A 119,469-nucleotide genomic window follows, 5' to 3' on the forward strand; every position below is an offset into this window, starting at 1 on the left:
AACATTCTTTGTCTACCAACACAATATGTCAAAATTTATAAAGCTGCTTATACATTTTTTATTTATACTATTATCATAAAGAGGAAAGATTTGATTGTTTGGTTGTTTTACATAAGCTCCGAAACTGCTGAATCGATTCAAAATTTAATATTTATTTCACTGCTGAAACTGTTAGTTTTATATAAAACTAGCTGTCGCCCGCGACTCCCTCCGCGAGGAGTTAGAAAACTTAATCGGTGTACGATAAAAAAAACTAACAATTGTTAATCTCCTTCTTTTTGAAGTCGGCTAAAAATAGATTGTATCCGATTCTCATACCTATTGAATATGCATATAAAATTTCATAAAAATCGGTCAAGCCGTTTCAGTGGAATACGGTAACTAACATTGTGACACGAGAATTTTTAAGATAATCGTTTTAACTTCGAGTATCTAATGTGTTTTGTCCATAAAAGATTAATGTCTTGCATATCCCGTCTCTCTGCTGTAAAGGTAAAGATGCTAGTAAATTAAGTGTTTAATAATGTTTTCACTTTACATCTAAACATGTTTCAATTAATTTCTCATTTCTGATTACGAATCGATAGATGCAATGTAACGAATTTGAATATCAACAAATACAATGACTTGCATTGTCATAAGATGTTTGAAACATCAGAAACAGGCTTGTATACCGGTTTCATGCTTTACAACACATTCCTACGGAACCTGTATATTACTGAACAAAAGGACTTAAAAAAATTGCACTATTATGTAGCTAGCAAAATTCAAAAAGCGATAAGTCTCGCTAAAAGCTTAGGCTTATTTTTGTTATTAATAATGTTGACGATTTGTCCCACGATATCTACTTATGGTCATTGTCCCGTAAACGTGTATAAATCACTGATAAAGTAAAAGGATGTTCTTAATGACTTCAATATTGCTAGCCTATGTTTTAACAGTCTATTGTTCTCGGATGTGATTAATGTGTTTTAATTTTATACGAACATTTAAGAAACAAGAGGATAGTTTTAGAGAATGGCAAGGATTCCAATATGCTTTCATACATTTAATTTAGTCATGGTGGTTGTGCCTCGATCAGAAAACATCTATTTTTTTAATTCACTATTTTTCCTGATAATAAGAATATAACTTTTAACGCTTTTGGTATTGAACTTTTTCATGTAACTCGAAGCTAACAATTTTGTAAATCGTATTTTCAAATTAAGTAATCGGAGTTCTTGGTAACGTAAATAAAATAATTATGACATTTCATTAAATTATTCTTTATTTAGAAGCTGTAATTAAAACACAATTTATAAACACAACAGCCGTAAATGAATGCAACCTATTTAGAATACCGTTGTTACATTCCTCCCCTGCCGCGTCCCCTCCCCCCGCCCTGGAAGCCGCGCCCTCCTCCCTGGAAGCCACGCCCCCCGCCTTGGAACCCACGGCCTCGTCCTCTGAAGTTTGTATTCGGGTTTTTCTGATAGTTGTTGTAATGCTGTTGATTCATATCTTGTGCATTGTAGTTGTTTCTAAAATTACCACGGCTTCTTTGATTATACAAACGATTCTGGTTAAAATTGTCATATCCCGTTTGCATCTGGTCATTCGGCACAAAAGACTGACTATTATCTGGCTGCGCGGGCCATCTGTTATCTGACATTGACTGTCTGTTATCCGCTAGAGTCTGATTGTTGTCTCCAAAAGAAGACTGCATGTTGGCTCCTAGTAATGGTTGTATTTGCGACCTATTCCCTGGTGGCAAGGGCGGTCTATTGTTTTCAATTGAAAACTGCCTGGCGTCTCCTTGTCTGATATCGTTCATTAATGACTGTCTATTATCTCCAAATGATGGTTGACTATTGTCTCCCATTAACGGTGGTCTAATATTGCCTATTGTGGGCTGCCTATTGTCTTCCATTGGAGTTTGTCCGTATTCTCCCATTAAAGACTGCCCTCCTTGAAATGTCTGTCTATTGTCACTCATTAGTGGCGGCCTATTCCCCAGAATAGGCTGCCTATTGTCACTCATGAAAGTCTCCCGACCGTCTGCAGGTTGTCTATAATCGCCCATCAAAGACAGTTTATTATTTCCCATTAGAGGCCGTATACTGTCGTTAGTTGGGAACTGTCTATTGTCAGTGTTCGGTGCCTGATTATCTCCCATGTAAGGAGGTCTATTCTGTACCATATTCTGCGTGCTGGTAACTATTGATTGCATATTGTCTGTCATCAAAGACTGATTGTTCTGACCTTGGTTATCATTGTAAGCTTCATTGGAGTCATTAGTTCCAAAGCTCATTTGGCTGTGAGGGGAATTCGTTCTACCTTGATAACTGTTAGGAGATTGATGCTTTGGAAAATCTGATGCCATATGCGTTGGAAGAGATAAGAGAGGTTTAGTTGCATCAATATTAACAGTTGGTGGTTCGGGCATGTCGCCGAAAGACCTCGGTTGGTTGTTGCTGGTGACTTCAGCGGTCTGGTTTACTTCGGAGGGTTTGGACAGCGAGGTGGATTGTATCGATGCGTGCACTAAAGCAAACAGGTCGGCTGCGGAGGAAATATTTAATGCAGTGTTCCCAGTTGCCGTCGCCGCCGCCGTGGTGGTTGTAGGCTCTGTAGTACCAGCTGGTTCTACTAGTGTTTTTGTTTCTTCCAAAGATTTTTTAACAATCTCCATTTCCTGTTGAATTTGGTTCTCTTTTACTTTTTGCGTTGCGGATTTAAACACCTGAGGAAAGAGGAAACATGTTTTTGAACTTGTAAATATCGTGAGCTTCAAAAAAAAAGTCTAATTTTTATGATTTCCCTTATGTCTTCTGGTACAGAAAAGTACATACATTTTCATAGAACTTACCTAATACGAGAAAAAGTGATGCATAAAATTATAAGTCCAGTACTTTAATTTCGCAAATATATTTTTCACAATAGTAATCGGCCAGATAACAAAAACATGTGGTTCTATGTGTCTGTGGCTTTCACCGGATATACACGTGAGTGTTAGCCGTTCCATATTTAGTTTACAATAATGTCTCACGAAATTTCAAATAATTTAATGCAATTCTTTTCGATAATTCAAAAAATATTCCGCTAGTTATATCCGAGTATAAAAAGCTAGGCTAGCAACCTAGGCTATAAAATCTTACTAATATTATAAATGCGAATGTTTAGAATTTAGAAAGATAGATGGATGGATGGCTTAACGACTCTTCCTGAAATTTGACACTGATGTCGAACATAGTGTGGAAGAACACATAGTCTACTTATTACGTGTTTTTTTTAATTACACGTGGACGGAGTCGTGGGCGACAGCTAATGTATAAAAATAATGCCTCACTTCTTCGACAGTGTAGTCGTCGTCATCGCTCTGTATGGTGACGAGGTCGTTGCCGGGGGCAGTGTCGGGGGCGGTGTCGGGGGCGGTGTCGGGGGCGTCGTGCACTCCGGCAGCGGCCGCGCCCACAAACCGGCGCAGCTTCTCAACGCGTTGCGGCGCGCGCATCTCCAGCTTCTTGAGGTACGCGATAAGACTGTGTTGCTCCTCCGCCGACAGCTCGTTGAAGTTCTTCAGCAGCGTCTCCAGGTCCGAGTCCGACAGGCCGTCCATTGCATCCGAGGCATCATCTCTAGGTGGTGGGGCACTATAGTAAACAATTTCAATATCTTGTATTTTAGTTATTTTAATAGCTTAGTAATTAAACAAAATGAAGATTAAACATTCCAATAACTGAATTTAATACACTTTATGCTCCAAGATAGTGCTTTGATTTTTTTTTATTTAGTTTCTAGGTTTAAATTAATTAAGACGTCTTTTATTATTATTGATGTAAGATAGTAAAAGAGGTAATAATATCATAGTTATGTTACTTCGGGTCATCGTATGCGGACTGCAGCATCTGCAGGGCGCTGGTGGTGCCGGTGCGGGTCGAACTCTGTGCAGTCCCCGATGCTAATTGATTCCTTTTCTTCGCTTCGCTTTCTCGTTTCTTTGCTTCAGCCATTCCGACCTAATAGACACATACCCGTAGTTTAGCTATTAATTTCGATTTCATCATTATAATTGTGATGTAGACACCACTCACCACAGCGTCGATGAGCTGCTCGAGCTCCTGCGGCGAGACGTCGGTGCGGCCCTCGGCCACCAGCGCGGCCGCCATCTGCGCCGCGATCTCCGCGCGATCCACCGCCCCCACACCCGCCACTGACACCACACCACCACCAGCTTCCTTCGACCCCACACCGCTTTCATTCTGCTACATATTACACCATATTGAATCGACATTTTACCTAAGAGTTTCCACTTCTATTTGAGGTTAAAGATGTATGCATTTCGAATATTACTTTGTTCGGACTATATATATATATATATATATACAGTCAAAATCTGTTATAACGACATCGAAGGGACTACTCATATTGAGTCGTAAAAACCGATAGTTGTAACAACCGGTGACAGGTATTAATAGGAAAGATATGTAATAACATTCAGCCAGGACCTTTGATTTTGGTCAATTTAACCGGTATGTTGTTCTAAACGATGTCGCTATAAACGGTTTTGACTGTATATATATATATATATATATATATATATATATATATATATTAGTGATGCAACGGAAGTGTCTTAGCGGAACCAGAAACGGAAACAGATGTCAAAAATAAATTTTAGCAGAAACGGAAACGGAAGCGGATGCGGAAACAGAAGTGTAAATAATATGAAAATAAAACATATTTACAATTTTTTTTTGGTAAAAACAGTTTGTATTCGTTTTTAATTTATTAAGGCATTGGATATCTCCATTGGTTAACTCCAGCAAGAGAAACTTATTGTTTCAAACAGCAGCAGAAAATATTACGTACGATTAAAAAGTACGTAAACAAACAAATGCGACAAGTGCCGAAAGGCAGCGGACGGACTGCGCGTCTCGCGCCGCGCATTTGGATCTCTCAGCCGTGGTAAAGTTCCGTTTTATCTCCGTTATAAAAGTTGCGGAAACAGAAGCAGAAACGGATGTTGAAAAGCGCGCGGAACTTCCGCACTTGCGGAAACGGAAACAGACATCCGTTGCATCACTAATATATATATATATATATATATATACTGACTTGACTGTTTTGACTGTATATATATATATATATATATATATATATATATATCCGCCGCCATCTTTTGCAGCTCTGAAATGTCATGAAAACAAATCTACTATGAAAAGCTACGATTTTGCAAACATAAGAAACGTTTGGTTGACGACTAGCTTGTTGTTTGTGTCGTGGCTGTAATAGTGGTAAGTTGATACCTTCTTGCGACCTGTGGCGGCGTTAGTGTCGCGGTCGCGGTTGCGTTTGTCGGCCTCGTGCAGTGCGGCTGCGAGGCGCACGACGGTTGCGCGCACGGCGGCGGCCGCACTGCCAGTCACCAGCCCCGCCTGCGCCGCACCCTTCAGCTTCTCCTTCGCCGTCTCGAGCAATGCAACCGCACCTTCGCGCTCCAGCAGCTCCTCCGACGAATTCGCCTTCTCCTTTAAACACGGTCCACATTATATAGTAATTGTTTTCAGTTTAGAATAGTAAGCAATAAAAACCAACCAACCTTTTCCATCTTGAGAGCTTCGGTAAGGAGGTCGACAACCTTAGGTCCCAGGCTGCCGAGGTAGTCCTCGAGTGCGACAAGTAGGCGCAGCGTCGCGATTACATTGTCAGTGGGACCGAAGTCCTGAGGCGCGGGCGGCTTTGCGCCGGGGGCGGAGCGCGTGGCGTGCCCCACGTGAGGTCCGTGTCCCCCGTGCGAGCCGTGCGGGCCGTGTGCGGTGCGTGACGAGCGCGACGCAACGCTCGCGGTGTGCGAACGTCTATCTATTATAGAGTCCACGGAATCGATGTCGTTGTCGGAGTTCCAGGGTGAAAGTCCATCGTCACTGTTGTAACAATAATATGTTTTAAACGACTAAACAGAAATGTAGAGAAAATACAAAACACCACTTTATCACATAATATCACAAAAAGAAATAATTCTTTTAAATTTATGACTAAATTAATTTTTTTACTGGATTAAAAAGTCAGATAATTTAAAAAATTTAAGTCCTGTATATGTTAAGCTAGAGGAGATTTAAGATAGAAGTATCCATACGGCCTGAGCTCTTCGTCAGAGATGAGCACGGTCTGCAGGGAGGGCGCGGTGTGAGCGCTGGGGCTGAGGTTGCGGTGCTCCACGCGCTGCGACAGCGGGCTCATGTCGCGCCGCCTGCCTTCTCTGCTGTACACTCCGGGCGATTCTAACCGCCTAAATTTTAACAATACTTTTAAAAAAAAAATCCGAAATGAGAACAGAAGGAAATTATTAATTACCGATATCTTTTACCTTTTATAAGGGCTCCGAGAGCGGCTGTGATGGTGCTCCGGTGTGCGACGTCGCATCATTGGAGACCTGCTTTATAAATGACACAAATTACAAAAGACTGTATGAACAACAATACGATTACTCAATAATTCACCGAAAATTTTCATGAAAGAAAAAATATATTCATTTAAAAACGACATAACCAATAGACATCAGTAGTAAAACTAAACAATTTCGGGTGCGATGTTTTATAGCAGATGCAACACAATGAGTAAGATTAGAATGGTGAATGAATGGTGCTTTTTTTAAACTATGCAAACCATTTTTCGAAAAATTAATCTAAAACTTAAGTTATGAACGTATTTATAACAGTGTAATTACCTTCTATCTCTGCGATAGCTCGTAGGACTTCTGTGCCTAGTGTACGGCGACTTGCGTTTAGGTGAGGGCGGACCATCGTATCCATCGGGCGAGTGCCTCCTCGGGAAGGGTGACCTTCTCTTCATATCTGGAGAGCGTCTTCTCATATCCGGAGATCTTCTTCTGAAGTCGGGAGTTCGTCTTCTAGGGATAGGGGACCTCCTCCTCGGGTCGGGAGATCGCCTCCTGGGGATAGGAGACCTCCTTCTCGGGCCGAGCGGTCTGTTCTTGTGAGGCGAGCGACTGTTAGATCTGGGGCGTCCTCTGGAGCTGGGCGAGCGTCTCCCGCCGGAGGACCTGTCGTCGGGCGAGTGCCTGCTGAGGATGCTGAGCTCGGACTCGGGCAGCGGCACGCCCATCTTCCGATACAGCTCTGAGATATTAATCCGCAGTTCCTCGTCGTGTAACTCTTTCATACGCGACGTCCAGAATGGTATCCATTCCGATTTGAAATCGTGTTTCGATGGATCTTTGCCCTCTGGAATATATTAATTTTACATAGTATTTTTAACAATATATTGCAAAAAAAGATTTTTTCACAACATTTAACAAAAAATCTTATTAAGCATATTTCATATGTTTTTTCTTAACACCCTTTTCTATATTCTAGAAAGACATTTAGATATTTTTATATATAATAAATGATATCAACATACCGGCTTGTATTTCCTTGTAGCGCTTGTTCCAGAACTTCTTCCACTCCTCGGGGTACAGCGGATGCTTCTCTGGGTTCTTCTCGTGGTAGGCGAGCGTCTCTTTGGCGGCATCTATTGCTAATCGCTTCTTCTCTTGCAGTAGGACCATTTTGTAATTTTTATTACTTGGCTTCGCCTGACAAGTAATGTTGTAAGTTTGAATAACTTTGAATGTTTTTTTGAAGAACTTTGTTTGAATTTAAGTTAAAAGATATAAGTATATGTCTGTGAACTGTGATCTTATGAAAACTTCGTCGAGCTTGGACTTTTAGAAAAGCTTTCTATTAGTAATTTTTTTTTTTATTTAAATAATAATTTTAATAGCTTATGAAATATTTTTTAGCTTACTTATTTAGTGTTCAATTGACTTACTTTATTATCTGTAGCATTTTTATTAGCATAACGTGATCGAATCTGACCACGATTGTTTGAATACGGGTCTTGTTGTTTCTTCTCTCTGAAATAATACATAGTAATTTGAATCTAAAGTTGAAAAGTTGTGTTTTGATCAAAAACTACGAAGATAAATAGAAGAAATTTAAAATGTCTTAATTCAGAGTAAATCGAAGTATTACTGTATTTGGGTTCAAAGGCATATGAAGCATCACTCAGAGGATCTATCACGAATATTTGCGATATGCGTTTTCGTAACGTTATCGAAAATGTATGTCAAAATTTTTGTGAGATTTTTCGTTGTACATCTATGCCCGATAAACTGCCTGTACAAATCTAATGAAAACGTAATGTCATGTATAAAATTTGTTATGAATACTTTCTCGCAGATTTTCGTGCTAGCCTCTTTGAAAGTAAACAGTTCAACGTATGTGTTGATATGGTACAAACTTATTGAAAGTAGGTCCGTCGCGTTGCAGCTCGTCCTCGCTGACATCGGACAGCGACTCCACGGACCCGGCGCGAACATCTTGATGACCAGTCTGACATATAATAATCATTTTTACTACATACATTTATAAAATGTTAGTAATTCACCTACACTTTAGCAGTGGTAGACGAAAGCAACAATAACATATGTTGCACTAATGTGCCTCACTCGATGAAATACAACAACCTAACAGAAAACAGTGGTCAAATGGAAGCAGTTCCGCGTTTGGTCCGATGAGTGTGTATTCCAGGAGCCTAATATTAGTCTTATACTTCCAAGAAATGAGGAAGTGGATTTGATGAATGAGGGGACGCAAAGGAGTGGAAAATGTTTTCCCTGGGCATTCCCTTCACTGTCCATTAAAGGTAGACAACGCATCTGCAATTACGGATATCTATGGGTAGCAGTATTCGCTATTTCGGCGAATTCCATTGGCTACTTGCTCGTTTGCCACCTTATAAAAAACAACACAAATTGAATGTTTGTTATTCTTGTAAAGTCATATTTATTTAAATTAAACTCACATTAACTGAGGATGTCCGAGGTCGTGTAGGCGCGGACACAACGGGCGGGGATGGATTTCTAAAAATAAATTTTAATTAAAAATAAAAAATCTTCAAAATTTGAAATAAAATCATTTAAAAGAAACAATATTTACCTTTCATCTCTTTTTTCCTTAGCTGTAAAAAAAAATAAAAATGATTAAAGTATTGTAAAACACATGCATAATGGGATTACTGATTTGATGAAGCAATCTTTTCTCGAAACATTATTCTAATGGCAATTACTAGATTCAGCTCATAATTAGAGTATATTTTGTTAAGTTTATTAGTTATCGTAATAATATTTATACTTGAAGTAAAAATATCATAAATGCATCAACTCACTGGATTCTGTAAGTGATTTAATCAACTCCTCGTCTACAACCTCTTCAAAAGTGTGTCCCAGGTCTTCAGAAAAATGGTATCCTTTGAAAATCCATTGAATTATTGCTTCCCTGTTCAAATAAACATAAACTATTAGTTATCTTTCATACTATAATCAAGTAAATACATTGAATTTTGACAATTATATTTACAACATGTTTTTTATTTTATTTTATAAGGTGGCAAACGAGCAAATGGCCACTTGGATTCGCCGCAATAGCGAGACGACCGTTGCCCATAGACATGCCTACATTTAATCAAACGAGAAAGGGACGCACAGAAAGAGGATATTTCTCCTTCCTATGCATCCCCTCCTCCGCCAAATCCACTTGCCCCTCTCATCCTTTTCTAATTAGAAAAGGGTGGGAAGGGAAAGAGTACTAAAATTAGGCCTCCGGCACCACACTCATCAGACTATACGCGGAATTGCTTCCACTTCACGCCTGTCTTCTGTGTGGTCGTGGTATTTCACCGGTAGACCCGGTCAATTCGTGCACTCAACAAATATTGTTGTTGCGGGATCTACCACTGTTGAATGCTGTACAAAAGTGAAGTTAATTTGACATCTTCATCATCAGCTCACTATATGACCCTACTAAGGTGCTCGGAGCCTAACCTAAGTTAAGGGTGACTACTAGGCAATAGTCAATCTGACGAACCCAGTACGAGTTAACTTCACACATATAATTGAATTTCTTCTCAGATACGCATCACGATGTTTTCCTTCACAGTAAGAACTTCAGATAAATGTTATACTAACTTGTCTCTATCAAATTCATCCTTGTCTATGTTGACAGGTTTGAGACGGCCGTACTTGTCCTCTATGCGCTGCGCCAGTCTGTTCACAACGGTCATGACACCAACACGCGCGTTCAACCGACGTCGATGCGGCGCAAGCAGTTTCCATGCTTTGTAGAAATGACGCGCCTGATGATAAAATTTATTAATATAGTAGATATATTCATACTAGCTGTACCCGCGACTTCGTCCGCGTGAAATCCCCTATTGTTATTTAGTACCCTTAAGGATAACATTTCTGCAAAAATTGAATTTCATATTTATTTATATCAAATGAGCAGCCTTAGAAAGAAGTTTCAAGCTTCTAACTGTTAAAATGACGATACTTTCATACAAATTACCACCCGTGGGGATAGTTTCAACCCCTTACAACCCTTTTTTCGCGTTAAAATGTAGCCTATGTCCTTCCTCGGGCTCTAGACTATCTGTGTACCAAATTTCATTTAAATCGGTTCAATAGTTTTGGCGTGAAAGCGAGACAGACAGACAGAGTTACTTTCGCATTTATAATATTAGTAAGGATTAGTAAGGAAGTAAGGATTATGTCTATACAATTAATAAAATTGAAGTGTCTGTATGTATTTGCGTTGTTTCTAACGAAAAGAGTTTGTTCCGGATAATTTCGGGACTTCTACTGGAAGGTAGCTTATGTGTGCGGGAGTTACTTAGGCTATTCTTCAATACATAGTATAAAACAAAGTCGCTTTCGCTGTATGTCCGTATGTATGCTTAGATCTTTAAAACTACGCAACGGATTTTGACGCGGTTTTTTAATAGATAGAGTGATTCTTAAGGAAGGTTTGTATGTATAATAAATGCATAATATAGTAGAGAAACACTGATAAATTTAAAGTTTTCTAATGTGATGTCGTAAATAAGCACGTTTTTTTGCGCTTATATTGCAAACGCTGGCTGAACCCTACGAGATAGACCAAAATAATGTACTACAGTATTGTTCACCTTAAAAAGTTCAACAAAAAAGTCCGCGATGGTATATGTCTATCTCTTAGGGATAACCCAGCATAACCATTTTTATTCTTTTACGAAGTGATTTTAAACAATACAGCATTAATCCTTATCCATTTAAGTACCTTAAATAAATTGTGCATTTATTCTGTAGTAGGTATATTTTGCATTGCACCCGTGCGAAGCCGGGGCGGGTCGCTAGTTTATAATAAAATAGTTGTTTTGAAAGTTTTGTTGAACTTTTAAACATCACTATACTTGTAAATATATATATTTGTACATCTTTGTTTTTGTTTACTTCTATTTATCCCACAAATGCTTGATGATGATGATTATCAAAATATTAAAAGTACGTACAAAGTAATTGCAGCGATGATGGTAGCATGTCATGTGGTTAACGATGGTGCGCTGGTGACCCTGCTTGGTGCACAACGTGCACAGATACGAAGGCTCCTGATTGCCTCCTTCCGGCGGGTGCTCCACCAGGTACTCCGTGCCTAGTAACGGAGTCCTGCAAACATGTATCGAAATAAATTAATATATCCCTTGATCCAAATGTATTAGTTATTTAAATTTAATAAATGGTCCCGCAAGTTTTACGTTAAAAACTAGTTCCATAATATTGATGTTAAAACATTTCTTACAGTTCTTTAATATAAACGTTATCCATACATATTAACTTTATGGATTTTATCTCGCGCACTTGTAGTTATCTTAATATAATGTATGAAGTAGCAGACTATAAATGTATTAGACAAAAACTCACTTGACTTGATCCATTGTCTCTTGAATGTGACAAGTGACTCTGTATTTTTGATATTTCATATCCGTTTCTAAATTTTGATGAAGAAAAACTTCCTCGGCCATCTTTTGATTCAGCTTCGGTGTTGCAGCTAAACGAAACATATTTTATCATTAACTCCTTAAATGTACATTTTCCACTATTTTTTTAATATAAAAGTCATAAAATCATTTTGAATAGTAGAACAGTTACCAGTTCCAGTTTTGATTATCCCCTTCTCTTTGAGTATGTATGGATGATTTTCAAAAATGCTCGGTGGCCAAACGCTCTTAATCGTCAGCTTGGTTTTGTGCTTCTTTCCCGATATATGCATCTGAAAATTTTACTTATCCTTAGAAAAGTGTACACAAAGAGACACCCTTATCAAAGTTTTACCAATAATTTTAAGGGACAAAAATTTACTTGTAGTATGTTCTCCCCGCAGCAGACGGCGGCGCAGGGATAACACAAGTAGATCCAGTTGTGAGACACGTCGCGCCCACGCCGCTCAACCATGCACCGGGTTGTCCCATCCTCAACTTTCACCTTCAAACTGTTCAGGTGCGCCTGAAACTCTTGCTCCGCCTGCAAAACAATATCAATTTCGTAACAAATCAAAGTAAACGAAATCCAATAAGGCGATTGTATCACGAAAAGCCATTTCATTTCACGCGTAAAAATCCTTTAACATCTTTATAGAGACCGTGGGATAAATTAAAACAAACATAACAGTATTTATATATTTATTTATATATTTTTTAATTTGCACCGGAAAATGTGTGTTGCTCGTAAATGTTACTTACCGATTGACCTCGCATTAGACGACATCAAGCTGCATATTGTGGTCAGCCGAGAAACTTAAACTATTTTGTGATTCAATGTGAATCCAAAGTGAGAGAAACACCAACACCTAAACTATATCCCGTATATTCGCGCACGTAACGTAAACAAGGTATAAAGAAACGATATAGATAAAAGATTCTAATCGTAGAAATCATCATAAACCAGAATTTGGTGAATTTAAATCCTAGTTTTAAAACAAATCTGTAACAACTTTGTCTTTTGTCTATTTGTTGGTCGGAAAAAAACTTACAAAGCCACCCAACAGATTAAGAATCATCACTTATTTTAAGGTTAATTTGTTTGCATAATATTGTTCTAAACTGAACATTTAATTCATATCAGAGGAGATCATAGAAAACACCGAACGTAAATTTTAGGATTTTTTATTTAAATTGAAAAAATAAAACAATAAAGGTAATTGTGGGTCTTTTGTATATTTCATGTTTGTATATTAACTTCCTGACAGTATGTACCATTTTATATATATATGTTGGAAAATATTACAAATTCTACACATAACTTATTGTGCAGTTATTACTTAACCATGTTAGAGGTATGTAGATTTAGTTAGTCATAATTTAGGCCCACCATCCATGTTTCAAATTATTCCAAACTTGGTAAACAAGCAATACCTCTTTCACCCTTTAACCTAATACTCAATTCCATAAACACAAAAAAAATATGTTAAAGCTCACTTTTTATATAATTACCTTAAACATTATAATATGAATTCACTTTACTAATACTCTAAAATTGTGATATTCAAAGAACGAATTATCAAAAATTATTGATAGCAGTAAAAAGGTTATGTTAACTAGTTCTGTAAAAAACCTTTATTACCTTGAATTTAATAATAATAATTAATTATTATTATTGATCCCTTTAATTGATCCCTGATAAAATAACTTCAAAGCGGAGAAAAGTTGAATCCAAACTAATTGTGGTTTCCACTACAGAAACAATCAAGCAGACAAGACAATATATGTCTTGTCTCCACATTCTCTTTGAAAAACTAAAATCTTATATATAAAATTCTCGTGTTGTGGTGTTTGTGGTTAAACTCCTCCGAAACGGCTTGACCGACTCTCATGAAATTTTGTGTGCATATTGGGTAGGTCTGAGAATCGGACATCTATTTTTCATACCCCTATTAAGTTTTTTTTAACTGCACGCGGAAGGAGTCGCGGGCGACAGCTAGTAATCATATATCAGGATGATTGGGCCTGATAGTGAGGTAGGTAAGCGTGCTAAGTTAAAAATTATTTATAAGTTATTTAAAGGGAAGTTCATTGCAATCATCTATCTATATATATAAAAGAAAGTCGTGCTAGTTACACTATTTATAACTCAAGAACGGCTGAATCGATTTGACTGAAAATTGGTGGGCAGGTAGCTTAGAACCAGGAAACGGATATAGGATATATGTTACCCCGTTTTCTATTTTTTATTCCGCGCGGACGGAGTCGCGGGTAAAAGCTAGTGAAGGATGAGAAAGAATTCAATCACTTATGTAACAATGTAGGTAAATTTCTAAATGATTTGGCCAAGGTTTATGTAGTGCATGAACATAGCAATACATATTCTATTAGGAACATAATAAACTATGAATTGTAATAATTATTTATTATCTATAAAATAACTTTAATTTTAATGTGTAAACATTGAAAAAAAATAGATATTTTATATTTACCTTTGTACACTCAGTCTCGTCCTTATCGGGTTTTTTGGGCACTTCAACAACAGTATCTTGATAGCCCTCTGCCCCCGGGGGACAGTCGGGCAGCTCCATCTTGTTGCACTACACTTCACAGTTTATGACCACAATATGGTCATAAACTTTTTTGTCACAAAAAATTATTTTTGTTTTTCTTTCTTCAATGTTAACACCACACCCAGCTCTGTGGAAGAATTCACAGTCATTATCATGTGGGCTACAATTTTTTTTTTTATATGAAAATGTACTTAAATTAAAATTATTAAAACAGATACTTACAATCTTGTCTCAAGCAAAATTCTTTACATAGATGACTTTTTCACAGCTGTAGTGTGGTTAAAAACAAAGTATTGAACCAATTTGTGTCTTATAATAATGTATAAACCACCTGCTTATATTTAATTTATAAAACAGGTAGTGAATAACATTTATAGATATTTTCCAGCATAAATCAACATCCCAAATCTATTTATGCTGGCTATGTCATCCTATAATATTATAATCCTTTAAATTTTTCACTTATGGCAAATAAAAGCCAAATTTATTCTCCTATTTAACATTTCAGATAAAGGGTCAATGTGTTAAATTAATTGAAACAAAACATGGGGATAAGTTTCATTAGTTCTTACTTACAATTCAAAAATCAAGCTCACAATTTTTGAAGCATAAAAAACTATAGTATTGGACTAATATTGATATGTTGGGAAGTATAACTCCGTTTACATCTTTTCATATAATAATGTCAATTGAGTTTATTGCACATTATTTTTGGAGAATAAAACATCTTCTTACACAACAAGGTTAACTGTATGTTTACATTAAAAAACTAACAATTTTTTGATACTGAACTCCACATGTCCTATAGGACATTGAAAACGCAAACAATTGTTTTTTTTATAAAATAAGTTTTATTTTTATGATATATGAATTTTCAAAAAAACCGACAACCGTCTTATTTGTGACAACGTAAGGTTTTACTTACAGATTTATCCAAAATATCTACCAATCACCAAATTTCATAACTTAGTGTTTGATTGCATATCTATTATATCTTCTCTTCTGTGTTTGAAGGCTCATTACTACACCAAAAGTACTATTGTGACTTTGAACTGTTTAAGTGAGTTTCAATAAATTAAAAATCATCAAATTAAATAAGAGCAGTGTTCACTTTGTTTTTACTTTTAGCAAAAACCCAGATGAAAATTAATTGTTTGTATATCAACAATTATATCTTACCATATAATTTCTATATTACTTTTTAGAAAAAAAATGTATATTTATTTTTATTCTTTTTGTCAGAATTAAACTCAATTTTACTAAATACGTAAAATATACTTACCACACAACCCGAATTTAAGAGAATGTCTTATAAATGGTCACTTTGAAATAAGGTATTTATTATTTTTATTTTAGATAAAATCATTGCAGTTAATCAATAGTCACGAATAAAATTTATGTTTATATAAAATTTTAATGATACTAGTTACTGACCTGTCAGTGGACGCCGATTTGATGTATTCTTACAAGATTTTGCCTGTGTTTGGAACGTTTAATAAGTTATTACCGTGTTATCTTTTATGCACATTGTCGATTATAGGAAAAATAAGATTCACTAAACCTCAAAAATTGCAATCCAGCCAACAAGCAAGCTTTGGAAATGGTTACAAATCCAAAAACAATAATTGATTTTTTTAATAAAGTGACAGAAAGGACCATAATGCATACCTGACACCTCCGTGAAGTTGACCCCCTTACTTATTTTTTTTTACTTTTTTAACGCAAATCGTTTGAGAGTTCCTACTTTCTCCGTAAAAACAATTTCAAATTTTAGTGTATTATAATTTTAGTAATTTCTCTTTTCTCTCAATCACTCGATAACCATTCTCTATCAACACAATAAATTTGAAACGTCTTAGTGTATAACTACCATATTTTATTCGCAAAAAAAAAAAGGAAAATCGATTCATAACTTTCGATTCCGTAAGTGAAATATTTATTTCAGAAAAAGTATTAACTCTCAAACGATTTCTCTTTTCTCCCAATCACTCTCTTACCATTCTCTACCTACACAATAAATTTGAAACGTCCAAGTGCATGATTGCCATATTTAATTGGGAAAAAAAGGAAAATCGATTTGTAACTTTCGATTCCCAAAATTAAAATATTTATTGCAGAAAAAGTAAAAACTCTCAAATGATATTTCTTTTCTCTCAATGTCTCTCAAACGACACTAACGATTCGCATTGAAAAAAAAAAAAAAGTAAAGTGAGGGCCAACTTCACATTAAAATTTGAATTACTAATGCTTTGCTGTGCTTGCTGGCGAAATAAAAGATATTTCATTAAAAATCTATTTATTTAAAAGAATTTCTATATTTACAGTGATAAGTTACAACTTACATGATTTGTTAAAGAAATAGTCTTGTAATACATCAACAATACTTTAATATTCACCCATCTCCATTAAGGCATCTATGTGCTCATTTTCAGGCAATATGTCTAATTCTAAAGGATCGCATGTCATTTTATTACCACCTTTTCTATCAATGGCGAAAAATCGGAATAATTTCGACAAACTTATAATAGAATACGCTGAATGGGCTAAATAATCTTCTACGGCTTCTTTCAGTACTTGTAGCGCTGACATTATCTGAGTCGATGTTTTCGTTTCTAAAAAAAAAAAAGAGTTTATTAGAATTAGTACTACATATTGTAGTTTAAATTAAAAATGCAGGTTTAGAAGTTGTTTTTCGCTTTACTTAATACTTAATAACTATTTGTAATTTTACTTAAAACTCAATTTCTACTTACTTGCAGACATATGTTTACTCAGGTCGAATAGGTATGAAAAGAAACTTATTTGAAGATGAAGGTCTTTTTCAGTATACTCTCTGAACATGACTCCTTTCTCGCACTGTCTACATAAAGGGTATCCACCTATGAATGTTTGGGGCAGTCTCGCAGTGCGGTAACCACAAGCAGGGTCTTCGCAAGATAGCCAACCAGCGTAATACTGAGCATGGTACTGCCGGATTTGCATCGCCAGTTGATTTTGAATGCACGCCAAATAATCAACTGGTTTCAAATTGCACTTGAGATTTTGACATTTTTCTAAGAATATAAGGCTGTCTTTATCTAACTTCACACAGGTTTCACGTATTTTGTTCTCAGTTTTACAATTTTCATTTACGCAAACAAATGTAAAATCTTTGCATTGCCTATATTTCTCGTGTTCATTCTCGACTTCATATGTCTCTGAGTTGGTATTTTCTTTTCTGTTAAATTGTCTATAGCCTGATGGGTCTAAGCCGAGGCAGTCGGCAACGCGAGCCGGGTCCATGCCTTCGATTGGCTCACAAATTCTAGATATGACGGGATGAAGTTGATGCGCCAAATAGTATCTATAGTCGATCTTAAGATGTTCAGAATTTTTTAATTCTTCAATATGATAAGCTCTCTGCGTAGCCGAGTTGGCCGTACCATCTTCACAAATCACGTATGGCACAATGTCACCTTTTTTGAATCGTCTGCTATTTTTTGCATTAAGCCTTAGAGCTACTTGCACATGCGGTTGGGTGTTTTTATCTGGATATTCATTGGGATTCTTTGTAAGTTGTTTAGTTATAGTCAGCAAAGACAGCGGCATCTGGTTACTCAATAAATCTTCTTTCAGTTTATTCAGGTGCATTTGTATATTTTCTAATCTATCGTCCGGGGCCTGTTCCGATAATATTTGGCTTAAAATAAATTTACCCGCCTCTGCCGCCAGTTGAGACCAGTCCCGACGTACTATATCTAAACCTTTGTGTTCCTGAGTTAAAACAAATTCACCATTTTTATTCTTGCTTATAACAACGGCAGCGTATTTCTTCTTCTTGAGCAAAAGCAAATATTTAAAAACTCCATCAATATCTAGTTCGATTTGCCTGTATTTTTTATTAATTTCTTTCTTTAGGTCATTACCGATTTTGAAAACGTAATCATAGTCCAAGCAGTTGGTATTAATCATCAGACTGTCAGTGTCACCATATACCACTTCATAATTTTGTTTTTGGACAATTTCTTTGGTATCCATAAGAATTTCTCTTCCTTTCATAGTAACTAACGCCGCAAGAGGCTTAGCATAAAACCGTGAGTGGGTAAAACCCAGACATCCATACATAGAGTTAGCAGTGAGCTTTAAAGCAGTTTGTCTAATATTATACTGCATGTATTGTTCGGGTAGTAAATCAGGTGATTTCATTAATTTTTTAACTTCTCTCCTGCTCTCTACGAGTTTCCTAATTTGCGTCGGCAGCACACCGAACTCGGTCTTTGGACCGGGCAAAACTAAGTTGTTCAAGTCGTCATCTGAACCAGTGGAAAGTTTTCTTTTAATGGTAGTGAAGCAAATGTTATATTCTTGTATAATACTAGGATATAAAGAATTGAAATCCATCAGTAGGACAAGTTTATCGTAAAATCCCTTTTTAGGGTCTAACACCAAGCCTCCAGAGTATGCGGCTTTCTTCTTGCCTTGTTTCTTTGACACAGTGCCATCTTCATTTTCATCATTATCTCCATCATTGGCAGTCGCTTTTTTGCCGTATACTTTATCGGGTACAATAAAATCTTTCTCTGTAAAAGCATGGAGTAGTAAAAATTCGTTCCGCTCCGATCTACCGCCCATTAAGGTTCGAGACATAATGTTGCCCGCGATTTGTGTGATTTGTAAAGCGAGCGGTATAACATTGAGTTCACACATCATCTTTAGTATGTAAGAGGCGTCTTGCATATTCAGTTTGACCAGCTCGAGCAAGTCGTGGCTACTTTCGTAATATCGAGGTACATCTTCGAGCGCCACCTCGACTCGCTCTCCCTCTTTCATCTTGAGCACACTGACACACAGTGTATCCAGATCGAAACTTCTCGAACGGATGAGTTCCATTGATGAAAGTTTAATGTCGCAGACTAATCTGCCGAGGAAAGCATCTTTCGTTGCAAATTTCTTTTGAGGAGCGACGGATCGCTTGAGTCGGCCCAGACGGGACCAATTAGGAATACGTAAATCCAGAATGTTTCCTATCAATAAGTCTTGTTGGAAACCTTGCATGTCATGTCCCACTACCAGATCTGGATCTAATTTCCAAAATTGCACCATAAAATAATTAAGCAGTTCTCTCTCAGTATCGCACTTAGTAAGTTTTGTAGCATTGTATTGGGATAGAGCCTGTTTGATATCTAATGGCCATAGTTCATTGCACTTTGTCATAACTGAAAAGAAACAAGAATATCTTTACATTTATATGTTTGCAAAATATTGTTTAAAAATTCTTATATTAAGACTTACCACAAAAATGTTGATGAAATGGTGGATTTGGTGGTGGTTTATGGATTGGAAAGCTATTATGGACAAGACAACTTAGCATCAATATTTTTGTCTTGTTGGTTTTTTGATCAACTGCACTCCTTGTATGTATCTAGAATTATTTATATCATTAGATTTAATTAAAGAATGATAGTCAAATATTTAGCTATTAACAGTTTACAGACATCTCTCTTTGCTAAGTTCGGGGAAACTAATCCAGAAAAACACTTCATATAATCGATATTTTTCTTTAAATGATTATATTATATATTATGAAAAAAATAACCTAAGCTATTGTAGCTAAAATATTGTGTTGTATGAGCATATTGTCATATTTAGTCTTGGAAATCTTATGTTTCTGTAAGGGTTAATAAGTTCGAAAGCTTCTAGTATGCTATGCTTTATATAAAGCTTTTAATATGCACATTAAGCATACTTACAGTTGCAACAACAATTGGTGGAGGCTCCAAATCCATTCCATTTCTTATAACACTGATGTTTTCCATTTTATCACAAGCTGCCTCCATTTTACACCAGGAAACTTTGGCTAATACATTTTCCACTTCCTTTATTTCAAGCCAACAAGGTCCTTTAATTTTCCTCTCCAATAAAAATGTTTCTAAAGAAGATGTGTTAGCACCAAATATATGGCTGTACGTTAATCCCTTTTTGGTGGTATTTGGTGGCGGGAATGATGCCTAAAAATTAGAGAACATAAAATAAGCGAAAATATCACAAATGCATTGAACTAAATAGATTATTTACTGTTAAAATATGTAAACTAATAGAAGTTATGTGCCATCTCTTTTCTTTAATAAGTCAGTTCTAAAAAATTAATAAATTTTACTTACTGAATATTTAACTTCCAAGTAATCACATTGTGCTGGTATGTCAGGAAGATTGAAGCAGTAATTCTTTGTAACTTTCCGCGACTTGAACTCTGTGAGTCCGAGTTCACTTGCAATGGATTCATTAAACTCCTTGTACATATCCATCATGGATACCTCCTGATCTGTTTGCTCAAATGTAACTGGATCTAATTTCTAAAAGCAATATTATTTAAATCAAAATCTCTAAAATAGAAATGTTCAAGTTAGACTAAAGCTGGGATTTCCAAAGTGGTTGATATTGACCCCAAGGGGTCTAAAAGCTTAAAGCGAACTTAAAGCATAGCTAATTCTCACTCTGACTTCTTCTATTGACCTAAGTCAGAATGAAAAATTGTAATAATTGATCTTAAAAGTAGGTAATTTGGCCATGGGGCCTGAGGTAACAGTTCATTTTGAAAAAGGGGTTACTTGTCCAAAATAGTTTGGGGATCCCTGGACCCTGGAAGCAATATAAAGTGAAGAGGAACAGAGCACCAATAATAATTTTCTTTACATTATTAAATGAAAGATAAATATGATGGAGATATATATGGAACTATAAAGGTGCATAATATCTTATGTAAGCTATTTGAAATGTAAAAATATACTTTATCCATACTCACATATTCTCTGGGCAACAAAAATATTTGTCGGTTAACATTTTTCACCACAACACAGCACGATACACAACCTGCTTGCTTATTTGATGGATTTACATATGTCTTACCAAACAGATAAACAACTCCGGGCTTCACAAATCTATCTTCCCAGGCATCTAGCCAATAGAATTTAAATACTTTGTCTCCATTACTATTATTCTGAAGTGGTAACTGTCCGTCTGTTTGTACAGAAGGACCATTATGATTCTCACTGAATTGCTCCGACCAATTTGATGTTTTCACCCCTTTAGGGGATTCTTTCTTTAATGGGAATATTTCAAATTCTTCATTCAAAAATTCATCGGATACATCAGTAATAGAGGGAACGGTATTGGTTTCTTTTTTAATTTCCGTATTAGTTGGTGTGTTGTTGCTAAAATCGTCATCGAAATTTAAATCTTGAGTTACAAATTCTTCTATATTCTCAGTAGCGGAATCCTCAAGTTCTTTTTTAATATCTTTATCAATATTCCATTCGGATTTCTTTGGTTTTGGTTTAATATGAACATTGGTATGTGTGTTTTCATTTGTTTTCTTTTCAACCTGAAATATTACAATAATTTTACATCTCACAACGTAATACGGATTTTACTTTGTTATTTTTTTTACTTACATCTTCTTTTTCTTTAACATCCTCTATTTTAACTGGTACTGGCTTCTTTACACTTGTAGAAAGACTTTTGAAATAATTTTGAGCTTCCTTCTTACTAGAATCTTTTACATTGGATTTATTAACAGGTAAAGGTTTTGGTTTGATAACAGTGGATGATGTACTACCATCCAAATCAGACATGATGTCAGATAGAATATTGTCATCTGAGATTTTTACATCCTAAAAACACAAATACAACAAATATAGTATAGTTCTATTGTTAAATTAATATGTTGAATTGTCCCAGATTCAATATAAATTAATATTCAGCATGAGAAATAGCAATAAGTAGCTTGATAGAATATTTGAACAAAAATCTAAAAATCAAAATGTATCAAATAATGTCAATGCTAACAAAACATGTTACTAAATATGTAATACATTTTTATTTTGTGGCACAAATCTCTAATGTTCTCTAAATGTCTTACCAAAGTTTTATCATAATCCAGTGGTTTAGGAATGCAAAGAGGAGAACAATACACACATTAATTTTATTTATGACTAGCTTTTACCCGCGACTCCGTCCGCGCGGAATAAAAAAAAAATAGAAAACAGGGTAAAAATTATCCTATGTCCGTTTCCTGGTTCTAAGCTACCTGCTCACCAATTTTCAGTCAAATCGATTCAGCCGTTCTTGAGTTATAAAAGGGTAACTAACACGACTTTCTTTTATATATATAGATGTTTATGTATTATAATTACTTTTTTTATTATAGTTACCTCTTTTTTCTTAACGGGCATAGCTCCTAGTAAATTTCTTATATTTCCTTTGATATTTGTTTGTGGAGCCAGACGGGCTTTTCTTTTTGTGCCCCGACCAGATTCTTTGCCATTTGAAGCAACATAAGTGTCTTCAATTACATCATCATCAAATATTTCTCTACCATCTTCCACATAGCCAGTGCCTAAAAACATTGTTATTACAAAATTAATGTGTAAATCTGGACATGTTTATTATATTGGTTTCCAAAATCTATTTAAATGATATTGACCACTTTATAAGTAAATACTAACCATCATCTTCTATCCAATCATCTTCTTGTCTTTGTAATACACGATCATGGTATTCCTTTTCGTCCACTGTATCATAAACATTTTCCATTTCGTCAACGTCATATTTGTGTTTAGACCCTTTACCTTTAAGCTGTTTTAGCTTTTCTAATGCAGAGAATCTACCGTTTTTATCAACTTTTTGCCTTTTGGCTCTTGAAGAGGCTGTAAACAATGGCAAAATTAGCTGGTTAGTAAACAACTTCGATAAGTATGTTAACATTTGTATTATGAATTCTTTATCACTTTACCAAGAGAGTCTCCCATCTCTATTTCTATTTAAATTATTCCATAAAAATATTATCAAAACTCGACGAAACAAAACCACACAAATCAAGATTGAAATTGACAGTTTTAATTTGACTGTTTGACGGTATTATTGGCGCGAAATAAAATTTTGACCAGAAACTAGAAAAAGAGCTTTTTTTTATATAATAATTTTAAACGCTGCAATTTTTTTAGGATGAGTAATGGTTGCTCACCTATCCATGGATAAAGTTTACATACATTTTTAATCTAAGATAACATTGGTTTTATACAATGAATTCCAAATACGATACATCGTTCTGAATCTGAGGTTCTGAATCACAAAATGCAAAATGGTATCCGTTTGTATTTTGACATTGTCAAATTGAGGGTTTTGTTCGTTTCGCGCGTAAACTGCTGTCAACAAAGTATCGAAAACATAAGCGTGTATTTATGTTGTGAGTTTTTTTAATTCAAGTTTTAACGCTAAATATACGTAATCTTTTAAAATATACTGTATTTAAAAATCGCAACAAAAGTTTCTCGATAGTATCGAGTATTAATTGACTTCAACAATGGCAATGAGAGATTATGCAGCTGACAAAGGTAATTTTTAAAAAATCTTTTGTAAAATGTAAAATAACGCTGTTATTATAATAATATAGTTTTTTACTCTACCTGTTACAGAAGCTATAAAGAATTTCTTTGTGGATTTTTGCGAAACAAATGACGATGGCCAAAAGTTTTTTAAATATGCTGAGCAACTTACACAAGTTGCGCACAGAGAACAGGTATATTCAAACTATCTCTATGCTGGTGACGAATGGTTATTGTAGATTTGTTACAAAATGATTAATTCATGCGGTTTCTGTATGATTCACATTTTTTTGCTTTAACAGACAGCATTTGTTGTTGAATTGGATGACTTATATGAGACCAATGCAGAGCTTGCAGAAGCAGTCAAACACAATACAAGACGGTACACAAATATAGTATCAGACTTGGTGTATGAAATGCTACCTGATTATAAACATAAAGAGGTTTGTTATAAATCAAATTTTAACAACATTATATCCATTTAAAACTGATTGTAATAATACAAACATAAGAGACTGACAATATTTAGTTATTACAAATAGTCTTTATAACCAATATTTTGTCTACAGTTTTGGTTGCCTTATAACTTATGTCATTGTAGTCAATATCAAATTAAATAGTTTCTATTAAATTGTTTAAACTTTCGTGAGACATCATAATTAATTAATTAAGAAACGGCTTAACTCACGTTTGATCGTCTAGTGACGGCACCGACTAGTTTCAAACCCATCGGGGGTTCATCAAACTAGTCGGTGCCGTCACCGGACGATCAAACGTGAGTTAAGCCGTTTCTTAATTAATTAAATAGTTTCTACTGCAATTTCAAATGTTTCAATGTATAATATGTGTGTAATTTTTAGGTAGCAGCAAAAGATGCCTTAGATGTTTACATAGAGCATAGAATAATGTTGGAAGCAAGGAACCACAGGATGCCCGGTGAAATGAGAGATCCAAGAAATAGATATCCTCCAGAACTAATCAGAAGATTGTTAGTTACATTTTATTAATTTTTTTTTGCAATATATAAAGTGATAATTATTATGTTTATATGTTGTATTGTTCATATTTGGATTTTAATTAAAAGTAAATAATTATAATTACAGTGAAGTCTACTTTAAAGATATATCAAATGCAAAGTCTCTGGCAGTTCGTGATGTCAAAGCTGAACATATTGGAAAGCTGGTAACTGTAAGAGGTAATTTTGAAAACATATAATAAATAGCTTTATAACCTTCTTCTTTTGGAATTTCACTAAAAATAACCTTCATACACATTTTTAAATGTTAATGAAAAATAGGTTGCTTAGGTTTATTCCATCTTGTGTAATCTTTACCAAATAGATATTTTGAAATTAGTTTAGTTTTTATCTTCTATGTAAAGGCTGTTTTGATTTTTTTTTCTTTCTTGATTGATTGTTGGTCTTATAGACTCCAGCAACAACCAAACAAGTTACCACTGTTAGAGTGAAAGGATAATACTTTCTCTCTTTAACGTTGGAAGATAATCTAACCTAGAAGATCATATTATTTTCCCATAATAAAATTTAAATAAAATTTAGTTTGTAGAATAAAAAAGTAACATTAAATTTGGATCAATTAAGTACATAGAATATAAAAAACTTCATTAGTCTGTTTAATTGTCTGTATTTAATGGTCAATCTGAAACACTCACATTTTAAAAAGTTAATGTCAGGTTAGTAATTCAATGATTATTTATTACTAGGTATAGTGACGCGGTGTACGGATGTGAAGCCCCTATTAGTGGTAGCGACATACTCGTGCAGTGCGTGCGGCGCAGAGACGTACCAGCCGGTGCGCGGGCTGCAGTTCACGCCACCGCCCGCCTGCTCCGCCGACGAGTGCAGGGTGAACAAGACCGCTGGACAGCTGTACCTGCAGACCAGGGGCTCTCGCTTCCAGAAGTTCCAGGAGTTGAAGATACAGGAGCATGTATGTACTTGTTTGTCTATGGACTCTATAATGGGTTAAATTTTTTTTTTTATTATTTAACTGGAAAACTATGTTTTTATAGTCTTCGCAAATAGAATTTTATGCATAGCTTTTTTTTAGATCCCTTTCCGTCATCTTTTAGACTCTTAAGTTTGGAGAAACTGAGGTGAATAATTTTTTAAAGAAAGTTGATAGGAATAAAAACATGTTTTTATGCAACATGGTAGTGGAAACCCATGTTTAGTGTGACGTTTTTCATTAACCATTGTAATGTTTGTTACAGTCAGACCAGGTGCCGGTGGGACACATCCCGCGGCAGTTGTCAGTATACTGTCGCGGGGAGACGACGCGACGCGCGCAGCCAGGCGACCACGTCGCAGTCGCCGGGGTCTTCCTGCCGCTACTCAGCGCCGGCTTCCGACAGATCGTGCAGGGATTGCTCTCCGATACCTATCTAGAGGCGCATGTGAGTACATTTAATACGAAAAAAAAAACAGCAAAATAATTAAATTCCTCTCCCACTTAAGTCGTACCAAAATGGGTAAGTAAGGGAGTAAGTTTGTATTGTAGGGGAGAGATTTTCGGAAAGATACTCTGCCTTCTGAAGAGAAGACTGGGTTATGTGGGGTTTGACCCACTAAATCTTCCTCGGCCACCATTGAGTGCAATTGAAATTATAAATATGGCCTAATTAACGTATTTCATGTATTTCGTTGTATGAGAATCATCTTTTTCATATTTTTTCCAGAGTGTGACATGTCTGAATCAAAGCGAGGAGAACGAGGCTTGTGAGGCGCTGTCTGAGGAGGAGTTGTCGGAGCTGGCTGATGAGGAGCTGTACTCCCGCATGGCGCAGAGCCTCGCACCTGAGATATACGGACACGAGGATGTTAAGAAGGCTCTACTGTTGCTGCTCGTCGGAGGAGTTGATAAGTATGTATACAAAATCGCTTGCTAATGTTTTACTAATATATTTAACTTAATACGCGACTTCATTTGATACTTCTAATGAAGGTAAAAAAAATGTTCTTGTTCATTGGTGATGTGGATGTTCTTTCAAACTTAAGTGAATTTTTTTTTATATTACAAGTTGGCAAACGAGCAAGCGACCACATGAATTCGCCGAAATGGCGAAGCGACCGCTGCCCAAAGACATTCGCAATTGCAGATGTGTTGCCTACCCTCAATCGACGAAAGAGGAGACGCACAAAAAGACAACATTTAACCTTTCTATGCATCTCCTCCATCAAATCCACTTCCCCTTCCCATTCTTTCCTTATAAGAAAAGGGTGAGAAGGGAAAGAGGACTAAAATTAGGCTTCCGGCACCACACTCATCAGACGAAACGTGGAATTGCTTCCACTTGACGCCTGTCTTCTGTGTGGTCGTGGTATTTCACTGAGCGAGGTCAATTTGTGCAACTGATGTTGTTATTGCTGACGTCTACCACTGTTGCCAAACAATAATTGTCAAAATAAATTAAAGTAAGCGTTTAAATAGCTGGTTTGATTCTAAACTTGTATATTGTGTACAGACGTCCCAATGGTATGAAGATCCGTGGCAACATCAACATCTGCCTGATGGGTGACCCCGGCGTGGCCAAGTCACAGTTACTCAACTACATAACGCGTCTCGCGCCGCGCTCCCAGTATACCACCGGCCGCGGCTCCTCCGGTGTCGGTCTCACCGCAGCAGTACTCAAGGTAACAAGGTTTATCTTAAAATTATTTTTATTAAGTACTAGCTAGAGCGTCGGTGGTTCAGGGGTTAAGGTCCTGGGTTCGAATCCCGCCATGTATCAATGAGTTTTTCGATTTACATATGTACATTTATCCTGCAACCTGCACATATCTGAGAAGAAGTTCAATTATATGTGTGAAGTCAATCCGCACTTGGTCAGTGTGGTTGACTATGTCCTAGTCACCTCTAACTTGGGATAGGCTCCAATCCCCTCATAGTTAACGTATAATGAGCTGATGAAGTACTAGCTGTTGCCAGCGACGTCGTCCCTGCGGAATAAAAAATAAACCTAATAAATAGTCTTTTTGTTCTTTCAACATGTGTTCTACATTTATACCAAATTTCATGAAGATCCATTTAGCCGTTCTAGTAATACCTTGATACAAACATCCATCCATCTAAACATTCGCATATAAAATGATTAAGAAAGAAATGTAATGTCATAGGACCCGTTCACCGGTGAGATGATGCTGGAGGGTGGGGCGTTGGTGTTGGCGGACCAGGGCGTGTGTTGTATTGACGAGTTCGACAAGATGGCGGAGAACGACCGCACCGCCATACACGAAGTAATGGAACAGCAGACTATCAGCATTGCCAAGGTATTATATATTATAACTTAAGTATTAATATAATTATATCATGCCTTTTTAAATTCCATAACTGGAAAAGTATTATGACCTCAGGATTTTATTTGTGATCTAGGTATACCTAGATTTAGAAAAATTTGGGTTGTCTAGGTGAGGTGTCTTCATACTTTTTCCTTAGAGTGTCATAGGGATATAGTTAGAAGAATGTCATGGGTTATGAATTTGCATAAAGTTTTTTTTTATCATAAGATGGCAAAAGAGCGAGCAGTTACATACGACCACTGTCTATAGACATACGCAATCTCAGATTTGTTGCTTACCTCTAATGAACAGAGGAGACGCACAGAGAAATATCTTTATATTTCCCCTTCCGATGCATTCCTTTACTTCTAAGAAAAGGATGAGAAGGGAAAGAGGACTAAAATTAGGTGTTGTGTATGTAGGCAGGAATAATGACGTGTCTGAACGCGCGCGTTTCTATCCTGGCTGCGGCGAACCCTGCGTACGGCCGCTACAATCCCAAACGTACTGTAGAGCAGAACATACAGCTGCCCGCTGCGCTACTCTCCCGTTTTGATCTGCTCTGGCTCATACAGGACAAACCAAATAGGTATAACCACTAAATATATCATTTTTTTGTGTAGCATGGTCGTTGAAATAAAGGATAAATATAGATAAATTGTAAGACATTACTGTTCTAGACTATGTTTCAATCTTTCGTTGAAACAAAGGACATATAAAATCTTTTGGTGTGTGATAAGTGAAACGGATGGACCAATTTCAATTTTTTTTTGTGGTTATTGTCAGGAGAAGGTTCTTATGACAGAAAAAATTTAAAAAATTTATATGGATGGATGGATAAAAATGGATGGATAATGATGTTTGTTTGAAGGCATCTTCAGAAAGGCTTAATGAATCTTAATGAAATTTGGTATAGATATAAAACATAATCTGAAGGAACATATTATAGACTACATATTAAGTTTTTTTTAATTCCGCGCAGACGAAGTCGCATGCGATAGCTGGTCTGTAATAAATGTTATCTGTTTTGTCAAAGATAACAAGAGGGATGATTATATGTTTTATACAGAGATATTGGACTAAATAATGAAAGATAACTGTCACTTTGATAAATGTAATGTCGATAAATGCTGCATAAAAAACGTCAAAGAGCAAAAAAAACATTAAAAACTAAATTACTTTTTGTTTTAATTTTATACATATACTAGCTGTCGCTCGCGACTCCTTCTGCGCGGAATTTAAAAAAAAACTTAAGAAGTAGCCTATGTGTTCTTCCAGACTATGTTCTACATCTGTACCAAATTTCATCAAGATCCGTTCAGCTGTTCCAGAGATATCTACAAACAAACATCCATCTAAACATTCGCATTTATAATACATATTAGTAAAGTAGATTTTTTATTAGAGCAGCTTTTCAGCTAATACTGTGGTATAATCTACAATGGAGGTGTATGTACACAGAGACAAGGATTTGGAGTTGGCGAAGCACATAGCGTACGTACACCAGCACTCGTCTCAGCCACCGAGCAGACTGCGAGCACTACCAATGCGTCTCATGCGGCGCTACCTCGCACTCACCAAGCGCAAGCAGCCCGTAGTACCTCGCGCTCTCGCCGACTACCTCGTCTGTCAGTACACACACTACTGATGATAAAATATCTATAACACGCCATAAGCGACAGAGACAAGAACAATTACAATAACTTTTTTTTTATATTACAAGGTGGCAAACGAGCAAGCGGCCATATGAATTCGCCGAAACATGCAGATGCGTTGCCTACCATCAATCGACGAAAGAGGAGACGCACAAAAAGACAATATTTAACCTTCCTATGCATCTCCTCCTTCATCAAATCCACCTCCCTAAAGAGGACTAAAAGTAGGCCTCCGGCACCACACTCATCAGATGAAACGCGGAATTACTTCCACTTGATGCCTGCCTAAATAATTCGCACTGTAAATAAAATTAGATTTGTACTACATTCAAAACTTAATTATTAATTTGTGGAGTTTTGAAAGTTCGAAATGTATGTTGTTTTATTAAATAGGGAAAGTTAATTTTAGATTTTTATTACAGCTTCATATGTGGAATTAAGGCGGGAGGCGAGAAATGCACGTGACGTCACATTCACATCTGCCAGGAATTTGCTCGCCATCTTACGTCTGTCTACTGCCCTCGCTAGGCTTAGGTATGTTTTACAACATTTTCAGTTTCATATACTGGATAAAAGATTTCTAAAGATAGATAAAAATTATTGATCGGACTCAAAGGACCAATCCCTTTCTAATGATTTATTATTGCTTTTAGCTTTTTTTAATCCATCAATCTAGTATTCAAAACATGATGTTAAATCATTTCAGGTTATCAGATGTGGTAGAAAAGGAAGATGTTTCAGAAGCGATTCGTCTTGTAGAAATGTCCAAACAGTCACTTCAACATGTTGAAGAAAATGTTCAAAGGTACACAAACTACCATACAAAAGTACAACTAATATATAAAATTCTCTTGTCGCGGTGTTTGTAGTTAAACTCCTCCGAAACGGCTTGACCGATTCTCATAAAATTTTGTTAGCATATTAAGTAGGTCTGAGAATCGGACATCTATTTTTCATACCCCCCCATTTAGTTTTTTTTAACTCCGCGCGGACGGAGTTGCGGGCGACAGCTAGTAACATTTATATTATTGTTATTTGGTCACAATGTAACAATAACCATGTAAAATTTGAATAAAGTATATTAATTGTATATTTTTTTTATAACTACATTTAGTACTAGGTAACTCAGCTAAAATTGATGATCTGCGTTTCAGCTTACAGTTCGAATATATGAAACAGATCAGTGAACCGATTCACAACTCAACTCAATTTGTATCTGCATAGAGTTATGCTGCGTTTTTGCGACAGCTTAACAGTTTAACAGTTAATTAACAGTCTAACAGTTATACTACATCGCGATGAGCTGTGAGCTGCTCTTTTGTTTGTTGATCCGCAGCTCAACGGTGCAAATCAATGTGATCTGAACTTTTGAACCGGTTCACAGTTGATTTACACTCGTCTAACTTCATGTATACGTAATGTTAATTTTCAGAGGTATAAGCGCTACGGATCGTATCTTCGCTGTGGTCCGCGACCTGGCGGGCTCCAGTAAAACTGTCAAGATCGCTGATGTCATCGAGCGTTGTGTCGACAAAGGATTCAAACCTGATCAGGTCATTTATCCAATACTCTATCACTTCAAACTAATTCCTAATAATGGTAATTACTAAAGATAGTATATTTAAATTAAAAAAAATGTGAGCCGTCATGGGACGCCTGGCAGATGTGAAACATCGTGTGTGTACAAGTAATAGGCATAAAATATTAAATATTATAATTAAATAAATTAATAAATAATAATAATAAATAATATTAAATATTATTAAAATAAAATATGTATACCTCAGTATAGCGTGGCGACCCGTCACCACGGCAAGCGTCGCCACGCCAACAATTCGGTTTACAAGTGAGCGAAATGTTTAACATCAAATATTACTATTAAAATAGCAAATAAATATTTAAAATATTACCAATTACTAACTACACTAAAATATCTAGACTACATTTTTTATATGTATATATTATTTTTAGCTTTTTTTTTCTCCAGGTTGATGCTTGCATTGAGGAGTATGAAAATTTGAATGTATGGCAAGTGAACCAAGTACGAACCAAGATTACATTCATGTGAATCTTACTTTAATCATACATATCGCCTTCAGTACAATTATTTTGATATTTTTGTAATTTCTGATTATAAGTTTGTGTTTTGATGAGATGAATAAATTGATAATATCATACAATGTGTTTTAATTCCCTAATTATTTAAATTAACAAACTAATGTATTTTACAATATTAATGACTAGCTTTTACCCGCGACTCCGTCCGCGCGGAATAAAATAAAAATTCACACAAGATAAAAAAAGTTCCTATGTCCGTTTCCTGGTTCTAAGCTACCTGCCCACCAATTTTCAGTCAAACCGATTCAGCCGTTCTTGTGTTATAAATAGTGTAACTAACATGACTTTCTTTTATATATATAGATGTAAGTACATTAAATAAAAGGTCCAGAATCTGTATCTAATAAATAAAACCACGATATCTAACAAAGTAAAACTTGGCCCTCTGGAGGCAGGACAAATTGTCCTTAAGAAAGTACATTCACACACGTATATGAGACTAATCCATTTTGAACTCTAGAGTCGAACTTGTGACCTGATTTTTAGGACGATCTAAATAAAAATAGTCTTATTCTTATATTCTTATTCTAGATTTTAACTTCACTTTTTAATATGAGCAATTTACATATTTACTTATATACATTTACTAAATCTGCTATTTGTGATGTAAGTCTACATTTTATTGTATACTGCAGAAATTAAAAAAATATTCGACTCAGTATTTTAATCCAAAATGATTTGATGATATATTTTATTTTCGTTGCCATAAAAATTATGAAAATTGTGCTACTATGAAAAAGCAATTTCCTTTTGTATAAATTCTGGTAACACAAAGCTGTTACTCCGTCGTAAAGAAAAAGTTTTTCAACCCTCATTAATCATTAGACGAGGTGGGAAAAGAAATTATATTCATTCTGCATCTGGCAACATAAACGTTGAGTTACAGATTGTAAAATATACGGCAAAATTGATGATTAATGAATTCCTCAATGTATAACAATATTAAGTCTATGACTTGGCTCTAAAAGTATCTTAAAATATTTTTTTAACTGTTTCTAATTTAATCGAAATACTACGCGGCTTTCTGAGGTTAGAAGTTATTGAAATTGTATCCGCAAACATCGAAACCAGAAAATACTAGAATTTTCGAGAATTCCATAAATATGCACTGGAGCACTACTTTTGGAATTTAATAAAAAAAGAGAACGTAGAATTACTTTTGGATTACTCAAAATACTTCGGGGGAGTTTTTCTTTTGACATTACATCTACGTTTAGTAACAAATTAAAAAATGAAATAAGTTCAGTGAAATGTGAAGGTGATATTAATTTAAATGAATTTAAAATATAAATCTTGAAAGAACAGATGTATTTCTAAGTATGCCAAACAAAGGTCGATATGAACATACCTAAAAACCTTTTCACTGTGTAGGTTAAGTGCAGGAAATTTACTCGGCTTTTGTAAGAGGTTATAAAAGTAATAACGATAAACGCCGGAGTTTAAGATAGTATTATTCGCAAAGCTTTTTCACTTGCTACTTTATTCGCCGTCTATTATACCAATAGAGTTTATTTATTTAGCTTTTAATACATAAGCGTAATAGTTTCACGTTGTAATTTACATAGTTTTTTTGTTTCATAAAATTTTTGTCTGCACTAACACTATAAAGAGAAAATAAAATCCATCTTTAAAATTGATTCGGTATGATACCGATCCCAAAAATATAAGTAGATTTATTTTACAACATTATATATCTAACTTCTAAAAATTTTTCATATATCTTCCCATTTCAGTTTTACGTAACTAAAAGTGTCTGGCGGTTTCATTTTTACTTTTTAGTTTCCCAAAGTGATCCCTCACCTCGAAACTTAGACGTCTTTTTTAAGAAAACTCTTTTATACCACTACGGCACACGTGTACATTCACACATTGAAATATTCAATGCTCTAGTTATTTTATTTTAGCTTAGCTAAATGGTATGGAGTATAATTTCATAAGATTGTTGTATCTACGAGTAGATAGAACAATGAACAATATGTATGTAGTTGTATACATGCTAACCATCCAATGGTGGATTTATTTAGTGACTAGCTGTTGCCCGCAACTCCGTCCGCGTGGAATTAAAAAAACTTAATTAGTATCCTATGTGTTTTTCCAGACTGTGTTCTACGTCTATATCAAATTTCATCGAGATCCATGCAGCCGTTCTGGGGACACCTTATAACAAACATCCATCCATCCATCTTTTTAAACATTCGCATTTATAATATTAGTTAGATTGCCAACTTGAATTTCTTGATTATGTTATGTCCGCAAACCAATAACGTAGGTTATATCCACGGGGTCTCAATATTTTATGAACATAACCTTATCAATAAACGTCCGCGCATTCCACATGACTGGGCATTTGCTTTGATTAACGTAATGTACAGCTATTGTTTGCTTTATTGCTATACGCTATTAGTGTGTCAATTCAATTAAAATGTAAACGCGAATATTCGATACGTCAACTCAAATATGTAGATACAATTTTAACGATGATTTATGTTAGAACTAAATTGATTAAAGATACGAATTGTTATTATTAATAGCTTTTAATTACGTGTTTCTGTGTGTGTTGTGATAAAGTTTTTTGTTCAAAATTAGTATTAGATGGTACTAGGTCTTAGAAACAAAAAGATTTGTTCAAAAATTATGACAACGTTTGTAGGTAACAAAATGCTATATAAAGATAGCTTAAACGAATCGAAAAGCCGTAATTTATGCGCTTTTATCATTGTGGAGGCGGTGCATTTAGAGCAAAGATGTCCGAACTTGGTTTTATGTTCTCCTGACTAACATATTGCAGATTGACGTAAAAATGAAGAGATTTAAGGTGCTCTTCCATCATCAATAAGTAGAAGAAATTTTTATGCAAACGCACAATATATATTTTTCCAGTGATTACTAGTCTAACGAAGAAATATTTCAGTCTCCATGATACTCTATGATTCTAAGACGACCTCTTTATGCTCAAGCTTTTTGATCTTTTTAAGAAAAGCTCAGCGCTATCGTTATAGTACCCACTTATTTAATGTCAAGATTTTTAGCGAAGTTCTAGTGTTTTGCAATATTTGTTGTTGAAATATGAATAGTTGTTCGACCTTGATTGTTTTTTCCGACTCAGGAAGTTAAATTAATTGTTTCACTTAAGTCTATCGGGTCTGATAAATTTGACTCTATATATATATAGATAGGCTAGAAATAGTTCATGATTTATAATACAGTATGTAATGTAATTTAAAAAAGATAGACGTTTTACAATGGTGGAATGTTACAGCGCTATTCCATTTGCATGGTACGGTTTTTAAGGGTAGCCGTACACGGACCAGCAGATTTTAAAAAAGTTCTGCTGGCAGCGCGCTGACACAACAGCTTGAATCTGTCGCTACCGACTGCTTAAGCTGTTCGTGTACGGCGTCCTTATGTTTGCGGCCGTGCGTTTATAATGGGCTTTTGTTACGTCTGCAGTTTGTCGGTCGACGGATGTTCTTTGTAGTAAAATGTGGAACGCCTTCGGTCGCTCAGCTGCCTCCGGAAACGCTTATGGCGTGAACTGCGCGCTGACGAACGGCGAAAATGGCCGTCGTTCAGCAATAAATGTGGCTATTCTATTCGAAATAGTAACGTGTTGTTATTTCCAAGAATAATGTCTGATGTTTGTGACCTTTAATATTTAAAAAATGGCGCTAGTATATTAAGTTAAAATCTATACCTACTACGTACTTAGATCCCACATCGAATTTTAAAAATAAAAAATGTAAGAATGTTCACAGCATCACAACCTTCGTGAAAACTGCGCCGTGTACTGAACTGGCCTGTCACCGGCGCTAATGTGGTGTTTTAAAAGAGATGTACGTAACATTTTTGGCAAAATTGAACCTTAAAATTTACCAAATAAAGTCTATTCTGTAGTAGTATGTTGAAACGGGTCGTTTATAGTTGGTGTTAGCGGGCACGGGCAGGGGCAGGTTTATGTCAGATGAGCGGAGTCCGCGCCGGCGCTTGCGCATTCCTCGCGCGTTAGTCACACCGGCGCTGGATTAGAACGGAGATAGCACTATCAGATCGGGGTGGGCCGCCATCATTAAAGGATAATGCAGCGCACACATTTTTCTATGTTGTTTATATTTTATAGCTTAATTTTAAAAGCTTATCTCGTTGCTACTTTTTATTAACAGACCTGAATTGATGAAATAAGATTGGGAGCGTTTTATGACAATACATCCAATAATATAAAAGAGTACCACATACATTTTTTAAAAATGTGTTAATAGTAAACACTATTTATCATTTTAATTATCAAGAATTATCAAGGGGACAAGAATGGGGTTGTCATGAATCGTTTATAAGAGAATGGGCGTTTCACCTGTCATCGTGAGACACTACAATACATTTATGGCGCTTGTTCACTCGCAACATACACTTTGACTAAACAAATTGGGAAGCTTTGCATGTCGCAGCTTAAAAAGCCGCGTTGTGTTTCTAAACTGCTAACCGATATCTGAGACCAAAAACTCCGTTTAAAATATATTGTTATCTCTGTATTGTCAAAGATAATGACAGGGATGACGCTATATTTTATATATTTGGGTTTCAGAAACTGATGGTTAATCATATAAATAGTTGTATAAACGTACTCTACAAACTGGATCTATCGGTTAACGATCTAATGTAAGTCGGTGCAAATTCCGACTGGTCTGTCCTGTTACGCTGTAATTCCTTTCAGTTTTATATAAGTAAATGTTCATAAGTACTACTACTACTAACTGTTAAAGACTGTAAAAAATTAATCGAGCGTTTCATAGCTTTCTATAATCTTGTCTATGATTTTAAATTATTTTTTTTTAAATTTCATATCCAGACTGACTTCATGCTGCCAAGTTACTCGTTAAAATATAGCGGCTTCTTACATAACCTATAAACGAGAAAATCGAAAATATGAAAGTCGAATGAGTTTTCCAGAGATATAACTCTACGCTTTATTCTATTCGACTTCTAGGAATCAAGTGTGCTTAGCCTGAATTTAAACAGTAGTTAGTTGAAGATTTCAATTTACCTTAGGCATTTAACCTGTATGATAACACGTATTCAAATTGTGTTAATATTAAAATCATTTACATGAATGAGGAAGACTTAATTTTCATAATTAAAAAATTAAAACTGAATATTAAACAGTTTTACGTGGTTATTGCCATTAAACTTCCTGTCAATAAACATAATGTATAAAATCTACGAAAATTTAGTCTATGTAAGAAAAAAGTGTGATAATAAAAGGCCATTGGAAAGATATAAATTAGGCACGTTTGTCACAGTCTCACACCGATCCCAACGTATTTATTTATTCGGAATTGTAACGCGCCTAATGATCGAGTGATCTAGTTTTTATCGGCTGCATCAGCGGCGGCGACGTTATAAATTACTTGTATACGTTGGTATCAGGAGATCGATGACGGCTGTGACAGGGTGGGAGCGTCGTCGCCTCCGGCATCGTGTGTACATTGCCTTGTTTGCTCTATTAAATTCCATACGAACAGGAAAGCGAGATAATAGATAAAAATGTGGTTCCGGGATCATGATTTAAGATCTGGGAAAGATAGTGTTATAATTGTTTATATAAGTAAAAGAGTATTTTTATTTGATGCTAACATTAGCTATCGCTATCGAAAGTTTTGAAACCAGTAAAGAAATTTTTATCACTGAAAATATTCTTCTCGCCAATAACAAGGCGTAAATAACGGCGGGTGGATTTTCTTTTCATTATTTTCTTTTGTTAGAAAATTTCTTTCTTTGCATTATTAATGACTGGGATCTCGGTCGTATAATAAAATGTTTATTCTTATAAACGGTCGGTGCGTTTCTAGGCGGTTTTGTATTCGGAAAATCTCTATTCACGAATGCATTATAGGGTCCAGATGCATTGCAACGGGACGCTGCGGAGTGAGTTGCTGAATTTCCAACAATTAATTAAAATGAGACGCATAGTTGTCGATATGAACGTGGACCGCGAGTGGGTCCGGCGCGGCCTGGTGAGTTGGTGCCCGCAGGTAGAATCTGAAGGGTCCCATTAACATTATACAGGCAATTGTACGAGCTTACCCGGTCCCACCGCGTAGGTAAATGATGACGTCGCGTTTTGAATGGATAATATGTACATTTTTATGCGATAAAAGCGAATAAACATCAAAACGCGGCGGGTGATTCAAAGGTTGTTTTATTTGTGAGGATTTTTCACGGTATCTCATGGCATTGTGCACGCTTGTTTTTGTTGGTGTTTTTTGTGCGTGTGCCGCTGGTCGCGTCGCGCTAATCGTTCCGACTTGTGTCGACAAGTCGCGACACGGGTCGGATATCTGTCGGCCGCGGGTCGGCTCCGGTCCCTGTATTTTACTATGAGGTAATAAAGGTTAGTTTAGAAGGCTTTAATTGCCGGATGGCGTGTCATTGCTAAGTGTTATCTCGTTTTTCACACAGGGACTGCTACTTAAGTAAGATAATTAATTTCAGGTGATAGGTTATGTGGATAAAAGATATGAATAATAATAAAAATAATAAAAAAAAGATAATAATCTAGGACTAAAAATATGTTAAATGATATTTTGTTTACATATAATGTAAATATATTCTGAATAGCAGTGTGTAATAAAGTCGTCTATATTCAGTTTTGTAAATAATTTAGCGATGTGATGCGCAAGCGCAAGCGCACTTACATACAATAGACATAAACGCGCGCACGTCTTTGTCGCGGAGGTTTCTGTCACTAGAGGGATGTAAATGATTTCCTGTGCTTCTTTTGATAGCTTAAATAAATTGTTTAACTTAACATTTTTATCGTATTTTATTTAAAAATCCCTTTAATATTCACTGCATTTGCATAGCGATGGTTGATTTTATTGTAAAAATCAATGAAATCTGAAACCAATTGCCTTTTTTCTTTTTTTAAACTTTGTTAACTTCAGAAAATTATGAGAACCTAATCTTATAAAAATAGCTTAAACTTATAATTATTTTTTTTTACATTTCCCAGAGTATTTATTTATCTTACACAAATCATAGTAGAGATAAAAGTTGGCTAATAATTTAAATCTTTGTGTCAGGAATTTTGAAAAAGCTTTACCGACAAAGTGACTCTTTCATTGTACATAATAAATGTAATAAAATGGAACCTGGCGCCTTCCGTTAGGATCCTTTAGAACTTCTTGGACGCGAAATATTTGTCAATAATAAATGAGACGTCCCTTTTATTGCCCGTATTCATAGGCTGTAGTAAATTTTGGGCCCATATAAATAAAGTGAGGCTTAAGGGATAAGACAAGAGCGGAAATATTTGATTCTTGTCGAAAACTTTTGTTGTCCAAACAAGTGTAAAATTACGTAAAACAAAATTGAGAAAAGAATCTATGTCTTACTTAGTAAAAGTAATTCTTCTTTTTAAATGAATCCCTATGTTTCAATGCAAATTATGTAATGCTTTTGTTTTAACGAATTTCCCCTTCTCTTAGAACAAACGAAATAGTAAAAACGGCGAGAGTATTAGATAGGTTGAAGTGCTTTCTTAAATTTTTATAATTGTTAAAACGAAAATCTATCTATATATATAAAAGAAAGTTGTGTTAGTTACACCATTTATAACTCAAGAACGGCTGAATTGATTTGACTGAAAATTGGTGGGCAGTTAGCTTAGAACCAGGAAACGGACATAGGATAATTTTTACCCCGTCTTCTATTTTTTATTCCGCGCAGACGGAGTCGCGGGTCAAAGCTAGTAAAAGCTATTTTATTTCAAATATAGGACAATATTGTCTTTGAATATGTGATGTGATGATATCCGTTACCGAACGGTCGAACGGAAATAGCACGTCTTTCATATTTTTCTCACCTTTTACAGTTGTATTGAGGATATTTAGAAGTAGAAAATAGGATTAGAAAACCCTAAGAATTAAAATTTCAGATTAAATTATTAGCTCTTAATTGAACGCCTAATTTAGTATTGTATCATAAAAGAGACAATTTTCTAATTACTAAAAACGGAATAATTGTTCGGAGAGGTTAACAACAAGAACAAAACAAAGGTTTTTACCTGATTTTTTTCGAGTAACCCTCTATTTGATGTACTTACCAATAAGCGTCGTTTACGTGCGAAGTGGGTAAGCTTATTGCTTGGGGCGAGGTGTGAGCGATCCGAGTGGTTACAATGCACGGCGGGCGGCGGGCGGCGGGCTGCGGCGGGTTACGGCGGCGGGCCTTAACAGCCTCAATGAAGCACCTACCTGAATAATCTGACCGGTGATAAATTAAAAATATGCCATACGCACAGCATTCATCATAGAAATGGGCCACTTCGACCTTCAAGGCTATTGTCTAATATTCTCCTATAAGTCGTTTCTATGCAACTTGTGTCCCGGTTTGTTTTACTTAGAAGTGCGATTCTTGTGGGTTCGTCTAAAAGTTATCACTTGGTATGTAACAAGAATTTGAAATTGAAAATATTTCCTCGATAATTCGAATAAATATGGTTGTAAAATTTTCACACGCGTTTTACGCTTATTAGGAGCAAATTTTGCATCTATGTAAGCAAAAAGATCAGATCGGAAAATCATTTTATTATCAATTTATTAACAAATAAAATGTTAAGCACCTTTGATCGAATTTGTTTACTGTTTCCTGTTTTAAAAAAACTTAGAACTTGAAATTATTTTGTTAAATTAATTACAATTAAATCTATGATTGCTATAGTTTATTTTAGGCATAATAAAATATTAGAAGACAATAAATAAAGTGTGAAAAACGTTTAGTCAATCTTCAAGCCCTGAAGGACTGGTGCCGGAGAATAGCGGAGAGTCAGTGCGCCCGCTAGAGTGGGCTGGAGGCGCGCGCTCGATAGACTGCGCGCGCACGCTTGTCGCATACACGCTCACCGCCTTCCAGGGCTGCCACTAATGACTACATTATATTCCAAATCACACTCATATTGCTTAGTTTCTAAATCTTAAAGAGCAACTTGTTAACTCTTTTTAACTAACGATAACATTATGTAAAATAAGGATGTTATTTAAATTTTAATATAAAAAAGAGGCTGAGAGGCCCTCTTAACTAAATGAGTTCACGTTTATTTATGATTTGTGCTACATTACTTTTTAATACTTCATGTAATGTATTATTGAAGTCTGCGCATAATTTGCAAAGCAATATGTGCATTGAAACGTTTCAAACATTGCGAATTGAATAATTGCGAAAAGTTGTCGCGAAATCAATCAATTCGCCAAATCAACATGACCACTTCAGAGTTCGGCGGCTTCTATTAATTTTATTTCAGGCACTAATTTAAAACGTCGAACTGTAGCCGTCGTTTCCCGCTGTTGAACTGTCGCCTGCTGTGCTCTGCGGCCGTCAGTTCTGGCAGGCGCACCGATGAGGGTGCACGCGTGTCTCTCACTGGCCGGTAACACGAACGTGCGCTCGCGAGTGTTCAAAAAAACAAAAAAGTTCGAAATTTAAAAAATAAACAAAACACATTTTTTATTTATCTATCTGTGTGCCGTAGTGAAGATGAAGTGTGCTGTAGTGTTGGTAGGGCTGCTGGTGTGCGCGGGCTCCGGGGACGCCGCCGCCGCGTCCTGCCTGCGCCCACAGGAGTACTTTGCGAGGCACAACCTGTCAGCTGATGATAATGATGGACCAGGTGCTTACAACATGTCTTTTAGAGTTTGTTTTCTATAGAAAATCGTGAGATTTTCACTGAGAGTAAAATGAACAAAAAAAAAACTTTCGAAGAAAACTTTTTGCTAAGTTAACATCTTATCTCACTCAGTAAAGATAAACAAAGTAACTTGATTTAAGTTTGTTGGCAGAAAGATACGTGGAATTAAAACGTTATCAGTATGATTGTTTTTTCTACCAACTTTATTTCTTTTAAATTAATTACTATTTTTTAATTATTTAAATAACTGATAATTTTATTGTATTTGGGTAACAATAGACTAAAAATATTAGGTAAAGTTAATGTTTAAAGTTAATTGAAAAACAAGGATATATGTGCTTTACCAAATAGATTTCGAAGATTATCATAAAATAAGATTTTCGCCGACTGGACTGGAGCCAACAGTTTATCAGGAATATAATATAACTAAATATATAATATACCTTGTTCATAAAACTTGGGCACAAACACTCTGGTATTTATATAGGAGCAATGTTTACGAGCGTCTAGTGCTTATCAAAGACCTTTATTTATATGATACACAATGTAGTTACTCTTGCCGGGACTTATCACATTCCACCGACTTAAATGTGTGATATATCACGTACACAAAGTAAATATTTGTTAATTTCTCCGTCCTTTTTAAACTTTAAAAAGACATGGAAAGCTCTTAAGATTGTAAAATTATAACATACCGGTCTCGTGTAAACAATTTAAAGTTTTCTAAATCGTCTTACAATCATACTCAGGGAGCGCGACGGTATTTTGGTTTAGGAATCTGATCCCTATGGAGTTTCTACACCTAATCCAATAGATATTGTACCGCTAAGTACTACAGCTTGTAGTACTAAAGTTGTATGTATAAACTTTTCAAAATAAGAGATTTCATTGTCAACTTTTCCTATTGGAATTAACGTTGTTTACTTTCTATTATTGACTACATGTAGGTTAATGATTTAACAATAATTTTAGTGTGTTTGAACCTTTATGTGGTGAAGCCTTTACCGGTGTCGTATGTCTAGTGGTGCGCCGGGCGGTGTCGGATATCGACGCACGCGCCGTGCCGCAGCGCCGGCCGCGCTGTCAGCTGGTCTGGTCTTTGCACGTGCTGTATGCACTTACACTTTATTATCTAATTATACTGTACACACAATTATTACCCCAATTGTTAGTACACTATGGGCTAAATAGAGGCAGTTAATTCGATTCTTGTTGATGCACATCTTGTTTGAATATTGTACATGTTGAATAAGTAAATTAAAAGATTTAATTTGCATAGAATCGTCGTAACTTTAATTCACTGGAGCAATTTTTTACCTTTTCAATTATTATCGACAATATGTTACTGAATATACTTTTTCCTATGAATCATAAAACTCGTAAAATTTTGATATTTGTTTTATAGTCAACTATTATTAAAAGACAATGAATAATTCATAAATACGAGTACTAGTTATGTAAAATAAGTTTCCTAGATTGGTAATTACCGCATGACGTCTTTAGGATCGTATTACTGATTACGTTTCTATTGTTATGTTTTTGCTATGCGCTCATTTAGATGGATCATTGAACTTTATATGCAAGTCGTTTTATCATTTTCTAACCCCTTGTTAATTTAATGCCCTAGACCTAGATGTCCTTAATAGTCAATGTAGTCAATGTGTGTACTTTTTAATAAATCATACTAATGTTATAAATGCGAAAGTTTAGATGGATGGATGAATGGATGTTTGTTTGAAGGTATCTCCAGAACGGCTGAATGGATCTTAATGAAATTTGGCACAGATATAGAACATAGTCTGGAAGAACACATAGGCTACTTATTTATTATTATTTTATTATTTTTTATTTAATTACGCGCGGACGGAGTCGCGGGCGACAGCTAGTCTGTTATATGTCGAAGTAGTCCAAATGTCTGGTATTTCGTTGGATTTAAAAGGCGATTGACATTTCAAAGGTACGGCTGAAGTGTACTTATAAGATTTACTATTAGTGTTATCACAGATGATATATTTTTATATTTATATGGTATATTTTCTGAACCCTCAGTCAACTATCAAGTATGTATTGAGTTCTTAAATTTGTCTTTTTTATTTATTAACAATCGGAACAAATTTTAATATTTTTTTTAAGTTAGAAAAGGCTTGTTCAAAAGATGTAAACTTCGTTATTATTATATGATTAGACGCAATAAAAGGAGACCTTCTATCAAGTAACTATCGTCTAATTAGGAGATAAGTGCCAGTTGCCCTTAAATTTTAATTAGGGAGCTATCTCAAACTTTCTTCGCTTCGTTGAGCAGTTTGTAATAAGTTATAAGCTACTTTGGAATTTATATTATATCATATATGTATACGTTTTAATGACCCAATTCATAGATAATGTAGTCCACTTTTACTCTCTTATTTTTTTATCCTTAAAATTTAAAATACATTAAAATGAAAAGGAAAAGAAAGTTGTAGTAGGTAAGTATGTTACGACAATTTACTAAAGGTCTCCTACTATGACTATAGTACTAGTAGTAGTTACTGTATTAATTTAACTTATCGTTTACATACAATGAAACAAAATCAATTTCCGTCGCTTCCAATGTACTTACAACATACATAATGTGCGACAAAATGCGGTGCGCTGAATCTGTACTGTTACTGGGCGACATTCGACCCTGGACCTTGAGTCGTGCTTGTGCTGAATGAATGGAAGGAAACACATCGTAATATTACATATTGCATATCGCAACCGCGCTCGGGTTCTAACTCGTATCAAACTCACTCTCATACAGATTTTCAATCTAGACATAACAGCGAGAAGTTTTATAAGCTACAATAAAGCCTAATAAATCATGCAAATGACCAATGATCGAATGTTGAAATCGAATCGTTCAATTCACGAAATTGTAATCGTTACTTTCGTGAAAGTCACGAAAAATTTCTGAGTAAAGAACCGCTAGAGCGGCGGGCGGAGCGGCGGGGACTCGCGGGGTGATGCGGGGTGAATGGCGGCGGGCGGGCTTTGTTGCTCGCGCTGGCATTCCTCGCCTGGGAACCGGGAACCGTCCCTGCCGCCCCCCGCGCTCCGCCTGCCCCTTTACCCCTACACGCATTCCTGCCCTCTCTCACTTTCATTGTTCCTGTCGGCGCGGGAGGTCGCCGCTCTGCGGACAAATAATGGAACCAGTCGTTAAGTGGGGAGGACTAGTTGGCGCACTCCAATAAACACGCTCGGACTATCCATAAACGGCATTTAGTGCGAGCGAGGCGACTCCGAGCACCGATGAAAAAGTGGTTTTATCTGTAATCGACGGAGAGAAACATTTGAACAATTTATTATGCTCATTTCGATAATGTGTATCAAACGGCTTCGTAAAATCGAAGCGCGGGGCAGCAGCGCTTCGCTCAGATGCGTTCACCTGCGCAGCGCTCAGCGCCACACACTAATGAAAACATCTCTAATAATAACAATAGAGATGGGTATTATTATTGTAATTTATAAGGTGGGTTCGGGCCCGAGGAGCACGCCGCGGGCCACGGCGCGCGTTAGTCATCGGTGGTCGTCGGTCGAATTTTGATTCATTTTGGATGCCGGAATGCCATTGTGGCCGGCTCTACCTGCGCGGAGGCAGGTACCGCGACATACCCGACACTTTGTTTTTACTTTTTTACAAGCTTTAGAGAAATTTTGTAGTACATTAAACATCCTTATTTGGTAGGATTTAAATATAATACGAGTATATAAAGAAGGGACTATATTCATTTACAAATGCATCGTACTCGAATTTATACTTTACTCTTAAGTTATTATTGTGAAATATCCTGGCATATTCCTAGATAAACTGTTAGTATCATTGTAATGGCTAGCAAAATTTTGCGATTCAATAGGCACTGATCTGTTAACTCGCAGCTTGCATGTGGGAATTTGATTAAATATCGCAATTAGATCAACGCCTGAGTTACAGATAGAATTTGATCGATGCGTTTGCTGGACAGAATTAATTAAAAGCAGATAAGAGGTGGTGATAATTCTTCCAGTTTCGCGAGCGCGCGTTAAACGCCGCGTCCCTATCATTGGGTTATCTTTAAGGTTCACGATCTCTTGAACGGTCTTAGTACATTATACAAACGATTCTTTTTTTAAGTAGCTTTTAATTATTTACACTTTTTCCTTGGCATACAATAAATTGATAAATAATTGTTAAAAGCAATTTACATTGTGTGTGGTCCTATTATCAAAATTTATACATATTTATGTTTTGTAAACATTTTCTATTACAATATTCAACTAACATTTAATGCAAATATAGAAAGTGAAAACTTGGCACGTTCATGATGTCGAAATCCGGAATACATGTAGACATATTCTCGTAATAACGAGGGATTTTCCGAGCTCTCCCCCGGCCCCGGCCTCGGGTACTGAATGGAGAACGCGCTGTTACCTGTCCTATCCCCGACACTGTCGCTGTCGCGGCCAGCTTTAAATATTTAACAAAAAAAGTTATTTTGTTTTCAGTAAAGCTCCGACTACGGCGAGGATTTTTATCCCTTATTATTACGTCGTATGTTTGATGAGGAGCTTTACATTTAATATTAGAAAATAACTTCACTTCAACAACTAAAACAAGAAGTTATACCTTCATTATATTTAGATACTATTGTGTTACAAACAGGCTGTCTAGACCCCCATGGACAAATATCAAATTTTGTGGCAACTTTTTCTAAAAGTACAGACTAATCTTGAGTACCTCCGTTTTAGGCTTAAGAAGCTTTGTTTGAATTCATTATCCTTATACGCTCAGTTCTAAATTGACGTCTCGGAGCCTTATTGGAGAAAAAGTAAGCATCCAATAAATATTTATCAATGGTTCGTGTGATTTTATGGCTGTCTTACAAACGAATACATTTATAAAGGATTTATAAACATCGTGAATAATTTGTAACTTAGGTAATTTGTTTGCAGAATTTCAATATTTTTTTATGTATGTTGTTTTTGTAAAATGCACGTTTCTCTTACTAAATTTTATTTTGTGCTTTTATAGATTTCCACATTTGGATATCTAAAAACTGACTGAATGGTAAAGAAAGATAAGTAAATCGCTACAAATCAATGAATGATTGAAATCCTCCATTGATGAGTCATAGGGTCACGTATTAATGTAGGGATGTCGATTGTGGCTATGGTGAGGACGCTCCCGGGCACGTGAGTCACGCGCCGCGGCCGCAGTAACCTGAGCGGGAAGCCGTCCGGACCCGACCTGTAACTGATAGCTGGCCTGCACAATTGACATCTGCTGTATGATGAATTAAATTTAAATAATTATTTATATAAGGGAAAAAACAGCAGTCTATATAAATTCTGATCATTTACGATTCAGCGGAAGTTCAGCAAAACGATAACGTCATCGGCAATATTGTACAGAATATTGTAAAATCTATTCATGATTCCGGAGTCGCCTCAAAGATTGTATGATTTCCTACGCTCAAAAAACAACTAATTAGGATACACAGACTTTTAGGTATATGTAATATCAGAAGACTAGAGGACCAACGCTCGATTACTTGATATTAATTCGTTCTTGGTTTGATTTCTGTTCCTTGCTTTCGTAGGGATATGTTTCATTTCAACTAATGCGGCAAATTCAATAAAAGGGGCATTTGAACTTCTAGCTTGGAATGCGGCGGTGCCGGCGCTATCCGCTGTCCAAGGAGCTGAGTCGTAACGCGGAATGCGAGTTATCGCGGAGTTATATCGAGTGACACAAAGCTAAGCTGAACGGGCGCCAGCCGCCGAGCGCCGCACCCCGAGCGCCGACTTCGCCACGCTCCAGTTACCGCGACGTTTGCCCTCACTACAATGCTCTTTACCTTTTATTATTTCCGACATTAAAGTATATGCATATTTTTATGTTCGCCGAGTTTTCTTGTCCGTTTTGTGCAGACTGGGATACGATACCAAGCTCAAATATGTATTTAAGTTTCGTATCATCATCAGTCTACGACAATATTAATAGCAGTTATTAAATCATAATAATGAAGTGCTGAAGGAATAGGCTTTCCTATTTGAAGGTCGTACATTATTTCAGCGTCATAGTCGTATCTGACCTTATAAAATATGACGTACACTACGTATGCGGATACTATCTTAATATTTTGCACAAAAAAAAAACAATTACGAACATTAAATATAAATATTCCTGTTAATCTTTCAAAGAATGATTAGTAGAATTAAGTGGTACGAAATAATAAAGTGGAGATAATAAAATAGAGGGCAATGACTGTTTAGCGCTGGCAGCTGGGAGGTGGGAGCTGGGAGTCGTGCCGTCTGTCACGACTCGTATGTCCGCTGCTCTGTGACTGTGGCAGCCACACGTCATTTATAATACTTGTGCCACTCTATATTTGCACATGAACAATATTATGCAGTAAGATCGCAGCGATTAAGGACATTTTAAGTTATGAGTATGCAGTTCTGTGTATGCATAATGTTAACATTCACAGATTCACATTTTATTTTTTAATGTTTAGGTAGAAAAGATAGGGTTCAAAATAGATCGAACTATGCTTTTACGAGATATTTATAAAATGTATTGTTATTTACATTGAGACGACGTTCACATAAAAATATACACAGAGCACCTCAAAACAGCGACTTTTCATTAATAACTTCAAATTATTTGTGACTTAGACATTTAATAATTTTTATTTAAATCACCAGTGAGAACGGCAATTAATACTCGTATACAATTAAACTTACCTACACTTTATAATTGGTATTATTTGTAATTCAAATTAAGAGATTTAGAAGCCGGAGCTGTAGTTTGGCGGACATGTGGTTTTTCAGTACTCGCTGACGTCACCGGATGTGCTAAATATATTTTATGTCGCGACCGTCGCAACACGAAACTAAAGCCCCTACATACTGTGGACACGGAGCCGAGAGCCGACTTGGTATTAAATAAAACTCTGCCAAATGTATACTTGAAATGGAACGTAAAAACTTCAAAGTAATTTGATGATGATATGAAATAAGGATGAAGGATACAACGATCTATTGCAATAAGGAATTGATACTAGGTCTATTGTAACAACACTAGCAATTAAAATTACCGAACTAATTTTAATCATTATCTAACTTATTATTAGAATACTGCTATTGTTTAATAAAAATTATATTAGCTAACAGTCAATTCAATCAATTCGTTAGTGTAGATAGCTTATATAGAGATATACGTAGATAGATATTTTCAAACAATATTGAATGTAGACAGGAAGTCTATTCAGTATAATAAAACAGTGTCCACATGAATGTGTGTTTCTACATTTAATTATATTCCTCGCTAGGTAATAGTTCTTTTATCACTTTTCCTGTCTGTATAATATATTGAATATTTTTCTTCTATGATCTTGACAAAAAAAAATGTATTGTAAAATGGATGAAGATTCGTTGAAATATAACTTATAATTTTCAATTTAAAGTTCCTTAACTAACAATAATTTAACTAACAATTACTTGATAACATATTTTCGTTCTCGACGATAAAAAAGAATTGCAAAATATTAAATGTCTTCAGTTCCCAAGATTTTACGACGCAGTTACAATTTTAAATCTTCTTATGTTAATGCCATGAACACGTATAATTAAATCATGATTTTAATGATCAATTTGATCAGCCTGTGATGGGTATCAGGAAGTGATCTTCGCAATGTAGTCAAGTGAGACATGTGACGTCAACGTATCCGATCGTCAATTTATTGCATGATTAGATTAATTCAATTTATCCGTGACAGTGAAATAGGACTTTTCCTGCCACTTCGGAACCTGACATTATAGCTCGTTAACAATAAGAATTCAACCGAAAACGCCGGATCCACATTCAGTCGCGTTCAATGGCTGCTGGATTTGTGATGTATAGAGTCTATTGAAGAATTTTTCTAAGAAATGCACGCTCTCACCGAAACACATATCGGAGTGATGTAAAACTGGAACTACATACTTTGATTAATGGATCTCGATATGAGTGCTATCGATTTGAAGTTGAAGTTTTGAGATACGATTGCGTATCGTGCACCAAAAAAACTTTAGAAGATTCTACTAACGACAAAATCTGTTAATTTACTTTTTAAGGTACATATATCATTAACAAGTCTAATTATAAACCATATAAAACAGTTACAACTAAGAATTAAAAATTCTCGATCGGAATTTTATCATAACTATGTAACAACATAGTTATGATTAGCAAATTATTTTGTAGTTTTTGTGAAAAAATTCTGCAGCGTGTTATTCAGATCAGGAATTTACCACCGTGAAGCGAAGAAAAAGATAAGTTTTTTGTACCTCTGAGATGTTTAGTCATCTATAGCAGGTAAGCTTTATTCATTGACAGACAATTACCTACAATGTACCTCATTGTTGTAAATATTTGCAGACTCCTCTTAATATTCTCTTTAAGGACTATTGTTGACGTCAAAGCTTTAATACTGAATAGAAAAAAATATAAAGTAGCCTTTAGACATACCTTTAAATTCGTTTACTTCCGTAGTTGCCTTTTGTTAATTTTGCATTACTTGGCTATAATCCATAGACACTTTACTCGCCTAAAAATTCACAATTTTATTGCAAGTGGCTTATGTTTTTGTTTTAAATATTTTACTTCAAAAGTTAGTGTTAATATTTAAGAATCAGAAAATCAATTAGTTTCATCGATATGTAGTAAAAATATTTTGAGCATTAATAGCAGAATATAATAGTTGTGTCCTTTTATAGCTCAGCTATTTCAAGTTGAAGCTCGACAGATTGTGCTATACTTATATGTTTGCTTCTTTTATGCATTTTTATTGTTCTTTCAACCTTGAATATTCAATGATTCATTCGGTGTGCAGTTGCTATAATCCAACTCGTAAATTGTACGATATTCGAGCGTTAAATCTTCATCAGTCGATTTGTTTTGTTGTTAAGAATAGCGCTCTACGAATCGAACTGAGCGCCCGATTAATTAAGATTTGTCTGTTCGCTGCAACGTTCCGAATCACCGGTATCGAATAATTTATCGGATCGCTCGATTTTATTTTCATTGAATGCTATGTATTAAGATAGTAAATTTTGTCGCCTGAAATAATCGTCTTTGTCGTAGTCTTATTTGACATTAAAATTTTGGCAATACTTTTACGTACCGAGTGTTATTAAGTTTTTTGCTACGTTAATTTATTTATAACAGAGATTAGGTGAAAATTTAACGATAAAAAATACATAAAAATATAAATATATCTACCAGATATACCTATATCTGGTAATGCTGGTAGAGTTTTTGAGATTCTGAAGTTCGATTTCGATTAGACGATCTATATATAACTTTTAATTATAGTTAGTGAGAACTTTAAAACGGTTTTAAAAGTATGGCGCTAGTTCCGGAGCGGACATGTCATTTTTCGGTGCGGTTCGAGTGGCACGAGAAGTCGAAGATTCCGCTTTAAACTTTTTACTACTATTGAGTTTGCTATAAAAGTTTTGCTTTACCGCAGCACACGAAGTTAATATGTGTAGTAATAACTTATTACAGACTATCTTACTTATTATACAACACGTATTAGGTTAGGGCCTAAACTGTATGATATAAAGTATGGAAAAATCGAGCGAAAATAAATTATTACGTGCACAGAGCCTTAATTATAGAGCATGAGAAGAGATAGAGGTGTTTCAGAACGTTTGAAAATATCGGCGATTTCTTAAGTAGCTATTAATTATTCTAAGAAAACTGTATCGTATTGTTCTGCCCAAATCCTACCTATTTCTGCGATGAATTCCGTGAGAACGGAGTCCGAGCTGCAGCAGTGCGCCTGTAACGATGCTAATGAACCGAGCGTTGACACAATGCTCTCGTCGCCGTCGCGTCGGTCGCCTCGCGCGAACGACTTGATAATAGACAAGCAAACAAACGCAGAACTGACCTGATTTTCTTGTCTTTGAATCGTAGTTAACAAAGTCTATATTAAATGTTTGTTAATTATTTACTTAAGTATATTGTATTTTTTATAATTAACGAATTTTCTTTAAGTTTGTACACTAACTGATTGCCATAAAACCGTGTGCAATATGGCATACCGAAATGGTTAGGTTACGTAAAGTAAATTACTGATATTCTGTATGAATTTTAACTAACAGTTTGTACACGAATTGATAAAAAAACACTAAAGATAATCTTTAAGAAGTGACATTTGGTTTTATAGAGCGCCTTGAATGCTTGACATATTTAATACGATCAGTATTCACGTTTCCACGAGGCCTATTGAAGGCCGCAGTGAAGATCTCTATCTCCAAGTTGCGCTACGGGCGGAATGTTCATTACGTGCTGCGGAAACTTTTTTTTTCAACACCATAGTTATTGATATCGGTGAATAACGTACCGTCGGCAAGATAGACTTGATCCATTTGACAGCTGAATAGTGGAATGTAGTTTTGATGAATTTAAAGATATTGTTTAATAAGACTTAATCGATTCGAATTCACTAAAACCAATATAAAAACAAACTTAACTGACTGTGTTGCAATAATGCAACAACAACCACCCGGGCTATAGGCAATAGGTTGTTCCTGAAATAATTGCATTTAAAGGACCTTTTTCTTGGTGGATTATTTGTAATGTTCTTATCTTTGTTATTAAATCTAACTATTATATACGTAATGGAATTCTAAAAATGTTTATTATAGTTTTCTATTGAAAAGTACTCCTTATTACGATACTTTAATGCGATCTAATAGTTTAATAGTCTTTCGAGATAGTTTATTGTCTCAATAAGTAGTCAAGGGCAGATTTATCCTGCTATAACTTTATCCCACAGACCGGAATGCGATTATTGTCTTAGTTTGTAGAGTCAGTCAATCAAGCTAATATGTCTTTCATTGAACAATTGATATATGTATTTTTGAAATCAAAAACTATAGCAAAAGCTGTATGTGACATTAAATTGCTTCAAATATATGGTATTCAATACCCAATATATATTATATATGAGTATGTACAGATAGAGGCCTTTATTTAGTCTTCTTTCCCTTCCCACCGTTTTCTTGTAAGGAAAGGATGGTAAGGGGAAGTGAATTTGACGGAGCAGGCATAGGAAAGGCAAATATTCTCTTTAGTTTATGCATGTTCGTAGTATACCGTGTAGAATAAAGTAGGGCGTTTAGTAAGTTAAGTAAGTAGGGTATTTATGACGTAAAATGTTAGAATTATATATTTTTATAACACCTTTTCTTTAGGATAAATAACGATCATTGCTTTAAAGAAAAATGTTAAATATAAACGATTTTAACTACGAATAAACCTGCAGTGTATGAAAATCATTCGTCACTATACTTTAGATTTTGGATGACTCAACTTATTTCGGTAATATTTTTAAGTGATTTGTTTTCTTGGGTTTGAAAACAAATTAGTGATACCTTTGATACTGTTATCTGTCCTCCGGAGTAAGGTGTGATAAAATGCGGCGTAGGTATTAAAAACAATATAATTTTCTAATAAATAGGTTAATAGAATTGCTCCTATAAAATTTTCTATGAATGCTAATAATCTATGATCTTGATAGCATTGTTCTATTTACTAAGTTTATTGTAACGTAAACTTAAAATGGTCTATAAAGTGCTCTATAATAGTGTCGTTTGAAATAAATAACTTGCGTTTACGATTGAACACTTTACATTAACTAGGTTGTTTCCACTGTGAGTATGAATATTAACAAGTTTTATTTTTTAAAATGGCAATATGAACTGTTAATTTTATATTTTATAAGATTTATAAACATATTTTTACTTTGATATTAAAATACCCCTTAATATTTCTAGAAGCAATAATATTCAAGTGTTTTATTACAGTTTTATTCAGCCTGAGACTCTTAATAATTTTATACAAGTGTTTGTCACCTTTTCTATGAAAGTTAATATTAAATACATTAACAAACCATTAATAAAATATTAAATCAATCAGCAAAAAGGAAATTTGAAGGATATGTGTGAATTCCCGGGAGAAAAAGACGGCAACTCAGCTCGCCATCCCTTACGTTCCGTCTCCCGAAATGGCGAAAAGTGGATTGCGGAGGTTCGTTTGGCTACGTCAAATGGAAGTCCGTGATCTCTGCCTACCCTCTGGGTTACAGGCGTGAGTTGTGTAAATCAATCAGGTCATGAAAGTATATTAGAATATGACTAATTATAGGCAATTTTCAAAGTTAGGTAGTCATATTCATCTCCCAGTAATTTTCCTGTACTATGTAGTATCAGCTAGCTTTTAGGAATGATGGTTTATCCTAACTCTATCCGGGTATGTACCGGAATTTCTCGTCGTTGTCCAGTGCTGTCCAGTATCCTTCTATCAATTTCAATCAGTGTCGGCGTGGTTTGGGCGAGCGCTTGTCCCACGGCCGACACTCGGTGACGTCACAGCGAGGGACCGAAGTCATTTATAAAAGTGACACGTGTTAATGTTAGAGGTATCTGGTGCGTAGTCAGCCTGAATTGATGATCGGTCACGTGGATAGGTATTATGGAAGTATCGACCTTACCTTGCTTAATCGGCATTAAAAAATTAAACTAACCTTAATTTTTGTTAGAGAAATGATTCCAATATAATTTGTTATGGTGGTTTATGTTTTGCTTATAAATAAGGTAAAAAGAAAATTAAATGAAATGTAACATTTGCATACAATCTGAAAAGTTAGCTCTCTAGAAAGAAAAAATTATATGTTATTTCTGGTTTCACTTTTCTTATTTGTACAAGTATCTATCTATATATATATAAAAGAAAGTTGTGGTAGTTACACCATTTATAACTCAAGAACGGCTGAATCGATTTGACTGAAAATTGGTGGGCAGGTAGCTTAGAACCAGGAATAGGACATAGGATAATTTTTATCCTGTTTCCTTTTTTTTTTTTTTTAATTACGCGGGAACGAAGTCGCGGGCAAAAGCTAGTCTATATATTAAAACTTGATTACAAAATCAAAATCTACTAGGTTATGTGTATTTCAGAGTATTACACATGAAGGTACATTCTATTATTACAGTCCGTAAAGGACTTTGAACGCTAAGTAATTATTGCCAATTCTCTACGTTTCAACACACCAAATTATCGAATCAAAATATAAAATAGACTTTGTGTTACATATATTTAGATTCTAAATTTGTTTGTATGCCAAAACAATTCGGACAAGGCTATTGTAGGGACTGGGAGGGAATAATATGGAGTAATTTGTTCCCGTCCGTTGTAGTGGGCGGACAAGTAGCCGCGTGTTCATCGCGACATTCCTTCATTACATTCACGACACGATTCGGGTCTTTAGGAATATTTACGGGCCCCGTTTGGCCGAGTTTCACACTCAGGTGTTTGGGTACGGAAAACAATTATTTCACGTTAAAATTCATAAGAGAACTTCGATTGAGAATGCCATTTTCATACTTCATTCCGGTACGATAAACTTAACACGTGAAATGTTTTGTAATTTTTGCAGTCATTTAAAAAATTAACCAAAAAGCATATTTATATTTAGGTGGCCATGAACAATTTCGGCCTCGCAATTCAGTGATCGCAATTTGAAGCAAAGGGATGCATGGTTTCTTTTGCACCATTTAGGTACTGTTTCCTAAAACACAAATAAACTTGGTGTAATTCTGTATTTCAATTTGGGTATAAGTTTTATTTTGTCTCATTCCTAAAAAACCTAAATTTTTATTAAAAATATGCTCTAACAGTACTTCCTGAATTTAATATAATCTGTTTAATGCAAGTTTTGCATAACTTTAAAATGCTCAAACCCATTTACAAAATTAAAGAATAATATTTTTTATTATAAAATACGTAACATTTACGTTGTATTCAGGTTAAAAAGTAACTCGAAAAATAAAGTACATTTAGAGAATTCAACCTCTTTACTTTATTTTTTTAAATAAAAAAATGATAATTGTCCGTTATTCTCGTAGGTCGCGAAGTTGTCCAAAGAGTATAAAATAAAAGTTTCAATTAAAAGTTAATCATTGTTAATAACATTTATTAAATGCTATAACAATTTTTTTTCGTCTTAACGCGAACAATATTCCCATTGTAATTACTTGTTTATTGTAATTTTACCGAGAATCCTCATTAGTTGACAAGAACTCTCTTTAAAGGTGCTTGTTTGAGTTAAAAGAGTTGTTTTATTATTTGTGTCAAAGAATAAAATTTTAGTAACATTATGCATTAAAAAAATAGAAAAAAAAAAGTTCTCTTTAGGATTCAAAAATGGAAAGTAGACAATACTGCAATGCGGGCTGCCGGTCGTATCAATGTCAGTTAACAGATTTTGTTGAAATCATATTAAAAACAATTTGTTTTATTTATATTTCATACAGTCATTTTTACTAGTTTTATAATTTTTTAACTCGTCAAGATTACACAGTGCTTTAAATACAAGATTAAATAATAATAACATTTATATCTTAAGTATTAATTGATAGAGATTATTATTTTGTTGTAAATAAATATTTATTTTTTTAATAATTTAAAAAATAACTGCTTAATTTTAATTTATTCTACCCAAGTAGTGTTGACGACAGGCAGGCGGGCGGCCGTAAAAAATAAGCTGAAACATTGAGATTTATAAAGCCTTATGCGCCGATCCCATGTGACTGGGATAAGGCCAGGGAGATGATGATGATATATTAAGTATTAACTTATTTATAACTTTTACATTTTAGATATACACATGGACATATGTATTCACTCATTAAAATTCATACAGTTCCAACAATGCAGTTTCATTTAGAAATTATTATGGTTCATGAATTATTCAAGAGTTATTCCTCGATGTAATTCAAAGGAATATGTGAATGCCATTTTCCAGACCTGATACGAAATCTAGATGTTTGAATCTTGAATGCTACGTAGTCTGTATATCTTACTATCTATCCATTAATATCGCGTTAAAATGAAATTTCAAAGTTCTTTTGAGTTTATGAAAGTAAAGTTAAGTCGAGTTTTATGTTTTTAGATGTTTAGAACACTTATCATAGTGTAGATTAGAGAAACATTCAGACAAGTCAATGTTTTTCGTACATTGACTTCGTATATTGATAGAGACGTTTTGAAACTCAACTAAGATTTTATTATATTTAAGTTATACTGATACTACAAAAGTCGTACGACTTTAGTATTCTGATAATGTAGTTAGTTTATGAATGTATTCAGAGACGCGAATGCAACTTTACGGTACGTCTCCGGGGGCTAATTAAAACGACTTTTTGTGAACTCAACTTAAATAAAATGCAAAACTTCGAGTCGTCAATCAATATTTCTTATATCTTAACTGAATACTTCGTTTGTAATTCCAGAAAAACGCTTATTTACTTTTCAAATTCGACGTTCTAAATTCAAAGGTATTGTAGAATTTTAAATTGACTAACGAAAGAAGAATGCAGTTGGTTTATCATCTTTTGTTTTTGGATTTATACGGAATGAGTTGTTTCAACTTTGCTGTTGGAATTTCGATCAATTTAAAAATTAATATTCAACGTTGTAACACCACCATGTATTTTTATTGTACAATATTTAGCACAAAAAATAAACTCATAAAGTGTTTATACATTTTGAAATGTTTATAAATGGTTTAGCATTTATCCATATTTATTAATTTATCGTCGCGAAAGTGATTATAAATAGCTAATAATTATTATTTTACAATTTTAAAACTTTTACTGCTCTTTATTTTGTAAATATTCTGTAGAATAGAATATTTTAGCAATAGCTATAAAGTGTGACACATTTACGTTTATTCTATTGATATGCCGACCTTACTCGAATAGTCTGCGGTTCAATACACACTAAAAGCTCACCTATCTCAAATGTAACTTGGATTAGATTCCCGTGCGCGTATGTAGGTTCTTGTTACCTTATTCATTGTATTGTAAGTCTGGGTAGTGAGTTCGCTTTGTATTGAGTAGTGTGATCTGGCATGAGTGGAGCCTTTGATCTGTTTATTAATAATTCAGATGCTAGTAAATTTGAATAATATTGCGGTTAGATTTTGAAGCAAGGAATATGTAAAATGCAAGATTTGATACGAATGAAATTTGCATTGATTTGTAGGATATTGTCAACTTTGCCTTTTCGTTTTCAGCAGGTATATTTGCTGGTGTCTAACCTAATTCAAATTATATTTGTATAATTTCGCTTTTTGCCTGATTAGTGTGCGTGCCGAAGGCCTAATTTTGTCCTCTTTCTCTGCCTATTCTTTTCTTATAAGAAGATAGGACGCATAGTTAAAAGGAAATTTTCTTTTTCCCCGCCTCCGTCGATTAAAAGTACACAATACATCTGCAATTGCGGATGTCTACAGGCAGCGGTCGCTTCGCTGTTTCAGCGAATTCAGGTGGCTGCTTGCTCGCTTGCCTTATAATATAAAAATAAAAACACATGAGACTACGTCATTTAACAGATTGGATGTGATTTTAATTAAAAACGATTGTCGGCACTAAAATGAATATACGAATGCCGCGTCGACGTACACGTCGATGACCGACGTACACACGATCCGCTAATTAGCAACGCGGGACGCAATTACTGAGTGTTGGTCCTCCTGTTACATGGTTAATGTACATGCCTCTTTGTTCAAAGATAATAAGCGACACACTTGGTGTAAAAAATATATATTTTTTAGAAGCCGATGGCTGATAATATAACCAAGCTTAAGTCCTCTCTCGCAGACACCGTCGTCGAGTCAGTCAACATCGAAGTTTGGTTATCAAACTGAGATTTTAATTTACACTAAATATTATTCAATATGAATAAAGATTATATCCAATTTTATCATACGTTGTACTTTGTGCATCGTTTTAATGAACACAACAGTTCGCTGTTCTGTATAAACGGGTCGCAATATGAGTTAGCTCACGTCTCGATATATGTATGAATAATATAACCTCACCACATGTATCTTATAGCTATGTCAAGGAAACTTCCAACTATCAAAGATTTATAGCTAGTATCTATGTAGATAAAACTAAAGGTTATAAAATACTAGCTTTTACCCGCGACTCCGTCCGCGCGGAATAAAAAAATAAATAGAAAACGGGGTAAAAATTATCCTATGTCCGTTTCCTGGTTCTAAGCTACCTACCCACCAATTTTCAGTCAAATCGATTCAGCCGTTCTCGAGTTATAAATAGTGTAACTAACACGGCTTTCTTATATATATATATAGATTAATTATTGTTATTAAATGATATATCTTGTGCTTTTAATGTTATCGGGAATAGTCGAAATACAGATTTAAATCCACGATTAAAATCAAAGGTCAAATTTTGCTGCAGTATAATTTTGACTTCATTCAACCTCAACTTGCATCTGCGTTAAACGCAAAATTATAATATATGTTTGTCACAATAACATATTAATGTTCATAGTGTATTGTCATATTCGCGAATAGTCCCGCCTATTCTAAGACAATGGTAGTGCTCTAGAAAGCACTGCGTTGTTATAGTCCGATAAATTTCTTTGTCCCGATGGGTATAGGTAACTAAAATATAATAGGTCATTTACACCCAACTGTCAATTTCAAGATTATTGTTTGCTTGTCGGAGAGTATTTTCTTTGTCTTGTGTATCGTTTTACGCTTAAGTAGATGTTTAATATTATTTTAACAGAACTAACCACGATATCAGCGCCGTTCTCACCGCGCCAAATAAGTTTGTTGCAATTCACACTAATATGCACACGTCATACATGAATGGATAATAAAATAGAATGTTTATGTAATGAAGTATATGCTGTATGAATTACATAAATAATTCTACATATTTTCAAGTCATATATACATACAATAGTTAACTTCTAAGTCATGAAGTTAATATTTCTACAATCCATCTGGTTTCATATAACTTTATTAATAAAATTGACAATTAATGTTGAACCTATAAATCAGTATACTAAAATTTCCTTTTATTATCTCAAAGGAAAGCATGTTAGTTAATTTAAATTTTGTTATTATATTTGATAAGGAAAATATTAGCATAAGAAGAAAATACTCGTCACATTATCAAGTTTGTGAGTACATTTAGCTATGTAGCTTTGAGACTGCCTCATCGTGGCAAAAATGAGAGGATTTACATGCAAATTGTTAGCCGTGAGGTGATAATAGGCAGCGCTTGATCCTTTCATTAATATCGCTGTTATAAACATGTATTTTTAGAAGCTGATATAGATGGTCTACAGTTCAATGACTCTGTCTTTGTTAAAACTCCATGACGAAGCATACAAATTGTATATTGTTAATCTACAAATCGATCTGTCTACTAAATTTTAATAGAGAAAACGTGTTGTTGAATTAATAGTATAAGGCATGTAATTGATACTTCACGATTTATAAGTGCTGTAACCTTTGTATTTTCTGTGCGAAAAAATCGCATACTGTCTGTTATTTTTTTGTTGTTTTACAGTTCAACAATCTAAAAATTCATATTGAAATATCAATACCAATTCAATAAAGAATAGTATCTAGTTTATCGTTATAATATTTCACAAAATAACTAATATAATATTTCTTATTATCAATTTTAGGTATATAGAAAGTAACAAAAACTTTTTAAGTGATTACACAAACAAGAGCGTCGTTATTTCACATTGAATGAAACATTTTATCCCTACAAGGGAATTCTTTTAACTAATTTATTATGCACAATACGAAAAAGGTATGTTTGTTGGCGGCCGTAGGCGTCGGAGGCTCACATTATTGCATTAGCCGCTACGAAATAAATTCAGAATAATGTACGAGAATTTGTTTTATGTTTATTTATGTTCTCTTTATACTTAATAGCGAAATCCTTTTAGTTTTATGTTAAGTTTTACTTCTGTGATTTTATGTTAACGAATTGAATTTAGAGTCTAATCTATAAAGGTTAACTACATTCGTTTATATTAATTGCAAAGGATGAATTAAATTACGTTAGTTATTTGTAATATATTCTTAATATCAATTATAATTTTTAATATTCTTAATAAAATGAATATATTAATTTTCGTTCTTTTGAAAAAGCTTTTTGATTTAATCGAAAAAGCATTGATCGATCTATATTTGAGAATCCAACTCAATGTGTAATCATTTAGTAATATACAAAGGTTTAATTTTATTTATGTCTCGTATAGAAAAGCTCTATACGAGATACCCTCTCTAAGCTCGTTGTCGCTTGGGAAAGCGCGTTAAAATATAGCAAGGAAAAGGACAGGCGCCGCTGAGAAAATACATTAAGCTACGTGACATTATTGACGCCGTTGCTCGCTTCAAATTAATTTTGTTTGTGGAGACCGGCAACGGGTAGCGTCGGGGTTACTACATAATAGGTTTACAACTAATGGTGGTGGCGGTGTGCGATAAAAATGTCGTTAGAAAATGCCGTGATAAAGTCAGGCGCTGTCGCCACATCCTGGTCTTTTCAAGGATACCACGAGGTACGGTATCATGTGGATACACAGTCGCAAAAACTTATCATCTCTTTATGTTTATAAATTGTATATTGATTTTTATAGACTGAGCGAAGCATTTGATGTGTAGTATATTGTACGATAACAAACTCTGGCATGTCTCTCAGTCCATAGAACGAACGCACTGCGTTTATGCTAATGTTCAAGATTATAGCACTTGAATGGAAAAACACCCATCTTGTGACACGTAGAGGTGCAATTAGGGTAGCACTTGTCATTTGTTTATGCGGTACTTTACTGCAATTTGTTTTAAGTGGTCGCAGTTATCTAGTCACATATATTCATATAGAAATGCACATTAAAATACCAATACGTACACTGAGAGGATGAATGAAGGGTGAGAAAATTGACATTATCGATTTTTTATATTTACGTTTACAACAACAACTTAAGCAGGCTTTTACTGTCAGTCTCGAAATCCATTACTCTGTTACTGTGCACCAAATAAATAATGTTTTTTGGCGGCATTTCCGCGAATCGTACCGGGCGGCTAATGGGGTGCGTCGACGTGCGTGCTAAAAGTTAATATTGCTCCGGCTTCCTGGCCGACCTGCTCGATATAAAAACCTTTAAATTGGCAAAAACATTGAAGCAATTCATTAGATCGCCGAGATAAATTCTCAAGGAGATCCCAATCGCTGTAACGTCAATTTGTATTTGTTTAGGTCGGCCGGTAGCTGTACAAAAGCCGGTAGCTGTACAAAATATTCGACGTATATATTGTACAGCTATATAATATACAGTTTTAAGACTTTCTTAGGATACTATGAAAGTGTAAACTGTAAATATAATTTCACGATTATATATAGAAAGTTGTGATGGTTATAATACCACGGGTAAGTAAAATATGAATTCATTCGTTTATAACCTTAAATATAAATTTGGTAAAGAATTTATCTTAACAATATCATTATCATCAGACCTCTGTACCTGTTGTGAGCGCTAAACTGATGAACAACTTAATGTGTCCACGCCTTAAACGCAGAACAACGTAATAAACAAATCTGATCTTAGCCATATCATAATGTTATCGGAGCTATGCAATCTGCGCTGTCATTATGTGGCCTGTAAATGGCCGGTCTTGTCCGCAGACAGCGTCAGTGTCGAGGCGTGAATTATCACTCCTCATTATCAGCAAACGATTCATTTTCCCGGCGGCATATCCTTTGAATTAAATTAAAACAAGGCAACTCCCGCCGAGCGACATATTTCATACTATTCGTCGGCTTAATCAGGTATCTTATCTCCGGGGATTCGCGTAGCCGCAAGCGATGTGCCCTTTAACGCCGTTTCAAATTTTATGCAAATTAACCGGCTCTTTGCTTTGCTTTATTTGTTTAGTCCGTGCGAACTTTTATAATTAAGTCCAATGAAAAGGTGATATACTGATGGTTGTTATTTTAGCAAAATTTCTAAGCAAATTAAACCAACATTACATTTAATGGATTGTTCAATGTTGTATTTTGTAGTATTGTGAATCTCGTCAAAAATACAATTGCAATATGTTAATGACACCTTGAGTTTAGATCCTAAATTGAATAATTCGATCGATAATTAAGGTTGGCTGTAATGTAATTAAGAACGTAACTTAATTATCCAGCCAGCAAGTCATCAGTTCTCTGACTTTTTGGATTAAAAAGATAACAAAAATTTTGGTGCACATTTTAAGCTTGATTACCTCTACTTCGTAACCTGAGTTTGAACGAAAATGTAGTTTCTGTACAGATTTTAGATGATTGTAAATAAATAATTTGACTACTTAACTTTTACTTCTCTGTACCATTAAACAAATTCAGTGAGTGATAAAAGTGTTACCAACTAGGGCAAAATAAAATAGCGTTTGTCGCATCAGACATTCAAGCTACGTGGCAGAGAGTGACGAGAAGTTAATTGGCGTTGATTAGCGAATGCGTGACAGGAAAAGCTGGCCAATTACGTACAGATCGTACTCGCCACCCGTCGTCCGCAGACATACCTTTTCTTAGAACACACAATTACTTGGTTACATCATGGAATCAGAACACTAAATAACTTGTTATATTTATAAGCTTATTCCTAATAGCATATTTTGTAACCAATTGTAGCTATTGACTATTTCAGTTGTTGACTTATTTAAAATCAACATGTTAAAAATATGTACAAATGGATGACAAAATTTAAAGCGCAATCAATGTACCTTTGTGACATTATTTTTACTGTTTTGTAAGTTAACCAACAGATACATTAATTATCGGGAAACAAATGGATGGACTTATTTTTAATAACGGACCTTTTGTTGCGGCTTACGAAGTTTGTTTAGGCGTTGTGTTTGTACGAAATTTAATTAGTTCGTGACGGTCGGCTTATAAATATAAAACATTTTACAAGTACATTTATTGCGATTTCGAGTTGGAGGAATTTATAAGTCTGCATAATATTTATTTTAATTTATTACAATCGTCTTGAAGAAAGCATGGAAACAAAAAACAAGGAAAAAAATTAATAATTTAGCATATAAATATCTAAAGGGCTGACGGTACATAGTAACCGCTTGTCTTGGAACCGATTTAAATAAACTGAAAGTGGACTCATAACGTATTCGCGACTCTAAAAGTATGCATTCGTAGAAATGTATGTTCTGTATTATTCAAAGCTAGAACTAATGACAAGTGCATGACGAACGGACAGACGAACGAGATATTAATGCGGGGCATCAGCGATGCGCGAGGCGAACTCTACATGCATCCGTGAATGCAGTTCTCTGTACTATTACCACTCATACGAATATGACAATATTGTTGCTAATATTACAGGAAAATTCTTAATAAGTCTGTCGTGAAAATGAATGGTTTCGAAATAAATCATTATTCATTTTTCCTAGTAGCTTTTACGTAAAAAAAACTCGTTAACACTTAATTTACACAAAATTGTGTTATTATTATTTCGTAACTCTCACTATAATGGTACATTTAATTTATTTTCAGGTAAGCTCATCGCTTCATTTCTTCGCGTCAAGTAGAATTTGAAGGTACAACATTTATTATATTCAAAATAATTTATCACAAAAATATTATAATCATGAAATAGAACACAGTATCACGAAATGTATTGTCGATATTACTATAAATTTCTCAAAGGCTTTACAGGATCTACGTAAATATGAATCGGCTCTGATATTCAACGCTTGCTTTGACCCGGAATGTAGATAAATGTAATTCCCTTTAGAGGAAAACGTCAGATATCTTTGTATAACGCCGAGTGCTCGTTTATGGTTCGCTTTTGTTCAAAACCGTGTTTATTCAGTCAACTTTGAATGTAGAATTGTTGGAACATAAATTATTATAATATTACTGTATAAAGTTACCTTTATTGTATGAAATTACAGATTTTTATCAAATCTATTTTATTTAAATTGAGGCAAGAGATCATCTCAGCTATATTTATGCGAAAATATCCTTAGTCATAATAATACGTATGAATCTCGAAGATCAAATATTTAAGTTATATTCAACTTCTTTAAAATAAAAATAAATAAAGCTAGAATAAGCTAAGTTAGTGAAGGGCAAAATTTAATAAAACATTCCAGTTATCTGTTCCAGACAGCGTCGTCCGAAGTGAAGAACGATATTAATTATTCGTAGCGAATGCAAGGCGACTTCGCGAACATTTCACGAACGCTTAGAGAATTTTCCCCCTCAATAGTATGCCCCAACGTTCTCGTAAGGATAACGAGATCGAATATAACGCGATGAGTCCAATAATATTCATATTTGTTCGAACTAATATAGTAATATGAGTCAGGAAAAGTTTTCTCATTTTCCTAAATTATATTGTGTTTATATAATGCGAGTAGTATATTGCTTACGTTATAATATTAAGTTAGTAATATATTTCGAGCTCTATATTTATTCTATTTTCATGATTATTTATTGTAAATTGGAGCGATATGTTTTTTAGAATAAAAAAAAAAGCTAAAAATCGTTTGTTGTTTGTTATTATGTTCCAAAAATTATTCCTAACAAACTGAGATATAGGTTCAAATTATTAGTACGGCTCGTTGATATCAAACTTTGCTTAAGCGTGGGTGTGACGATTAATATTCAATTAAACTTTTCTTGTATGGATTCAAAGTCGGTTCACTACATTTAGATATTTTTATGAAGCTTAATGTTGTCTTTTAATAGCGATGGTCGTAAATGGAACTGTCTCGGCCTGATAAATTTAATAGACACGTCTACTTTTTGTACTAGCTACTTAGCTTAGGCAACTTTGTTAAGTAATCGTTAAGTCGATGACGAGTAACACGGACCGAAATGTCGTATTTTAAATAGGTTGTATTTATCAAGTAGATAGTTGTGTTGTTTTCGTAACATCAGGAATTGAGTGTATGTTACATTATGGACAGGAAGTTGAAGTTAAATAATGTTGCAAGTTAATTAACTATGTTGTATTCAATTGATTAATTTTGTAGCACCTATTACTCACCTAAGATATTTTATTTGGTCTAATGAGTCTAACATCCGGTATATCGAATTAAAGATCACTTGATCAGTTGCAAGTTTACGAATGTAAGACAAAAATGTCAAATTTTGTGTCCACATTTTGTGGTTCACGCTTGTTGTTTATGTCTACTTCTTAAAAATATGTCTTAATAATGGTCATTAACCATTATGCAGTTTACTTGAAATCCTAAACTTTAAAGAGGACGTGAGAATATGTATGTAATAAGAAATCATAACTATTTAAGACGTTCATATTGTATTTTTTTGTCGTTCATGTTTTATCTCATGTGAACATTTCGTACTGTCCCAAGAATGAAATGTTAATTATGTATTGTGTGCTCTAAACTCCCTTGGCACAGATCGCAATGACGAATGCAGCGCTGGCCTGTGACATCGTCCGCGGCATACAAATTGCCACTTACATAAGAACACCATTGTTACGACCGAACGCCACTACTCTTGGAATACCTACATATATACGGTCAAGGGATGAAATTTCAAACTATATATTGAATATAATAACGACTTATATATCAATAGACTCAGTTTTTTAATAAACATTGCTATGAAGTTAGACTAATAATATTTTTTATTGTCATCATCTTTTAAATGAATATTTTTTTCCTTCGTTAGCCCGTATATATATATTTCCCTATAACTACTATCTACTTATTGAATCGTTGTGGAGTAAACTTACATTTAATTCTTTTGAATATGACACATAAACTATACGATTTATTTTATTCAATTGTTATCATCTGTTTGATTTAAAAAAAAAAACCTTTTACGAATTCCAAACATGTTCAATGAATAAGGAAGCTAAATATGTACGAATTAACGTGATTCACTCGGTCTTAGGAAGGTCAAACTATTACAAAATGGTTAATAGCTTAAACCCTCTTAATTAATTCAATACTAGTAGTCATTTACGTGTTCGAGACTAGAATGTTTTGGAACTAAACGTAATAAAATTATTCTAGTTGAATATGAACAAACGCATTTTAATAAACTTACAAATTGAATGAAAACCTATGTAGATATTTAATAATAATAAAAAATATTGTCATCAGCCTTTCATTTTTGGACTTAGTATTTTAAAGGAGATGACGTCGTAAAGCAAATTTAATTTTTGCGTTATGGTTGGTTTTTATCCGTGATTGTTTGCTCATTAAAATGGCCATAATTTATCTATACTTAAGCTTTTCCATTACATTCTATAAACCAGTAATGGGATAGCGGTTTTCAGCATTAGCTGTAGTTTGTCATTTGATAACTGTTGCTAAAACAAGCCGGCAGAGGGGGAAGTAGGCGTGAGGCCGAGATGTGAGACTATTTACACACTAGTTTAGTGCCACTTGCACTCCGTCGTATTTATATCTGAAACTGACAATCCCTACTAATGACCACTTTCTCGAACTAAACTCACACGAAATTGCTACTAGTCAAATATTTATTACTCGTTTGAATTTTTTTATCGCAATTTGATAGTTTATTTGAAAAACTAAAAATAATTCATTGAAAAATATTGAACGTAAACATTGGTACTTTATTATCCATATAAGCTTAGCAAAGTTGTTACACGATAAAAAAAATTAAGTTTAGAAAATCCTTACTAATATTATAAATGCGAAAGTAACTCTGTCTGTCTGTCTGTCTCGCTTTCACGCAAAAACTACTGAACCGATTTAAATGAAATTTTGTACACAGATAGTCTAGAGCCTGAGGAAGGACAAAGCCTACTTTTTAACGCGAAAAAAGGGTTATAAGAGGCTGAAAGTGAGGGTGGAAATTTGTATGGAAGTATCGTCATTTTTACAGTTAGAAGCTTTAAACTTATTTTTGAGGCTGCTGATTTGATATAATTAAATATGACATTTTAAATTTGTAAAACTTTTACCCTCAAGGTTGCAATGTAACAAAACGGAATAGGGGATGAATGTTTGTATGGGAAGATGTTTATGTGAATATTTTGTAAGTTTCATATTTTTTGGCATTTTTTATAAGTTTAAGTAAAAACCACAACAACAACATAATTCACGACCCGTAACCCAGAGGGGTAGGCAGAGACCCAGGACCATTTACTACGTTACGACCATTTACTACATTTGGCGCGGTCCGGGCACACCTCTTTCTATGTTCTTCTACATACATCAAAGCATAGCACGTTGGTTAAATAAAATAATTAGCCTAAAAAAAATGCTACCCAAAATAGTATTTCACGCGGACGAAGTCGCGGGCACAGCTAGTAATTGAATAATTTTGTAGTTTAAAGTTAGAGAAGCTAATATATGTTTTTTTATTTTAGTGATACCGTAACTTTTAACGTGTGTTTAAATTAAAGCAATGATGATTCGTTAGATTAAAAATGTATATTGCATCTTTATTAAGACCTCTGTGGTATACTGCCGACGCGACGCCTACGCAACGTTCAGTCATGTGTCACAAATTTTCATATCTTAATGAGAGAGATCGTATTATGATGTAGATATAGAGTTTAGGTTATGAAATCATCAAAATTTTGTAATATAGCAGCGTATAACAACAATAAAAACAGTATATTAAAAATATGTTTAATCAATATTTAAAAAAAATAGTATCTATACTATTGTAAGAATTAATACTATGATATTAACTTAAAAGATAATATTATTGTTTCTATATTTCATAATATTTTAAAAACATTTTCAATTTTGAATCTATTTGAAACTAAAAGAAGAAAAGGGAAAATATTTATAAAAACAATTTATAGGCCGTAGAACGGCCAGTTACATTCTTGTAACAGTGTATCGATTGCCAAAACACTATTAATCCGTTGAATATTATCTTGGCATTATAAACGATCGGACCTTTCACCTTCAAGATGGCGCCATGTTAATCAGTCTGCGCCCAACCCACTAATAGATTTACAAAGCGAAATATTTAGATTTTATAATGATTTATGTGAAATTTCTTTTAGTTTCGTTCTTATAATAAAATGTATATTTTTTAATTTGATATAATTTGCATTTACCCAAGAAACTGATAACAAATAATTGACAGTCGAACTAAATACAAGATACTGGCTGAATGACAAAAACAATTGACATAATTTAAACATTTTAATGTAAAAAACTAACGTTTCATTGAAGATTGTTAGTTACATAGAGAATCCGCAGAGAAATCATAGTAATTTATAGATGATATTTTTCGATATATTGTTCGATGATATTTATTCATTGTAGTGCGATCGTTTGCATGCACAAAGGCTCGATTGATATCTCGTAATTAAGCATTCGGTGCGTGGTGTACCGTCGTACCTTCGAAGAACCCTTTCCAAACATCTGAATAATATCTTCACTTACTAGAAAATTTATTATTATTCTTAGCCTATTCACTAGAAAATACTTCTAGTAATTTCGTTTTATTAATTTATTTTCAGATTATTAATATCTGTTAGTTTCAATAAGATATTTTTATTACATCTAAATTAACACTTAAAAAACGTTGGTTCGTAAATTTAAAAAAAATTGCGGAAACTAACTTTTTCTCATAATGTGACATTAACTATATTGCATAATTTCATTTCATCTCCTCACTTCACAAGACACAAAATTGAAAATAGGTACAAAATAGTTTTATCGGTGCCTTCCAGTGATGATATTTTGTTTACAAAGTTTAAATTTTCAGTTGAAATAAACTACTAAAAACGTTATAGGTAATCTACTTACTATGAAACGGGTAAAATGTTTTGTGTTTCGTCACGTACCGTTGTTCTATTGCCATTAATTACCCATTTGCTGAGTTGACCTACTTCTCGAATGCAGCGACGAAACGACGCGTGTACGGAAATTGAAATATTTCCTGTATATTTGTTAAATGTCTGTCGATTTTTCACGTTTTCTCTGGTAATTAACATAAATATTAAATGTGAAAAGTATTTTAATTTAAGTTTATGTCACTTACTAAAAAGTTCAATACATCATGGCTTGAAACGTGATCTACATGATGACAGAGTAAGCTTTCAAGCACATAAAATCTTAAAGAAAAACTGCGTAAGAAATATACCATATCTAACTTTAATATAATTTAATCTAATATAGCGGATAAAATGACTGTAAGTTTGAACTACGACATCGGATAACGATTTGATTCTAATATACCGTTGTGACATTAAGAGTGGACCGTTGGAGATATAGTCGAGATTAAATGCGAACGACGCAACAGGCGCGCGAAACAGCTAGCCGCTCTTAATCGATCGAATGATAGATACGTTTGAATCGACTGGTTACTTTGATCGGAACAACACGAAATCATTCATCACCTTTTATAATAGTCTGAGATAATTGTGCAAAGTCATTGAACATTTCCCTAGTTAATTCTGATTCACTTAAAATCATCGGTTCAGTAAATGCTTAAATGAATTATCTTAAAGTATCCATAAAGATTTGATACTCGAAGAACTTCTACAACTAGTCGATATTAGGTAAAAATATAAATTCATAGTTACACGTCCACAATTCCTATCTACTTATAAATGAAAATGAAGAGCGTTGACATAAATTTTACAATTGTCAAGTGTAAAATAATGTGTTATTTAATTAAATTGACCTGAATTGTGAAGGTTGAAATTCCAATTATGAAGAAAATGTATGAAATAAAGCACTAATAGCACGTACTGAATCTTCAATGCTGAGTTTGGAATAAATTGCTATCCAATTAAAAGATTCGTAACAAGTTTAAATTGTCAACATAATTTTTTCTTTACTTATTGGAAAGTTAAGACTATTGAATAAGGAACTATTGGTTTCTGAGACTATAATTATGTATACATATTGTCATCCCTGTCATTACCTTTGAACAAACAGAGATAACACTATAGTATCCTCTAGGCCTATTTTAGTAAAAAAAATATTAATGAACTATTCTGATTAGATTTAATTTATTTCATAGAACCATTATAAGGTCGTAGAAATGAATATAATAATTTGAAATATTATATTTTATTACTTAAATACAGCTAAGATACTAAAAATATCAATTTCAATTAATTTATAAGATTTACTCGGCTGCGGACCACCGAAGTGGCTTTTAACTATTAAATTATTAATTTTAAATTGAAACTATAAATTGATTCCGTTTTATTACTAATTACAATTCCATTAGCTTCGTTAGTAACACGACGAACTATCGTTTATATGTAGCCACTGCAATTCATAAATTTCCTCATAAATATACAGTTATGGACAGTATGTTACCACGTTAACATTTTAACTTGATAGTTATCGTGTAGTTTGTGATTAATATATTAAAGTTTTAAATCAATAATTGATACTTAGAGTTAAAATAAAAATAAAAGTTAATCTGTAGCATTATTTATATCAAACCTTTCTAAAAATGAGATTTTATAAAAAATTCGGTACTAACCGTAACTAGTTTTTCTCTAAGTTACACTTAGGAATAGAATTAAATAAATTTCATTTCAGTGCAGTTCAATTTCAGTCTGTTAAATGTAGCAACACTGTTTGTGGAATTGAAATAACGAATGAAAATGTAATCTTCAGTATTCAGAGGCAATATGCACTAATTACATTGAGCTTAAAAATAAAAGGGACTACAGTCAAACGAAATAGCAGTCGGTCGCACGACACGGCGCGGTAGCGTATTTTAATGAATAGAAAGAAAAGCAATAGACGGTTGAATGTACGACTGGCCTTAATTGCAAATCGATTCTGACCATCTGTTGTCTTCTGAGGCGTAAAACATCTCATTTTATTGGTTCCCATTTACGCTGACTTTGCTTAGATTGTTTCTTAGAGAGTTAATTTAATTGAACTAGACGAGTGGTGCCTTTGATGTTTTAACAACTAAGGACCATTTATAATTAATTATAGTTAATGTTTTCAACGAAAATCTGTAAATTATACATACTTTTATTGTATTTTTAGATCTTTAATAATATCTATAATATAGAAGAATAGATTGTAATTTATCTAGATTTGAACAACTTAGATACAGGCGTACCATGTTCAGAGTTTATTGCCTGATTAGTTCTGGTTCTATTTGAAAATCCTTGGGCGTCTCGAATATTAAGTACAACGTATTTTAAGCTTTAAGCTATTGTATCACGATGTATATTTCCTTGCACTTAATTTTATTGGAATCTGAGACTTGTAGACATTTGTAAGGTTGGTCTATAAAAGAAGGTTCAATAAAGCTTTCAGATATAAATTTGCATGACTAAATTCGGATTACAATTATACAGCAGAGTTAGAATTGACAAATTCAAATTGAATACCATTGTAGATTTTATTCCATTACATCAAAATACTAAGTATTTAAGTTAGGTAGAAAATAAAAGAACTGAAGCGACCCATGCCCATATACAACTGCAATTGCAAAAGTGTTGTCTCCCTTTAATCGACAGAGGAAAATATGCACAAAAAGAGAATATTTCATCTTCCTATGCGTCCACTTTTCTATCCTAGCCTTAAAAGAAAATGGTGGAAAGGAACAGAGGACCAAAATAAAGCCTCTGACACGCACACTCAACAGATGAAACGATGAATGACTTCCACTTGACGCTTGTCTTTTGTGTGGTTGTGGTATTTCACCGGGCGAGCCGGCTCATTCGTACAACCAACAAATATTGTTATTGCTCTACCATTGTTGCCAATGATGCATGGTCTCTTATCAAATAACTGCATGCTGTATTTTGCGTTACCAAGAGTTCTTAACAATTGTTAATTTTTTAAAAATAAAAATCACTACTTATAAATTAATAAATAATTTCTCAACCTAGATTAATAAGGTTCTCAAGATTCCTTTAATTTGTATGAAGGTGTATACTAATATTTTGCCATTGGCCATAATCTATGTAACTCATAAAGTCGTGTTCAAGTAACTAATATACGGATTAAAAGTTTTTCAATATAACTTGGCGCACGGAGCGTGTTTGTATATTGCCGGGAGTGCGTTCCTGTGTCGTAATCCATGACTTTCTGATGTGGGTCTTTTCTGTCGACTATATATGTGTGAAGGTGAATACTCAATGCGTGTAATTTATATTAATCATATATCGGGAATTTTTGATGTGTAAAAAGTAATAAAATGATTTGTTATTACCTACATTCAATATAAACTTCCCAATTAGTCATATAATTTACCTATTATAATATTTTAAGAAATTTTAAACAATTTTCCAAAAGTCTGGACCTAGTAGAGGTCCAGACATTTTATTCTCCTAATGATAATGACGAAGATATTTTATCATTAACCTTTTTTTCAGTTTTTCCTCTCCTCCTTTATATAACTATTCTCTCCTCCTTTATTAACCATCAAATCAATTAGAGTTACGGCAATAATTAATAATAGTACTAAAATTTATTTGTTAATAGAATCATTCTTATCAATACGCAATAATCGATCTTTATTAGCATACGTAATTGGAGTGTTCAAACAAATCGCGAGCCCATTATTGTGATCGTCGACTGTTTGTTTTTAATTACCCTCCGCACCGTGTAAATGATTGCCATGCGCTCGTTTTACTGCTCACGCGTTTTTAATATTCCTTATCAAGCCTATTGCTTTTAGAAAAGAGAGAATTAAAAATGACATCATGTATCTGAAATAGTTTTCCATATAAATCAACGTAAACCATTATTTACCTCGCATTTCTTTCATCAAAATCTTTATATAAATGATTGTTAAACTAATATTGCATCAATAAATGTGTGTTGTATTTTATCATACACGCTTTGTTACGACCATTTAATCGATGAACCGGAATTCAATATCAGGAAACTACTATCTATGACAGGAACAACAGTATAAAAGTTAACTCCTACATACATACATGCATGTACAAAACTATTCCGCTAGTGAGGATAAAGAGGATTTGATTGATATCGGTAACAACATCAACTTCCTAGGCATAACATCCTATGTGTCACAAAGTTGTTTGTAAATAGAATTTGGACGTGAATTACGCTAAAGAAATGAGATGTTTAATAATTTAATTTATTCAATTATGTTTTCACACTTGAAAATATACTAAAGACATTTTATTTAAAGATAATAAGTAACTTTCATTCACAATTTATAAAAGATATATGATACGCAGCCGTACCCGCCGCCATTTTGTCTGGGGGATAAAAAGTGTTGACGTTGAGAACAGCGGCGGCTGCCCTGTGCCCTGAGAAACCTGATCCCGTTCCGCAATCACAACTAATTTAACTCAATCAATGGAAGACAGCCCTCGCCTGTAACGCGATTACAATTCATTAGGCTGCTTTATTTTTTTCTCTTAATGGCAATAATCAAAATCAATTGCCAGTAATGCAAAAGAAAATGTTTTTTAAATGCTGCTACTGCTTATAGATTTATATTTTATACAATAAATATTCGCGTTACTATGCAATCACAATGGGACAATTCGTCCGCGTGAGACGATTGAAAAATAACATTCGAATATTTAGGGAAAATGGATCCTGAAAATCGTCAGATATCGGCCAACCGGATATGCAATCTATTTGAGATTACAATAGATTGTATTTTGCTCAATTTTATTTTGCATTAATGTCGTTGCGATTTTGAGTCAGGCGCGTACGCTCTTCTGAGATTTTTCTTTTTTTGTTTCGACAGCTCGGAGTTTTATTTTAATGTTCGGCTTTAACGAACCGAGATCTTGTAGCGATTGATGGAGCACGTGCAACTGTGCAGCTGTACTTAAAGCTCATTGCCACTTATTATGAACCAATGAATATTTGTTTAAATATATAATTTTATTTTTAATAATTTTATGTTTAATATATAAATTTTTTAGTCCGTAATAATGTACAAGTGCACTGGTGTACTCGTATATACGTTCCCATTCTGTTAGGTAGTAAAACGCAAATAATAGAAACCAAACGCAATAATGTGGTGTCTTCAGCAGGGTAAAGGATCGTTGTTGGTCGCTCTCAGACTATTATTGCGGAAATCGTTATTTTTATTGACGATAAGCTATTCGCGCCAGCATGAATTTCAGCTTAACTTATTTTACTTATAGAAAATGTTAGCTTTCAAACGCCTCAAATTGAGTGGGGTAATTTTATTGGGCAAGATCATAAATTGTTTGTAAAGTTGCAGAGTTCTGGTTTTAAGAGCGACTATAAGAAACAGCTTAAGTACTATACAATGGTTTTACTTGAACTACTCTATATTCTGATTTTTTAACGAGGTGGTTAGAATGTTGTCGGAAAGGCCAACGGTCCTCACAAAAACAATTATGTATGTGCCTCAATGTAAGAACACATGATCGGTACATGAAACATACATGCTTCATTCGTCGATTCGGCATACGACGAGATTGGCATCGACTAAAAACCTAAGTGACATGTGTAAAGAGGCATAATTTAGCGGAGGCGTCGGCGCCGAGCCGGGCGCGGCATCGACAGTAACATTGTTTTGTGTCGAATACATTAAGGTGCAATCTCACGAAACCCGTTCCTCGGCCGGTCACCCGCGCTCCACCACTCTTGTTGCTCCTTTACTAATCCGCGTGCCTTTTGTATCGCTGCGCGCTCTTCTTTTTGCGCGAAGTTCGATCATCAAAAAAAGGCCGCCGTCTTGTGTCGAATGAGTCGGCGCGCGCGGACCGGTGCACGCGAAATATGAACAAAATAACGCCCGACGCTGTCCTCTTATTGTTTAAAACACAATATGAGACTAAATATTCAATCTTCGCCTCCACATACTTAGCAAGTGACGTAAGCTCAAATCGATTTCGAGATAAAACTCAACAAACATCAAGTATAACTCCATTGCCCTTGCATAGAAGCTACATTTAAAGCGTTTACAATAACAATGTGAAAGGTCAAATAGAGTAAAAACTAAAACACTTACTACAGAAGTACTTTTGTATCTATCTGTACGAAACTACTTCATTCAGACGAACAATTATGCAAAAATCACTTACAAAATCATCAATTCCGTTTCACGTATGAAACTATTCGTAATTAAACAAACGAGAATCCTTGTACAGGAGCGGAATGAAACAAAGTTGGCATCACATCATGCCGGCAATACGTAGACGCCTACGAAAGTTGGCAGCCATGAAATTTATCGCTGCATTGTCAATACTTGCACAGCGGGCGGGAATAAGGGAGCGATTCCACTGATGGTTAAGAGAAAGTAGCTTTTTAAAGATTAAAAGAGGGCAAGATTATTTTTCTTATCTAACAAATATACTAGTAGAGCTCAATCAGTGCTTTAATACTAATTAGTTGTGTTGTGATTAAGCCGAAACTAGTGTTATTCTAAAATTGAAAAAAAAATAGGTTATTATTATTTTTATTACATCCAAACATAGATTGTTACTAAAATATTAGCAATTCATCGTTACGTTCATGTAGGTATTTGTGGAAAATCAGTCGCTGCGTTAGTGGAAGCGCACCTTACGACACATTGGCGGGAAAGTTGAAGCGCTATATTCGCTAATTGCACACCGATGGGGAATGTAAACGTTAAGTTATCGGAGTTTTATGCGCGTGTGCGAATGTTCTCGAAATAATTCAATGTGAGGTGACGCGGGGGAGTGAGGGCGCTGTGGTCGCGTGCTGCGGCGCCTCCAGCTCGTACCCAGACCGATATAGAATGCAGGTGCCACCGCCATACTGTCTGTTGTGTTTGCGATACAGCCTATTGTAAGATAAAAAAACACGTAATGCAAGCTTTACTTATACAATGTTATTTTTGTAATACTTGTCCTTTAATGGTATTCGATATTTAAATGTTAATTGCACTAGTTATACGTGTGCCATAACAAGTATTGATTAAATCAAGTTTATAAATTCTTTTAGTGTGTAATGTGTACTAGTTTAGTAGGTTTGTAATCCAATTACTGATTTGATTTCTACAATCTAATGATACCCTAATGTCAGTTCATCTTGATTTTTATAGAGATATCTTTACAAAAGCTCGTTATAATTCTTATTCTTTGTTTTATTTCAGGTAATAACCAGTATTACAGGCAACTTAGACAGGTTTGATTGCGACTTAATATATGAAAAAAAATATGAATAAATTACGTGTAAACGAATACGACTGTTAACGCTTCGAGGTGTAATTAAGTTGCTTTACAGTGGCAACAAAAAACACGCGTGAGAATAAGGAAGGCGGCGCAGTGGGAGCCTGTCGCGGGGGCCCCGTATAAGGCATACTCATCTGCTCGCCGATTTAACCACAATTACCCATCAATTCCGCCAATTTGAAGCTTACATCCATCAATCACTTTCAGTTTAAATACCTGTGTGTTAATTGCGATAAAATTAGGTTTACGTGTGACTCTTAGTTATTGTTTTGATACGTGTCTTTAACGAATTGCGGTTTTATAATTTTGTCGTACATTTTTACAATAAGTATTCATGATTTGCAAGAGATATCAATCATGGAAACAAATTGTCAAAAACAAACAAAAATTGTGGCATTTTTTTTTTGCTAAAGTATTTGGTGATAAGATGGTTAACGCGTTATTGGAACATTATGTTAGTAATATTGAAGACTGGGCAAACAGATATAAGATGATAGTGGCAGGTGGGAATAAAGCTGGTTGTTTCGGCGGTAAGCGTGCATAAATAATGGGGAGGCGCATCCGGCGACGGCGACGGCGGCCGAGGCCGACGATCGATTGCAGCCCCATTTCTAACTGAAATGCTTATGCAAAATATCAAGCTACGTGTCAAGTTCTTTGTCTGTTGTTAAATATTCGTACAGATTTGCTGGTTGTCAATATTTAATAAGATGTCACCGATTGACTGTAAATGATAATTTCTGTTTCTGACTATTCCAATATTATACAAAATTGTAAGATTTGCGCATAATTTACAGTTGAATTATAAACTAACGAAAAATTCGTATTCGTAACGTAAAATTCAACCACACTTGTGTTAGAAATGATCGTAAATATTCGCAGCTTTCAAAGTTTGATACAAATTAATATTTAAATGTATTAAATATTTCAAAACCCCCTACATTTATCTATTTAGCCGACTAGCTTTATATGAAGAATAAATAGTTACCCAATTAGGCTAAAGCAGAGTCTAGAATTTCCAAACGAAGTCAACAATATGTGAAGTTAAATAGACCATTGAGTTTGCTGCAATGCTCTATTATTTTCATTTTTATGGTCGAGTGCATAAAGGTTGAAAATCCAAAAAAAACCTATATTTTGTAAGAGACTCCGTAAAGCTCGTTAGTGAAAAACAATAGTCGCGGCTGAAGCGTCGCCTGAAATACTTGATAGTATTTACTGGGCGTTACTTGAGTTTATTCCTAGTTATAATTTAAACCAGAACATTTTCTGTCGTAAATAACTACGCTACTTATGGTTTTGCGCATTGTTACATATTTTTTTATCAGTGGGCCGAGTACGAATATTTGACATTCGCTATCGTACCGTCATCGTCAATTATGTCAAAATTAGTAAGAGACTGTTAGTTTCATTAACGCCCGATAGGGGCGCTGCACAAATTTTAAAACAAATTTTGTCGATGACATACGAAGGCGATTGTCACAAATATTCGTGCTAGGTCCAATGATGTGAACATTATACAGTGGATACGAAAATAATTATACGACATAAATTACACGCCTATTTATGAATACCCCCTAGGGCCTCGTGGGCTACACTATTGTCTCTCTAATTAAATACATTTTACGATGTTTTTATTAGTAATAGACGAGTATAGTTCTAATGTAAAACAATTTAATAGATACTTTAAATGGCCTTGTGTTGTAATTTCATTACTTAGAAATGAATAAAATATATAATTATAATATACTAGCTGTCGCCCGCGACTCCGTCCACGGGGAATTAAAGTAAAGCTTTATCAGCAGCCTATGTGTTCTTCCAGATTCTATATCATCAAGATCTGTTGAGCCGTTCCGGAGATACCTTCAAACAAACATCCATCCATCAATCCATACATTCATCCATCCGAACATTCGTATTTATAATATTAGTAAAGTATAATTCCTTAGTTAAGCTGTGGCTGCATTGTCAAGTTGTATTATGACGAAACTTTTTGTTTTTGGAACGAAGTTCCTTATCGCGCGTTGTGAAAGGGGGCTAGACGGAAAAAATTCTTACGAAAAGTTGTCACGACATTTTTTGCTATAGACGTATGAGCGCTACTTCACCATGGCAACGACGTGACAATATATAACGAAAATTCATAGAAATAAAATGTACTTCTTGTGAAGACTTAAGTTTTTTATTCATAGAATAAACATTGGTTCCTTCACTAATTAATTGAAAGGAACTTCGTTCCATCCGGGTGTCCCTTGACACCTCTCAAGTATTTTTTTATTCCATTTAGTGGTTTCCTGCAACTTAAAATGAACTTTAACCATATTGTTAGAAAGTCATCAGGTATTAGTTGTCATTTTTACTTTGTTATTTATTTTGCTTATTTAATAACTTTATACATATGCTAAAGAAACAGCACCTTTGTTTGTTTCAATTACCATAAGATGTTTTGTGTTTTTATAGGCGTTTCTATCCTGTATAGTGTATACTTTCCAGACATCGACTATCGTTCGATATTGGCTGTTTTCCAAGATATGGCTATCCCTGAATGGAGATTTAAAAGCAAAGATGATGGCATTAAAAGTAAAAAAGGACTCTCTGTATCGCCTCTTCAAATTAATATTTAATCCTTTTATTACATTGTATATATTTGTGTCAGTAAACAAGTAAATATTATATGAATAGAACGTAACCAAATAACTAAATATATAAAATTATGGATAAAGCATTAGTATTGAAAAGCTTGGTCGTTAAATTCCATTACATTTCGCAATGCTGAGTTGGGTTTAGCGACTAGTGTTGTCTATTAAATATAGCTAGCTGCTAATTTAAATTGGTACCAATTTTTTAATAAAACCTTTTTTCGGTACTTTAAAATTTCGCTTGTAAACGCTATATAACTTTAATAGAAAGATATTTTAATCAAAACATTTTAATTAATCTTTTTACTTAAATACACATCAAATAAGAAAAAAGGTATTTTAATTTGATTATAAAAACTTTTATTAGAAAAGTTTAATGTAATATAACTCGTCAAGAAAGGAGACAAATTGAGCAGAAAATAACAAATGAATAAACGAAACTATGATTGACGTTTAACGACACGATAAAATACTAAATACATATTTTCAAATTCGGTACTACGCAGGGACGTCACTATATAAACCAGTTTTGTTTTTGCTTCAAAAATCTGCCTCATGCGAATATTTTATTTGCGTGCATCGACACGCGATGCCTCGAGGAATGGTGTCGGGTTGCAAAGTAAACGAGTAATATGTTGTCAAAGGGTTATTCGATATGATACTTATAAATTACGCGTCGTGAATTCATTCGACGAGGGCAACGCTTTTATGTTGAAAATGAATACCGCAATGCGCCGAACTACGGCCCTGTAGGCCCGCATCGAGCACATCACTAATTTACTCCGTGAATCGGAAATTTAATCTGTTGCTTGTATAATAAATATCGTGTACACGGGCATTTTTATTAAATATTTTGGTTGTTAAATTCTCTGTGCCCTCATTGTTCAAAAAATTCTGAAAAAAAAAAATGATGGATATTTGTAAAGCTCTCTTTTATAATGTCATACGATATAAAGGAATGATTTAGCGTTGTTTTGTTTTTATGGAAACAAATTGAATTGTTATCTATTTTATGAGGAAAAATGAAAATTTAAAAATAAAATCTCATAGCAGTCTTAATTGCCAGTATTCGGCTGATAAACAAATATGATTTAATTATATCTTAAATAAAAATATGGTAGATACACCTGTAGTAAATAACTAATTGCGAGGAATAATTTGTTTACATGTATTGACATTTGTACAAAGCAGCACGTTTTAATTACGAGATGATTAATTTAGTAAGCAATTAAATGTTTTAAACGTTTGAGTTTTTTGTACGATGTATGTTAGAGGTGATTAGGTTGGAAAGGCCTCAGCGCGATGCTAATGCCGGCGGTATGGCGCTGCCTGAGTGAGTCGCGCGGCACCTGCATACTGCATACCTATAGGGTTGACATCTGTCAAGTTTTAATAATAAACATGGAAAACTAACGTCTTTCTTTTTTATAATAGTCTTAAATTAATGAATACTACATCTCTGTGATACTCAATTCAAACAGACAATGACTGCATACAACTTGTGAATTTGTGGTGATCTTTTGTTCAAATTAATCCTTTAAATTAGGTTAGGAATGCTAATGATTTTGAAGGTAAATTATTGGATTGTTTAGCTATTATTTTTAAAATCATTGTCTAATTTATTCAACAAATTTGAATTTATTTAAATAGGAATAAAAAATCAACTAGTATTTTAATATTCATTAAAACTCTTGTGACATCCCTATCGCTTGCGTTAGGCTCGTATATGGCGTTGAGTTCTACGGTCGTTACATTGCAATTTGTGTCTATTTTAGGATTACAGACTCTAAACACAATGAGTGCGTGCGTTCATATGTACGCACAATTAAATGAATATTGTGGGTTCAATGATATTTTTAGACATCAGCATGTGGTTGTTTAAATAACTCTAACTACTTACCAAACAACAGAAGTAGTATTAAGTACATTATGTCAAACGAACTGGTATACTGCGAAGATTGGTTTTTCCACGGACATGGTTGTCCATAATAAGTGTAGCTGAATACTAGGCAATTTCTGATCGAATTTTGTGACGAATCGCCATTCAAATCTGAAAAAAATCAGTAATAAAGTTTTTAGGTGTTCAAAAACGTAGTTAGCAGTCAATTGATTCGTAGCGATAATTTCAAAATTCATAACCGATTTCATACATTTCAAAGATATGATTATTCGGTACTTTGGAAATCGTTAACAACCGCAGTGGATGGATTCAATTCTTTTAATTGTTGACGATAATAACAGTGGCTTACGTAAGCGATTGTAAAACTATAGTAAATGTGGGTGTCAATACTAAATGGTGAATATTTTAGGTAGCTGTTAATGAGTTGGGGCACCATTAATATGTAAAATCCCTAAACGTTGATAAATCGAAGACTAGCTGCTGTGTAGGTGCCGCTATATTAGAGGAATCAATTATACATCGCCCACGTGATCATAAATATTACTCAATCGAATTAACACAAGTTAGGTAAAAGTTCAAGTGATTCTCAAGGTAGTTCTATAAGTTATAAAAGTACGTTGAGTGCTCTTATATATTATAGAGTTTAACTTAAAATGTACCTTGTACTTATAAGTTATACAAAGTTTATTTTCGTGTGTCAAAATACTTCCAGATTTTCATACCGAAACATCATAAATATTGTTGTCACTCGTTTCTTCAAAGAGAGTGAGAGTTCTTGCAGGGTTGTTAACACTAAATTAGTACTAAAACAGCACAAAATGTAAACGTGGTAAACGTCTCTTTGTTTTAGCGGTGTTCGTGTGGGCATTCATCGTGATGCACGGCCAGTGGAATCAATGCCGCATTGCAATTTCGAAATTGAAGGCGCGGCCTCGCGTAGATAGCGCGCCGCCGTCGTAAAATATTTATTACACTTTTGACGTAAGCTCGCGTGTGAATAAACATTTATTACCTACCACTATTGTTATGATGATACACGTACATGACACGATAATGACACACAATGACACCATTGGACTTATGATGGGTATCTAACTTTAATGGTCCTAAGTAAGATACACAAAAAAAAAACCGTACATATTTAACTCTCTCAAGTTTTTACTTAAGTCTACAAGTCTCAGCTATAGCTGTAATCGTGGGCGTCGCTGCCGTTGATCTAAGAGGGCAGGCCAATGGTCAAGGAGTGGTGAACCGATGATCAGGGGGGGTTAGTAGTCATTTGTTTTTTATATTCCAAAGCATTCTGCTTATTAATTGTAGTTCAATGTTTAACGAAAAACTGACAAGTTGTTTTTGAGTCATCTTCGTGGGTCAATATTAATTGTAGGCATCTTTGTATTTCTAGGTATTTAATACTATATCTATTTTAAATTTTTCGATTCACTATGTAAGGCGACAGAATAAAGTAAACAATATATTTTAGAATTAAAAAAAACTTGCCTTTATTACTCTCGCTTCAACGCTCTATCTTGTTGTATTGCCGTTTTATGGTCCGTGTGAATGGGTAAAGGGTTTTTAAAGACAATATGGCAACCGCTGAAGTGATATATCAACACTAGACGCATCTGGAAGTCATTAATCTCAAGTAAAACGGCAATAAAGCTCGCACGGTTGTTAATTAAGAACTATCTATTAACCAAACGGCCTTAATATGTCCCTTCATAAGATGAACTGTACGTAGCATTTCGATTCACATTTTACAAAACGTACTTGTTATTTTTTTATGACTGTATTTGTAAAACATGTGAAGTAGTCTTAAATGAGTATATTCTTACTTACTGAATAATAAGATAAAATTGACACAGGTGCGTAGTAAGGATTTAGAAGTTACATATTCGAATCAAATCTACGGTTATTATCTCTTAAAGGTAATTCAATGTAAGCGCGATTTGCTAGTAGAACTGAGCACCAAAATACCATTTTAATTCTACGCTAAGACCTAAACGTAACTGCAGTACTGGACCATAAATAAAACGTCTCTGCAGTGGCGTGCGTACGCGTGACTAAACCGGTGCGCTTTCTTGCAATCCCCATAGTAATAAACATTTGCCTCCCACATTCACGCATACATAAAGATAAGCAGACCTACCCAGATTTAGGGTTGACTCCTTTTTGCCTGACTGTCAGGAGATAATGCTTTTTGCCATACATTTGTCTGTCTAAATTATTTCCTTATTATTGTGACAACCTATAACCTAAATGACTGACGAAAGAGGTGTCATTCGCTTCGTCGTCTTCTTCAAAATGTCATAAAATTCACACCACAACAATAACACGTCGATGAGGCTATAGAAATCGATGGGCATAAGTCAAACTAAATTGTGACAGCCCACTAGCGCCCCCATTTTCAGCCTCAAAAAATTCACAAGATCCTCCTTGTACTGTAGCTGTCATGTATTTTTTTTATTTTATGTCATTTTCTATGTCTAAGTAGGTTTTATATATATTCTGTCAGAACCAACCGCGATAGCAGCGCCTGTCTCACCAGTTCATATATCCTTTTTTGACTATTGAGCTTGCACGTCTATATTAGTCAAATAAATATTTCTTTTAACACATTTAGATTGCGTAAGAATAATTATAGTGCGGCGTCGTGGTGCGTCATGTTTATTCAAAACACATGCAATATTTTTGCACCGCCTCGTGCTCGTAATTATGGGTTACTGTTTAGGCGTCGAGTGCGAGTTGTTTGACGCTTTATTCATTTTGCACTCACTACGCAGGGGAGAGAATTGAAGTGTTTTGTGCAAGTATAATAAAGATATTTATTTAATTTCACTTTGCTTAAACTTAGAGAGCTTTAAGTTTCAAAGTGAAAATTACGTTTTCCTGCTCGAGTAATCTAAATGCTTAATACTTTGTAGGTAATTTTACTAATAACTATTTAATTTACTGTAAATGTACTTAGAATTTAAAGGTTGTTTTTTTTTATATTTCATAACATTTTGTAACTGTTATTCTTTTTACGTTGTATTTTGACAGTTTTATTTAATATACCACGAAATACGAATTGTTTCACTTATAGTATTAGTATAACCCTAACAAATTTCATAGGCATACTATTAAGAATGCGTGCAGAGTAAATCTGGTAAGAGTGGGCATTTAACACAAATAACAAGTCTAAGGCAGGGAGAGTGTGTTTAGTCTCTCTGCGGGAAATGTAAATATTGTGGAAAGTTTTGTAAACTAAGTGCTGCTCGAACTGTGTTTGTGTGACTCTAAGTAATGCTTATTTATTGCTCTGTGCAAGTTAAAAAAATACGCCAGTTCTATTTCATGTAATCCGATTTATTAGAAGATTAATGTGTGACCAAATAAGCTCTGATTAAACAAAATGTGTTGCATTTTCAATAAACAAGTTGTTTATTATGATATTTATATCCCGCTTGGTTTTATAGTTCTATCCTGGGCATTAGTAAAATATGTTAACCAAGCTGTGTTAAACTTTAGGTGTTATGTTAATACATTTAAAGTTATTTATTTGCAAAAAAATTGAAAAAATAAAACCATTTCAAATTAATTATACTTTAGATTACATGTGAAATAAAAATATTTTAAAACATTATCTGTTTATTTTTGCAAGCAATAAAGATAATGTAACGTATAAATGAAGCGCTGCAATTACCTTTACATTCTAGCCATATCTACATGAGGTCGTTAGCCTTTGCACTGTGTTAATGTAATAAATAAATTGCAAATTAAATGTTAATGTATAAATGTTGTATAAACCTTTGTCTAACAAATGAGTCAGCAAACAACAGATCTCTCTACTTATCCAACTTTTATAAAATTAACAAAATTCGAAATATTAGTTACCAAGTAATTTGTACTCTGAGTACTATGAGTGGGTAAAATGTTATTGTGTTAGTTCCATAATCAAAACTTACAAGTATCAGATCGAAGATCGAAATGATATTGATCGTGTTTTATTTTAAAAAAAAAAACTGTTTATTTCTACCTATTGATTCATTCATTAAAGTAACGGCAAATGAACTTTGTATGCATAATGAACTTCTTTTCTTTCTTTTGGACAATGTTCGGAATATTCATGAGATGTGTAATGGCCATGTTGTTCTACTCTCATACTCGTTTTACGATTTTTGTTGCTTTTATTCCTAAATCATTTTTTTCCTGTCCATTTGACGACAGCTAATATATCATAGTATTTCATCCAATATTATTAAAAGAACATGAAATTAAAATAAACCGTAGCAACGAAAAGTTAACTCAATAAAAAAAATCATTGATTCACAATCACAGATCACAAACATTTTAAATGAACTAGTGATACTTAGATGTTATAACAATATAATCATCATCATCTTCCTGGCCTTATCCCACTCTAGTAGGGTCGGCACACAAGTTTTTATAAACATTAAAGTTTTGCCTTAATTTTTTACGGCCGGCCGCCTGCCTGTAGGAATGTGAACATATTCTAAAATTACGCAATAATTCATCATCATCAGCTCACTATACATACCCACTGAGGCGCTCGGAATCTACCCTAAGTTAGGTCTTAGGTCATACTATATAATCAACCACGCCGGCCCAGTTCGGGTTGGTTGACTTCACTTATATCTTATAATTTACATAATTTCTTCGTCGATATCTGCAGATTGCATCACGTTGTTTTCCTTCACCGTCGGATAAATTTACAAAAGTAAATCGAAAATCGAAAAACATATTGGTACATGGCGAGATTCGAACCTAGAACTTGTAGATTAGAGGTCAAGTGCATAACCTCTGGGCCGACGCTCTATATGTATGTCGTTTATTATACTGCAAAATATATTAAAACTATTACATTTAATTCTGTGACGCGCACATAAGTCACACCTGTTTCATTCACGTGGTTAGATAAACATGGTGTTAATGTTAACTTTATTACTAATCTAGTTGTCGTTAAAATGAATTAAGATTTACGAGCTTACGCGATAATGGATAGGTTGGCCGCCCCGGCTCCGCATAGTCTGGCACAGTGGCCTTGAAGTGCTTTGAATTTACCTTACATCGTTGCCTATATGTATACTAATAAAGAAGAAAGAATAAACTCAGGAACTACTGGACCGTTTTTTACTATCACTGGGTTATTACATTTTTTAATTTGGACGGATGAAGTCACGGGTAAAACTTCCAGTGTAATCTTTTCAAATTTTAAATGTTCAAAGAGCATTTATAATGTTTATTTAATGCATATTATCATACTGGTTTTATAAAATTGTATAATTTACTTGTACAAAAAGTTATTTTATAAAGCTGTATGTTTTATAAAAATATACAAGTTCGTTTCAATAACATAATTGTTCTATTCTCATCTAATTCCAGCGATGGCATCACACATCAGAGCGGACTGACATGCCTGACAATTGTATCGTTTTTTTTATCTTCCTTTTTTATTATCTGTGGTCGATTGCGGCCAGACTCCGTCATGTCTAGTCTGTGACAGAGATCGAAACCTTGAACTTGATCGGTCAACGCACCCAACGCGAGGGCGACATTGTGCCAAAATGCATAAATATTAAGCGTGTAAATGTTGTTTTTTGAAGGAAATTAGATTGCTTTTATGGTCACGGATGTTTTTTTAGGAAAATCATCATTTTTTGCTGATTGTCAGTTTTATTTCACTGGTTGACTCTTCTCATGATTTCTTGTGTAAAAAGGACGTGCAAATATATAATAAACGATTTTGAGAAAACAAAAACATCTTGAGTTTGATGTTACGTTAATCGCTACTTGGATAAAGTTGTTTTCACTTAAGTCATAGACTTTTAGCAACCGGATATCTGGATATAAATTTTAATTGTCAAATATTTGATAGCATTTTAATACATGTATTAGCTATTGCCTACATAAATGTCGCAACTGTGAATATAATAATTACGTGTGGCATGTGTTTGTTACATACTTCTCTAGAGCTTTTAATAAAAATTTTAAGGATCTTCTACATTTAATAACATTCATTGAGATCACGAAATGGTTATATACTTAGCACATAATATGTTATTGAATCTATGTATATGAAAAACGTTAATATTAAGTACAATTGTCACTGTACAGGTATGTCAATAACAAAACGGTATATTGATTAGAAATCCGTTACTTTAGAACAAAACAGCTCGTTCAGTGCGGTGTTATGTTCAGAATACAAGGTTTAAATGTTATTTAAGTTGTATGCAATATCAGATACGATACAAGCGAGCGAAGTATTAGGCACGGTTTGAGATCGATCGACGTTCAACTTGTGTTCCGAGTACTTGAATATTCGATTTGGGAATACGACATATTGGAAAGGCACTGGTAAGGCATCATATGAAATTGCTATTCGAGATTTAAGATGCAATTCTGACATGACGTATGTATTTTATTGTGAACGAATTATAAGGTAGTTGTGAGAAAAAAAAACATTAAAAGTTATAAAGCTAATGCCAGCGACATCTATTACTGAAATCTTACTATCTTTATCTTACTTAATCTCGAATTGTCTTCGAAAATTATGAATTTTAAACGCTTCAGTTTATACACTCCCAACTACAATTATTTTATCCAAATGATCCATAGTCATAAGCGTAGAGGATTATATTGATTATTATAGGAATAAAAGTATCTACAACAAGTAACAATAATAAAATCCATTTCTGAATCATTTAAACCTGAACAAATAACTCTACTTTGAAGGAGAAAGGGTTCGCAAGTTTCTCCACCTCCTTTTTCCTTTCAAAAAAATAAAAATGGAATTTGTATAGATCATAATTTTGTAATGTTATTCGAATTATATTGTTGAAGCTTGTCTGTTACTAGAAAATTCTAGTGTCGCTGTGAAAATCACAAAATGACGGCTACCGTAGTGACGTGCTCTATCTGATTTGGACAACAGTCCAACAATATAACAATGCATAGTACATCAGAGACAAGGCCAGGTGGACTTGGAATTCGTCCAAAATGTTTATTCTAAGCGAAATTTTAATGCTTTCTGACCACAAAATATACATTTTAAATTTGACTATTTTAAAATATCGTAAAATTACGCCTTCGTAAATCAGATAAGCTAGATACAGTATGTCTGTAAGTACTGCCTACATATATTTATCGTTGTATTGATCTTGTTTTAAATTTAATGGCATAAGAACTCAATAATGATGAAACTAGATGGATGTATTGAGTGAAAGTTAAAATTACCAAGAATGGAATGAAGACAGAAATGACACGATACATTGATTAGCCGAAATTCTGTTATGTGAATCCAACACAAAATGCAAATATAAATGGGTATGATTATGATAAAGTAAATCCATAGTTTAAAAGCAATACAGACGATTGAAAATGTATGAATGTTGTGTTTATAATTTTGAGATATTAATTCAATTTCATAGCAAAAGCAGAACACACTCGAAATCAAAGGTGGAGTGTTACCAGGAGCAGTGGACCCTCGTCACTGTCAACTGTCACAGTTGCCTCGCGTCTGCCGCCTAATTTACTAACGGCATTGTCATTATCACTCCCATTGTACGAGCGAGTCCACCTCTACCACTGTCATTGTAGTGCCAAAGGTCTATTATGATAGTAATTTGCTGGGTTTTGTTCGTTTCATGACTGACCTTTGCTTCCATTTAATGAACATCCTTATTGTTTCTGGAACATGTTATTTTATCATTTATAAAATATGTTAATCGAAGAAGGTTTTGTAGTGATAAAAACCCGGTTCTGTTTGGTCTGATGAAAGTATTTTAGGCTGAACCTTTTTTTCTTTTTTATTGTTTATCGGTAAGGTCACGTAAAATTCGTATTTAAATTAAAAGCTTATCTATAATCGTACATAATATAAACATTACGTTATAACCTCGTTAGAGTTAAGCTTCAAAGGGTTTATTGCTTTACTAGCTTTATATGAAATTTAATAAACCTTCACCTTTACATATTTTTAGCATTTTCATTATACGTTCCCCCGAAACGTTTATGTATGCTAGTTATAAAGACTTCTTTTTATATTATGCTGGTGAAATTTGTTTGAAATTACGTAAGCAGTTTTTATATGAGAATACCATATTAAACTAACAAGATTTAAAATCTTGTTCTATACGCATCCTTTCAAAATGATAGCTGAATTTCAGTGTTGAACTTCAAATACAATTATATCTGAGACCGCACTCACTGGCTTAAGTTGAAAGGAAAGCTTTTGACCTTCGTTTAGTAGGCCCCTGCTCCTGGGAATGCGGTTGCCTCTGAAAGCATTATTCGGTACCAAGTTAAATCCAACGTCCGGTTGTCGGCTACACAATATACTGTTCCAAATTGGATCGTATACGATTGCATTGAAATACCAGCTGGAAAATGCTATGTTACATCTGTGTAGGTAAAGTAATTTTTTTATATCTTAAGGTTTCATTGAACTCCTTAGTAGTAGTGTGTCATACTTAATGTTACAATTGAATATAGTTTTTATTTTTAACTAAATGTAACAAAATTAGTCATATGTTTTTAAATCTGCAATTATAAATAACGATCTGTAACGTTAACTGTTTTGAATGAATACAGTAGAAGAGTAAATAAAGAAAGAATTAATACATTAATATCACAGTAGACATAGCGTAAAATTTGATTTGCATTACATTATACCTACGTGCCGGTGTCCGGGGGTCCCAGACCGCAAAGGGTCCGGCGGCTACGCTTTTATCTTACATTACGAGGAGAGATACGTTAACCGCAATACTGCGTTATTACTTATTCAAGTACAATATTATAACGATGTTTTTGCTTTTATAAATGACTAGCTATCGCCTGCGACTCCGTCCGCGCGGAATTAAAAAAACTTAATACTTAGCCTATATGTTCTTCCAGACTACGTTCTGCAATTGTGTCAAATTTCATCAAGATCCGTTCCGCCGTATCGGAGATACCTTCAAACAAACATCCATCCATCCATCTAAACATTCGCATTTATAATATTAGTATGATAAAATATCGTAATATTAATTAAAAATGAAGTACTCGTATGATATTTTGTGAACATCATTTTGTTCATGGGAAAGCATAAAACTTTATAAAAGTTTTTTTTCAATATTGTCATGTGATAAAATTAATTACATCTTGACTTACAACAAAACGGTCAAATTGGTTAAAAGTGTTACCATGGATACTGTAGAAAAAAATTACAATAACCAAACCCAATTGATTTAACCAATCCATATAAAATTATCATAAAATTGTATTTTAATTTGATTACATTGTTGCAGGGCCCGTATGCGGAGGACAGTGTTGTGGCAGAAGACGAGAGACAGAACTCAAGGTGTCTCTCAAGAGAATGATGGAAGACCGAGCTATATCCGCCACCAGACCCATTGCTGAGCTATTGCTGGCAACGAGGCGAACCTTACAAGGTAACATTAGATAAATAAATTTTACTCGTTGCTTGACAATCGAACTATAATAATTTTTGGTTCTTTAAAGTAAAAATTTTAATCGTTTCTTGAAATTTATTTGCTCTAAGGAAAGCAATAATTATTAGAAACTTGATCTATCGTTTACAGGCAAACTATAAAGTACTTATAATGATATAGGTTGGAAATGTAACTCCGATTAAGACTTTAGATTATAGACTTCTGTCATAAGTCTAGTATAGATTTAAACTGTATTCACTTTGTACTTTAATATAAAAATCATTTATTCAAGTGTTGAAATTTAAATTCGCATTTTATTCTGCACGTAGTCTCTTAAAGCAAAGTCGAGGAGCGCCTTGTTAAAACTATTACAAGTGGTCGTGTCTCTGTCGAAGCGACGGGGTAGAGAGTACTGCAATGAAATTACAAAATATTTAACTCGATAATGTATTCAACGAGTTAATGCATGTATTTACCATTTGTTTTTTGTTGATAAATAAGACCGGCTACACACGTACAGTTTAAAATGTAGACAAAATTGTAAGTTTCAGTTAAACTATACAGTTTTATCTACATATGTCGGTTAGTTTTAACTGGACAGTCAGACTTTTCAGTTTAAACTTTGCACATGTAGCTGAAGGTGTGTAGCGGGCTTTACAATAATGCTGAAATTGAGGTTATATTTTTAAATGTACTTAGATCGTTTTTACTTTAATGGAACTATAGAATATATTTGAAATAGACATTTTTCATATACTGTAAACCTTTTCAACGTCTCTTATAAATATTACAACTACATATTTGATTTACATTGTTGTTAAAAAGGTTACAATGTGAATTAAAAAGTAGGTAAAAAATGTTCAAATAAATTTTCCACCAGTATTGAAACTTAATACTATTTATTTATGATTGGAAGTCAACTTTACGGATTCCAAGGAGTTCGTAAGAGCCTATAAAATCAGTTACTTGTCAGAAGTAAAGCATGGCAATGCATGTTCTGTTTTTATGATGCAACTATAAAGTTTTGCAAATAAAGTAAAAGTGAGCTTTCGTGTAGTCTAAATTTATACATCAGAATATGTACAAATAATTTTAAAGTCAATGGAGTGCGGATTCGGCCTATCCATTTGGTCCGGACCGAGTACGGAATACGATTTTCTAGTTATGAAGGGTTGATGCGGTAATTACTAAGCCAAACACTTGACTGTTTATGTGCGGACAATGTAAATAGTTGTAATGCTATTTGCGGATCGTGGCCACAATTGTGTCCGGCGCGGCGCTTGTATGACGGTTGTCTGTTTAACAAAGTTTTATAACATGAGTATTGTACATGTTGAATTTAGTACATACTTCCACAGATAATATAATACTGTACTAAAACTACGTAATGTATTGCTCATTTTATTCTTAACTAGCTTTTACCCGCGACTCCGTCCGCGCGGAATAAAAACGGGGTAAAAATCCTATGTCCGTCTCCTGGTTCTAAGCTATCTGCCCACCAATTTTCAGTCAAATCGATTCAGCCGTTCTTGAGTTATAAATAGTGTAACTAACACGACTTTCTTTTATATGTATAGATTTAGGTGAATACTGTGTACAAAATTTAACTATTTAATTCTATCCGGAATAAAATGTTTTTTTAATAAAACTGTACTATCAACTTTATCTAAGATGCTATTACTTTAATTAATAAAAGAAAATACCTTTAACAAAAATAATCTACCCTCCTTCCGTGTAATGCTACGGCAATAAAAATCCTATTCCATCGGCTTAAAGACGATAGTTACATGACATTACAGGTTTCGTAAAATCACATGGGTCATAATCTGATATTCATTATATTGCGACGAGTCAGTTCCATTACGAGATTAAATGGCGAAAACGAAATTATGAAAAGTGAGTGCCGCTTGACGACCTGGAATTCTAACAAATTTCTGCCTCTTATAATTCTAAAGGCAGGTGAGAAAATGAAAAGAATCTTTACAACTTCCAATATTTTATTTATTATTTTCTATTGATTCAAATGAATAACACTGTTTTAGTAATTTGTACTTTTAATAGGGAGAGATTGTATTAATAGCACAAGTATTATTCAGTTATCCATCCAAGATCTTTATAATGACTTATAACCTTGTTTGATTTATCAATGCGTATCACTCAGTGAGGTATCACTCAAAGAATTTAGTTTTGGCACCACCCTAACGTATAAACTATCATTAATAGTGTTATGCCTGTTTAAATAGCCTGATAAATAAAGCATAGATTTCGTTATTTATTGATAAATATATCTGTTAGTCGATGCACTAAAAGCAAACAATGTTTTGACACCAAACATAAATCACTGGCAGCTAACAAAAAAAAAACACTTTAAAGAAAACAAATCGTAGCAGTCATCGCGCAACATAAATGATTTAATCATGGCGTTTTTAAAAGAAGTTTGTTTATTGATCATAGATAAAGATTTATTTTTACCAAATGTAACGGATCAAAGCGTTCCCTGGGGGCAGCCCTGCCGCGACACGTAGTGGCCGCCGCGTACAACAATAAATATTTTCGGCCCCGGGCTACACTCATCAGTGAACAGTTGTTTAACAAACACTCCTGGAGCGCCGACAAATTGGACACTCTGCAAATATGGCTGCAGCGAGCTTGTGCCCGTGCCCGATAAACAATAGACACGCGATGATCGAGCACGATTATCGTTTACGACGCCCCTAACTTTAGACACAGGGTGTTCCGTATAAAATTGCTTGTTAACACTACGTATCACTGAATCAATATATTCAGGAATTGATTTAATATGATGGAAATCGAACAAGATTAAATGAATGCTAGACATTTTTGTGGAAAGTATTTGTGTCTCAAGATATTAAAGCAACGTCTATATGAAATAAATCCCATTTATTAACGTAGTCAAACACAAATTACATTTATTTATTGAGGTTTTATGCCTATGACATAAATATTAATGACAGACACAAACTACATCTCAGGCGCTATATCGTCATCATATCAAGTCGACTGTCGTATTATTCGACCGTTAAATATGTCTGTCTAGACACAGGCAAAAACCCCTCGCAACTGTGCACACAAACAAATTCATTATTTATAATACTATTGCATATGACGGTATGGCTTTAAAGTCAAGATCATAGATGACTATAATTAAAATAACGTCTTTATTTGTAGCACTGACGGTTGATAATACAGAAAATTTAAAGATCTTTTCTTTAACGACATCAGGGATTTGTGTAGAGTAATCAGGTTTAGAGGTGGACCACCCAAAGTCACGTGCTCACGGCTATAGTGACTGTATTTCCTTTATCGTACACTTAATTAAAAATCTAAAATAATGCTACATAAATCACCGGAAGACTTACCTTCTTTCAAACACTGAAGTGTGAACATATAAAAAGGGTGATGAGTATATTTGCTTACACAAGTGGAGCCTAAAATATAACATTATAGAGTGCAACGACCTCTTTTATAAAAAAGGGTAGACAGAACAAAGCGGACCCACTTTTCGCCCTCAGTTACACGCGGAAAGGAAATAATCTGAGAGTGCTAGACTCGGTCCCCTTTTACTACATTGTACTCTAACAAGGTTCGGGACCTCCCCCGTGGACCCTTATTAGGGCACTAAAATAATTTTACCTTTGTACCCTGTGAATACCGTGTCGTACCAACGTGACCTGCATCATAATCTTAATTATGCAATTCGATATTATTGTACTTGAAAGCAATGTTTCTCTCAAATATTTTGTTGGCTCTTTTTTCTTTACAGCTTTGAAGTTTTCGAAAAATTTTATAAGTCCTTTATAATGTTTGCGAATCACATTCACTGAGAGGAAAACTTGAGATATTTACATTCATTGGGAGGAAAAGTTGTCAAATACTTTTTAGCATTTATTGTTCCTTACTAAATATTAAAAGCATTAAACAAAGTACAGAGAAAAAAAATAAAAAGGTAAAATCACTTATTCCAAATGGAGAACAAAATGGAAAAGGCAAATGACAAAAATAAAAATTTTAACAAAACTTTTGAACAGCGCTTTTTGCATTTTATCTGCGAAAATGGACCGACACGGCGCCACTAAAATATTTATAATACTCGGATTTTTTAGCGTTACGTACAAAATTCTCCATTTTCATTTCATATATGGGTATAGTTTTAGTAAAATGGTTTGATTTTCAAAGAATAATTTCAACACCTGTGTCATGTAGTAACAAAATTATTTGGAAAAGCAAACTTTCATCTTAATATCTGTGGTCAAAAATTATGTCACATCTGTAACAACTTATAATCTTTGATGATTAAATTTTACTTCTTATTTCATACCAATATGATAAATGTTCAGATGTATGGATGAATGTTTGTTAGAAGGTAACTCCAGAACGATGAATCCGGATGTAATTTGGTATAGACATAGAACATTGTCTACACACAAGCTACATAGAATCCCGGAAACATGTATGGTTCCCATGGGGATACATTCACAAAACATCTCACAATATCTTATTGAAATTTGGCATTTATATCTAGGTATATATATAAAAGAAAGTCGTGTTAGTTACTCTATTTATAACTCAAGATCAGTCAAACTGATTTAGCTGAAAATTGATGAGGAGTTAGCTTAGAACTAGGAGACGGACATAGGAACTTTTTTATCTTTTGTGCATTCTTTTATTCCGCGCGGACGGATTCGCGGGTAAACAGTATAACATAGTATTGAACAACACATAGTATACTCATTTTTTTTAATTCCGCACGGGCAAAGGCGCGTGGAAAGCTAGTAATGAATAAAGAATTCGTAAGGACCAAAATAACTATAAGTCTTTATAAACCAGAGATTCATTATTCATCCGATTGTATTCAAAAGCTTCCTGTTCCATTTATTTGTGGTTGGCAAAAGAGACATTTAAAATGAAATATCGATCACATTCGTAACTTTGTTTGTTAATGGATACCGCGACCAAAGTCATGAAACAGTCATTTACAAGAACATTTTCTTGCGAAACATTTCCTTTCAGCACCATTTATAAAGTTACTTGATGAACGACAGTTGTGTTTGGACTTAGAACTTCGTATTTCTTTTCTTTTTAATTAATATTACAATGGTTAGTGAAAAAAGTTTTCTAACTTTTGTTATTGAAGCTTGTATAATCAACGTTTAACCGCGTCAAATAATATACTTTTAATACTTCACGTTAAGTATGCATAACTTTGTCAACATGTAATAAATTTTACCACCATTAAAACTTGATTTAAATAAGTAAGTAATAAGTTTTAATTGAATTAAAAAAAAACTTAATTAGCTTATGTGTTCTTCCAGATTATGTTCTAAATCTATGCCAAATTGCACCATGATCCATGAAGCCGTTCTGGAGATGTCTTCTATCGAAAATCCAACCATCCATCCATCCATCTGTCAAAATTTTCGCATTTATAACATTAGTGAGGTAGAAATATAAAAAAAAATTACATTCACAAAAATTGGTAAACATTTGGTCCATGCCTACAACAGCTAGCTTCATATAAAGCACCTTATAAATGTGTAATTTTCTCTTTGGAAGCGTCGATTATCTTAATATTTGTATTCGTGGCAAAGTTCTCAACGGTGGGTCGACATTACGTGACCGGCTTTTTAGATTTCGTTCCAATGTACACACTTTTTCACAATATTTTCATTCGCACCATTTTCTTTGCTTTTATTTAACAGGGTGCGCAAAAGTCTGTTCTGATTTTAAAATACATTTCAAAGCTCGGGTCCAAATACGAAAGGAATAGGGATTATGTCACCAGAATTTTTAGGGGTATAGTAGATTATATATAGTATAGTATAGTATAGGTATAGTAATTATTACATTTTAGACAAGTAACAAATTCTGTACTAATAATTTCACTAACTTACGTCGTTGACTGAGAAGCAATCATAAAATAAAATATCAGAGTCGCGAACTAAGTAAAGGAGTCTGTAATAACTTGTAGCAAAGTGCGCCACTTGTTTTGACTTGTATCTGACAGCGATTCTACAGAGACAGCGTCCAGAGTTGACACTCTCTGTTTGAGACAGTCACAACCAAACGATCACATTATATTTTGCCATTTGTTCTGATTAAAAAAATCAACTGTAACGAAGTAGAAATAACAATTATGGTGTTAAAAATAACGTATAAATACTTTACCTTTTGATAAAAAACTTTTACATCGACTGTAATTCAAAAGATTGTAATTTATCCAAACCAATCTATCAGTTTTTTGCTATTATATATATGTTTGTAGATATTATTTTATGAAATTCGTACGACTAGCTAAATATGTATAACTGTATCCAACTTCGCCGGGGTCTAGTGAAACCTAATTTCCTCTTTTGTGTAAGACGTGCTACATCTATTAAGTTTTGCTCCCCTCGGAATGTACGAAGGTCGTCTGGAGGTCTCGGCCGGCGCTGAAGACTCGAATGACATTTATTTATCGAACCAGCCTGAAGCGCCGAATGTCGGGGATTTATTTTTGAAATATAGCAAAAAGTTTCGTCCAAAGAGCGCGCCCTACGACATTAATCTTGTCATATAAAATACGAAGGAGTTCGTATTATGTTATTTAATATGAAATATTAACATGCGAAGTGTGTTTAATATATATTGAATTTTCTATTTAGATACATGCTGAAAATATAACCTTATATTTTTAAACAGTAATTTATGATTTACTTGTGCAATATACTTTGAAGTTGTAGCATCATATTATTTAAGTAATACATTTTTTAATTTTATGTTTACGATATTCTGTCTTTTCAAAAGTAATGCAAACTAATGGATAATTAAAAACTTAGAAACACCATATTTTCATTCTTTGATTCATTGAATCATTAATATAATGGAGGATAGTATGTTTAATTCAATGTCCCTACCTTCACCGTTTAACCTAATAGTTAGTGCTTTATTGAAGGTCAAGTGTTAATCGATACGAGGTCGGTACTGGCGAAAGTCGGTAATCTGGTAAGCGAAGAAGCGAGTGAGTTTGCACTACTAGCCACCCGCGGGATAACGACTAAATTATTACACTTAGAAATCAAGTAACTACTGGTGTAAGTAACTAATAGTAGTATACTAACTCAAACCTAAATAATAACTAGTGAATATCTAAGATCGATTGACCGACCTCGATGTAATTTACTGTTTGAAATCGTTTAAGTAAAAATCTTTATTATTTTATCAATTATATTACGTTATTTTTTTCCAACTCAAAATAGCAGCATGTCATAATTCTTACAAGAGAAAGATGAATACGTATTTTAAGGCAAATGTTTAAGTGTATTCGTTTGTAAGGACAGCTGGAGACGTGAGTCGTCGCGTTTTATAATATTTAAGGCTCAATAGAATGAACATTCGTACTTAAATGCGAGCTTTTCGTTAATCCTCTGAATTCCCGACAACATTCAACTGACTGAAAAGCATCTCAAGAGTCGTTACATCAAACGGCCGCTCACCACGCTTATAAATATTTAGAAACCTCTAGTGTTTTATAAAACTCATATAAAAATGTTCACAAAGATCATACAGATAATGTAACGTGGTAAATTTTTAATTAAATACACGATTAAATGTTACGCGGCGTTGTAAAGGTAGCGATGGACTTAATAACACGTTTTATGACACCCTCGGTATTTGAAGACCGCGTAATGTGTCTTGTTTACTATAATTCTATGTTCTCGGCAATGAACATTTTTATTCCACCTTTGTTTTTAATATGGTAGCTTCATTTGAAACGTTTTTCTTTAACTTCAATAGTTATTTCAAGTTAAAAAAATGTCACTCCGCAAAGACAGTATAAGACTTTTTATATCTTCGCTTAAGTAACTTAAGAAATATCAATTATAGTAAAAAAAAAAACTTTCGTATTTACTTTTCTGATACAATTGAATATTCTTAACATGGCTGCGTGGGTGACATAAATGTGTGCTTAAAGATAACAGCCGCTCAGTAATCGGATCACTTTTACATTTTTAAAATAAATTTATTTTTTCTGAGCATTGGAATGCCGCGCGGCGTTAATCCCTCCTCTCCCCGCCGAGCCCTCTCGCGCCACGATAACAAAAAAAACGCGGGATGGCTTGATGTAGACTTAAATCAGATGAAATCTACATACTATACAAACAAATATTTGCCCGTAGCTCTGTTAATATTAATATTGAAATTGTTCCACAAACATATTGCTTCGTTATGATTTAGAAGCAAATTTGTGAGAAATTTATATAGAAGCATATATCTCGAATGGATTAAACGATGGACGTAGCTTTTAAACATCAATTACGATGTGTCGACATTTTAATTACGTTATAACATCCTAACGTTGTTCTATTTTAAATTTTATTGCTTCAATGAATGATTCTTATACATTTCAATGTGTTGTGTGAATTCCTACATTGTGATAAAAAAATATCATTCAAACTGTAGAGTTGTAACACACTTATTTTTTTTTACAAACTGCTTACAATTCTTCTACTTCCTAATAATGAAGGGACGACAAGAAAAAGGCTCATCTTCACTTCTTTTGTCTGCAGAACATCTAACAGCGCTGTCACATCAATCACAAAACAAGACGTCCGTGCTCTTCCTACAACTGTATAGAGTGCACGCATCTCGAGCAAGAGGTCCTCTATCCGCACTGTACGACGACATTCGGATCCTCCTGCGGTCCGACGAACGTGAGACCAATGTTGACATGATCTCTTCACCGCCAAAAGACCTGGCGGCGAGCACAAGGAAGTTTTTCCGTGACATCTTTCCCGTCGCCTATCAGAATATCTTGAAGTTAGACGCGAAGCAGTTTACGCCGGAGTACGAGGCGTGCTTGCAAGACGCGTATGATGCGGTAAAACCATTTGGCGAAGTGCCACAACAGGTAATATTTTTTTTATATTTCTTTTATAAAATTAATAAACTCAGAAATATAAACTGAAACATCTGAATGTGGCTCTATTCGTACATACAGAACGTTTAATAGTTTCATGTTTTAAAAATATTTTTAAATCTGTCGATATTATTATCTAAGTCGTATCGTACAAGACATATTTTGCCATTTATTTGTTTGTCCTAAATTCCTAAGTAACACTTGCAAGTGGTAACTCTAAGTCTAAAGTATAATTTACTTTCAGCTGGGGTCATCACTTTCACGTTCAATGGAAGCGGCGCGCGTGCTTCTGCAAGTCCTGGCGGTGGGAGCGAGCGCGCTAACGGCCAGCGAGCAGCTGCTGGTGACCAGTAACGAGGAGTGCCAGAACAAGATACTGATCGCTGCAGGCTGCGCCCACTGCAAGGGCTATGACGTCAGCCCCTGCCAACACTACTGCTTGAATATCGCACGGGGGTAAGTGGAAAAATAGTTCTAATTAACATGGATTTTTTTACTCATAAAATAGATTAATCATAGTCTGTCAATAATCTGTCTTTGAAGAGTTATTATATTAAATGACAAGATAATTTTGTATGGAGTAAAGAGAAAGATAAACAAATTATATTAAGATCAGAGCAAATGGTAGAAGCCGACCTTAAACCTTTTCTGTAGAAAACAACAATATTTCAATTGCTCTGAAACGCATAAGTGAATTACAAAAACCCCTTGAGGTCTATCTTGTCAAGGTTAATTGGTACGACGATAAGAGTTAGCATGTGGACATCTCAAGGACGTTTTCAGTCTAGCAATTTCGGAAAATTTAAGCACTCTCAAGAATTATTTTTATATATTTTTATGAACAATATGACTTTGTAATATCATAAACTAATGATAGTATGGAGTGTATATTAACGCCGGAAAAAGGCACAAAATTGCATACCATTCTATCTGTTAAGAGCCCAAAAATAATTTTCGAATTAGATTAAAGAATAAAAAAGAATATTAATTCTGTTACGGTTATTAAATCGTTTTAACAAAAATTATGATCTTTCAAAACTATTTGGCATTTTATGTTAGTATAGATCTAAAATCTAAATAACATTAGCACACAAAAATATAAATCTCCTGGGGGTCGCAACAAAAACAAAAAAACCAGTACAAAAAACCTTCTAATATGCATCAACTTCATCAGAAGCCAGAAGCATTCGAAGAAAAGCGGTACATTGTAGTTAATTATTTTGAATATACAATTTTGTACCTGCCACTTTTGTGTTCTGATAGAAAAGCCGCTAGAGGTAATATAATGTGTACACAAGTTTACGAGGACATTACTGCGGCGCCCCGTCGTGTCGTAGGCTCTCACTGCCGAACGATCACGACGATTATCTTTAACGGGGCTCCGTTTTGGGATCTTTCAAAGAAACCTTACGTATGATTTATTCCGTCGTCAGTATAGATTATTACTAAGAGTAGCATCAGTATTTATTTGAAGCCGTTTTTACCATTTTCGCTACTTATATGCGGTTCCCTTATTTCACAGTACAGCCATTCTCTGGTCTTAGTAAGCCTATGGTCCAAGGCGGTGCACTCCATGCACCGTTTTTCATATGTAGCTTCTAAGAGATTTCTTCTTTTAATTTAACTAGCCCACCAGATGTCACAATTTCATTCTCTTTAACCTAACTCCCAGTATCGACTTCTTATTCTCTGTTGATGTTCTTCATCCTATTCCATCGTTTCAGAAAAGATAATGAAGATATCAAACGTTTGATTATGTGTTGTGCAGGTGCATCGGGTCGCTGGTGTCGGAGCTGGAGGCCCCATGGGCGGGCTATGTGGAGGGAGTGGAGCGCGTGGCTCGCGCCGATGCCGATGCTGCGCTAAGAGCGCTCGACGCCCGTGTCTCCGAGGCTATCATGCACGCGTTAGAGAACCACGCCGTACTCGAGAAAAAGGTTCGTTTCAAACAAACTTTACTGTCCTTTAGAGTGTGACGCGCTTTACTTATCGTTTTTTTACAAAATATGATAAGGATATTTCAGGAGAAGCTTGGAATCAGAAAATTCGGTTATGTTATACGATGTGTAATGGTATTGTAAACAAAGCCATAAAATCTACCTTCAAATAGTTCAAGCCCACATCCATCATTTAAATCCGAGCTCGGCTTCTAGAAAGGTTTACGTCACACAAGATATATTGACAGGTGCTCCGCTTCTGCTAAACAAGATAATTTTCTAGTCAGCCAAGTTATAACCTCGACTCCACAATGACTCGCTATAATTTTGTTTGATATACTGGCGTACTGGCAGTTAATAGAAGTTGCGCATTTCGCACGCTATTTTAGCATTAAATCGCCTTTAAGTTCATCGAACCGCGCGCCCCGTACCACGGTATCTCATCGAAGTAGCACTACTATAGATTCGCGGGACACGTCAACGCGGAATATAAAGTTATATAGTACCGAGCACTGTCCCACAGTTTGGCTTCGTGCCATGGACGTCTCGAATTCCATTTAGTGGTGCGATTCAATTATTTTCCGGTTATCACCTTTACGTAGTATTACAGCATTTGCATTCCTGTTTCCCGGTAATAAAAGTTCCGCACACGTTTACTTTGCGGTTCATCCAAATGTCGTAAAGTCGAACCTATTCGTAGATTAGTTTCACTCGGTGTTAGGGGGTCGTAAAAGTGAATTGAATGAGTCAAACAGCGATATTGTGACAACATAGGTCACACGTGGGCGTCGACGTTCGCAGGTGTTTTTGCCTTTAATAGCTTTACATTTGGAACGATTTCATTAACGTAATAACGTTGCACCTTATTTGACAGTAGATTTCACATTTTATTCACATTGTTGGGCGTATCTGTAAATTTTGTCGGAAAAAATTTGACACTCCAACATCTCCACGATTCTATCTGATTTTAACTGGAATTATAAACAAGTTGCTTATAATAGATACTCTACTAATAAATAATCAAGTAACATTTCACTAACGTCAACAGGAATCTTGAATAAATTTAAATGTGGCAGGTTGCTGTGGGTGAAATAACTTATGCGAGTACAGTTAATAAACTTGTAAAATTGTATCTTGGGTCCGTGCAAATAGAAAGGCTCGTAACTTATTCTGGCAGCTAGAGCAAATGGATATCGTAAACACCCAGCTTAGCTTATTTTACGACTATTGGACGAGATATTTGCAAGCCACTGTTTTAATAAATTATTTCTTGCGTCTAATTTATACGTACTTTCGTTCGCAATGTGAGTATGAAGAGTTTAGTAAATATAGCAAGTTACTTAACTTCGGTGGTTTGATTTTAAGTATATTAATTAGTGACAAAACAAATCTAATGCCAAAGGGAGCAGTCTAAACGAATTAAACGAGTATTAGTATAGTACTTTTCAGATATCTTAGCGGCTCTTAACTTAGCACGAGTGGTGGGTGGGATGTGGAGGGAGGGCACTGCGCAGCGCGCCGATGACCTTGGACGACCAACATATTTGAAAAGAACGATACCAACTTGCTGAAATATTAAAGTATGACAAAGATTGCGTTTAACTGTATATACGAATTAAGATATAACAAGAAGTGTGTTAGAATTATGACAAATATAAATTCGTAATCGCCGTTCACTCAGATCTTGGGGATTAATCCTTGTTTATTAATGAAATATTAATCGAATTATTTGTCATTAACTCGACTACACATTCTATATATATATTTATTTAAGTTTTATTATAACACTTCAGTCTAGGCGTTCTCTACTAATTAACCTAGTTAACTAGGAATCAAGTCTCAATGTTTAAACAAAGTTTTTTTAAAATACTTATACTCAGACCAAAGAGTTATTTCAAATCATGATTTCAAAAACAATTTACAGTAGAGAAATTATCAACTTTTTCCATTGAATAAAATAATTATTGGCCCCACAATTTAAGATGTAAATACACGAAAAACAGTTCTAATTTTACTGTAAATAAATTAACGTATTTTATTGGTTTGCACATCGTAAAACCAAATAAAAGTGCTCATAAGTTGCAGACATATTCATATAATTAAAGCAATAACGAAGGAAATTATCAAATTATATAAATAGTTAGTGGGCAGACAAGACACAGACATCCCGTTGACTCATAATTTAATGTCACTAAATGGTTATGTCATTCAGTCTTCAAGGACAATGTTTCCGTTTTTAGGCACCATCCGATTCGTTGTTACAGCATAAGCATTTACGCTTCGAATAAATGAACTGTAGGTTCGTATTTGACGCAGTGTGTCTTTGAACCTAATTTAGGCATACACGCGAATGAATATCGATTAATAAAAGGCGAAGTAAATATAGGACTAAAAAAACACGTATTATAAATAACAATATGGATCTTTGTAATCTGAATAAAATAAATATTATTATATCTTCACAATTAAAAAAGACATGCTTTGTCATACTTCATTTCTATAAGTTAAGAAAGTATTTTAAATTCTAGTTGAAAGTTGGATATCCAGAGAAATGTTGACTTTCAATTTTCATAGTAAAAGCATTGGTACGAGTTTTGCGGCAGCGTTCAATCGGCCCGAATTCAATTTACTTTCATCACAAAAACTTTGAGAATAAATTTCAGTTTCTCGGCCTTTAAAATAATGGAAAATGGATCCGTTACGCTCACTTATTTTTCTTCGTTTCCCATTTAATAACGCCTAAGACGTAATCAAATTTTGAAGTATTAATGAATTTCGAAAACCAATTTATTTTTGAGGGAAAACACCGATTTATTAATGTTTATTCGAGTTGAATAAATGACTGTTTATGTTTAAACACAGAAATATTTAATTGAACAAGCAAACTGGCTGTTTGGTTGGTTTTTTTGCCTCTTACTGATATGAAACAAAATACTTATCATTGATTTGACTATTCTACAAACGGTTATTCTAACTTCGGTTTTATTAAATCTCTATAAGTTTACTAGGTTTGGGTCGCGACTTCATCCACGGAATTAAAAGAATAATAATAAGTAGTCTAGTAGTGTTCTTCCAGACTATATTCTACATGTACCCAAAAATCCGTCAAGCCGTTTCGAATATACGTAGTAACAAATATTCAAATTTTTGCATTTATAATAGTAACAAGTATTATAAGTAAAATATAGGATACGAATGGACGACAGCAAAATATAACAATTACAAAAATTACAATTAATGCAATAGAAGTTTTAATTTGTCGTACAAATGTTAACGTCATTCAACCTAAACGTCAGGTCTTTTCATAAAGTCTCTCGTTTTGTAGCATTGTGCGATGTCTTATTGAAAAGTTTCTTTTTGCGTACCTTCGTAAAGACTTCCTGCCAATGGAACCGTGTCAAGTTGTCGTAACGACTCAACGCTGATGCACCTGCCTTGCGTTATCTCTTCTTTGAGCAATTTTACTTTTGGCAGACAATTCTTCGTTAGTCCGTTTTGAATACTGAATACTGTGAAACATTTGAGAACTATCTGCCTCAAGATTAAAGTGAAGAACTCATGCAAGTTGTGTCACACAAAAAATATTAAAACTCTGGCATTTGTCTGCGGCTTTAAGATTTTTGTCTTCACGCGGCATTAAATGAGCATAAAACGAAATTACGAATTAAAAATTAAATTAGAGTAATAAACACTGTTAAGTAGTAGCCGATTTATATTAACGTGTTATTTTCCCCTACTAATTAGATTCATTAGTTACTTTTTTATTTTAATTCTACTTTAGTTAATATTAAGTGATCTCATATCCACTAGTAGGTTCTCTACGAGGATAGTCTCTCACTCCGTCAAGTTGTAAGTGCTTGCGCCGGCGCCTACCCACGCTATGAGCTTTCACCTCGCGCATGATGACAGAGATAGAAGTCATAAGCTAAAGCGGACGTATAGAAAGCCATTAATATTTACATTGTCAATTTAGTAATACGTTAAATTTTTATATTGTTATTTGTTTAGTGTCGTTTCTAAATAAATTAGTATATTTGTTTTCAATTTGATTCTACGCCGATAGATAATAAAGGAGACATTTTACATCTGATCATCACACTCAATGGTAATCAGTATGGAATGTAAATACGATGTTGATATTAATAAAATGGCCCGCTGTGTTATGTGTATGTATTCTTCTTGTAAAAGAATTATAAATTTCCTGAAAACATGCGTGGAAATGCTGAAACGTGTGCGTATCATACACGTAATTCCAAGCGTCAAGTTGGATTGAACTATTGATACACATATAAAAACTTTATATTCGAGTATTTATAAGAATAAGTTTCTTTGAATTGCAAATAGGAAAACTTAAAATCCCAAGTAATCTTGCACCACATTGACTGAATGTACCGGTGCGCGTGGGCAGTATGACCGCTCGTGCCTTGGGTCATGACCCACGCCCACGTGCACGCACCGCCCGGGACTTTCGTGTGCACCAATCGGAAACGCAATTCATTGATATATTGCCGCATCACACTTATTTATTGAACTTAGATACTTTCTTTACAACCGCGATAAGTTCAGGCATCGACTACCGTTTCTGTTATTGAGATATTTGAATTTTAATAGGTGTATGTATGCTTGAATTTTAAAAGCGATACGCAACGACTAGTGGATTTTTACTCGGATATTTATTTAATAATACTACAACTTAATATATTTCTCTACGTATTTATAAAATCGACAAACTCTCAACAGTAAAATTGCGAGCGGTAATCGATCAAGAAATTAATCTTTTTTATCTTAATGTTGTAAAGTAAAGGTGAATTAAATATGCCTTGAGTTACGATTTTATCAATTGAATATAATTTAAGTGGTGCGAATTTTAGATGAAAATCGATCTTGCTTTAGAGCCACGCTACCGCCGTTGTATTACGAACGTACTAATTGGACAAATGGGTTCGTGCAGTCGAAAAAACTCGTAAATGTATCACAGCGGGTTGTTTTGTATTTTATTGAAATGAATTTTTATAGTTATTTTACTCACCTACGTACTTTTCACTCTGTGTTAGACGTCCCATATATTTTCCAAGACTATTATACATTTAAATGAGACAGCATTCTTTTCAATTTGATTAATTGTTAAAATGTAATAGAATTAATTTATTGTTACCAACTAGTGAATTATGTGGGTTACAAATTGAAATTTATATTGGTCTAAAATGGTAATTCTTTTTTATTTTGTGATATTTATTTATTAATATGAATTCTAGCGGAATGTATTTCAGATATCATTAAGTTTATAGGTTAGAATATTGTGTAAATATTTTATGTTATTTGCCGAAAAATCTGTCATTTAAATGTGAAAACTTACTGTAAAATTGATTATATATGCATAACAACTACTAGTATCCACAATAAACTTATAAATAGAATCATTATGCAATTAAAGCATGCACCACATTGGAATTAGTAGGGATAGACATGCAGCGCGGTGTTACGTGCCTAGTCCAGACAGAAACAGTTTAGCGCCTTAATACCGGCAATAAACCGGCATCCGGTTGTCTTTTAAACAATAAAATTATCATAGCGACATCATTGTATAAATTCCACGTATTCAGAGTTCAAATGATTGCGTGTAGACGCAGTTCGTTACCGGCGCACAATTTATTATTGCCCATAAAGGTCAAGCATTCCTCGACGCGACGCGTTTTCTCGTAGACAGGCTGAGCCTACGCGATTTACAACCAACGAAACTTGAGAAGTTTTCGAAATAAACTGTTGACTAAATTATTAAGTAACATGGTTCCAATTTAGAGGAAAAATTAATGAAGTCATTGTAAGAGAAATAAATTTATACCTATCTAGTTTTTAAGTAGGATTAACTTTCTCGATTATAAAAAGAGTCCATGTTTTTTAACACAATAGGACTTCTATTTAAAATACAAGTATACAGCTAAGGAAAAAACTTGTTCATAATAGCGCTAATCTTTAACAAAGTAAGACAGTTTGTTTTAAACAGCATCGCGTGTACATAACGCTAGAATGCTCCCTCTGTTATTATTTTAATATCATTTAATGAATTTGAGCTTCAACGGTTTTGAACTTTCACCCCTTTTAAAGTAAACGCGTGTTGTTTCTTGCGATAGAAAATATTATTCCAAAAAATGAGTTGAGTTGAGATTTAAATATAAACAAAGTTTTGTTTTGATTTTTAAAGTTTTTGATTTCGGCCCATTTTGAATGTTTTTATTACAAAAATATGATCCAATTTCGCCTGTAACTTTGGATTCGATTAAAATATTTCTATCGATCCATTGCGTATTCTAAAGGGTCTATATTTCGTTTTATGGGTTTCTTTAACGTCTGTCAATATAAAATGATTGCATTTAATCGACATTACGTAAGTCCGGACGTCAGCTTATCGATTAAGGTACACATTGATTATAGTCACTTAACAATCGCCCACGCGTCTTATTTGAGTTTAATTTGATAGTACATACATCGATTGATGGTTGCATGAAATTTGACAGGTCTTCACCAACATGATTATTGGAGTTCGATATGTAGCGTATTTAATTCGTAACCTTCAATTATGATAGGAAGCTATAATTTTTATTTTGAGATTAGTTTCAGAACCACGTAAACAACAGACGTCATACGAAGTCAAATTTAAATTGCTTTATTAGCAACATTCGTACTCAAATTAAATAAAACCAACAACATGTTCCGTATTAAAGCGTGCCTCAACCTTTGTCACCTTTGGTAAGTGGTCGCATTCATCATTGTCTCCGTAACTTAACGCTCTCAATTTTTGAATGTCAAAGCATCCGGATACCTAAAGTGATGTATGACATGACTCACCAAGGACACGAACAAAGCCCGGCTGATGTTACAATTAATATAATTAAACAGCGAACAATGGCGTTACTCATTCTATACGTAAAGGATGTTTAATTGTTCGCACAGAGCATGCGTAGTAGAGGCCCTAGATAAAATTAATTAACTATAGCGTATTTCAATCACAACCTGCAAGATTTATTTATGTCAAATACAGAATTAGAATAATCAAACAGTGATGCCCATTACAATCTGACATCTCGATTATTATATGTATACTTGTTTCTGAAATATAAAATTTAATCCAAACTCAAATTCTTATTTCGTTACCTAATGTATCAATTGTTTTTCTAAATATTTTTTAATAGACTACAATTGAATTGTTATAAATTTTAAACGAAATTGGCTAAATCGATGAATTTGTAACAATTTACTAAAGCTAAAGTAAGGTCATTCGCACCAAGAATTGCCTGCGGTGTCGTATTCCTAATGCACTATATAATATTATCTATATCTTCCTCTATAATTACAGGCTGGTGTTACGACTGGCCGAGTCGCTCTAACTATAAGTAAAAACTTTTTATAGAAACATTAACTTTTTATCGAATATGATACAATCCTGTCACAGTCGTGCAAAATACTGGCCACTAATGAATATTTACTGTATTTAGCCGGCGGCTTCTTTATAAAATATAAACGCTAAGTCCAGATTATAAGGAAAAAGAAACGGAATTAAACAGTGTTAATGTTTTATAATAACGTACGCCTTTATTTGTCTTTTTTAATTTGAGATAATGTCTCGGTTAAATCGCTGCTAATTTTTATTAAAAAAAAAAACATATTTAAATGCTTCTTTAGAAAATAAACTTTGCATTATAACTAACTCATAAAAATATAAGAGTAGGGTAAAAAAATTGTTTGTAGCAAAGCATTTGACATTTGTTCAACTCATTAAGATGAGTTAATAGTATTAAGAATCCTATTAAGCAGCCTAACATTAACTCAACGTAATGGTAATTCGCACTTATTAAGAATGCAAAAAAGGAACTGAATGGACGCACGACTCGACCGTGGATTTCCTTTCGTCCGAGTAATTAGCGTCGGAATTTTTCTACAAAGGACCTAATTATGTACCAAAATGCCAAGAACTCATCAAAGAAGTAGCGAGCACTGCCACTTTTTTTATAATAATTACATTAGTAGGTATATTGCAGTAGAAAACATGCGACTATTTGCGTCGGGCGCAGGGCCTGCTCTTTGTAGTTTATTTGCGTGTGTCGCGAGTCGCTGCGGGCGTTCACACGGTTACAGTGTTGCCAGCTAATTCCATTCCCCATTACCTCAAACTGGCTGGAAAATTGCTAGAAATTGTTCGACGTTTTAAAATTAAATTTTTATGTAAAATTTCAAAGTTAAAATTCCCTTGCTCTTGTTAAATTAATTAGAATTTACATGTTGTTGCGAGTTATATCGTTTTTCCTTGTTACACCCCAGATTTTTTATATAGTTTATTTAGTTTTTATAGCAACTACCAAACTGAAATTGTTATTTGAGAAAAACCATTGATATTACAAAACCACTGAGGGAAATCCGGTTATATTGAAGGTTATTAAATAAGACAAGAATTCCGTTGTTACAATTAAGGCAGGTCAAAGCATTGTTAAGAAAAGAAATATCTTTTCTTTTCCGTTTTATCTTATTAAAAACGAAGTTAATTTTGAGACGACGTTGACGACTTAACGAGCTTAAACAGCTGCTTCGTTTGTTACAGATTGTATTGTTCAATTTTATTTACGTAAAACGGCTTTATGCTATCTAAGAAGATTCCTTTGTATAATATAATATGAAGCAAACATCATTTTTATCTTTTTCAGTGATTTTATTGAAAATGTCGTTATATATAAACAAATAGAAAGAATCTAAGTAGTAAGAAAAATATATGTATGTATGTAGATTAAATTTTATTTTTGATAAATTTACTTTTTAGTATATCAATTTATTGTAGAATTACTACGATAAAAAGGCAAATTTAAAAACAAAACTGGTAACATTAATAGTGTGGTATAGTCGCCGGCGCGGGCACGGGCGTGCGCTATTTCCGCACGAATACCGATCTCGCGCTGATAATATTCGCATTCCCTGCTGCCCGCGACCCGCAAACGACACACCAACAAATCACACCACTTACCGCTCGTTAGTTAATCATCGACACGTCTGCAATATACCACGATTCCTATCTATGTACACATTCCTCGGTGCAACACAATAACTCAATTGATTCTTAAGACGATAGCATTGTTCCAACGTGCCAAACGATGATAAATGATCTCGAGATCATCACAACTATTTTTAGAAATAATGATAAGCAATGATAGTCTGATGTGAATTAAAATTACCCCACCAGCAGCAATTGACAAAAATCATCTCTGACTAAATCACTCGAAAAGTATGTACTAAGTATTTGTGTAAATGTAATTGGCCATTTACAAAATCAGAATTATTTGAAAGGCAAAACATCTTTTTTTTCTGTAGGTCCGTCAAGAATGTGGATCTCCAACAACGTTAGACGTGACTGGCCTCACAGCGCCGACTCCTACACCAGGAGCGGCGAGACGTGACGCCTTGCGCGCACCGCCACCAGACACAGAGCTCCTGCAGTTCGCAGCCACACTCGCCGCCAGCAAGAAACTCTTCTCCGGCTTAGCTGATAAGCTGTGCGATGAATCTGAATTCGCAAACGAAGGGAACACAGAATGCTGGAACGGCGAAACTGTTGGAGAGTAAGTATTCTTACATGACAATGAAGAAAAAAAAAAGTCCATAATATAAAAAATATCATCCACTAAATTCTACATAGTGTTCAAAGTCTGCGAAACGAAAACCGATAGAGGCAGATATCCATATTGGAGTGCTTTTGGATGCAACCCTCATGTTAAACACAATTCTTAAATATGAAAAACCAGAAATAATTATAACTAAAAATTGTTGAAGTTCATAATGATTTTATTTCGTACAGATACACGAAACCGTTGGTGGCTTCAGCGTCGAATAGCGATCAAAAATACAATCCCGAGATAACGTCCGGCGTAAAGCAGGATTTAAGAGTAGCCGCTTTGGGAGACAAACTGCGACAAGCGAGACAGGTATTTATGATAAATATCAAAATGATTATATTTCCTGACTCATTTGCTATACTTTATTGAATAAACTGCTTTTGCAAAGCTTTATTTTGCTAACAAGTGTTACACTTTAGAATGTACCTATAAATTATATTCGATTACAGAGTAACACTATAATTTTTTACTTAACGCAAACATGTCAGTAATTGGATTTTACCCTGTTACTGTAGCCAATATTCCAATCATTTAATCTCGTCAAGTTTACAGCTGCAGGAGAATAAATTAGTTTTTTGTGAACAGTGATATCATGATATAATAAAGCGTAAACCAGTTCTTAAATAACATCGAACTAACGACTTTAGATGACGCATCTTTGTTGCATGTCTTACAGCTTTTTGCCATCTCGTCTATCTAAAGGTTTTATGTGACGGTAATGAAGATCATGAGTACTTTTACTGTCGATTTTTTATATCAAAAGGTGGCAAACGAGCAAACGGCCACCTGAATTCGCCGAAATAGCAAGGCAACCGTTGCCCATAGACATCCACAAATGCAAATGCATTGCCTACCTCTAATCAACGGAGAAGGGAAAACGCACAGATAGAGAATTTTTTCCTACCGCCAAATCCACTTCCACTTAAGAGACATCAAAGGTGTCATTTTTCCAACAGTTGCTAGTGTCCCACTCATGGGGAACCCCCCCGGCGGCCGAGGCTTTCATGCAGGGTGACGAGGCCGGAGACGAGGGTTCAGGTTCCGGTCGGAGTTATACGGACGATGACGCAGCATATGATGCTGAAGGCTCCGGAGAGGAGGGTTCGGGGGCGCAGGATGTCGGTGAGTACTTAGAAGATTGTTAGTATTGACAAAATCTAATTTACCACAATAATAGACAACTAGAGAGAAAATATTTAGTAGTATTTTTTGGAATATCTTTCCATACCTCTTTCCATGGACATTAATTACACAATGTATTGCAGGCGTATAACTATAAATTGTAGTATTTTACTTAACGTTATTGTTGTATACCTACATTGCAATATGATACTTAATATGCAAAGAACACTGCACAAGCACAAGCGTGCTGTAGGAAGTTTGCGTAAACTTTCAACGATGTTTTCAGCATTGCGAACATGTTTGCTAAACTTTGTGCAACGTATACAATATAGATACGAAGTCGAAGTCCGCATAAAAACTGCATTTTAAAATAAATTATTAATTCGGGATGCATAATAAATTATGATCTAGATTTTTTGTTTAATCCTTTTATTTGTACATTGCGATTCATCCTAATAACTAAATGTACGTCCTTAATTCCAGTTTTAAGTTTCGTAGCACTTATAAGCGCTATGAGGTTATTAGATTAAAATATGTTTAAATATAAATATAAATAGAATAAAGCACTCTTTTTTTAACAGGGAGCAAGACATTTGTCAGAGAAGAAAACACGTATTCGTCGACGGAAAAGACATCAGCGGGCACTCGCTCGCGACCTTTGCTCGCGCTAACGTTCGTCGTAGCCATCTCACGTATCACCAGCTGCTTCTTTTAATCTGCCCTTTGAACCTTGTCTGACAGTTTTGGGCTCAAACCCACGCAGGCTACGACTATATCATTGGCGCGCAGTTGTGTGTGTATCGAACTTTAGTAGTAGTGCGAAAGAAAAGACACGCGATTGGTTTATTTATAAAAGAAAATATCGAATTGTAGAATAAACCCTACTGTAGCTAGTCTTAAACTAGTTTAAGTCCGTCACAAGCTTTCCTTTTACAATGTACATGTAGGGTTTATAATCTCTTGAAGCAAACGAATGAAGCTTGAAGATCTTATATCATTCTAAAGTCTGCAATTGTACAGTGCATATCATGTGTTTACTATATTATATTGGTTTTTGTACATATTTTTCTAAATCGAATGTAGTGATAGTTATATGAATGTACTTTGTAACAGAAGCCTTTAACTTCTGTATTTATATACGTATTGTGGATAATTTCGGGATATGATATTATTATTTAAAGATCTTTAATAATTGTTAAAGTATAGTTGATTGGCAATAAATTTATTATGAGAAAAGTATAACGATTAGTGAGGAAATGAAGTAATATGGGTGTCCTGTACAGATGTGTAAATACCTAAAATCCTACTGGTCTAGGTGCTTAGCTAGGAAACATATTTTGTTGCCATATTAATGTTACGAATATTATAATTTATGGTAATTTAAGTCATAATTTAATTGAATAATGTTATGTGATACAGAATTAGTATTTTTAAGTTAATGCGATTATCTCGTTGCATTATTTATAAATTGTACTATTCTTTGAAAGAGTTATGTATTATACTTTTATATATTAAATGAAATGGCAATAAATATATGTAGGGAATTATCTGTTCTATTTATAGAGGGCCTAAGAAGAACGCTTTTAACAAGAAAATATCCATGAATTGTATAGCAACCTCTTTGGAACAAAAAGTAAATTATTAAGTAGATAAATTCGTTTTTGCTTACCGTACCTTACGTGTTTAGAAAAACATCTGAAATGTGTAATGGAATAAAATTTGTGATAAAGTAATTACAACTTTATTTGTGGCTATATAAAGATAGTTTTTCCGTGCTCTATATTTTGTAAAATAAACAATGCTTACTTTGAAAACAATTGACGTATTTTGAATCTTTTAATACAATTTGTAGAAAAGAAACAGTAATATATAGCTTTGCTTTTAACTGCCGTAGCATAATTACAATAATTAAAATAATATGTACAATGGAATTCTACATTACAATCTAAATACTGACTCTACTGTTTTTAGTTAAGTAAATATCATGACAAGCTGTTTGCTGTCATTGTTAAATGTAGACAATGTTTATTGGTTTAAAGACAAAATGTGTAAAATGTAAAAAAAAATGTTTACGCTTGATGTAGAAAAAAATGAAAAAAAACATCATTAAATGATGAAGTAAATTGTACATTTAAAAATTATAGTAATGACTATTAATAATTTATCCAAATAAAAATTATGTCTAGATTATTTTTAAATGAAAATATCAAATTTTAGGGATATTTTGATGGAAGATTGTTATTTTGATCAGTGGCGAAGTATTTGCTCTTCTTTGCTTTGACACCGATTTGATATTTCTGATACTAGCATTATGACAAAATATAGAAAAGTTCCATATTTCTCCGATACTTACCATCAATAATTTAAAAGTGTAAAATTAATAAAAAAAAACCCTGTTTCCAGTGAATTAAAAGAATTTATCTTCGTTAAGTAACGAAGAATAATGAATCTCGAACGTTTTGTAAATATTATTGGACAGATAGTGTGTTTATATTACGAAAATAAACTCTGTACCATACATAATTGTTTTATTTCCAAAAAATAACGGCCATTTTAAGTTTAATTTCGATTCGTATAAAAAGGAATATTTTTAAAAAATAAAATAGTTTGATTAAAAATTTAAAAAAAATATATAATACAATATACCAGGATGAAATAAAAAAAATAATGCATTGAGTACGAGTTAAATGGTGAGATAATGTAAGTACCAGTATGCAATATGCAGATGTAAAATGCAACAGTATGCGATGTAGAGGTGGCCTGCTTTTGGTATATTTTATTCATGCAGTCCATTGTCTCCGGCCTGGTAGCGTCATAACTCGTAGACCTATTATTATGTTAGTGAGTGTACTGTACTAACGTTGGGAAATTACACTCCAAATGCATATGCTAGCATTAAAATGAAAATGCAATGCTTTTCGTATTGTTTCATTTCTTATTTCTTCTATTTATTTCTTATACAATTTTCTTTTTCAATTAGGCAAATAGGGTTGTGCCAAAAATTCTTTTCGGATTTAATTGATTAATAGCAATACTTTCGAAACTCTCGAAAGCTTGGATGCCTATTGGATGATATATAAAAGGTCAGATGATGAATATAAGACATAATTCGTGACTTACAAGACACTACACTTAGTGTCTTGTAAGTCACGACTTATGTCTTTGCGATTAAATAGGCGACACTTCACCTATTTAATCTACCTCTATTTTTTCATCAATCAAGATCCGTTGAGCCGTTCTGGAGATACCTTCAAACAAACATCCATCTATCTATCCATCCATCCAAACATTCGCATTTATAATATTAGTAACATAACTAACTTACTCCAGTCAGTACCTTTAACAGCTCGCTCTAACTTCGGAAGACTTCGACGTGTTGGTCGCCGTAGTTTAAAATCTCTTTTGCGTTCAAAGCCACTGGTCCAATTGCAATGTGTTTTATCTATTACTACATACATACAACACATATTACCTACTTCAAAAGTGCGACCTCCAATCGTTATAACACTACTATACTAAGAGGTACAATGTTGTTATCGAATTTGGCAATCACGACAATATTTTCACACTATAAGCATCGCTATATACTTTAATAAATGATTGCTTTGAATACAAGTACAAAGAAGTCGAATCAAGTATCATATAGAATAACTCACGAGCTCGGTATCCGAGACAATTTTCACGCGTCATTTGCTTCACGTCCCGCGCGTCGCCCGACTGCGCTCAATTTGTACAATTGCTTACGCGATACACAAAAGAGCTCTTCCTTCCTATATCTACGGTGATTTGTTAAATAGACGAATTTACTATTTATTATGTTGTGTTCAATTATTAAAAGATTTTCTATAAACAAGCAAATACCTGATCTGATTAAACGTCATCAAATTTATAAGTAAGTATATAAATGACAGAAAATAACGAAAAATTAACCTAATCGTGTAAGCAAATTGAATTGCCGCATGATATTCTCGTCGATGTGACCTCGTTTTTGCAGTTTATTACTCCAATATCGATGATTGCGTGCTGCTAGCTCGTGTATTTATCAGATATATCGTTCAATGAATTGTAATAGCGCGAAATGAAAATTTAAATACATTATTCATTCAGCTCTTTTATCACGAAGGTTTTTTTTTTTGTTTTTTATTGGAAGCGTAACTAACAAAACAAACTTTATTAAGGGCGCGATTCTTAAACTACAATTTGGACTGAAATTAAAGACATTATTTAAATGAAATTGTCCTTAAATTTTAGTTAAGAACTCTTTGTGACAAAATCATACTAATATTATAAATGCGATAATTATAAAGCATAGATCTCGGCTTAACGGATATCGATGATATTTGGCATAGATGTACAACACAGTCTGATAGAACACGTAGGCTACTTATTAAGCTTTTTTTTAATTTCACGAGCACGGAGTCTCAAACAAAAGCTAGTTTCTTAATAAATTTAAGATGGATGGGAATGATAAAATAAATTTACACTAAAGGTCTTTTAACAAATGAGGCAGAAAAAAATGCATAAACATAGTTTCTATTTCATTTCTAAGATTTATTATAACTATAACTATATTTATATTTAAAGAAATACGGATTACGATAGGCAGGAATACGAAAATGTTTTCTAAAGACAAAAATGTATAAAATATGAGAAGTATAAAACGTAACCTAGCTTAGACCACTTAGGTTTAGAATTGTAAATATAATCTATAATTCAAACGCTACCGGATAGATTTCACTAACTTTATATAGTAACAACACTGAAAAAAACATTTTCGTCAAGATACTTATATCGCAATTTATCTCAATGGTTATTGAAAAGGGCGAATCTATTACACGGCGTGTCTCTTTAATTTAGGCGTCTATTAAAAACCCATTATTTTCCTATAAAACGACCTCCACTGGTTTATTGTTTTGTCGAAACAAGTGAGATAATTATTTATTTCTTTAGATATATTTGCATAAAAGGTCCTCTTATTATAGTTAAGACAATACTGAAATGGTTATTTATTTTGTTAATAATTAAAATTAATTATGTAATTAAATCACATGAAGGGATCATTAAAGCGGTTTCATTGTACATTATACATAACTACTATGTTTTACAATTACTTACAGCAAAGCACGTAATTTCAGTGTCTGCATGTTATCTGGTCGTCGAAGGATCGTGCAGTGGCAGACAAGGCGGAATTGAAAACCTAGGTCAATGACCAGTTGACGACTACAGGACGAGCCTAGGTTGGTTCCTATTGGCACCAACATAAAAAAATGTTACAGTAGTAGGTTACATATATTATGTATTTAAAAATGTACGACCCATTTCATTAAAGTTTTCATAGCAATGTATGTTGTCAAACAAGGAAATAAGTTTAATAACATTTAAATTCATACAAAAACTCAGTAAAAGAAAAATCAAAAATAAAATTTTTCAATCAGCATATTGCAGAGGTACTTCTTTTCTTAGTCGAACTCTTTCTTATTATGTACTTAAGTACGTTATATAACAAATCAAGTACTACTCGCTAGTGCAAAGTGGAATTGCATTCAGCAATCTGACAATTCAGTTCGACCTCGCAAAAACTTGCGAAGCAGAAACTACACCGACATACGAGTGACATCGGACGATAGGACGCGACGCGATATATGTGCCGACTGTGCAGCCAGCCGAGTGCATCACTGATAATCTTTTTTTTTTCTTATAGTAATCTTTGGTTATTTTTCTTATTGTTGTAGTAATTAACAAGTAGAAAACAGTAAACAAAAAGAAAATCTAGCAGAGAGCCATAAGCGTTTTACAGAAAAACTGCAATGGTAAAGTACAATGAATTGTATCTTTTTTGGTTTAATTATTGTATTTTTCGTTCTGATAAAATTAGGTATCTTAATATCCCCTATTTGATCGGTAGTCATCTTACGGAATCCAACAACACTACTATTTCGAATTCTGTCCTACACTTTACACGACATGGTTCTCACTTGTATTTGCCACACTGCATTCTTCAAAAGCTTTCGAATTTATATCCACCGAATGCTGTTATTTCCCAGTATTCGATTTTTAAATAACAAAAAAATGTTTGCGTTCCCAATAACCTAGGGGCCCTCGAGACATGCAGCGGACGCTCTGTCGAAAGTATTAAAGAATTTCAATAACAAGAGGTGTTGAGGAAAATACGTTATACGAAATCATGTTAACTGCTCTCGTATTGTGAACGTTTGATTTTGAAGTGTATAATTTATGCGTATTGTTCGTATTCAACGCCTACGTCATTACACGCGATCATACTTGTAATGAAAAATTTGAAGCATATTTGTCTAAAATGTAAACCTAAAAGAATTTTGTGCATTTTGTTATGTGTGTTTATCGTGTTTCTAGCACAAAATACAATTATTCATTTTATCATATATTTCCATATTTTTTTGCTGTTAATATGAATATTTTGCAAGCTACAGCAAAATATTCATATTAAGCAAATCCAACTTCAAAACGGTCTATGACCTCGGTTTAAAAAACATTTTGTCTGTTTACTACAATTTAAAAATGGCACCTCAAAATTATCACAAAAAATATACATAATATGTCTTTCCCATGCAATATTTATTAAATTCGGCTACCGCCTATGATTTTTTAAATATAAATCTGGATTTCACTCATATATATGTATTGCGAGATTCCTGAACGAATAACTCTTTAAAATCTGTGTTTAAAATGCGACTACTTACCGAAACTGGTTCGTTAGTTGAAAAATGATTTTTGAAAGTCATTATAGCCCATTGATGCAATCCGGGAGGAATGTTTCATTCGTGCTCATTTTTTGTTCCTATTCGTTGAATTTTATAAGCAATTGGATGAATTATAAACTCGAAATGAAACGTTCGGATATTTAATCTTTTTCTTGATTCATTACTTGTTTCAAAGAATGTGAATTGAGAGAAAATTTTCGAGTAAAATAATTTGGCAAATAATCTTACTTCACTAAATTATGTCCACGTAAGACACACTATCACATAGTTCAACGATTTGTTCAACTTTGGCTTTAAAAAAAATAATCCTTAGGTAATACGAAAAACAGCTGACTTACGCAACATTGTCTTCCAATAAAACTAACACATATTATAAAATAATCTAAGGAACTTTGATATTGTATTGAAGGTGAACATTTCTACAACAAGGGTAATACCGGATAAGGAAGGAAGTCTCATATATGTTTTTATAAGCATTCAGCACTTAACTATTCATTCCTTACAAAACTATATGCCGCTTCAGAAATAACTATATTGAGTGAATTGGTTTTCAATTAACTCATTAGCGTTAGCGCCTTATGT

The 119,469-nt window shown here is 34.1% G+C and overlaps 4 protein-coding genes across 4 annotated transcripts; 2 read left to right on the forward strand and 2 right to left on the reverse strand.

Moving 5' to 3' along the window:
* Positions 1-1,283: 1,283 nt before the first annotated feature.
* On the reverse strand, positions 1,284-16,072 carry LOC106707779 (uncharacterized protein CG7065-like). Its single transcript, XM_045686332.1, has 22 exons — positions 15,846-16,072; positions 14,331-14,538; positions 12,221-12,382; positions 12,011-12,131; positions 11,783-11,909; positions 11,374-11,527; positions 10,013-10,179; positions 9,214-9,323; positions 8,985-9,006; positions 8,851-8,908; positions 8,287-8,378; positions 7,816-7,900; positions 7,405-7,579; positions 6,710-7,226; positions 6,350-6,418; positions 6,119-6,271; positions 5,582-5,906; positions 5,310-5,510; positions 4,074-4,241; positions 3,859-3,998; positions 3,329-3,632; positions 1,284-2,722 (listed from the first exon to the last, which is right to left on the reverse strand). The coding sequence occupies exons 2-22, from the start codon at positions 14,427-14,429 to the stop codon at positions 1,346-1,348; spliced, it is 4,626 nt and encodes a 1,541-aa protein (XP_045542288.1). The 5' UTR covers positions 14,430-14,538; positions 15,846-16,072; the 3' UTR covers positions 1,284-1,345.
* A 706-nt stretch (positions 16,073-16,778) lies between these two features.
* On the reverse strand, positions 16,779-23,292 carry LOC106707880 (DNA polymerase alpha catalytic subunit). The gene is made up of 10 exons (XM_045686711.1): positions 23,182-23,292; positions 22,895-23,095; positions 22,601-22,785; positions 21,812-22,060; positions 21,193-21,771; positions 20,552-20,743; positions 20,141-20,398; positions 19,683-19,812; positions 17,165-19,606; positions 16,779-17,023 (listed from the first exon to the last, which is right to left on the reverse strand). Exons 1-10 carry the CDS (start codon positions 23,195-23,197, stop codon positions 16,797-16,799), a joined length of 4,479 nt encoding a protein of 1,492 aa, XP_045542667.1. The 5' UTR covers positions 23,198-23,292; the 3' UTR covers positions 16,779-16,796.
* Positions 23,293-23,611: 319 nt separating this feature from the next.
* LOC106707429 (DNA replication licensing factor Mcm7) lies at positions 23,612-31,847 on the forward strand. Its single transcript, XM_045686331.1, has 16 exons — positions 23,612-23,782; positions 23,864-23,967; positions 24,076-24,216; positions 24,634-24,761; positions 24,877-24,968; positions 25,496-25,722; positions 26,006-26,188; positions 26,471-26,655; positions 27,257-27,425; positions 27,909-28,061; positions 28,493-28,659; positions 29,532-29,698; positions 30,148-30,259; positions 30,432-30,530; positions 31,158-31,278; positions 31,713-31,847. The coding sequence occupies exons 1-16, from the start codon at positions 23,752-23,754 to the stop codon at positions 31,791-31,793; spliced, it is 2,160 nt and encodes a 719-aa protein (XP_045542287.1). The 5' UTR covers positions 23,612-23,751; the 3' UTR covers positions 31,794-31,847.
* A 9,346-nt stretch (positions 31,848-41,193) lies between these two features.
* LOC106709797 (division abnormally delayed protein) lies at positions 41,194-113,016 on the forward strand. The gene is made up of 9 exons (XM_014501681.2): positions 41,194-41,504; positions 90,372-90,515; positions 99,083-99,423; positions 99,677-99,888; positions 101,201-101,369; positions 110,724-110,971; positions 111,208-111,334; positions 111,982-112,147; positions 112,729-113,016. The coding sequence occupies exons 1-9, from the start codon at positions 41,372-41,374 to the stop codon at positions 112,860-112,862; spliced, it is 1,674 nt and encodes a 557-aa protein (XP_014357167.2). The 5' UTR covers positions 41,194-41,371; the 3' UTR covers positions 112,863-113,016.
* The last annotated feature ends 6,453 nt before the right edge of the window (positions 113,017-119,469 follow it).

The sequence above is a fragment of the Papilio machaon genome, chromosome 3, assembly GCF_912999745.1.
Source record: "Papilio machaon chromosome 3, ilPapMach1.1, whole genome shotgun sequence".
Lineage (NCBI taxonomy): Eukaryota > Metazoa > Arthropoda > Insecta > Lepidoptera > Papilionidae > Papilio > Papilio machaon.

Coding starts and splice junctions, on each gene's coding strand:
- LOC106707779 (XM_045686332.1), bottom strand. CDS start 14,429: ATGGAGCTGCCCGACTGTCCCCCGGGGGCAGAGGGCTATCAAGATACT. Junction 6,272..6,349: donor TCTCGGAGCCCTTATAAAAG/GTAAAAGATATC, acceptor GTTAAAATTTAG/GCGGTTAGAATCGCCCGGAG. Junction 4,242..5,309: donor ACCGCGACCGCGACACTAAC/GCCGCCACAGGT, acceptor AATATGTAGCAG/AATGAAAGCGGTGTGGGGTC.
- LOC106707880 (XM_045686711.1), bottom strand. Junction 22,786..22,894: donor TGATTGGATAGAAGATGATG/GTTAGTATTTAC, acceptor CAATGTTTTTAG/GCACTGGCTATGTGGAAGAT. Junction 20,399..20,551: donor ACTTGGAAGTTAAATATTCA/GTAAGTAAAATT, acceptor TCTAATTTTTAG/GCATCATTCCCGCCACCAAA.
- LOC106709797 (XM_014501681.2), top strand. CDS start 41,372: ATGAAGTGTGCTGTAGTGTTGGTAGGGCTGCTGGTGTGCGCGGGCTCC. Junction 90,516..99,082: donor AACGAGGCGAACCTTACAAG/GTAACATTAGAT, acceptor TTTTGTCTGCAG/AACATCTAACAGCGCTGTCA. Junction 101,370..110,723: donor ACGCCGTACTCGAGAAAAAG/GTTCGTTTCAAA, acceptor TTTTTTCTGTAG/GTCCGTCAAGAATGTGGATC.
- LOC106707429 (XM_045686331.1), top strand. CDS start 23,752: ATGGCAATGAGAGATTATGCAGCTGACAAAG. Junction 24,762..24,876: donor CCAGAACTAATCAGAAGATT/GTTAGTTACATT, acceptor TTATAATTACAG/TGAAGTCTACTTTAAAGATA. Junction 28,660..29,531: donor ATACAGGACAAACCAAATAG/GTATAACCACTA, acceptor GTATGTACACAG/AGACAAGGATTTGGAGTTGG.